At 50.0% G+C, this 130,102-nt stretch overlaps 1 protein-coding gene across 1 annotated transcript; it reads right to left on the reverse strand.

Moving 5' to 3' along the window:
* Positions 1-26,556: 26,556 nt before the first annotated feature.
* On the reverse strand, positions 26,557-111,310 carry blvra (biliverdin reductase A). The gene is made up of 7 exons (XM_056293174.1): positions 111,131-111,310; positions 80,728-80,852; positions 70,466-70,585; positions 58,189-58,286; positions 57,694-57,801; positions 36,238-36,403; positions 26,557-26,812 (listed from the first exon to the last, which is right to left on the reverse strand). The coding sequence occupies exons 2-7, from the start codon at positions 80,844-80,846 to the stop codon at positions 26,557-26,559; spliced, it is 867 nt and encodes a 288-aa protein (XP_056149149.1). The 5' UTR covers positions 80,847-80,852; positions 111,131-111,310.
* Positions 111,311-130,102: the final 18,792 nt, after the last annotated feature.

Below are 130,102 nucleotides of genomic sequence, written 5' to 3' on the forward strand. Positions count from 1 at the left end.
AAGGCGGCTCTTAACTATAGCCCAGACCCAACCTTTGGACCGCCCCGGCATCCAAACGGAATGTATCTTGTGCGCGAAACACCCGATAGGCTAACATGTTGTGTAACGTTAAACAAATGCGAAAACGTGAGCAAGGAAATAAAGCTGCAGCTCTTTCCCTTCTCGTTGGCATCTCCACAATGTCACCAAACCACATATTATGCGCCGCAATTTATCATTTTTATGAATTTTACTCTTGGGAAGCTTGGACATAGCAACAGTAAATACGGGGGGCGGGATTGATTGATGATTGATTGATTGATTGACTGACTGGTTGATTTTGCACACATGTACGGAGCCAAACAAAGAAGGCCAGTATTATGGTGAAATAGCAAGGAATACTTTTAATAGCAATAGTCTACATTTCCGATCAAGAAATCAGTGCATAAGCCTAGTGCATGCAAAGAATCGCTATCTAGCGACCCTCGTAGCAGTGCGCATGCGCGTTTCCGTCTAAATTAGACCACTGCTCAGGGCTTCAGAAATGGAAGCCCAGGGTGGGTGAAAAGCATCATACGCTGACGCATAAGGAACTTGACTAATCTACAGAAAATTACGCCTAGGCAGTGAGAATGTGTTGGCCTGCAGTCCAGACCTGTCTCCCATTGAACATGTGTGGCGCATTATGAAGCGCAAAATACGACAACGGAGACCCCGGACTGTTGAGCAACTGAAGTCGTACATCAAGCAAGAATGGGAAAGAATTCCACCTACAAGTAGTGTCCTCAATTCCCAAACGCTTATTGAGTGTTGTTAAAAGGAAAGGTGGTGTAACACAGTGGTGAACATGCCCCTGTCCCAGCTTCTTTGGAACGTGTTGCAGGCATCAAATTAAAAATGACTGAATATTTGCAAAAAAAAAAACAATAAAGTTTATCAGTTTGAACATTAAATACCTTGTCTTTGTAGTGTATTCAACTGAATATAGGTCGAAAGGGATTTGCAAATCATTGTATTCTGTTTTTATTTACGTTTTACACAACGTCCCAACTACACTGGAATTGGGGTTTGTATTTGCTAGACCGTAGTAACATTACAAAACGGCTGCGTTAAGCAGGCATGAAAACACATGAGTGACCCTCGTGCTCGGTCTTCATCCAAGGACGCGCACCAGAGTGGCGCGCGTACATTTATTAAACATACACAACCAATAGACATCGAGGGTCAGAGGTCAAACATAAAATACATATTACTGCAAATAAAAACATTTACTTTCGTGTGTATCTCCATACACTACACTGTCAAGTGCAAAACAAAACCGGCACACAAAGCAAAACGGGTGGCAGTGAGAGCGCACATGTGGTTACACCGCCCCGAGCTGCCTCCCCGGCACGTTCAAGCCACTCCCCCACCTCGGAAGTGCCGGAAACATCCGAGCGCTCGGCTCGCGCTCTGAGGAGACGAGCGCTGCGCTGCACCAGGTGTTTGCCATCATCCATCAGGCACACCTGCGGCAATCAGGCAGCCTTCTACAAGAAGTCTCCCAGAACACCACTCCGTGCTTCGACGTACTGAACCCTGCGGTAAAGTTCTGACAAGCCCTCCAGCCTTCCTTGCTGTTCCCTTTGTTCCCCAGTGTCTTATATTCGTGTCTCTCTGTTTCCTCCCAAGACTCTCCCTCCGCGACGTCCACGGCTCCCCGCGTCTCCCTCGTCCCCAGCAACATTAACGTTTTTCCCCGGACCTCTCCAGCGATCTCCCCCCGTGTCTCTCTACCTGCACCCCCCCCCTTCGTACTTGACTTCCTGGATCTCGGACAACCCCTTTTGGATCACGGACTGCACTTGCTTGCCAGGTGCACGCACATTATTCAACACCTCCTTGTCATTTACATACCGCACCACACATAGGCTAAAAACACTCACACATAGTTATACACGCAAACCACTGGACACCACACATAGCTTATTCACACATCCCACGAACAGGACGTTTCTGCACCGTACATTCCCCCCACTCTATTCCATTTATTATTTAGTGTCAGTATTTGTTATCTCCCTTCCTTGTTATTCCCCTCCCCCAATAAAACCGCCTTTTGGATTTTGAACTGTCATCCTGTGTCTGTCTGCCTTGGGTTTCGTCACACAGGTCGGGTTCTGGTGCGTGAGCATAACAGAACGTCGAAGCCATTATGGACCCAGGCAAACCCAAGGGGCAGACGGTCCCTGTGACACCACCGACCCCTAAGCCCCAGAGCCCCGTCCCCCTAGAGGCAGTAGTAAGAAGTCACAGCTGCCAACTTGCCTCTCTCCACTCAGAGCTTACTACTGCCTTCATCCGTGTCACCGGAGAGACCAGCAATCTTCAGTTCGGCTCCCAGGCCGCGACGAGCGCGTTAGACGCCCTCTCCGCGCAGATTGCTGCACTCACAACAGCGGTCTCCAGGATGAGCGACCACCCTACTCTGGCCCCGGTCCCTGCCCCCAGCTCGGCCTCCGGATTCCTCGTTCCTGGTCCCGACGTTCCTCCTCCTCCGAGTCAACCCCCACTGGACCCCCGGTTCGAGCCTAACCTTCCCTGCCCCAAGGCCTTCGGTGGGGAGTTCGAGCTGTGCAGGGGTTTCCTTGGTCAGTCTGAGCTCCTGTTCAAACACCAGCCAGCCAGGTATAGGACAGGAGAGACCAAGGTAGCCCTTGTTATGTCCCTCCTCACCGGCAAAGCCCTCAGCTGGGCCATAGCGGCGGTTGGCCATACCGAGCGGCTCGCCTCGGACTATGGTGCCTTCCGCCGCGAGTTCCGTCTGGTGTTCGACCACCTATGCGTTTTTTGGTTTTGCACGCCCCCACAGCGCCCCTGGTGTTAGTAAGACCGTGGTTGGAATGGCACGATCCCCACATCTCTTGGTCTACTGGGCGGATTTTGGGTTGGAAAGTTGTGTGTCATGCCAACTGCCTTCGCTCCGCCCACTCCCCGTCCAGCGGCCTCAGACCCGTGCCTCCTCCCACGGATCTCACTGTGGTTCCTCCCATTTAACAAGATTTAGCCCCTGTATTTAGTAAGGACAGTGCACTTTCCCTCCCCCCTCACCGACCCTATGATTTCGCCATAGATCTCCTTCCTGGGGCCGCCCTTCCCACCGGTCGGTTATATAACCTCTCCGTCCCGGAGAAGGAGTCTATGCACAATTATATCACAGAGTCCCTCTCCTCAGGAATCATAAGGCCCTCGTCTTCCCCGATGGCAGCGGGCTTCTTTTTTGTGGCAAAGAAGGAGGGCAGCCTGAGGCCTTGCATAGATTATCGACTGTTAAATGAAATCACGGTGAAAAATAAACATCCACTCCCCCTTAAGAGTTCCACATTCGAGCCACTCACTCACGCCACGGTGTTCACCAAGCTAGACCTGCGCAGCGCATACCACCTGGTGCGCATCCGGGAAGGGGATGAATGGAAGACGGCCTTCAACACCCACCTAGGGCATTTTGAGCACCTCGTTATGCCCTTCGGCCTCACCAATGCCCCGGCCGTCTTCCAGGCGTTGGTCAGCGACATGCTCCGAGACATGCTGAACACGTTCGCGGTGGTGTACCTGGATGACATCCTCGCGTTCTCCAGGACTGAGGAGGAACACCACCAGCATGTCCGCCTGGTCCTCCAATGGCTGCTGGAGAACAGGCTCTTCGTGAAGGCCGAGAAGTGCGTGTTCCCCTCCGCCTCCGTTGAGTTCCTTGGCCACATCGTGGAGAAGGGGCTCGTCCGCACCGACCCCAGGAAGACCCGAGCGGTGGAGGAGTGGGCTCGGCCCACCATCAGGACGCAACTCCAGCGCTTCCTGGGGTTTGCAAATTTCTACCGGCGCTTCATCAGGGGGTTCAGCCAGGTGGCCACCCCCCTAGCTGCACTCACCTCCACCCTCCGCCCCTTCTCATGGACCTCGGAGGCGGAGGCCGCCTTCTCGGCCGTGAAGAGGCTGTTCACAACGGCTCCGGTGCTCGCCCAACCGGACCCGTCCAGGAAGTTCATCTTGGAGGTGGACGCATCGGACGCGGGCTTCGGAGCCATCCTCTCCCAGCAGTCGGAGGAGGACCAGAAGAGCCACCCGTGCGCCTTCTTCTCCCGGCGTTTCAGTCCTGCAGAGAAGAACTATGACATCGGCAACAGGGAGTTGCTGGCTGTCCACACCGCCCTAGAGGAGTGGAGACACTGGCTGGAGGGAGCAGGGCAGCCGTTCATCATATAGAACCTTACCTACATGCAGACGGCTAAGAGGCTCAACCCCAGGCAGGCGCGCTGGGGTCTCTTCTTCAGCCGGTTCGACTTCACCCTCACCTACCGCCCGAGCACCAAGAACGTCAGGGCAGATGACCTATCCCGTCTGTTTCCCGAGGGGTCCCCTGATGCCCCAGACACCATCCTTCCCCCGCCCCGGGTGGTGGGTGTCGTCACCTGGGCCATCGAATCGGTGGTGAGAAGGGCCCATCGTACCCAGCCCGACCCAGGCAATGGACTCCGGAACCGGCTATTTGTGCCTCCCTCTGTCCGGCCCCAGGTGCTGGAGTGGGGCCACTCCAGCCGTTTTGCCTGCCACCCCGGTGTCCACCGAACGGCAGCCTTCATTCGCAGGGGTTTCTGGTGGCCCACCATGGAGGCAGACACCGGGGAGTTCGTGGCTGCCTGAACCACCTGCGCCCGCAGCAAGGCTCTACATCGCCCTACAGCAAGTCTCCTGCGCCACCTTCCTGCCCCCGGCTGACCTTGGTCCCACATTACCTTGGACTTTGTAACTGACCTCCCCGTGTCCCAAGGCAATGACACCATTCTGATCATTGTCGACCGGTTTTCCAAGGCCGTCCACTTTGTTGCCCTCACCAAACTCCCCTCTGCAGCCGAGACGGCGGACCTTCTCGTCTCCCACGTCGTCCGACCCCATGGGATTCCCCTGGACATTGTCTCTGACCGTGGTCCCCAGTTCACTTCTAAGGTGTGGCAGGCCTTCTGTAAGGGGATTGGGGCCACGGTCAGCCTCTCCTCCGGGTATCACCCCCAGACAAATGGGCTGGCAGAGCGGGCCAATCAAGCCCTGGAGGTGGCTTTGCGTTGCGTTACCACCAGCAACCCCGCCTCCTGGAGCAAATACCTGCACTAGGTGGAGTACTCGCTCAACTCCATGGAGAGTTCGGCTACCGGATTGTCCCCCTTCGAGCGTTCCCTTGGCTATCAACCCCCTCTGTTCCCCCGTCAGGACTTGGAGGTGGCGGTACCGTCCACGAGGGCCCATCTCCGCCGTTGTCGGCACATATGGAAGACCGCCCGTGCCGCTATGTTGCGAGCTACAGAGCGGGCCCGGTGCAGCGCCAACCGGCGGAGAGTGCCGGCCCCAGCCTATCGACCTGGCCAGAGGGTATGGCTCCTGGCCCGGGACCTGCCCCTCCCTACCCTCAACCGGAAGCTGGCTCCCCGCTACGTCGGTCCCTACACCATCGACCGCATCGTCAATCCTTCGGCGGTGAGTCTCCATCTCTCTACCTCACTCAAGATCCATCCCGTCTTCCATGTCTCTCACCTCAAACCGGTAGCCTCCAGCCCCCTGTCTCCCCCTGTCCAAGCTCCTCCACCCCCCAGGGTCCTCGACGGTGGTGACATGGTCTGGGATGTCGACCGGCTGCTCGCCGTACGCCGCTGGGGTCGTGGGTACCAATACCTGGTGGACTGGGTTGGCTATGGGCCCGAGGACCGCAGCTGGGTTCCCCGGTCCTACCTGGCCGACCCCGCACTTCTGGAGGAGTTCTATCGGGCTCACCCAATGCCATCGGACGGTCGCCCGGTGTCTCCCGTAGGAGGGGGGGTCCTGTTGTGGTTACACCGCCCCGAGCTGCCTCCCCGGCACGTTCAAGCCACTCCCCCAGCTCGGACGTGCCGGAAACATCCGAGCGCTCGGCTCGCGCTCTGAGGAGACGAGCGCTGCACTGCACCAGGTGTTTGCCATCATCCATCAGGCACACCTGCGGTAATCAGGCAGCCCTCTACAAGAAGTCTCCCAGAACAGCACTCCGTGCTTCGACGTACTGAACCCTGCGGTAAAGCTCTGACAAGCCCTCCAGCCTTCCTTGCCCTCTTGCAAATCTGTTTATTCCCCAGTGTCTTATATTCGTATCTCTCTGTTTCCTCCCAAGACTCTCCCTCCGCGACCTCCACGGCTCCCCGCGTCTCCCTCGTCCCCAGCGACCTTCACGTTTTTCCCTGGACCTATCAAGTGATCTCCCCCCGTGTCTCTCTACCTGGACCCCCCCTTTCGGACTTGACTTCCTGGATCTCGGACCCGGACTTCCTCGGGCAACCCCTTTTGGATCACGGACTGGACTTGCTTGCCAGGTGCACGCACATTATTCAACACCTCCTTGTCATTTACATACGGCACCACACATAGGCTAAAAACACTCACACATAGTTATATACACAAAGCACTGGACACCACACATGGCTTATTCACACATCCCACTAACAGAACGTTTTTTGCACCATACATTCTCCCCACTCTGTTCCATTTATTATTTAGTGGCAGTATTTGTTATCTCCCTACCTTGTTATTCCTTCCCCCAATAAAACCGCCTTTTGGATTTTGAACTGTCATCCTGTGTCTGTCTGCCTTGGGTTTCGCCACACGGGTCGGGTCCTGGTGCGTGAGCATAACAGTACAGACTGAAAGCTGGCTGCAGCTTTATGCTGAAGGACCCGCCCACTTCCAATGGTAATTGGCACACCACACAAAAGTCCAGTTAACCTCATACAATCAGAATATGGACTCAAGTTAGGAAAACACATGGTCTGCAAAAAGCCTCCTATATGACACCCATTATGTCAAACCACCTCTTCACCCCTGCCAAGTTAGTATGGCTTTTCGAACATGGAATTCGATTTATAAAGGGTTTATATTTTGATGGTGTATTTGTTCATTCAGTCAATTGGTAGAAAAAGCTACCTCACTCCCACTTCTACTGCTATTTACAGATTAGGCATTTTGTTCAGAACGGTTTCCATCTTTTTTGTTGTGGTTTCACCGTCCCGAGCTACCTCGCCGGCACGTTTGAGCCACTCCCCCAGCTCGGACGCCCGGGAACATCCAAGCGCTCGGTTCGCGCTCTGAGGAGACGAGCACTGCGCCGTGCTGCACCAGGTGTTTGCCATCATCCATCAGGCACACCTGCGGCAATCAGGCAGCCCTCTACCAGCAGCCTCCCAGAACGCCTCTCTGTGCTTTGACGTTCTGAACCCTGCGGTAAAGTTCTGACAAGCCTATTCCAGTGATTCCTAGTGACCCTTTTCTCGTGTCTATTCCCACGCTGTTGTTTTGTTTCTCCCAGTATCTAACTCTTGTGTTCCTGTTTTTCGTCTCACTGTTTTTGTTTCCCTCAAGACCCTCCCTCCGCGACTTCAACGGATCCCCGCGTCTCCCTCGCTCCTCATCCCCAGCGAGCATCACATTTCCCCGAACCCCCTCCAGCGATCCCCTCTGCCACTCTCTCCCTGGACCCCTCCCTTCGGGTTTGACTTCCTGGATCACGGACTCGGACTTCCTCGGACAACCCCTCGCTCAACGGATTGGGACTTTGGTAGCCAGGTGCACACACATCGTCACAACACCCCGCCAAACATCTTTCCATTATTACAATTTTTCAAGTTAGACACCAGCTTTCATTATACACATGTAGTATAGCACACATCTCACAAACAGACCCCGTTATCCGCACCATACAGCCCTCGCCCCCCTCCACCTTAAATTACCCTGTAATTATTTTGTGGCAGTTTGTTTACTTTATCCTGCATTAAAATTGCCTTCGGGTTTCTCGGTACTCTGTGTCTGTCTGCCTTTGGGTTTCGCTACACTGGTCTCTGGTCTGCATTCGAAAGCCGAAACAGAACGTCAAAACTAGAATGAGCCAAAGCAAACCCAATGGGTAGGCAGTCGCTCAGACAGCTATAGCCCCAAAGCCCCAGAACACTCTCGCTCTCGAGGCAGTGGTGAAGGACCACAGAACTCAACTCACTCAACTTCTTTCAGAGCTTAGCACTGCCTTCTCCCAGATCACTGGAGAGATCAGCGGGCTCCAGACTAACTCATGTACCTCGGCGAGCGCCCTTGCATCACCCTTCACGCAGACCTCTGCTCTGACAGTGACAGTGTCCAAGATCAGTGATCATCCTACTCTGGCCCCAGTCTCTGGCCTCAGCCCAGAGCAGGTTAGCCAAGTTCCAGCTGAAATAAAGAAATGCTGGACGTTCAGAGAAGAACTCAGCTGCTCAGAAGGACTTGTTTTCAAAAACTCCAGACTCGTTGCCTCTGAAAAACTGAGAGCAGAAATGCTTCAAGAAATCCATGAAGCCCATCTAGGGATTGTCAAATGCAAAGAGAGGGCAAGAGATGTATTATTTTGGCCCGGGATGTCCAAACAAGTTGAGGACATTGTGATAAAGTGTAACGTCTGTAACACTTTCAAAAAGAGCAATGTGAAGGAACCACTGCTGTGCCATGACCTTCCAGATCGATCATGGGCAAAACTTGGTGTGGATCTTTTCAATTTTGATCAAGGTGATTATCTACTCTGTGTAGATTACTACTCGAAGTATCCAGAAATTGCCAAGCTGCCCCAGACAACAAACAAACATGTAATTGTAGCTCTGAAATCCATGTTTGCATGACATGGAATCCCAGATGAGGATATGTCGGACAATGGACCGCAGTTTCGGAGTGAAGAGTTTAAAAAGTTCGCAGCAGAGTGGGAGTTTAAACACATTACATCAAGCCCAGGATTCCCGCAATCCAACGGTCAAAGTGAACGAGCGACCCAGACCATAAAAAACCTGCTCAAGAAAGCACGAGAGAGCCGAGGAGACCCATATCTTACTCTCCTAGAGTACAGAAATGCACCTTTGGATGGAATGAGACTGTCTCCTGCCCAAATGTTAATGGGTCAGCCACTGAAAATAAGACTACCAGCAACTATGCAGCTGTTGAAGCCTCAGCTGTACAAGGAAGTGCATGGACAAATGAGGAAAAGACAGTTCAAACACAAACACTACTTTGATCGAGATGCAAGAGACCTGCCTGCACTACAGGAGAGTGAGATTGTCAGATTCAGAGTGGGCAATACATGGCAGCCAGCTGTTGTGAAACATCGTCATGTTCAGCCAGGTAAAATACGGTTTACGTGGAAAACGGGTAAAATAGTGTTTACCATGGAAAACACATAAAATATTGTTTACCATGGAAAACGTAAAATATTGTAACGTGCATGGATAAATAGACACGTTAGCCCTTGGCAAACGGGTCGGACCCTTTAGTCGACTGGTTAACGTTGTCGCTTGCGGAGTGGGAGATACGGGCTCGCGTCCCGGCTGTGGCAATGGTCTCCCGGACTGCCCCCCGAATTCGCTACGTTGGTGTCTGAAGTGGGATGGTGAGACCGTGAGGTCATCGGAAGCGCGTGCGCCCAGAAGCGTGACGGAGCTGATATGCTGAAGCACGGGGACGGTAAAATATCGCTTACCATGGAAAACACGTAAAACATCGTGTACCATGTAAAACACGTAAAATATAATTTACCATGTTAAACACGTAAAATATTGTTTACCAATGTAAAGTACGTAAAATATTGTTTACCATGGAAAACACGTGAAATATTGTTTACCATGGAAAGTACGTAAAATATTGTTTAGCATGGGAAAACAGGTAAAATATTGGTTACCATGGAAAACAGGTAAAATAGTGTTTGCCATGGAAAACAGGTAAAATATTGTTTACCATGGAAAACATAAAATAGTGTTTACCATGGAAAACAGGGAAAATGGTGTTTACCATGGAAAACAGGTAATATAGTGTTTACCATGGAAAACATAAAATAGTGTTTACCATGGGAAAACAGGTAAAATGGTGTTTAGCATGGAAAACAGGTAAAATAGTGTTTACCCTGGGAAAACAAGGAAAATAGTGTTTACCATGGAAAATGCGTAAAATATTGTTTACCATGGAAAACACATGGAATATTGTTTACCGTGGAAAACAGGGAAAATAGTGTTTACCATGGAAAACAGGTAAAATAGTGTTTACCATGGAAAACAGGTAAAATAGTGTTTACCATGGAAAACACGTGGAATATTGTTTACCGTGGGAAACAGGTAAAATATTGTTTACCATGGAAAACAGGTAAAATAGTGTTTACCATGGAAAACACGTGGAATATTGTTTAGTATGTAAAACAGGTAAAATATTGTTTACCATGGAAAACAGGTAAAATAGTGTTTACCATGGAAAACAGGTAAAATAGTGTTTAGCATGGAAAACAGGTAAAATAGTGTTTAGCATGGAAAACAGGGCTCTAGTGTTCCCTTCAGCTGATCTAATTAAATTTGCATAATAAGTTGATCATCTGTGGACAGAGCCTTCCATAATGAACCACGTGCTGTTATACATGTCTTTATGAAGAACAAGGCCAGGTGTCGTGTAAAGGTGTTCCAGGCGACGGCGTTTAGCTTGAAGCTGGCGTAGTTCTGGTCCAAACCAAGGGGTGGTGTTATGTATCAGAAATGAAGAGCAGATGCTACTGTAGCGAAACCCAAAGGACAGACAGACACAGAGCACCGGGGAAACCCGAGGGCAATTTTAAGGCAGGAGGGTAATCAACACTGCCAGGGGGTCATAACAGGGGCATTTCAGCTGGGAGTTGTTGTGACGATGCGCGTGCGCCTGGCTACCAAAGTCCGAATCCAGAGAGCGAGGGGCTGTCCGAGGAAGTCGGGGTCCGAGATCCAGGAAGTGAAGTCCGAAGGGAGGGGTCCGGGGAGAGATACGCGGAGGGAGATTGCTGGAGAGGTCCGGGGAAAACGTGATGGTCGGTGGGACGAGGAGCGGGGGAGACGCGGGGAGCCGTGGAGGTCGCGGAGGGAGAAACTTGAGGGAAACAAAACCAGCGAGACGAAACACAAATGTGATGAGAACTATTGTGCCCGGCATGCTGTGACGTAAGAGGAGGGGCACGCACCATTATGTTTGAGCGCGGTTCTGTACTGGGCCATTCTGGGATTGTTCTACTCGCCACCGGAAGCAGATGGCTGAATAAAGCTCGGTATTAATCGCGACTCCCTTGCCTGTCGTATGTGCACATGACATGGTGTCAGAAGATCTTCCAATCCACTTACCTCAATAATGGGGAACGGGGTTGGTCCGGTGAGACGAGGCATGGCGACATTTCCTTCCCCCGAGGAGTTTGATTTCATGGCCGATTTGGATTCAGAGGTTTTCCCGGTTTCCACTAGCAACCAAGCTAAATGCGGAGGAAGGTGAGATCCAAGTCAATTCCTTGATATACTGTTGAGTAGTATCGTTAGCATGAAAAGAGCAGATGGACAACGCAAGGTGTAGTTTCAACTTCCTTTACTCGGAACTCTTCTTCAGGGACATGCACATATCAACACGTACAGTCTGTAGTGCTAGGCGCTACTGCCACCTACTGGAATGATAAGGCATGTAAGACAATACCACATATCCCTCTCTTTTAAGCATAACATTCCTGCAATAAACCATGTTTTGAATGAACACTAAGTAAACGACTCTGACTTGTCAACCATTTGTAACTGAAAGTAGCTTATATAGCATATCAAATATATGTCAAAAATATTGCATATCAATTTTAAACTGAAAGTGCAGTCATCACTGTAACTAAAACATCTCATCAGAATGTCAGTGCATTTGCCATAGATTACTTCGTGATAACACATGAACAGTGTATTTACCAACCAACCAACAAACAGACAAGACAGGTGTCCTTTCTTTTTTTTTTCAAATTCACCTTATACAAAACAGTATATTTGCTTACTTTCCCTTCTCAATACCAATTACTTTTTCTTCTTTCATTGCTGATATTACAAACATATGAAAGTGCAACAGTCCTTTTTTAAGGTGAAAACATATTAAGTGTAACAGTCCATAACACAGTCCATTACACACCCAACCTGCCCCTCTGAAAAGCTTAGGGTACATAGTCCTCCAACCAAGCAGGAGGGTGAACTTGCCTGCGGCCTCGCTGGGGAACAGGAGATGCTCGAGGAGGCGGGGCAGCAGGAGGGGGCATGTAAACTTCCTCTGGCTGGACAGTGGGCTGTGAGTGTGCAGCAGAGGCTGGGACAGAGGCAGGTGACAGGTGCACGGCATTCCACACCCTACCGTCAGACAATTCATAGGTTGCAGGGCCTCTCTGAGCCACCACCTGCAAGGGCTGTGTGAACATGAAGTGTCCTTTCTTTGTGATCCCAGGCTTCCTAACCCGCACATACGATCCACACTGGAATGTAGGAGACCGTGCACCCCGACGCTTATCGGTGTATTTCTTCACTTTGGCTTGCTTCAGCACCACGGTGTGTCTCAAGGTGTCACGCCGAGTAGAGGCAGGAGGGGGTGGGAGACCTTTGATGTTCAGGATGGTGCGGAAAGGACGACCGTGCAGCAGCTCGGCGGAAGAGCTTTGAGTCACTGCATGGGGAGTGGCACGGTATGTCAGAAGAAAATCAGTGACAAAGGGCTTCCAGGGCTTGCCCTCGATGTCAGCCGTCTGGAGACAGTCTTTGAATACTCTGTTCCACCTCTCAACCTCTCCATTACTCTGAGGGTAGTAGTAGATGGAGCTGCGGCAGTGTGCAATGTCTTGGGCTGCCAAGTAAGACTCAAACTCAGCAGACACAAAGGAGGAGCCGTTGTCAGTGACTAGTTCGAGGAGGTTGCCCTCACGGCTGAAGACGGTGGACAGGAAGGTTATGACAGTGGCAGACGTCACATCTGATGTGAAGGCCACTTCTGGCCATTTGCTGTAATAGTCCACTAATGTGATAGCAAACCGGCAGTCAGGGGAAGCAGAGTGAAACGGACCCACTATATCCATACTGAGCTTTTCCCAGGCAGCATTGGGAAAGGCAACAGGTTGCAGGGGAGCAGCTTGTGTTTTGGCTGTTTTGTCATGCTGGGAGCAGGTAGCACACGACTTGATAGCAGTTTCAACATCAGAGTCCATTCCAGGCCACCAGTAGAGTTCTCTCAGCCTGTGTTTGGTCCTGACGATGCCTTGGTGAGTATTGTGAGCCAGCTGTATGAGTTGTGACTGAAGAGCCGGGAGAATCACCACACAGTGAGTGCCACGCATCAGGTAGCCAACCAGCTCAGCCAACTCAGTGCATACACGATAATAGGGCAACAGGGCCGGGTCCAGGCCCTTAGAAGTGCGTGGCCACCGCTGGCGAACGTGCTTGGTGACCTGCTGCAAAACAGGGCAGTCTGTGTAGGCAGTGCGTAACTGGTCAGCTGTAAGAGAGGTAAGATCAACAGTCACTAGCGCTATCATGTCCTTCTCCAACTCCAGTTGGTCAAGGACAGGCAGGGGCAGGCGCGACAGGCAGTCCGCTACAACATTGTGACGGCCAGGTTTGTATTCCACACTGTAGTTGAACCACATGAGGCGGGCAGACCACCTCGCTATCCTCATCCCTGCTCTCCCGAAACCTTTTGCAGATAGGAGAGTTGTAAGCGGGTCTGTGATCCGTGCGCAGGGTAAAGTGTCTCCCCCACAGGTACGTGCGCCACTGCTCAGCCACCCACACACAGGCGAGAGCCTGTTTTTCGATGATGGAGTAGTTTCGTTCACTGGAAGAAAGAACTCTGGACGCAAAGGCAACAGTCAATTCAGTGTCCCCGTGCATTTGGGTGAGCACAGCGCCTACGCCGTAGTCACAGGAATCTGTAGTGACTATTGTTGGGAGAGTGGGGTCGAATAACGTGAGTGCTGGGCTTGTAGCGATCAGTTCCTTGAGTCGGATGAAAGCTCGTTGTGCAGCATCGGTCCACTGAAACTGTGCGTCCCCTCTCAGGAGAGCACGGAGGGGCTCCACCACAGAAGCGTAACCAGGGATGAACTTAGAATACCACCCTGTGAGGCCCAGGAAGGATTGGAGGACAGTAGCATCCTCAGGAGCAGGGGCCTTCTTGATAGCAACAACGTGCTCTGGGTTGGGGCGGATACCCGATGCAGAAACGACGTGCCCCAAGTAGAACAGTTCGGTTTGTCTGAAAAGGCACTTCTCCATATTTAGCTTCAGGCCACTGCTGTTCAGGCGGTGCAGCACGGTCTTTAGCCTTCTCTTGTGTAACTCTGGGGTGTCGGCATACACCACAATGTCATCTAAGTAACACTGTACGCCATCCAGGCCTGACAGGTAGTCCATGGGCCAGAGCCCAAAATTTCCTATTTCGGTACACTCAAGGTGGCAAAACTTACTTATAATTTTTGAAAGGATCCATGTCTGTAGATGATATTTTGGTATGATAACCATTCGTGAGTGGCAGCTGTATCACAGTTATCAGCTCATGAAGTTAACCACCCCCTAAAGTAAACTGCATTTTAGACGCTGGTGCATATCCTGGTTTAGCCTCATGGTCAGGACATTTTTCAATGTTCTATACTATTGTCTTTGGTATCATTTTAAAGGGGACCTTCTTAGCTTTCATTCAAGCCCTGTTGTGGATATTTTTCACAAATATAGAGGTCACTTGAGCTCTTCAACCCGTCAATAACACACATCTTTCTGCAATGTTCGCCTAAACTATATACTTTCTTTTAGCCCTGTGGCATCTAGGAATATCAGGGACACAAAACACAAAAACTGGAATACTCACAGGACTGTAAAGATTCAGGAAATGTATAATATACCCATACTATTTCATTGTGTGAGGTGATTGTGAACCTTAAATTAGAAGGGCATTATTACTAAGAAACTAACTAGACCAAAGCCAGTTAGTCCATGGGTCAGACCAGATATCGATATCACCCAAGGTGACACAACTTCACTGGTGCCATTTTATTTGGTACACTAACAGAAGTAAAATAATACATGATAACCTTTCCAAATGAGCAGCTATTTCATTTTTCTTTCAGGAAACCTGTTTCTGTGCCTCTCACGATTGTGTATTTGCCCAGATTTTTACAAATATAGCATTTCAACACCCCTGGTACTGATTAGCCTAGCTTAAACTCTGGGACAGTTCTTAGTTGGCCAACAACCAAGGATAACCAGTACTGTGTACTTCCATTCATTGTGCTAAGCTAGGCTAACGTGCAGCCAGATAGCTTTCTACTAAACACATATAGAGGAAACTAGCATCTATCTTCTTGTCTCACTCTGGAGAAGATTGTAAGCTAATTTCCCATAATGTTAGCATGTTCTTTTAATGTATATGTTAATATGATTAGTTAAAGTGGCTATGAGGAACTTTCATCTTGTGTTGATTTTAGCGGCCTCATGTGGACAAAATACAGCTGTTGCATAGCAACTAGGTAATGTATCTATTTGTGGCTATGTAAGATAAATAATGGTAATATGACGCTGGTGAAGCAAAGTAAACTTTGTTTTAGTAGTGTTCATACACCTAAGTTACATGTATTTGTTTGTATGTGGCAGGTGAAAACTGACTGAATATGGCCACTGGTGAACAAGCAAGTTTTTACCCAATACCAAAGCGCCCACAGGTGGAGTGCATTATCCACTGTTCTGATGATACAGATAAGCTGGTTTCACTACAAAGTGTCGACTCATGGAGAACTCTGCTCAGGGCAGCTCAGATACGAAATCATGCACCAGTTTTGAAACTGGCAAAAGACATTCCTGAGGGACAGATTCCAGCAATCTACTACCACAGAAAGTGTCGCAGTATCTTCACTATGAAGCAAATTCTTGATGGCCTCCTTGCAAAAGAAAAGAAAAGTTGTGCCTCTGCTGAAGAGAAACAATCTAAGAGAGTAGCTCGACATGCTCCAAGTACATCTAGGACTTATGATGCAGAGTGCATATTTTGTCAGAAAAACAGCAAATATTCCAAGAGACAGAATACGAGAGAAGTACTGGTGCAGTGTCGAGAACTGCGAGCTGATGCAAAGATCAGGAGTGCAGCCACAAAGAAAAGGGACAGCAGAATCCTTGCCATTGTGAGTAGAGACCTTGTAGCAGCTGAAGGGCACTACCACAGGTCATGCTATAGACTTTACACCAAAGAAGAGGTTTCCAAAGGAGAGGTTGCCAGCAATGAAGATGATGATGCTGCAGCCCAGTATGAAGCTGCTGTGAATAAGGCATACAATGAGCTGTTCCTCTTCATCAGGATGGAGCTTTTTGGCAATCCTCAAGTGATGACAATGACTGATCTCTCTTCTAGACTGGTAGCTTCAATGAACTCCCAAGGCATTGCCCAAGTCAAGGAATCAACCAAGAAGCACATAAGGCGAAACCTGGAGAGTGAGTTTGCTGGAGCCTTGCAGATATTCCCTGATGAGAAAGGAAAATTCCTCCTCTATCCCGATAACTTGTCCATGAGGGAACTTGCCAAAGAAAATCAGTCTCTCAAAAGGGAGCTGCAGACCCTGAAAAGTGTCAGTGCACAAGATGTTATAGCCAAAGCAGCCATCAAATTGAGAGCAGACATTAAAAGTCAAGATGTTCCTCAAACCTGGCCGCCTGAAGTCAAACCAGAAGCAGAATGTCCTACCATTCCAGAGTCGCTCATTATCTTCCTGTACTCTCTACTCACAGGCTCAAATGATCCTGATCATGCATCCCAGAGAGTGCAGTGCCTTCTGCAGTCATTTGGCCATGACATAGTATATGCAGTGACATGTGGAAATACCAAGCCTTCCAAGCACATTGTTCTGCCATTCAGTGTCAAATCGTTGACAGGAAATGTAGAGTTGATAAACATCCTCAACCGACTTGGTCACAGTGTGTCCTATTCACAGATGGAAGAGATCAACACTGCCCTGTGTCTCCAGAAACTCTCATCATCAGGGAGTGGCATTGCCCTTCCAGCTAACATCCATCCTGGCATATTCACAACTTTAGCCTGGGACAATATCGACCGTCTTGAAGAAACTGTCAGTGGTGAGGGAACATCTCACAGAGTCAATGGGATTGCTGTGCAAGCAAAGCCAGTCAACCCACTTCCTGTCCAACCCATGCCCACTGTTCCCAAAACAAAGAAGAGAAGCATTGATGGACCCCCACCAATGTTACCAACTTACAATGCTGGACAACGGGTAGGGCCACCACAAAGCAAAAAGTCAGATGCCGATACTGCAGCCAATACTAAGCTTGCCAGAGAGAAAAACCTTCTTTGGGTCCTAGCACGCATGTCACAACAAGAAGAACAGTCAGTCAGCAGCTGGACAGGCTTCAACATCCTAACTCGAGGAGAGATGACGGTCATCCCCGACAATGTAGGCTATCTGCCTACCATCAATGCTCCAGCGACACAAATGTCTACTGCCAACGAGGTGCTTAACCAGTCACTGAGCATCATGCAGTGCTTAGGCCTGAGGATGATTGTCTGTGTCTTTGACCAAGCCCTGTATGCGAAGGCTGTCGAGATCACATGGAAACACCATGACAAGTTCCATGATATCATCGTTACGCTTGGGGTATTCCACACCATCTGCACACTGCTGGCAATAATAGGAAAGCGTTTCCAAGATGCTGGACTTAAAGACCTCTGCATTGAGTCTGGCATGATTGCAGAAGGCTCAATTGCTGGTGTTATGGATGGCCGCAAGTACAACAGGGCAGTGCGACTACACAAGCTCCTGTATGAGGCTCTCATGCGACTGACCTTGAATGGTTTCCTGTCCTGGTTGGAAGAAACTCACAGGAATGACATGGTTCACCTGAATGAGACACTGAAGACCATTGACAGCCTTGGGAAAGAAGTCTCACAACATGCTTTGAAGGAGGTCCTCGAGAACAGCTCTTGTACACGCATCATGGATCTATTTGAAGTCTACCGTGAGTTCCTTAGAGGTGGAAACGGCAGCCTCTCGAACTTCTGGATGTCCTATTTGGACATGGTTGAAATCTTGTTGGGGCTCATCCGAGCATCCAGAGAGGGAGACTGGATGCTACACTTGGCTAGCATTCGGGCAATGATCCCATGGTGCTTTGCTTATGACAGGATGAATTATGCACGCTACCTCCCCTACTACTACGCTCAGATGTCTGAGCTGCCCATCACACACCCAGATGTGTACACAGAATTCATGGAAGGAGGCTTCTAAGTCCAACTGGGCTCCACCAATCCCTTTGGCCGAATCCCTGTTGACCAAGCTATAGAAGAAATGGTGAACAAAGACACCCAAACAGCTGGAGGGACAAAGGGATTCAGCTTGAAGCCAGGAGCTGTGACCAAATATTATCTCACAGCTGAGTATAGAAGCATGTACCTCAGACAGCTGAGAGACCTGACAGGTCAAGGCAGGTGCAAATGGTCTCATCCAGATCTACAGAGTCCAAGGATCAAGAGAGATGAAGCAGATGTCCAGTCTCTCATGGACCTTATGGAGAATAACTGGCTCAATCCTATGTCCCCTGATGAGATTGATTTGGTTAGCCTCTCCACTGGCAACATGGCTCCACCTGATGTGACCATAGATCTCTTGAGAGCTCTTGAGAAAGGAGAAGAGGCCTACCAAGCATTCCAGCAAACAAGGTTAGATGCAGACCCACCACCTGTGAAATTCCACGACAAGATGACCAAGCAAAGTCTGAAAACATTCTCCAATGTCAGCACAAAACAAGCTCATGGAAAGAAAGCACAGGATGTGGTTCTGAAGGCAGATAGAAACCTTTTCAGTCACATGATCCTGGTGGCTGAAAGCAGGAAGGTGAATCTGAAGGATGTCCTTGCCTACCCATTGGGCCCACTACCATGGGCACTGGCAAATGCTGATGGGTCCTTACGAAAAACAAACAAGGCTGCAGTTGCCAGAGAGCTTGAAAAGAATGTATCTCCTGCAGAAGACATCCCAATCCCATCTACTTCCATCATTGATGGGATGAGCCTGGTCCAAAACATGAATGGCAACAACAAAACCTTTGCACAGGTGGCAGAGTCAGCCTTGACCCAGGTCCTCCATGAGGGAGCACAGAGTGGGAGGATTGATGTTGTTTTTGATGTCTATCACCAGACTTCGATCAAAGATGCTGAACGACTGAACCGGGGTGGAGACATCACTCTCCAGTACAAGAATCTTGCAGGGGGACACCACGTCCAGCAGTGGAGAAAATTTCTGTGCAGTTCCTCCAACAAGACCAGTCTCATCAAGTTTCTGGTGGAAGAGTGGAAACTCCCACGATACAGAGCTATGCTGCATGGCAAGGTGTTGTACATGACCTGTGAGGAAACCTGCTACAAGTTGACAGAAGATGGGTGTGAGGAAGCAGCAGAACTGCACTCCACACATGAAGAAGCTGACACCCGTCTGCTCCTGCATGCATTGCATGCAGCAAATGCGGGCTCAAAGTCAGTTATCATCACAGCTGAGGACACTGATGTCATGGTGCTTTGTCTTGGCTTCCAGAAGGACATCACCTGTCCCATCTACCAGAAGTGTGGGACTCAGAACCGCACACGGTTTGTCGACATCACCAAACTGGCAAGTTCACTTGGAGACAGCATCTGTGACAGCCTAATTGGCTTACATGCCTTCACAGGCTGCGACACTGTCATTGCATTCGCTGGTCGAGGGAAGCTGAATGCCCTGAAGATAGTGAGAAAGCACACTTCCTGCCAAGAGACTTTTAGTCAACTGGGACAGACATGGAATGTGAGTGATGAGCTGTTCCAGAAAATTGAGCAGTTCACCTGTCGGATGTATGTTGCTAATAGCAGCACTGCTGAGGTGAACAAACTGCGTTACCAGCTCTTCTGCACCAAAAGGGGAGAGGTTGAGTCCAGCCAGCTGCCACCATGTAGAGACTGTCTCTTTATGCATGTTCAACGAGCCAGCTATCAGGCAGCAATATGGAAGTGCTGTCTGCAGGCTAACCCTGTGGTGCCAAGCCCTACTGAGTATGGATGGACAGACGATGAAGGCAAGCTGGCCATTTACTGGATGCGCTCCCCACCTGCACCAGATGTGGTCTTGGACATGCTAACATGCAAGTGTGTGCATTCATGCAAAATGCCAAGCTGCATGTGCCTGTCGAATGGACTTCCATGCACAGACATGTGCAGGTTACAGACCTGCAGTAACCAAAAACAGCACGATGGTCCAGAACTGGACTTTGAACTTGGGGAGTCAGATGATGAGAGAAACGAGCAGTTTGATGAATGACAGTGTGATGATTCTGATGGTATTACTGTGGTAGTAGTCTATTGATGCACAGGATGTTGATTCTGGACTTGGTTACCCAGAGCTTGATAACAATAATGTAACCATATTCACATATACCCATTACCCTACCCATTACCATTACATATACCCACTAATGATATGGGATTACATGTATCATTGACTAAGTATATGTAAATGTCAATGTTGTTTAAAATATTAAAATAGTTCATTACCTCACTATGGTATTCCTTTTTATCATGTATTTTGATTGTGTATTTCAACAAATGTATAGAGACCAGTTTGTGACCTAACTGGCTTTGGTCTAGTTCTCATTTAAGGCTCACAATCACCTCACACAATGAAATAGTATGGGTATATTATACATTTTCTGAATCTTTACAGTCCTGTGAGTATTCCAGTTTGTGTGATTTGTGTCCCTGATATTCCTAGATGCCACAGGGCTAAAAGAAAGTATATAGTTTAGGCGAACATTGCAGAAAGATGTGTGTTATTGACGGGTTGAAGAGCTCAAGTGACCTCTATATTTGTGAGAAATATCCACAACAGGGCTTGAATGAAAGCTAAGAAGGTCCCCTTTAAAATGATACCAAAGACAATATTATAGAACACTGAAAAATGTCCTGACCATGAGGCTAAACCAGGATATGCACCAGCGTCTAAAATGCAATTTAGTTTAGCGGGTGGTTAACTTCATGAGCTGATAACTGTGATACAGCTGCCACTCAGGAATGGTTATCATACCAAAATATCATCTGCAGACATGGATTCTTTCAAAAATTATAAGTAAGTTTTGCCACCTTGAGTGTGGCAAAAACTGTCTAGGCAACATGTAAAATCCCTTGTGAGAGCCTTGTGGACATTGTCCATGTTTGCATTAAAATCACTCAGCAATATTACATTGGGGGATAAAGAACACAAGAAGGTTAGAAAAACAGAAAGTTCGTTTAAGAAGTCGTTGTTGGGCTGCGGCGGTCGGTAAACAATGGCTAGTCTGGTAGTATTTGGCCCATTGATTAGTAGGCCAATGGACTCGAATGAAACATGCACAGGCGTAGTTATGGAAGACACTTTCCGCTTTTCACTGTAAAATATCACGACCCCCCGCTCCCCCCCGCCGGTGGCACAGGATTTGCAGGTGCCAAGGAGGAATAGTTTGACTAAACTGTGAAAACTCATTAGTGTTGATTAGTTGGAGCTTCTCAATAATGAGGAGAACGGTTGTACCTTCAAACTCAACGTTTAATTTCTGCAGTGCTGCGGTAAATTACAGGTGGTGTGAAAAAAGGTGGACCTGTCTTACAAATCTAGCAGTGCGTGCACACACACAAAAACTTCAAACTAGCCGAACAAAAACACAATGTCACTTCCGGTATTTTTTTCTTCAAATAAAAGCACATGTCTAACTTAAACCGAGACGTTTCAGAATAAAATAAATCTGTGGCAATACCGAAATATTAGCATTACTGTAGGTCTTATGTCGCCCTCTGTCAACATCACAACTGCAACTATTGTAAACAAGCATTCCAACTGCAACAATGTATTTTCATGCCCCTTTTACTTAAACCTGAATTAATGTTTATTTATTCAAATAAACATTTCTCAACATTCCCGCCCGACGAACAATTGTTCATTACTAAGTCAATGTTTGGGGTTCAAGTGATCTCTAAAGGATAGGATAGCTGAACAGGTCTCCTCAACGAACTGCCCGCAGTGGTACGGACAGTGCAGAAACGTACAAGTCCATCTCTCCCTGGAAACAGTTCCGTGATCCTCCCCATTTTCCAGGACTGCCTGGGCAGGTTGTCCTCTCCAATCAGGACAACATCCCCCACTTTCAGCACAGTGGGCACAGGTGTCTCACACTTGTGAGCTGATTTCAAGTCCATCAAGTAGTCCTTCTTCCATCTGTTCCAAAAGCTGGTTAAGAGTCCCTGCTGGTATTTCCATCTCCGGCCCACGTCTTCTCTGTTGGCGTTGGTTGCCTGAGATAGTGGAATCATAGTCTTGGGTGGTAGGGAAGTTAGTCTTTTCCCAACCAGGAAGTGTGAGGGGGTGAGTGGCTGCGGCTCTGATGCTTCACTGTCCACATATGACAGAGGCCTGGAGTTCAGCACAGCCTCAATCTCTGCAAGCACAGTTGTCAGTTCCTCAAAGTATAGCGATGCCCTTCCCAGCACCCGTTTTAGACATGCCTTTACAGATCTCACAAGTCTCTCCCAGAAGCTGCCCCACCACGCAGCGCGCTCAGCAATAAACTTCCAGGTGATTCCTTTGTCGGTGAAGAACTCTGTGAGCTCTGATCCTCTGATTGACTTCCACAATTCTTTCATGTCCTTGTCTGCTCTTTTAAAGGTTCGGGCGTTATCTGAGTATACAACCTTACACAGCCCTCACCTAGCAACAAACCTCTTTAAGGCTAGGAGAAACTTTTCTGTAGTTTGACCTGACACAAGCTGTAAATCACTGCCCTTGTGACAGCACAATTGAAAAGTGCAATATATGCCTTAGATTGACCACTAGACTTTCCAATAGACCTTACAGATAATGGGGCTTTTGGAGACTGAAGCTATAGTTTTCTTACCGTAGCCGTAGTAATAATGTGGCAGTGATAGCCAGCCTTAGTTATAGTTTAGGAAAGTATTATTTGATTACTCCTGTATGGAGATTTCGCTGTGGAACCGGAATAAATGTTCGTTTTGTTATGTTTTTACATCGGAGTCCTGTGGAGGGTTTTTCCTTGCTTTTCCTTAAGAACGTACTACGCACGAGTAGCTAACTTTAGCCAGTGGCACGAGTAGCTAACTTTAGCCAGTGGCACGGGTAGCTAACTTTAGCCAGTGGCACGGGTAGCCAACTTTAGCCAGTGACACGGGTAGCTAACTTTAGCCAGTGGGACGAGTACCTAACTTTAGCCAGTGGCACGAGTAGCTAACTTTAGCCAGTGGCACGAGTAGCTAACTTTAACCAGTGGGACGAGTAGCTAACTTTAGCCAGTGGCACGAGTAGCTAACTTTAGCCAGTGGCACGAGTAGCTAACTTTAGCCATCGGCACGGGTAGCTAACTTTAGCCAGTGGGACGGGTAGCTAACTTTAGCCATCGGCACGAGTAGCTAACTTTAGCCAGTGGCACGGGTAGCTAACTTTAGCCAGTGGGACGGGTAGCTAACTTTAGCCAGTGGCACGAGTAGCTAACTTTAGCCAGTGAGACGGACCGTCGGCCCTCACAAAGAGTAACGTTTGGTAACAGGAAAGCTCAAGTTTACATTATTGACAAGCTATTAGCAAGTTAGACCTGCAAACCATGACATTTCCCCCCATTCCGACGTCCCCACATCAGGCATTCAGCTAAAAGTTAACTTACCTTCCATTCGCTGTAAAGTTGTGGAGGGTGGGGACGGAGATGACTGGTAAGATTAGAGGTGTTGCCCCCTTTCGCAGCGGTGTTCTTTCTGCATGTTCTGCAGACAGGGTAACCATCTTCCATCAGTTTTCCCTCAGCACTCTTACAAGAACCAAAATACCACCACACTTCAGGCTTAGGCCTCTTAGTAGGCGAAACAATCCCCTGAGCGCCGTCACAGGTAAATTACAGGTGGTGTGAAAAAAGGTGGACGTGTCTTACAAATCTAGCAGTGCGTACACACACACAAAAAACTTCAAACTAGCCAAACCAAAACACAATGTCACTTCCGGTATATATTTTTTTCTTCAAATAAAAGCACATGTCTAACTTAAACCGAGACTTTTCAGAATAAAATAAATCTGTGGCAATACCGACATACTAGCATTACTGCAGCTCTTATGTCGCCCTCTGTCAACATCACAACTGCAACTATTGTAAACAAGCATTCCAACTGCAACAATGTATTTTCATGCCTCTGTTACTTAAACCTGAATTAACATATTTGTCTATTTATTCAAATAAACATTTCTCAACAATTGGGTTGCTGCCCCATCGGAGTCGAGCACATGAAATCAAACTTACGAACACTCAGTGGATCATAAAGTAGGATTCTCTTGTTGGTAAGCAAGCGGACGCTGAATAGCAGGTATGAAACAACTGATAGCTCAAAACACACGGGATTAGCAGATGAAAACAGGCTAAGCTTTCTGGAATTGTCAGAAGATTGAGCTACTCTTTATTCAGCCAAAGGAACAACACAACGAGGCGGCACGGTGGCGCAGTGGTCAGCGTGGTCACCTCACAGCAAGAAGGCCCTGGGTTCGAGCCCCGGGGTAGTCCAACCTCGGAGGTCGTCCCGGGTCGTCCTCTGTGTGGAGTGTGCATGTTCTCCCCGTCTCTGCGTGGGTTTCCTGCGGGGGCTCCGGTTTCCTCCCACAGTCCAAAGACATGTAGGTCAGGTGAATCGGTCGTACTAAATTGTCCCTAGGTGTGTGTGTGTGTGTGTGTGTGTGTGTGTGTGTGTGTGTGTGTGTGTGTGTGGGTGAGTGAGTGAGAGAGATGTACTGTTGGCCTGTCCAGGGTGTCTCCCTGCCTGCCGCTCAATGACTGCTGGGATAGGCTCCAGCATCCCCACTACCCTGAGAGCAGGATAAGCGTTTGGATAATGGGTGGATGGAACAATAGAACGACAGAGCAAAAATCAACAGACATAATAATGACAATAATAATGCATTTTATTTATATAACGCTGTTCATCATACTCAAAGATGCTTTACATAAATTATAATAAAGTTAAAAACAACACACCAAAAACATGCAACACAACATTAATCACACATGAGAGCAAGTCTGAAGAGGTGAGTCCTGAATCATGACTTGAATGTGGGCAGAGCTCAGCAGTCTCCGATATGCTTGGGGAGGGAGTTCCAAGAGGAGGGGGTAGCAGGTCCAGTGCTCAGTCCTTAGTCTGCCTCAGATTAGGAGTAGATAACGGGGGGGCGAGAAGGCAATGGAGAAGAGGTGAGTCTTGAGACGGGATTGGAGGAGTGGGAGGGGATTCTGTGTCTCTAATGAGGCTCAGTCACCGAAGTCGCGGAGGTTGGAAATGGGGGTAGAGAGAAGGGAGGCTGAGGTGGATCACAGAGAGCAAGAGGGTTGGTAGGGGGAGAGGAGGTCGGTGAGGTATGGGGCAGCCAGTTGGTGAAAGGCTTTGTAAGTGGAACATCCAGAGAGCAGTGCTGGCTAGTTGTGCCAGTGTTCACCCTTCAGGATGGAATATACCAGTCTGAACTATTTGAGCAAAACCAGTTTAAATGTTACGTATTGTGGAACATATTTGACCAATAAATCTGATTCTGATCTAAATCTAGGGGTTTAAGTAGACATCTCATCTGAGTCTACAGAGGTGGATCAAATATATCAAATTAATACATCATCTGATAATTGTTACTGATATAATTCCGTTTTATTTATAATTTCCTATATTAAGTATATTGTAATGAATAACATCGGAAATACAATGTAAAAAATTCCAAAGTAATTTGTGACTGTTCTCTCCTGAAATATTATTAATAGATAGAGAGCAGGGGACTGGGGCAGGGGTGTAATAGATAGAGAGCAGGGGACTGGATCAGGGGTGTAATAGATAGAGAGCAGGGGACTGGGACAGGGGTGTAATAGATAGAGAGCAGGGGACTGGATCAGGGGTGTAATAGATAGAGAGCAGGGGACTGGATCAGGGGTGTAATAGATAGAGAGCAGGGGACTGGGACAGGGGTGTAATAGATAGAGAGCAGGGGACTGGATCAGGGGTGTAATAGATAGAGAGCAGGGGACTGGGACAGGGGTGTAATAGATAGAGAGCAGGGGACTGGATCAGGGGTGTAATAGATAGAGAGCAGGGGACTGGGACAGGGGTGTAATAGATAGAGAGCAGGGGACTGGATCAGGGGTGTAATAGATAGAGAGCAGGGGACTGGGACAGGGGTGTAATAGATAGAGAGCAGGGGACTGGATCAGGGGTGTAATAGATAGAGAGCAGGGGACTGGATCAGGGGTGTAATAGATAGAGAGCAGGGGACTGGGACAGGGGTGTAATAGATAGAGAGCAGGGGACTGGGACAGGGGTGTAATAGATAGAGAGCAGGGGACTGGATCAGGGGTGTAATAGATAGAGAGCAGGGGACTGGATCAGGGGTGTAATAGATAGAGAGCAGGGGACTGGATCAGGGGTGTAATAGATAGAGAGCAGGGGACTGGGACAGGGGTGTGGATGCCTAACTAAAAACAAAGCATTCCAGTTAGACTTAGTGCAGATCAGCCTTACCATTTAAAACTGTGCACATTGACGACAGTTTTGGATTCTAGTTTTAACACTAGTTTCATGTTTTTCCACCCCCCCCAAAAAAGCATTAAAATGAAATTAAAACTGTTTTGTGTAACGTGTATAAAATGAGTTTTCTGTTTATCCCTTGCAGAGATGTTGTATCCTTTCAGCAAGTTCTATGCAGTGTAGAATCCTCCGTCTCTCTCTTAAGAGCTCTTCAGGGGACACACGGCCTTCTAGTTTCCGAGAAAAGAGCATCAGGTCCTGCATGAAAAGGGGCACAGGCTCCCTTGGTACTGGAGGAATCTGGGTCATGATGCCAGAATCGAAGTGGAAGCTGATCTTTTTGTCCCTTGGGAGCCCTGGCCCTCGTTCCTCGATCCATGTCAAGGGCCTGGGATATAGAAAGATGCAAAGCTATTAATGTTTTCTCTGGGTTTTGATAAACCCCTCAAGACCACATTGGGATTTAAAAACCCTATTTGATAGCTGTTGTGTTGTAGCTACAAGCTACAGCACAAGAGCTAGATTGATATTTGTGCTGGGGAGGGGGCAGCAAATGAAAACCACACTGTAACAGACCTTTCAGTATATAGCAATGGTGTCCCATCCTGCACTCAGTGGTAAAGTAGCAAAAACAGATTGCTTGTCATTGCACCATTACAAACAAAGTACAGCACATTTATCTCTGGTGTGCTGTTTTATTTCCAGGAAAAAGCAAATTGTTACATTTCTTTCTGTCCTTCCGATACATTTTATTGGCTTGTCTCTCTATGAGGTAGGGTCATGAACTTATTGACTGTGTTGTGCTCACACCATCACATCATCACACCATCACATCAACATCATCACACCATTACATCACATCATCACACCACTACACAACACATCAACATCATCACACCATCACATCAACACCATCACCAATGCCGTCCTTTCATCTCTACCCAGGAGACTCAAGAAGCCTAGCCTCCAAGAACAACAGTCGGTCACTAACGGCTACAACGACTCTCATGACCACTGAATAATGAAGTCCAAACTAACACCCCCAACGACCGTCGCTGCTAAACAAATGCAAATCAATAGCTCCGATAACGGCGGGCGCGGCCAAACATCGGTACACAAAAGAGCCACGCATATCTATGGCTCTGTTAGCGACGGGCGTTGGTAAACATCGGATCACAAAGAGCCACGCATATCAATAGCTCTGACAACGACTCCTAGAGGATAAATTCTGAGTCTCATCACCAGCCAGTCAGACTAGCTTGGTCTAGTCAGAAAGGCACGAACTGAGGAAGCTTCTTGGATGAGAGGCGAAACGTCTTCATGGATATATACCAAGTCCAGTTGCACTTGATTCAACTCCTTTGGATAACCATGACCTGGATGAATGAGAACATTCACAGACACCATCACATCATCATACCATCACACAATCACATCACATCAAACCATCACATCATAACACCATCACATTATATCACACATCATCACATCACATCATCACACCATCACATCAACACCAACACACCATCACATCATCACACCATCACACACCACATCAACATCATCACATCACCACACCATCACATCATTACACCATCACACACCACATCAAAATCATCACACCATCACATCATCACACCATCACAACGTCACACCATCAAACATCACACCATCCCACCATCACACGATTACATCATCACATAATCACACCATCACATCAACATCATCGCACATCACACCATCAAACTATCACATCATCACACCATCATACCATCGCACCTTATCACGCCATCACATCATGACACCTTGACATCATCACATCATCACACATCACACAATCACATCATCACATAATCACACCACCACATCATTACACCATCACATCATCACAGCATGACATCATCACACCATGACATCATCAATTTGATGGTAAATGATTTGGTGGTTCACTCTGGTTAAAGGGTGATGCTGTTACATTGTGATTTTAATGTAGCGTTTACCAACCATCCACACATTTCTGTAACATGGTCATAATGATGGTACTTGAAAGCTACAATATAGCTTTCAAATAAAAATGATGAAATTTCAATTGGACCTTTGTGTATTGTCATCTAATAATGTTTTAATTTATGCCAATGCCTAAATCATAACAATATAGTATCACCACCCTTTTTGCTTCACTAATGTAATGACATTCCTGTCTAACATGATTAAACACTACTGCTACTACTATTACTACTACTACTACTTGGGTTCTCCTTGCCACCGGATCCCATCCTCTCACAGTGAAGAAGTGCTGCTGGGACATGCGCACCCCTAACGGCACTCTAAATAATCTCTTTGTGCAGGTATCCACCTATGCCCCGGTGAGACCAGCAACTGGAATATGGGTCAAAGTCTGGCGGGTGTCTGGTGACGGGAGCAGGTATGAATGCACTTGAAGCTCCTAATCAGACCCCTGCCCGCCAGCGGCACAGTGCTATTCATGGTTGGCAGCAGCTAAGTTTAAGTGGCAGCTGCTCTCGGCAGACCCCTGTGTGACTGAGCAGCCCTATTTAGGAGCCACACTGCTCACCCCAACTGGGGAAGGACCTAGAAAAGGTGGCCTAAACATTGCCCACTCAAAACATCCTGGATAGGCTACCGCACCTATCGGGACATTCCACTCTGCGGTCGAAATAAACAAAAGAAAATAATCCCTTTTAAACTGCCAACATGGAGCATCAGAACTCTGCTGGACGTTAACGCCGAAAGACCTCAGCAAAGGACTGCACTCATTGCAGCAGACCTCAACCGCTACAATATTGACATCACTGCATTCAGCGAAACCAGGTTCCTGGATGAAGGCTCCCTGAAGGAGGACATCTACACCTTCTTCTGGAAGGGATGCCCTGCAGGAGGACAACAGCAGCATGGTGTGGGACTTGCAATAAAAAACAGCCTCCTACCAATACTCACTGAAACACCGATTGGCATAAGTGAAAGGCTCAGGTCACTCAGGATCCCTCTGGCCAAGAAACGCTGTGCCACCCTCCTAGGTGCCTACGCACCAACTCTATGACGTAAAGAACCGCTTCTACCAGTCACTAGATGAGGCTCTCCGTCGTATACCTAAGGAGGACAAGATCTTTTTGCCAGGCGATTTCAATGCCAGAGTGGGGAAAGACAACAAGGTGTGGAGCGGTGTCATTGGTGGCCATGGCATTCGGAAAGTCAATGCTAGCGGACTGCACCTGCTAAGCCTCTGTGCTGAGCATGGCTTGACCATCACAAACACCATCTTTCAATTAAAAAATAAGCACAAAACATCCTGGATGCACCCACGCTCCAAACATTGGCACCTCTTGGACTACATCATTGTGAGACGCACTGATATAAAAGACCACTCACTCATGCAATGAGAGGTGCTGAGTGCTGGACAGATCACTGGCTCATCATGACCAGGCTCCAGGTGAAAGTACACCCTGCTTTTCGTCTTCAGAGGTCAGGAAAGAAGATACTTGACTGTACCCGGATAGAAAAGGCTGAGGTCCAAAATAATCTCCGCCTCTCTCTGGCTGAAAACCTGGAAGACATTGAGCTTCTTTTGAGCACAGATGATTCCATTGATAGGAAATGGTCTTCTGCAAGTTCCAGCCTCTATGAGCTAGCATCCCAATCCATCGGTTACAAGAGCAGAAAGCACCAAGACTGGTTCAATGACAACACAGGCACAATAACTACCATACTCAAAGGCATGCACAAAGCACACAGTGCTGTCTTCAACAATCCGACATCAGCTGCACTCCGGCAACAATGGCAAGCATCCAGGAGAGAGGTGCAGTCAAAATTGCGTGCCCTGCAGAATGAGTGGTGGATATCGAAGGCGAATGAAATACAAATTCATGCCGACAGAAATGATATGCACAACTTCTATGATGTAGTGAAAACCATCTATGGCTCAAGAACTGCTCTGTCTCCCCCCTGAAGTCTGATGACGGTACTACCCTCATAAAGGATCAGAAACTCATCACAAAAAGATGGGCAGAACATTTTAAGACCCTTTTGAACCAGCCCTCCCCAACAGATCCCTCAGTCTTGGAAGCACTACCTGTCCGCCCCACCATCCAAGACCTTGACCTTCCACCTACCTTTGAAGAGGTTCATTGTGCAGTTTGGTCGCTGAAAAATAACAAGACCCCTAGCCCTGACAGTATCCCTGCAGAGATTATTAAACAGGGAGGCTACCTCTGCACCCATGCACATTTCCTGTTCATCTCACACATATGGAAGAACGAAACCATCCCTCAGCAGTGGAGCGATGCTAACATCATCTCCATATATAAAGGCAAAGGAGACAAGTCCCTCTGTTGCAACAGCCATGGCATTTGACTACTAGCTGTTGCTGGAAAAGTCCTGGCCAAAGTCATGTTACACAGGCTGGTAAAAAACATCTCAGAGCAGCTGTTGCCTGAGTCACAGTGTGGGTTCAGGAGGAATAGGAGTACTGTGGACATGGTGTTCACAGCATGGCAACTCCAGGAGACGTGTAGGGAGCAACACCAGGACCTCTTCATAGCCTTCATCGACCTGTCAAAGGCTTTCAGCACAGTCAACAGGGACATCCTATGGAAAATCCTCCTGAAGTTTGGCTGCCCACGAAAATTTGTGAACATCCTTCAACAATTTCATGTGGGGATGATGGCACATGTGACCATTGGTGGCCAGGAATCCGAGCCCAAAGGGCTCGGATTCCTGCACCGGAGTACGTCAGGGGTACATCCTTGTTCCAGTTCTTTTTAACATCTTCCTCCTGTGTGTGAAATTGCTGCTCCACGAGGAAATCAGGAAGGACAGTGGACTGTGGACTTCAAACTAGATGGAAACCTATTTAACATCCGTAGGCTCCAAGCGGTCACAAAAATGACATCTGAGCACATCATCGAGCTACAGTACGCAGATGACTGTGCAGTTGTGGCCCACACATCAGAGGCACTGCAACCTGCCATATGGTAGGCTGAGTCCCTCTATAAACGTGGCAAATACTTAAGTAGTATGTCAGTGGGCATCTGCTCCTCCATCGCATTCACCAACCTTCACCATCTCCGACAAACCACTCGCAACAGTGGAATCCTTCAAATACCTGGGCAGCTTTCACTCTGACGACTGTAGCATCGACAGGGAGATACAAAACCGGATTAAGCAAGCATCATTAGGGCTGGGTATTGTGCCCAATTTCCTAAATCGATTCGATTCATAAGGCTCTAAATCGATTAATCAGGATTCGATTCGATTCAGTCTGCTCTTAAATAATGAAAATGGCTCAACTCTGTGTTACAAAATACAAATGTACTTTATTTTTTCTCTTCACCATAAACAACAAGTTTTAAGTGCAAACTTGTAAATTGGACAGTTTAACTGCAAACAAAACTGTCTTCAGTCTCAAAAGTGCAATTTTGAATTAGAAAGGAATTGCAAGTGAAAGTGTACTTGAACTGCAACATTCCATCACTGCAAGTTGCATTAAGGCATTGTTTCTTAAAGTGCAAAAATAATATTATACATCATGGGGATAACAGTTTCAGTCAGATGTTTACGTTGCACCATAACATAGTGTGGTTCGAGCACCTGAATGAGCCGCTTGAAGCCTTCGTTTACCACTACCGAGTGTGGGCGTAAATCTTTGCAAACAAAAGTTGCGATGGCCTCTGTTATCTTTATGGCCCACGGAGACTCGGCTGGTAATGTTAGTGAGTCCCTCAGTTTCTTTTGTTTTGCCCCGGACGGCTTGTTGTCGGAAGCTAACGTTAGCGTAGTGCGATACCTTGTCAAGTGGTTCCTGAGGTTTGTAGTATTTCTACAATAACTGACCTCCGCTTGGCAGATCTTGCAAACCACTTTGGTTTTATCCAGCTCTTTGTCGTTTTAAATCCGAAATGGTTCCAGACGTCAGACTTCAGTTGGGATGGCTTGCTGAGCGGAGTTTTACCTGCATCAGCCATTTCGTGTATGCGCGCTTGAACGTCAACCTGACGTAACCGCGCCGCTGCTTCATCACGCACGAGACTACTGGGGGACTACTGGGGGGGGGGGATCAATCTCATGCCCTGTGAATCGATATTGCAAAATTTAAATGAAATCGATCCAAAATCGATTGAATCGATTTTTTACCCAGCCCTAAGCATCATCATCTTTTGGCAGACTTAGGAGAAGGGTCTTTCAAAACCAAGACCTCAATCTCCACACCAAAACATCTGTCTACTTGGTAGTTGTCATCACAACTCTCCTCTACAGCTGTGCGGCGTGGACCCTGTACAGCCACCACCTCAGGATGCTTGAGGCCTTCCACATCAGATGCCTACAGTGCATCCTAAGGATGACCTGGCGTGACAAAGTGCCCAATACTGAAATACTCCACAAGACCAACTGCATCAGCATAGAGGCTACCATCACCCAGCATCAACTTCGCTGGTTCGGTCACGTCATCAGGATGCCAAAGGAGCACTTACAACGTAAAGTGCTGTATGGCCAGCTACATCTTGGCCGCCGCTTGGCAGCGGACCAGAAAAAACGGTATAAAGACCAACTGAAGACCATCATAAAAAAGTGCAGCCTGAACCCGAGCCAGCTGGAGGACACTGCTGCCCAATGCTCCATCTGGCAGCAGCTCTGTCATGAAGGGCTGCAAATCACTCCTGACACTCTTCTCCACCCACTCCAACCCTGCCTGCACTCTCTTCTTCACCCCTCTCCTGCACTCCCCGTTACTTTGGACAGTTGATCCCAAGTGTTTAAACGCATATGCCTTCATCACCTCTACTCCTTGCATCCTGACCATTCCACTGTCCTCCCTCTCATTCACACATAGTATGTATTCCATCTTGCTCCTACTGACTTTCATTCCTCTTCTCTCCAGTGCATACCTCCACCTCTCCAGGCTCTCCTCAACCTGCTCCCTACTCTCGCTACATATCACAATGTCATTTGCAAACATCATAGTCCACGGAGACTCCTGCCTGATCTCGTCTGTCAACCTGTCCATCACCATTGCAAACAAGAAAGGGCTCAGAGCCGATCCTTGATATATTCCCACCTCCACCTTGAACCAATCTGTCATTCCAACCACACACCTTGCCATGGTCACAGTTCCCTCATACATATCCTGCACCACTCCTACATACTTTTCTGCCACTCCCGACTTCCTCATACAATACCACACCTCCTCTCTCGGCACCCTGTTGTATGCTTTCTCTAAATCCACAAAGACACAATGTAACGCCTTCTGAACTTCTTTATACTATACTATATATATATACTAGAAGAACCCCGCTACAATGTAGCGGTTTGGTTATCCACCCGTCTAAATCTCCCTCCTCTTCATCCTGCCAGCTAACCGCCTTCCCCCTGCCCCTAAACCCCCCCCCACTCCAACTCCCTCCCCCCAAATGCTCAGAATCATCTGAAATGCCGAGAAAAGTGGTTTTTAGCCATTTGTAGAAAATGCATATTTTGCATAATTATTATAATTATTTTAATTTTCTGCTATTTTTCTGGTCCTCTCTGGAACAATACCTACCACCTCCAAAAAAAATGAGGATCATAAGTGCATTTTTGCAAATATGCATATATTTTGCATAATGCCAAAACATTTCTGTCCCAGAAATTTTTTTTATATAGGTGAAAAAATCAAAGACGCTCAGAATCATCTGAAATGCCGAGAAAAGTGGTTTTTAGCCATTTTTAGAATAATGCATATTTTGCACATTTATGCATAATTTAAATTTTTTGAGATTTTTCCCGTACTCTCTGGGACAATACCTACCACCTCCAAGAAGAATTAGGATCATAAGTGCTTTAGTTTTCGGTCCCGCTATCTACACTAACTAACACACACTAACACCACACACACACACACATTACGAAAATATATGAGTAGATATACTATATGTATATGTATGTATGTATGTATGTATGTATGTAGTGGGGTTTTTTTCCGAAACCGTCAGTGGTGTTGATAAAAGGGCTCAACTAATGAGGAGCAGCATATCAATACAGATGCAGGAAAAAAGTTTTAATACATGGCAGTACAGGCCATCAGCTACTAATGACATGTGTGTGTGTTGGCCCTGTGTGATGGCCTGGGAGCCTGCCCGTGATGTCGCCCCGCCTGCCGCCCAATGACAGCTGGGATAGGCTCCAGCATCCCCGTGAACCTCAGAGCAGGATAAGCGACTTGGATAATGGATGGATGGATGGATAGATTGATAATGGATGGATGGATGGATGGATGGATAATGGATGGATGGGTGGGTAGGTGGGTGGATGTTAACGAGATTTCTTTCTTTGTGTTTTTATTTTTTCCGTCCTATATTGTGGCCAGGCTTAAAGAGCAGGGTAACCAAATTGACAGATTTGCTTCAAAATACTTTATAAATGTGGGAGATGTATTGCTGTTGGCACGTTAAAATGTGTTGAACCATGTAAAGAACTGATTTGCGGCGTTAGACCGTTTTTGGGTGTTTTTCCCGTTTTCCTTTCTTGATTTTTTGGCCGGCTTCCTTGGTGACGTCGCCGTCTTCCTTTCGGTGCCATGCCCCCAGAGTCTGAAACCAGTGGACGCTGCAGACTTTTACACGTTTTTGAAGCTTTGTTTTATATACTTTGCAACATTTTTAATCATACAGAATTGGCCGGGTGGTTACTGATATGTTTTCCTAGGGTATGGGTATCCCAAAACACAGATTTGAGCTCTGTTACCCGCCACTTTAAGTTTCTTTGCTCTTGTTGTTTTTGACTTTTTTAATTAAACTTTAGTTCAAGACGATAAATATACAGCAAGTGAAAAAGAGGCAGTCACATGTAAACAGTGCACCATACAGAATCAACTGAATGAGTGAGAACATGCCAGAGGGCAAAACACACACTGTAAAGCTTGCAATTCACATGTTTTAAGTGCTTCTTTGTTGGTACGTTCAGCTAAAATGGAAATGTGTTGCTTGAGATTAATAAATGGTCCAGGAAAGGTTGGTTTCTGTTGACATATATGAAATGTGTGCTCTCAATTGTAAAGTAAATCTTTTTTTTATATTAACACAGGCAAACTTCATGAGTACATACGGGTACTGTATGACGGACAATGATAACAGCCAATGAAATGCGCTGAGATTGACATGTGGTCTGTGCGTATATAACAGTGCATCTGTCAATAAAGTTCCTCTTTCTACGTTGATTCCGGTAAGAGAAGAACTGACACCCCACTGTTTATTTATTCCTCTGTAAAGTTAATTATTTCGGTCTAGCACTGGGTATACACGCCAGAATCGCTGTACAATTCAACTCTGACAACAGTTTCTTATCTGCAAGTCTGTATTTACGCATATAAAATGTAGTAAATAAAATAGTGAAAAATGTGCATGAATTCCTGTCCTGACCAGTGTATCCAATTAAAGCATCATCTGACATGTTGTCTTCTTCTTCTTCTGCTTTGCTGCGTTTTGCGTCTGCAGCCTTCGTGCTCCTGACCTGCATGTGCGTCCTTCTGAACGAATCTGTGATGCAAACTATACGGGGACCCACTTACTTTTACCATATTCCAATAGCGCCACATAAAGTGGGGAACTGTGTCATGTTAGCAGGACTATTTAAATGTTTATTGCATTTTATCGCATTAATTATTTATACTTTAGTTGGAAATTATATTAAGAGTTGTTGCAAAGCATTCCATACTGGCAATGTTCTGAAGCTTACAAAATTGCTTGGTCATGCACAAAAGCACAATATGCCTCGACCAGGGGCAACGTGAGATTTCTGCCAGACTCCTGCAGTGTGTCTTACTTGTCATCGGCAGTTACCAGCTGGGCAGTCATCTTCATGTAGCCATCACTGGGCTGCTCCATGGTCAATGCCGTTACTGAAAGGTCACCAAACAGGTCAACCAACCAGGTTAGACGGGAAATGCCGCTGAACGATGGAAAACCAAACCCTGGCTTCAGAGCGCCACCTAGAATAAACACATCACTCTTACTCAGTGGTAACCAACCTTTTCAAGCCCAAGATAATTTTTTATTCCAAAATGTAAGCAGAGATCTACCACTCCGATATCTTCCAAAAAACCCACCTACCATGAGTAAGACTGCTCATTGTCATGTTTATTTTTGCCATTTCTGTTACGACAGGCTCAATGTATGTGCATACATACACACAAAGAAGGACACAGTTATGCACACTTATCTGTGCAATGCACAATATCCATATTTATGGTAGGCCTATCGGTTCAATGCAAAATATTCCTATTTACAGTATCTGTTCACTGCACAATATTTAGTCTCTCAGTTCAGTGAATAATAGTCACATTTACAGATATCTTCTGGTCAGTGCACAATATATTTTCAATGCTCACTGCTCCCAACCCCAAAGATCATCAATGATTAATCTCATAACAAAAAAAAAAAAGAAAAAAAAACTTGTCATTTAATGAGACTGCTGTGACTGCATATCTGCAAGTCTTTTGGAATCTGGTTGGTAGTTAGTGATTGCCAGTCTGAGGCAGTCAGTAAGATGTGCGTCAGTCATACGAGTTCTGTACTTAGATTTTATTATTTTCATTTGTGAGAAGGCCATTTCACATAAGTAGTGGAGCCAAAGCAGGTCTTTAGCTGAAGCGCGCACGACAGTCAGTGGATACTCCCCCCTACTCACGAGTGACGGCAAGTCCTGGTCTCTCGCTCTGGCCTTCAGTTCAATGTCGCTTTGAATTTCAATAATCTCCACGTCAGCGCCCGTAGGTAATGTAAACATGTCCTGCATTTTAACTGACAACTGTTCAATGTCAGTGCTGAGGAAAGGGTTTGATACAACACCAACTCCTTGCCCCATGTCTTGTACCTCCACAGATCGACGTCAAAATCTGATGTTAGTTTGTTCAAATGGGCGCAGAATCGTTCGGGATGAAAAGCAGTTTTGTCTGTAAGGTTTTGTGACACCTTTTCAAGATTTGTGAAGTGTTTCAGCCTCACATGTCTTAACTGAGTGGTCCACAAACTGAGCTTTACTCTGAATGCCGCCACTGCGCTAATCATGTGACCAATGTCTCTGTCTTTCCCTAAGATCGTTGACATTTGCGGTCAGATCGGTAAGGAACCCCAAGTCCAGTAACCAAGCATCGTCAGACAGCTGCTCATACTCCTTGTTCCTCAACTTCAGAAAAGTGATGATCTCTGGCAGCAAATCCAGAAAACGCTGGAGCACCTTGCCCCAACTGAGCCACCTTACGTCTGCATGAAGGATCAAATCTCCATATGCAGAGTCAAGCTCGTCCAATAACGACTTAAACAGCCGGTGCTGGAGCGCTTTTGCACAAATTGAGTTGACGATTTTAACAACAACATTCATCACATGGGACATGTCAATCACTTTAGCTGTCAATGCCTATTGCTGTATCACACAGTGATAGTTTACAAATGGCGGAAAGTCTGGGTCTTTTCTGCACAACGTGATGAATCCTGAACGAACACCGAGCATCGTTCGCCGGTGCCCCATCTGTTGTTAATGACACTATTTTATGAATGGGAATCTTGTACTCGCGCACAAAGTCCTTGAATGCGCTAAACACATCCTCACTCCTGGTCCTGTCTTTCAATGGAATGAGGGCAAGAAATTCCTCCTTGAAAGTAAAATCCGTGAAAACCATTCGGACAAACACATTTAGCTGGGCTGTGTGTCTGTACCGCTGGTGGACTTGTCAAACTGAAGTGAGAAGTATTCAGCCATCAGAAGTATTTAGCCATGACACTAGTCGCTTCTTTAATCAACTCACCATCTGTAAAAGGTTTCTTGTGCTTAGCCAAAATATGGCTAACTCGGAAGGATGTTTCTGTAGCTGTCTTGCTTTTTGCTTAAGGCGGCGCGATAAAAAGCGACTGCGGTGCTTTTAGCAGTCTTTTCAGTTCATCAACTGTTTTTGATCTTAATGCGCTGTTGAGTGGATATGAGTATTTGAAGTTAGCATGGGTGGTAGCAAGATGACGCTTCTGTGAAACATCTCTCCATTCTGTCAACCTACACTCTCTGTCAACCTACACAATCTCTATGTCAATCTACACTCTCTGTCAACCTACACTCTCTTTGTCAACCTACACTCTCTTTGTCAACCTACATACTCAGTCAATCTACACTCTCTTTGTCAACCTACATACTCTGTCAACCTACATTCCGTCAACCTACACTTTCCGTCAACCTGCTCTCTCTGTCAACCTACATTCTGTCAACCTACATTCTGTCAACCTACACTCTGTCAACCTACACTCTCTTTGTCAACCTACACTCTCTTTGTCAACCTACACTCTCTTTGTCAACCTACATACTCTGTCAACCTACACTCTCTTTGTCAACCTACATACTCTGTCAACCTACATTCTGTCAACCTACACTTTCTGTCAACCTGCTCTCTCTGTCAACCTACATTCTGTCAACCTACACACTCTGTCAACCTGCACTCTCTGTCAACATACACACTCTGTCAACCTACATTCTCTTCGTCAACCTACACTCTCTGTCAACCTACACACTCTCTTTGTCAACCTATAGTCTGTCAACCTACACTCTCTGTCAACCTATACTCTCTTTCAACCTACACAATCTCTATGTCAATCTACACTCTCTGTCAACCTATACTCTATGTCAATCTGCACTCTCTGTCAACCTACACTTTCTCTGTCAACCTACACTCTCTGTCAACCTGCACTCTGTCAACCTACACTCTCTGTGTCAACCTACACTCTCTTTGTCAACCTACACCCTCTGTCAACCTATACTCTATGTCAACCTACACTCTCTTTGTCAACCTACACACTCTGTCAACCTACACTCTGTCGAACTACACTCTCAGTCAACCTACACTCTCTTCGTCAACCTACACACTGTCTTTGTCAACCTACACTCTCAGTCAACCTACACTCTCTTCGTCAACCTACACACTGTCTTTGTCAACCTACATTCTCTGTCAACCTACACTCTCTTCGTCAACCTACACACTGTCTTTGTCAACCTACATTCTCTGTCAACCTACACTCTCTTTGTCAACCTACATACTCTGTCAACCTACATTCTGTCAACCTACACTTTCTGTCAACCTGCTCTCTCTGTCAACCTACATTCTGTCAACCTACACACTCTGTCAACCTGCACTCTCTGTCAACCTACACTCTCTGTCAAACTACACTCTCTCTGTCAACCTACACCCTCTGTCAACTTGCACTTTCTGTCAACCTACACACTCTGTCAACCAAAACTCTGTCAACCTACACCCTCTGTCAACCTATACTCTATGTCAACCTGCGCTCTCTGTCAACCTGCACTCTCTGTCAACCTACATTCTCTGTCAACCTACACTCTCTCTGTCAACCTACACCCTCTCTCAACCTATACTCTATGTCAACCTGCGCTCTCTGTCAACCTGCACTCTCTGTCAAACTACACTCTCTCTGTCAACCTACACTCTCTTTGTCAACCTACACTCTCTTTGTCAACCTACACTCTCTGCCAACCTACACTCTCTCTGTAAACCTACACTCCCTCTGTCAACCTACACTCTCTTTCAACCTACACAATCTCTTTGTCAATCTACACTCTCCGTCAACCTACACTCTCTGTCAAGCTACACTCTCTCTGTCAAGCTACCCTCTCTGTCCACCTACACAATATCTTTGTCAACCTACACTCTCTCTGTCAACGTGCACTCTCTGTCAACCTACACAATCTCTTTGTCAACCTACACTCTCTCTGTCAACGTGCACTCTCTGTCAACCTACACTCCCTCTGTCAACCTACACTCTCTTTCAACCTACACAATCTCTTTGTCAATCTACACTCTCTGTCAAGCTACACTCTCTCTGTCAAGCTACACTCTCTGTCAACCTACACACTCTCTCTGTCAACGTGCACTCTCTGTCAACCTACACTGTCTTTATCAACCTACACTCTCTCTGTCACCCTACACTCTCTCTGTCAACCTACACTCTCTCTGTCAACCTACACTCTCTGTCAACCTACACTCTCTCTGTCAACCTACATTCTCTGTTAACCTACACTCTCTGTCAACCTACACACTCTCTGTCAACCTACACTCTCTCTGTCAATGTGCACTATCAGCCTACACACTCTGTCAACCTACACTCTCTGTCAACCTATACTGTCTCTTTCAGCATAAACACTCTGTCAGCCTACACTCTCTTTCAACCTACACTCTCTGTCAACCTGCACTCTCTGTCAACCTACACACTCTGTCAACATACACTCCCTCTGTCAACCTACACTCTCTGTCAACCTGCATTCTATGTCAACCTACACTCTCTGTCAACCTACATTCTCTGTAAATCTACACACTGTGTCAACCTGCATTCTCTGTCAACCTACAATCTTTCTGTCAACCTACACTCTCTGTCAACTTGCACTTTCTGTCAACCTACACACTCTGTCAACCAAAACTCTGTCAACCTACCCTTTCTCTGTCAACCTACACTCTCTGTCAACCTACACTATGTCAACCTACACTCTCTGTAAACCTACACACTGTGTCAACCTGCATTCTCTGTCAACCTACACTCTCTGTCAACCTACATTCTCTGTCAACCTACACACTCTCTGTCAAACTACACTGTTTGTCAACCTGCACTCTCTGTCAGCCTACACTCTCTCTGTCAAGCTACACACTCTCTGTCAAACTACACTGTTTGTCAACCTGCACTCTCTCTGTCAGCCTACACTCTCTCTGTCAAGCTACACACTCTCTGTCAAACTACACTGTTTGTCAACCTGCACTCTCTGTCAGCCTACACTCTCTCTGTCAAGCTACACTCTGTCAAGCTTTACACTGTCAACCTACACTCTCTGTCAACCTGCACTCTATGTCAACCTACACTCTCTGTCAAACTACACTCCGTCAACCTACACTCTCTGTCAACCTACACACTCTGTCAACCTACACTCTCTGTCAAACTACACTCTCTGTCAATGTACACTCTCTGTGAATGTACACTCTGTCAACCTACACACTCTGTCAAACTTCAATTTCTATAAACCTGCACTCTCTGTCAATCTACACTCTCTTTGTCAACCTGCACTCTCTGTCAAGCTACACTCTCCGTCAACCTACACTCTCTCTGTCAAAATACACTCTCTGTCAACCTACACTCTCTCTGTCAACCTACACTCTCTGTCAACCTACACTATGTCAACCTACATTCTCTGTAAACCTACACACTGTGTCAACCTGCATTCTGTCAACCTACAATCTTTCTGTCAACTTACATTCTCTGTCAAGCTACACACTCTGTCAACCTACACACTCTCTGTCAAACTACAGTTTGTCAACCTACACTCTCTCTGTCAAGCTACACACTCTGTCAACCTACACTCTGTCAAGCTTTACACTCTTTCAACCTACACTCTCTGTCAACCTACACACTCTGTCAACCTACACTCTCTCTGTCAACCTACACTCTCTCTGTCAACCTACACACACTGTCAATCTACGCTCTCTCTGTCAGCCAACACTCTATGTCAACCTACACTCTGTCAAACTACACTCTCTGTCAACCTGCACTCTCTGTCAAGCTACACTATTTGTCAACCTACACTCTCTCTGTCAAAATACACTCTCTGTCAACCTACACTCTCTCTGTCAACCTACACACTCTGTCAACCTACACTCTCTGTCAACCTACACTATGTCAACCTACATTCTCTGTAAACCTACACACTGTGTCAACCTGCATTCTCTGTCAACCTACAATCTTTCTGTCAACCTACATTCTCTGTCAACCTACACACTCTCTGTCAAACTACACTGTTTGTCAACCTGCACTCTCTGTCAGCCTACACTCTCTCTGTCAAGCTACACACTCTGTCAAACTACACTGTTTGTCAACCTGCACTCTCTGTCAGCCTACACTCTCTCTGTCAAGCTACACACTCTCTGTCAAACTACACTGTTTGTCAACCTACACTCTCTCTGTCAGCCTACACTCTCTCTGTCAAGCTACACACTCTCTGTCAAGCTACACACTCTCTGTCAAACTACACTGTTTGTCAACCTACACTCTCTCTGTCAGCCTACACTCTCTCTGTCAAGCTACACACTCTCTGTCAAACTACACTGTTTGTCAACCTACACTCTCTCTGTCAGCCTACACTCTCTCTGTCAAGCTACACACTCTCTGTCAAGCTACACACTCTCTGTCAAACTACACTGTTTGTCAACCTACACTCTCTCTGTCAGCCTACACTCTCTCTGTCAAGCTACACACTCTCTGTCAAACTACACTGTTTGTCAACCTGCACTCTCTGTCAACCTACACACTCTGTCAACCTACACTCTCTGTCAAACTACACTCTCTGTCAATGTACACTCTCTGTGAATGTACACTCTGTCAACCTACACACTCTGTCAAACTTCAATTTCTATAAACCTGCACTCTCTGTCAATCTACACTCTCTTTGTCAACCTGCACTCTCTGTCAAGCTACACTCTCCGTCAACCTACACTCTCTCTGTCAAAATACACTCTCTGTCAACCTACACTCTCTCTGTCAACCTACACTCTCTGTCAACCTACACTATGTCAACCTACATTCTCTGTAAACCTACACACTGTGTCAACCTGCATTCTGTCAACCTACAATCTTTCTGTCAACTTACATTCTCTGTCAAGCTACACACTCTGTCAACCTACACACTCTCTGTCAAACTACAGTTTGTCAACCTACACTCTCTCTGTCAAGCTACACACTCTGTCAACCTACACTCTGTCAAGCTTTACACTCTTTCAACCTACACTCTCTGTCAACCTACACACTCTGTCAACCTACACTCTCTCTGTCAACCTACACTCTCTCTGTCAACCTACACACACTGTCAATCTACGCTCTCTCTGTCAGCCAACACTCTATGTCAACCTACACTCTGTCAAACTACACTCTCTGTCAACCTGCACTCTCTGTCAAGCTACACTATTTGTCAACCTACACTCTCTCTGTCAAAATACACTCTCTGTCAACCTACACTCTCTCTGTCAACCTACACACTCTGTCAACCTACACTCTCTGTCAACCTACACTATGTCAACCTACATTCTCTGTAAACCTACACACTGTGTCAACCTGCATTCTCTGTCAACCTACAATCTTTCTGTCAACCTACATTCTCTGTCAACCTACACACTCTCTGTCAAACTACACTGTTTGTCAACCTGCACTCTCTGTCAGCCTACACTCTCTCTGTCAAGCTACACACTCTGTCAAACTACACTGTTTGTCAACCTGCACTCTCTGTCAGCCTACACTCTCTCTGTCAAGCTACACACTCTCTGTCAAACTACACTCTTTGTCAACCTACACTCTCTCTGTCAGCCTACACTCTCTCTGTCAAGCTACACACTCTCTGTCAAGCTACACACTCTCTGTCAAACTACACTGTTTGTCAACCTACACTCTCTCTGTCAGCCTACACTCTCTCTGTCAAGCTACACACTCTCTGTCAAACTACACTGTTTGTCAACCTACACTCTCTCTGTCAGCCTACACTCTCTCTGTCAAGCTACACACTCTCTGTCAAGCTACACACTCTCTGTCAAACTACACTGTTTGTCAACCTGCACTCTCTGTCAGCCTACACTCTCTCTGTCAAGCTACACTCTGTCAAGCTTTACACTGTCAACCTACACTCTCTCTGTCAAGCTACACACTCTCTGTCAAGCTACACACTCTCTGTCAAACTACACTGTTTGTCAACCTACACTCTCTCTGTCAGCCTACACTCTCTCTGTCAAGCTACACACTCTCTGTCAAACTACACTGTTTGTCAACCTGCACTCTCTGTCAGCCTACACTCTCTCTGTCAAGCTACACACTGTCAAGCTTTACACTGTCAACCTACACTCTCTGTCAACCTGCACTCTATGTCAACCTACACTCTGTCAAACTACACTCCGTCAACCTACACTCTCTGTCAACCTACACACTCTGTCAACCTACACACTCTGTCAACCTACACTCTCTGTCAAACTACACTCTCTGTCAATGTACACTCTCTGTGAATGTACACTCTGTCAACCTACACACTCTGTCAAACTTCAATTTCTATCAACCTGCACTCTCTGTCAATCTACACTCTCTTTGTCAACCTGCACTCTCTTTCAAGCTACACTCTCCGTCAACCTACACTCTCTCTGTCAAAATACACTCTCTGTCAACCTACACTCTCTCTGTCAACCTACACTCTCTGTCAACCTACACACTCTGTCAACCTACACTATGTCAACCTACATTCTCTGTAAACCTACACACTGTGTCAACCTGCATTCTGTCAACCTACAATCTTTCTGTCAACTTACATTCTCTGTCAACCTACACTCTCTGTCAAACTACATTCTCTGTCGACCTACACACTCTCTGTCAAGCTACACACTCTGTCAACCTACACTCTGTCAAGCTTTACACTCTTTCAACCTACACTCTCTGTCAACCTACACACTCTGTCAACCTACACTCTCTCTGTCAACCTACACTCTCTCTGTCAACCTACACACACTGTCAATCTACACTCTCTCTGTCAGCCAACACTCTATGTCAACCTACACTGTCAACCTACACTCTGTCAAACTACACTCTCTGTCAACCTGCACTCTCTGTCAACCTACACTATGTCAACCTACATTCTCTGTAAACCTACACACTGTGTCAACCTGCATTCTCTGTCAACCTACAATCTTTCTGTCAACTTACATTCTCTGTCAACCTACACTCTCTGTCAACCTACATTCTCTGTCAACCTACACACTCTCTGTCAAACTACACTCTCTCTGTCAACCTACACCCTCTGTCAACCTATACTCTATGTCAACCTGCGCTCTCTGTCAAACTACACTCTCTCTGTCAACCTACACTCTCTTTGTCAACCTACACTCTCTTTGTCAACCTACACTCTCTGCCAACCTACACTCTCTCTGTAAACCTACACTCCCTCTGTCAACCTACACTCTCTTTCAACCTACACAATCTCTTTGTCAATCTACACTCTCCGTCAACCTACACTCTCTGTCAAGCTACACTCTCTCTGTCAAGCTACCCTCTCTGTCCACCTACACAATATCTTTGTCAACCTACACTCTCTCTGTCAACGTGCACTCTCTGTCAACCTACACAATCTCTTTGTCAACCTACACTCTCTCTGTCAACGTGCACTCTCTGTCAACCTACACTCCCTCTGTCAACCTACACTCTCTTTCAACCTACACAATCTCTTTGTCAATCTACACTCTCTGTCAAGCTACACTCTCTCTGTCAAGCTACACTCTCTGTCAACCTACACACTCTCTCTGTCAACGTGCACTCTCTGTCAACCTACACTGTCTTTATCAACCTACACTCTCTCTGTCACCCTACACTCTCTCTGTCAACCTACACTCTCTCTGTCAACCTACACTCTCTGTCAACCTACACTCTCTCTGTCAACCTACATTCTCTGTTAACCTACACTCTCTGTCAACCTACACACTCTCTGTCAACCTACACTCTCTCTGTCAACGTGCACTATCAGCCTACACACTCTGTCAACCTACACTCTCTGTCAACCTATACTGTCTCTTTCAGCATAAACACTCTGTCAGCCTACACTCTCTTTCAACCTACACTCTCTGTCAACCTGCACTCTCTGTCAACCTACACACTCTGTCAACATACACTCCCTCTGTCAACCTACACTCTCTGTCAACCTGCATTCTATGTCAACCTACACTCTCTGTCAACCTACATTCTCTGTAAATCTACACACTGTGTCAACCTGCATTCTCTGTCAACCTACAATCTTTCTGTCAACCTACACTCTCTGTCAACTTGCACTTTCTGTCAACCTACACACTCTGTCAACCAAAACTCTGTCAACCTACCCTTTCTCTGTCAACCTACACTCTCTGTCAACCTACACTATGTCAACCTACACTCTCTGTAAACCTACACACTGTGTCAACCTGCATTCTCTGTCAACCTACACTCTCTGTCAACCTACATTCTCTGTCAACCTACACACTCTCTGTCAAACTACACTGTTTGTCAACCTGCACTCTCTGTCAGCCTACACTCTCTCTGTCAAGCTACACACTCTCTGTCAAACTACACTGTTTGTCAACCTGCACTCTCTGTCAGCCTACACTCTCTCTGTCAAGCTACACACTCTCTGTCAAACTACACTGTTTGTCAACCTGCACTCTCTGTCAGCCTACACTCTCTCTGTCAAGCTACACTCTGTCAAGCTTTACACTGTCAACCTACACTCTCTGTCAACCTGCACTCTATGTCAACCTACACTCTCTGTCAAACTACATTCCGTCAACCTACACTCTCTGTCAACCTACACACTCTGTCAACCTACACTCTCTGTCAAACTACACTCTCTGTCAATGTACACTCTCTGTGAATGTACACTCTGTCAACCTACACACTCTGTCAAACTTCAATTTCTATAAACCTGCACTCTCTGTCAATCTACACTCTCTTTGTCAACCTGCACTCTCTGTCAAGCTACACTCTCCGTCAACCTACACTCTCTCTGTCAAAATACACTCTCTGTCAACCTACACTCTCTCTGTCAACCTACACTCTCTGTCAACCTACACACTCTGTCAACCTACACTATGTCAACCTACATTCTCTGTAAACCTACACACTGTGTCAACCTGCATTCTGTCAACCTACAATCTTTCTGTCAACTTACATTCTCTGTCAAGCTACACACTCTGTCAACCTACATTCTCTGTCAACCTACACACTCTCTGTCAAACTACAGTTTGTCAACCTACACTCTCTCTGTCAAGCTACACACTCTGTCAACCTACACTCTGTCAAGCTTTACACTCTTTCAACCTACACTCTCTGTCAACCTACACACTCTGTCAACCTACACTCTCTCTGTCAACCTACACTCTCTCTGTCAACCTACACACACTGTCAATCTACGCTCTCTCTGTCAGCCAACACTCTATGTCAACCTACACTCTGTCAAACTACACTCTCTGTCAACCTGCACTCTCTGTCAAGCTACACTATTTGTCAACCTACACTCTCTCTGTCAAAATACACTCTCTGTCAACCTACACTCTCTCTGTCAACCTACACACTCTGTCAACCTACACTCTCTGTCAACCTACACTATGTCAACCTACATTCTCTGTAAACCTACACACTGTGTCAACCTGCATTCTCTGTCAACCTACAATCTTTCTGTCAACTTACATTCTCTGTCAACCTACACTCTCTGTCAACCTACATTCTCTGTCAACCTACACACTCTCTGTCAAACTACACTGTTTGTCAACCTGCACTCTCTGTCAGCCTACACTCTCTCTGTCAAGCTACACACTCTCTGTCAAAGTACACTGTTTGTCAACCTGCACTCTCTGTCAGCCTACACTCTCTCTGTCAAGCTACACACTCTCTGTCAAACTACACTGTTTGTCAACCTACACTCTCTCTGTCAGCCTACACTCTCTCTGTCAAGCTACACACTCTCTGTCAAGCTACACACTCTCTGTCAAACTACACTGTTTGTCAACCTACACTCTCTCTGTCAGCCTACACTCTCTCTGTCAAGCTACACACTCTCTGTCAAACTACACTGTTTGTCAACCTACACTCTCTCTGTCAGCCTACACTCTCTCTGTCAAGCTACACACTCTCTGTCAAGCTACACACTCTCTGTCAAACTACACTGTTTGTCAACCTACACTCTCTCTGTCAGCCTACACTCTCTCTGTCAAGCTACACACTCTCTGTCAAACTACACTGTTTGTCAACCTGCACTCTCTGTCAGCCTACACTCTCTCTGTCAAGCTACACTCTGTCAAGCTTTACACTGTCAACCTACACTCTCTCTGTCAAGCTACACACTCTCTGTCAAGCTACACACTCTCTGTCAAACTACACTGTTTGTCAACCTACACTCTCTCTGTCAGCCTACACTCTCTCTGTCAAGCTACACACTCTCTGTCAAACTACACTGTTTGTCAACCTGCACTCTCTGTCAGCCTACACTCTCTCTGTCAAGCTACACACTGTCAAGCTTTACACTGTCAACCTACACTCTCTGTCAACCTGCACTCTATGTCAACCTACACTCTCTGTCAAACTACACTCCGTCAACCTACACTCTCTGTCAACCTACACACTCTGTCAACCTACACACTCTGTCAACCTACACTCTCTGTCAAACTACACTCTCTGTCAATGTACACTCTCTGTGAATGTACACTCTGTCAACCTACACACTCTGTCAAACTTCAATTTCTATCAACCTGCACTCTCTGTCAATCTACACTCTCTTTGTCAACCTGCACTCTCTTTCAAGCTACACTCTCCGTCAACCTACACTCTCTCTGTCAAAATACACTCTCTGTCAACCTACACTCTCTCTGTCAACCTACACTCTCTGTCAACCTACACACTCTGTCAACCTACACTATGTCAACCTACATTCTCTGTAAACCTACACACTGTGTCAACCTGCATTCTGTCAACCTACAATCTTTCTGTCAACTTACATTCTCTGTCAACCTACACTCTCTGTCAACCTACATTCTCTGTCAACCTACACACTCTCTGTCAAACTACACTGTTTGTCAACCTGCACACTCTGTCAACCTACACTCTCTCTGTCAAGCTACACACTCTGTCAACCTACACTCTGTCAAGCTTTACACTCTGTCAACCTACACTCTCTCTGTCAACCTACACTCTCTCTGTCAACCTACACACACTGTCAATCTACACTCTCTCTGTCAGCCAACACTCTATGTCAACCTACACTGTCAACCTACACTCTGTCAAACTACACACTCTGTCAACCTGCACTCTCTGTCAACCTACACTATGTCAACCTACATTCTCTGTAAACCTACACACTGTGTCAACCTGCATTCTCTGTCAACCTACAATCTTTCTGTCAACTTACATTCTCTGTCAACCTACACTCTCTGTCAACCTACATTCTCTGTCAACCTACACACTCTCTGTCAAACTACACTGTTTGTCAACCTGCACTCTCTGTCAGCCTACACTCTCTCTGTCAAGCTAAACACTCTCTGTCAAACTACACTGTTTGTCAACCTACACTCTCTCTGTCAAGCTACACACTCTCTGTCAAGCTACACACTCTCTGTCAAACTACACTGTTTGTCAACCTACACTCTCTCTGTCAGCCTACACTCTCTCTGTCAAGCTACACACTCTCTGTCAAGCTACACACTCTCTGTCAAACTACACTGTTTGTCAACCTACACTCTCTCTGTCAGCCTACACTCTCTCTGTCAAGCTACACACTCTCTGTCAAACTACACTGTTTGTCAACCTGCACTCTCTGTCAGCCTACACTCTCTCTGTCAAGCTACACACTCTCTGTCAAACTACACTGTTTGTCAACCTACACTCTCTCTGTCAGCCTACACTCTCTCTGTCAAGCTACACACTCTCTGTCAAGCTACACACTCTCTGTCAAACTACACTGTTTGTCAACCTACACTCTCTCTGTCAGCCTACACTCTCTCTGTCAAGCTACACACTCTCTGTCAAACTACACTGTTTGTCAACCTACACTCTCTCTGTCAGCCTACACTCTCTCTGTCAAGCTACACACTCTCTGTCAAGCTACACACTCTCTGTCAAACTACACTGTTTGTCAACCTACACTCTCTCTGTCAGCCTACACTCTCTCTGTCAAGCTACACACTCTCTGTCAAACTACACTGTTTGTCAACCTGCACTCTCTGTCAGCCTACACTCTCTCTGTCAAGCTACACTCTGTCAAGCTTTACATTGTCAACCTACACTCTCTGTCAACCTGCACTCTATGTCAACCTACACTCTCTGTCAAACTACACTCCGTCAACCTACACTCTCTGTCAACCTACACACTCTGTCAACCTACACACTCTGTCAACCTACACTCTCTGTCAAACTACACTCTCTGTCAATGTACACTCTCTGTGAATGTACACTCTGTCAACCTACACACTCTGTCAAACTTCAATTTCTATCAACCTGCACTCTCTGTCAATCTACACTCTCTTTGTCAACCTGCACTCTCTTTCAAGCTACACTCTCCGTCAACCTACACTCTCTCTGTCAAAATACACTCTCTGTCAACCTACACTCTCTCTGTCAACCTACACTCTCTGTCAACCTACACACTCTGTCAACCTACACTATGTCAACCTACATTCTCTGTAAACCTACACACTGTGTCAACCTGCATTCTCTGTCAACCTACAATCTTTCTGTCAACTTACATTCTCTGTCAACCTACACTCTCTGTCAACCTACATTCTCTGTCAACCTACACACTCTCTGTCAAACTACACTGTTTGTCAACCTGCACACTCTGTCAACCTACACTCTCTCTGTCAAGCTACACACTCTGTCAACCTACACTCTGTCAAGCTTTACACTCTTTCAACCTACACTCTCTGTCAACCTACACACTCTGTCAACCTACACTCTCTCTGTCAACCTACACTCTCTCTGTCAACCTACACACACTGTCAATCTACACTCTCTCTGTCAGCCAACACTCTATGTCAACCTACACTGTCAACCTACACTCTGTCAAACTACACTCTCTGTCAACCTGCACTCTCTGTCAACCTACACTATGTCAACCTACATTCTCTGTAAACCTACACACTGTGTCAACCTGCATTCTCTGTCAACCTACAATCTTTCTGTCAACTTACATTCTCTGTCAACCTACACTCTCTGTCAACCTACATTCTCTGTCAACCTACACACTCTCTGTCAAACTACACTGTTTGTCAACCTGCACTCTCTGTCAGCCTACACTCTCTCTGTCAAGCTAAACACTCTCTGTCAAACTACACTGTTTGTCAACCTACACTCTCTCTGTCAAGCTACACACTCTCTGTCAAGCTACACACTCTCTGTCAAACTACACTGTTTGTCAACCTACACTCTCTCTGTCAGCCTACACTCTCTCTGTCAAGCTACACACTCTCTGTCAAGCTACACACTCTCTGTCAAACTACACTGTTTGTCAACCTACACTCTCTCTGTCAGCCTACACTCTCTCTGTCAAGCTACACACTCTCTGTCAAGCTACACACTCTCTGTCAAACTACACTGTTTGTCAACCTACACTCTCTCTGTCAGCCTACACTCTCTCTGTCAAGCTACACACTCTCTGTCAAACTACACTGTTTGTCAACCTATACTCTCTCTGTCAGCCTACACTCTCTCTGTCAAGCTACACACTCTCTGTCAAACTACACTGTTTGTCAACCTGCACTCTCTGTCAGCCTACACTCTCTCTGTCAAGCTACACTCTGTCAAGCTTTACACTCTGTCAACCTACACTCTCTGTCAACCTGCACTCTATGTCAACCTACACTCTCTGTCAAACTACACTCCGTCAACCTACACTCTCCGTCAACCTACACACTCTGTCAACCTACACACTCTGTCAACCTACACTCTCTGTCAAACTACACTCTCTGTCAATGTACACTCTCTGTCAATGTACACTCTGTCAACCTACACACTCTGTCAAACTTCAATTTCTATCAACCTGCACTCTCTGTCAATCTACACTCTCTTTGTCAACCTGCACTCTCTGTCAAGCTACACTCTCCGTCAACCTACACTCTCTCTGTCAAAATACACTCTCTGTCAACCTACACTCTCTCTGTCAACCTACACTCTCTGTCAACCTACACACTCTGTCAACCTACACTATGTCAACCTACATTCTCTGTAAACCTACACACTGTGTCAACCTGCATTCTGTCAACCTACAATCTTTCTGTCAACTTACATTCTCTGTCAACCTACACTCTCTGTCAACCTACATTCTCTGTCAACCTACACACTCTCTGTCAAACTACACTGTTTGTCAACCTGCACACTCTGTCAACCTACACTCTCTCTGTCAAGCTACACACTCTGTCAACCTACACTCTGTCAAGCTTTACACTCTTTCAACCTACACTCTCTGTCAACCTACACACTCTGTCAACCTACACTCTCTCTGTCAACCTACACTCTCTCTGTCAACCTACACACACTGTCAATCTACACTCTCTCTGTCAGCCAACACTCTATGTCAACCTACACTGTCAACCTACACTCTGTCAAACTACACTCTCTGTCAACCTGCACTCTCTGTCAACCTACACTATGTCAACCTACATTCTCTGTAAACCTACACACTGTGTCATCCTGCATTCTCTGTCAACCTACAATCTTTCTGTCAACTTACATTCTCTGTCAACCTACACTCTCTGTCAACCTACATTCTCTGTCAACCTACACACTCTCTGTCAAACTACACTGTTTGTCAACCTGCACTCTCTGTCAGCCTACACTCTCTCTGTCAAGCTACACACTCTCTGTCAAACTACACTGTTTGTCAACCTGCACTCTCTGTCAGCCTACACTCTCTCTGTCAAGCTACACACTCTCTGTCAAACTACACTGTTTGTCAACCTACACTCTCTCTGTCAGCCTACACCCTCTCTGTCAAGCTACACACTCTCTGTCAAGCTACACACTCTCTGTCAAACTACACTGTTTGTCAACCTACACTCTCTCTGTCAGCCTACACTCTCTCTGTCAAGCTACACACTCTCTGTCAAGCTACACACTCTCTGTCAAACTACACTGTTTGTCAACCTACACTCTCTCTGTCAGCCTACACTCTCTCTGTCAAGCTACACACTCTCTGTCAAACTACACTGTTTGTCAACCTATACTCTCTCTGTCAGCCTACACTCTCTCTGTCAAGCTACACACTCTCTGTCAAACTACACTGTTTGTCAACCTGCACTCTCTGTCAGCCTACACTCTCTCTGTCAAGCTACACTCTGTCAAGCTTTACACTCTGTCAACCTACACTCTCTGTCAACCTGCACTCTATGTCAACCTACACTCTCTGTCAAACTACACTCCGTCAACCTACACTCTCTGTCAACCTACACACTCTGTCAACCTACACACTCTGTCAACCTACACACTCTGTCAAACTACACTCTCTGTCAAACTACACTCTCTGTCAATGTACACTCTCTGCGAATGTACACTCTGTCAACCTACACACTCTGTCAAACATCAATTTCTATCAACCTGCACTCTCTGTCAATCTACACTCTCTTTGTCAACCTGCACTCTCTGTCAAGCTACACTCTCCGTCAACCTACACTCTCTCTGTCAAAATACACTCTCTGTCAACCTACACTCTCTCTGTCAACCTACACTCTCTGTCAACCTACACACTCTGTCAACCTACACTATGTCAACCTACATTCTCTGTAAACCTACACACTGTGTCAACCTGCATTCTGTCAACCTACAATCTTTCTGTCAACTTACATTCTCTGTCAACCTACACTCTCTGTCAACCTACATTCTCTGTCAACCTACACACTCTCTGTCAAGCTACACACTCTGTCAACCTACACTCTGTCAGGCTTTACACTCTTTCAACCTACACTCTCTGTCAACCTACACACTCTGTCAACCTACACTCTCTCTGTCAACCTACACTCTCTCTGTCAACCTACACACACTGTCAATCTACACTCTCTCTGTCAGCCAACACTCTATGTCAACCTACACTGTCAACCTACACTCTGTCAAACTACACTCTCTGTCAACCTACACACTCTGTCAATCTACAAACGCTGTCAATCTACTGGGAAGACTTTCCACTAGATTTGGGAACATGGCTATAGTGATTCACTCCCATTCAGCCACAAGAGCATTAATGAGGTCGGGCAATGATGTTGGGCAAGAAGGCCTGGCTTACAGGTAGCACTCCATCCCAAAAGGTGTTTGATGGGGTTGAGGTCAGGGCTTTGTGCAGGCCAATCAAGTTCTTCTACACCAAACTCAGGAAAACATGTCTTTATGGACCTCACTTTGTGCACAGATGCATTGTCATGCTGAAACAGGAAAGGGCCTTGCAGCTTTGTGGTTGCCACAAAGCTGGAAGCACACAATTCTCCAGAATTTCACTGTACGGTGCTGCTCGGCTATGGAAACCCATTTCATGAAGCTCTCAACAGATCTTGTGCTGATGTTGCTTCCAGGGGCAGTTTGGAACTCAGTAGTGAGTACATCAACCGAGGACAGATGATTTTTACATGCTACGTGACGTAGCACATGGCGGTCCTGAGCTGAGCTGTTGCTGTTGTTGCTCAGATATGTTGCCACCTCACAATAGTAGTCTTACAGTTGACCAGATCAGTTCTAACAGGGCAGACATTTGATTAACTGACATGCTGGAAAGGTCGCATCCTATTACAGTGCCATATTGAACGTCACTAAACCCATTCTACTGCCAGTTTTTTTATATGTAAATTGCATGGTTGTATGCTTGATTTTGTGCACCTGTTAGCAATTATCTGAACTCCTTATCCTGTTTTCAGGGTCATGAGGATGCTAGAGCCTATTCCAGCAGTCATTGAGCAGCAGGCGGGGAGACACCCTGGACAGGCCGCAAGGCCATCACAGGGCCCACACACACACACACACACACACCTAAGGACAATTTAGTACGGCCGATTCAGCTGACCTACATGTCTTTGGACTGTGGGAGGAAACCGGAGCCCCCAGAGAAAACCTGCGCGGACACGGGGAGACCATGCAAACTCCACACAGAGGACGGCCCGGGACGACCCACCAAGGTTGGACTACCCCGGAGATGGAACCCAGGACCTTCTTGCGCAAACCACTGCACCACCATGCCGCCAATAATAATAATAATGATAATGATAATAATAAATTGTATTCGTATACCACCTTTGATTGTTAGAGACAATCTCAAAGTGCTTGACAGTGCAATAAAATGATAAAAACAGACAACAGCAAAAATACCACATGGTTAAATTAAAAGATTTTCTGAATAAAAGCATCTTAAGGCCTGTTTTAAAGGAGGCCAGAGTCTGATGAGCCCTTACGTGGTCTGGGAGGGTGTTCCAGATATGGGGGAGGGGGGGGCAGACCATAATGCCCAGTCTCCCACTGAGCTGAACAATTCCATGTTCTCTGTCAGTTCTCAGTAGCCCACTTGTCATCCGGTTGCCCTGGTTCCCGAACACCTGACATGGACCTTGTTCATCCAGGCAATGTCCAAGCCTGGATGGCTGTAGTTATATTTCTCTCTCTTTCATGTTCAAAGGTAGGCTTGTGTATAACATTACACAGTAAAAAACATTGTTAATTTAACTCTGAGAGGGTACAAATGGATCTTTTTGGGTCCATTTGTACCCTCTCAGAGTTAAATTAAAACTCAGGAAGTTAAATTAGCACTCAGGATTTTACTGTGTAGGAGTCTAAGCCTGAGGGCTACTTTTCTGTTTATTCTGGAATGGATGTTTCAATATGTAGAAGGCATACAATGATGTTTACAGCTGAAAAACACATGTTGTACAGTTTGTTTACTCAAATGGCTGACAGCGCTCTTCAAATTCAGTCACATTCAGTCAGTCATCAGAAATTCAATAGAAATGTACTCAGGTGGCAATATATTCCATTTTAAATTTTGTTGTGTCATTTTGCAATGGTCCTCTAAGCTTAAGTTTGTTTTAGCTGTGTAGCATCGCAGGAAAAACTCTCCCCCTGTATACAAGTCAGCCGACAGAAGGGGACAACCGGGTAAGCTGTCTCGTGCCTTGAGCCAGGCAGGGCCCAAGTCCATTTGTGCTCTAACATGTGCCTGGAGCGACTAAATAATTTGTTGGTTTATAAGGACGCAGTCTCCCAAGAATTTCAGTTAATCCATCTATCTATCTATATATCTATCTATCTACACTACACTATATGTACAAAAGTATTGGGATAACTGGTCATTACACCTACAGGAGCTTTTATGACATCCCATTCTAAATCCATAGGCCTTAATAGGGAGTTGGTCCCCCCCTTTGCTGCTATAACAGCTTCCACTCTTCTGGGAAGGCTTTCCACAAGATTTTGGAGTGTGTCTGTGGGATTTTTTTGCCCATTCATCCAGAAGAGCATTTGTGAGGTCAGGCACTGATGTTGGACGAGAAGATCTGGCTCGCAATCTCCGTTCTAGTTCATCCCAAAGGTGTTCTATGGGGTTGAGGTCAGGGCTCTGTGCGGGCCAGTCAAGTTCTTCCACACCAAACTCACCCAACCATGTCTTAATGGACCTTGCTTTGTGCACTGGGGCACAGTCATGCTGGAACAGAAAATGGCTCTCCCCAAACTGTTCTCACAAAGTTTGAAGCACAGAATTGTTCAAAATGTCTTGGTATGCTGAAGCATTAAGATTTCCCTTCACTGGGACTAAGGGGCCTAGCCCAACCCCTGAAAAACAACCCAATACCTTTATCCCTCCTCCACCAAACTTTACAGTTGGCACAGTGCAGTCAGATAGGTAACGTTCTCCTGGCATCTGCCAATCCCAGGCTTGTCCATTAGACTGCCAGACAGAGAAGCTCGATTCATCACTCCACAGAACCCGTTTCCACTGCTCCAGAGTCCAGTGGCAGCGTGCTTTACACCACTCCATCCGACGCTTGGCACTGTGCTTGGTGATGTAAGGCTTGCATGCAGTTGCTTGGCCATGGAAACACATTCCATGAAGCTCCCGGCACACAGTTTTTGTGCTGATGTTAATGCCAGAGGAAGTTTGGAACTCTGCAGTTATTGAGTCAACAGAGTGTTGGCTCCTCAGCACTCGTTGACCGCGCTGTGTGACTTTGCGTGGTCTGCCACTTCGTGGCTGAGTCGCTGTTGTTCCTAAATGCTTCCACTTTTCAATAATACCACTTACAACACTTATCTAGCAGGGAAGACATTTCACGAACTGACTTATTGCAAAGGTGGCATCCTATGACAGTACCACGCTTGAATTCAATGAGCTCTTTTCAGAACGACCCATTCTTTAACAAATTTTTGTAAATGCAGACTGCATGGCTAGCTGCTTGAGTTTATACACCTGTGGCAATGGGTCTGAATGAAACAGCGTACATTACATTATTTCACATGAGCTGTGCCTCGTAGTAAAAAAGGTTTTAAGGTGCAATGAAGTGACAACACAGACCAAGTAAGTAAGAATGAAAAACCGGTCAACACACTTCAAAAAGGGATAACCATTTAAAAAGCTGAATTTTAAAACTACATAAAATTCAAACCACAATAGATCATCCAGGACTCTCATAACCATAACCACAGCACAACAGACAGTCAGCATCAGAGCCAGTTTGCTCACCAGTAAAATGAAGTGTACCCTCTTGCAGATTCTTCATCGTTACCGCCTTCTTCAGTGTCTTGTACTCTGCTGTCATTAACTCGATGTGTTCCTCATGGAGAATGACTCCTGAGACAAACACAGTAAACAGAGGGAATCATGGGATCAATTCTCGCTAAAACTTTCAGCTGGACCCTCTGCTTCCCTGAAATAAATGAAGAAACATACAAACATACATAAATAAAAGCCAACATTTTACTCGTGGTTCATAGGATATTTGAAAAATTAAAGGCAAGGTTTTAGTCACTGAAATGAAATAAAGTCTACAGTTAACGCAGCATCGTCTTAGCATCTTCAGTGTCTACAGCATCCTCTTAGCACATGACCTGCTGGTACTGGGAGTTATCAAGTATCTCTCATTTTAAACATTTATATATGCACTTTTCCAGAGTCACACGACATATCTACATGATGTGACTGTGTTGCTTCTGCATAGAACGTATAATGTATCATCACCTTTGTTCTGTGCCAGATCCCAAAGGTCCTTAGCGGCCTGGTAGCTCAAGCTCATGGGGTATTCTATGCAGACATGCTTCCCTGCCTGCAGGAACGCTCTGCAGAACAGAAGACAACAGAGAAGAGAGGACAACAGAGAACAGAAGACAACAGAGAAGAGAGGACAACAGAGAACAGAAGACAACAGAGAAGAGAGGACAACAGAGAACAGAAGACAACAGAGAAGAGAGGACAACAGAGAACAGAAGACAACAGAGAAGAGAGGACAACAGAGAACAGAAGACAACAGAGAAGAGAAGACAACAGAGAAGAGAGGTCAACAGAGAACAGAAGACAACAGAGAAAGAGTTTTTCATGTGAAGGTGGTTAAATCTTACAAACTTGTTCTAAGATGAATGTTCAATATATGTTAAAAGGTCTTTTCCATGGTCTAAGCATCGGCTTTGTGTCGATGCAGTTGCCCACTGGGGACGGGGGTTCGCGCCCCGGTCTCGTCAGATCCGACTATGGCCGGACTCGATGAAGCAGCGATAATTGGCAGCGCTGTCTTCGGGAGGGGGGCGGAGTCGGCTTGTGTTCGTCACATGGATGCGTCTCTGTGTGTGTTGGAAAAAGCAGTGGTTCGGCCTGGAGTCGCCTTGTCACGGAAGTGGGGAGGCGTCTCCTTCGAGACTGCCGGCCGGAGAGATGCAGTTGGCGAACGCATGCAGGACGAGGGCGGGTGTTGGAACTAGAATAGGGATCTGTTGAGATATGACACCAGTGTATTTGTATGACTATGTGTTATTGTGTACTATTATTTTGTTTACGACTTTGTTTGTCCATAAGTGGGCGGTGTTGCGCTTGCATGCGCGGATTGATTACGTCACTGAGACGCTGTTCATTTTCTTCTTCTCCCAAAACGACCAAATAAACGGAGCCTGCATTTTTCCCTCCAGCAGAAGTTCGGTAGTCAGTACGATTCTTTATAACGGTTTAATAATCCACTTCATCTGCGCAGAGATAGACATAAAGTATTAGTCTAGTCTTCTAACAGGATCGATTGGCCACTAAATTGGGAGAAAAAAGGGAAGAATCTGAAATAAATTTTAAAAAAAAGGTCCTTTCCAGAGCGCCCCTAGTGGCTCGTCTGTTAGAGGGGTACCACATAAGGCTGAGTCTTTACCGCAGCGGCCTGGGTTCGAATCCGGCCCAGGCCCTTTGCTGCATGTCATCCCCTCTCTCTCCCCTGCCTTCCCTGTCTCTCTCTACTATCACTATCTAATAAAGGTAAAAATGCCAAACAAACAAACAAAAAAGGTCTTTTCCATCAGGGTTGATAGTTATCCTACTGTCGACAATGAGGAAGGTAAGAGATAATCCCCCCACACACACCAAGACCACCCCTTGCTCCTCCAGATGCAATAATCTTAAACAGTGACATCCAAAGGGAGGATTTGTTTTAGTGCTTTTATTGATCCCCGGTGGGGAAATTCCTCTCTTTACTTAATCCACCCTAGCTGTGTAGCTAGTTGTGTTGTGTAGCTAGTTCTGTAGCTAGTTGTGTTGTGTAGCTAGCTGTGTAGCTAGCTGTGTAGCTGGGAGCAGTGGGCAGCCACCGTGCAGCACCCGGGCACCAACTCCAGTCGGTCTAGCCATGCCTCGGTCAGGGGCACAGACAGGAGTACTGACCCTAACGTGCATGGCTTTCTGATGGTGGGGGAAACCAGAGCACCCGGAGAAACCCCACCACAGACACGGGGAGAACATGCAAACTCCACACAGCGGGCGACCCGGGACGAACCCCAAGGTTGGATAAGCTAGGGTTCGAACCAAGTGTCACTCCCTCCAGGACTTAGACCAGACCATGAGTTCTCTGCCACAGATGGATTTATTTGTCTACACCGCTTTTCTTCCTTAAATCCACCGTCAAACTTTAAACATACAAAATGCACAGAACAACAACATATTACTATCACACAGTACAAGCTGTAAAACATAAACATAAACATGCACGATGACGAACAAAAATACAAATAAACATACCTCGCTGGCAGCACCAACCTCGAGGGAATGAGTCCACTTAAGTATAAATGAATAAAATCTTCGAAGGAATGAACACAGAAATAAAAACTCCCGACTTTAAATGGAGTACTAAACCTCTCACACCTGTCGACCTCTTAGAGGAGCACTGCGCCACGTGGCAAACATCACGTGCAACAACAATATATGTCCCCTGTGCAACACAAACTGCACACCCAGTTCTCGTGCAGCTCCAATACAAACAAAATCAAAATTCACGAAAATAAATCATATAAATAATGTGAGAAACCAAAATATATCAAATACTGCCATAAATAATGTAACCGGTTATTTTCTTGCCCGGTGCGGGATTCGATCCGAGATGTACTGCACCACAAGGCGACATCACTAACCGCTCAGCTAAAGAGTCAGACTCGTTAGCTAGGGACTAACGTGTCTTATTAGTAGTTTACAGTAATATTCATGGCAGTTAAACCGAGGACCTTAAAACAAAGAGAGCACCATAAGGAAGAGTAACTCAACACTTCCCAGTAAAACATATGGCTGAATGATCTGCACCTGCAAACCCCACACACGTTGCACTTCCCCCTGCAGCCAGAGACGTTTCCCCCATGACGCTGTGCCAAGCTTGCAAAACAGCCGATTAGATCTGAGACGCCCCCCCCCCCCCGGCATGCCCCTGTCTCACCCCCTGTCCAACCAGACACACGAGTAAGTAATCTAAGGCAAGAATAGAAGAACCAGTATGTCATGAGTGAATACTAAGTCTGACATTGCTGGAAAACAGCCCGTGTTTTCACAGCACCAGGCAGTCAGGTGGGAATATAAAGAAAAACCATAAAACCATGACGTCATTTTGAAACAAAATTAATGTAAACTACTAATAAGACACGTTAGCCCCTAGCTAACGGATCTGACCCTTTAGCCGAGCGGTTAGTGATGTCGCCTTGTGGCGCAGTACACCTTGTATCGAATCCCGCACCGGGCAAGAAAACAACCGGTTACATTAAGATTTCAAACAAGAAGCGCTTACTTTTACAGATCCTGCAGGGGTAATACATTTCCAGGGTATTACTAAATCACCTGGAAACTACAACTATTTCAACCACGCAGCTGCAACCATGTTTTTTGTCACTGCAGGTGACGACATCCAAGTTGCTCTGCTGATTACAAACACTTACTGAGCAATGTTTTAAAACATTCACAAACATCATGGCGATTCTGGGTCATTCAGGATTCATATCTAAATCTATTTACTTCTAACTTTGGAGAAATGCTTTTTTACAAGTATCGGACATTAAGAAATGACATAACAGTGTCTTAGCCTTCAGTAGTAATTCAATACAAATGTCCTACTTTGCTGTATTCAACTGCTAGTCATTTCATAAAATTCATTTTCATTCATTCATCTTCAGCCGCTTCTCCGGGGTGGGGGCGCGGTGGCAGCAAGGTAAGTAGGGCACTCCAGACGTCCCTCTTCGCAGCAACGCCCTACAGCTCCTCCTGGCGGATCCCAAGGTGTTCCCAGGCCAGGTTGGACATGCAGTCCTTCTAGCGAGTTCTGGGTCTACCCTGGGGTCTCCTCCCAGTTGGCCATGCCCGGTAAATCCCCAAAGGAAGGTGTCCAGGAGGCATCCTAATCAGATGCCCGAACCACCTCAATTGGATCCTTCCGACGCGAAGGAGCAGCGGCTCTACTCCGAGCTCCGTCCGGACGTCCGAGCTCCTCACCCTATCTCTAAGGCTGAGCCCAGACACCCTACGGAGGAAACTCATTTCAGCCGCTTGTATCCGCGATCTCACCCTTTCGGTCACTACCCCAAGCTCATGACCATAGGTGAGGGCTGGAACGAAGACTGACTGCATTTCATACATGTTTTTGTCTCATTACTGTAAAATTCTGAGCTAGTTTCTGGCCTGGGATGTACAGGGTTACTTCCGTTTTCGTTTTGCTCTCACATTTGGGTCTGGCTCAGACAACAAACGTGAACAGCAGCCAATGAACTATTGAATTAACGTGGCTTGTATGTCAGGCCCTTGCAGACACACAACACTTTGTCAAGTGCCCGTCACTTCTTAATGACTTGCGAACACCATTTATATGTCAGCTTCCGAAACAAAAGAACAGACGTTTTTGTTTACAGAAGAACATTTGAGGATCGTGACGCATCTTTTGGAGTTATCTCAACATATCTTCACAAACATGTTTGTACATGGTACAAAAATAAGCTTGGAGCTGAAATGTGTGACATAGGATGTCCAGGTTGCATAGCGGTCTATTCCGTTGCCTACCAACAAGAGGATCGCCGGCTCGAATCCCCGCGTTGCGCCCGGCTTGGTCGGGCGTCCCTACAGACACAATTCACCCTTTGCTAAGCCACGCCCCCGAAACCCAGACTGGCCAGTCACAGCGCAGCATAGGACAGGCTCCGACAGAGCTCCGACACTTTCATGGTGGCGCTCCGATGCAAAAGTTTCAGATTTTCGAGGTGGTTTTGTGGACTTTTAGCTAGTTACTATGGTTAAACGTTGTGCCTGGAGCACCTGTACCAGTGACACTCGTTACCCGGAGAGGTTGGAAGGAGATGTACGTTCCTTTCCCTTTCCTAAACTGAAATCAAACCCTGAAAAGTGTAGGCTGTGGATAAAGCTTTGTGGACGTCCTCAAATCCAGTTGAACCCCCCTCAAAGATCAACAAGCACAGCTTTGTCTGCTCCGAGCTAAGTAATTACTTTTATTAACCGTATAATAATGTTAAAGCTTAATTCTGAAGGAAGAGTATGTCAAGAGCGTGCTGGAGGTGAAGAGAGTGTCAGACAGAGTGATGAGTATGAAGCTGGAAATTGAAGGTTTATTGCTGAATGTTATCAGCACATATGCCCCGCAAGTTGGGTGTGAGATGGAGGAGAAAGAAGAATTCTGGAATGAGTTGGACGACATGGTGGAGAGGGTACCCAAGGAGGAGAGAGTGGTGATTGGAGCGGACTTCAATGGACATGTTGGTGAAGGTAACAGAGATGATGAGGAGGTGATGGGAAGGTATGGAGTCAAGAAGAGAAATGTGGAAGGACAGATGGTGGTCGATTTTGCGAAAAGGATGGAAATGGCTGTGGTGAATACATATTTCAAGAAGAGGGAGGAACACAGGGTGACGTACAAGAGTGGAGGAAAGTGCACACAGGTGGACTATATCTTATGTAGAAGGCGCCATCTAAAAGGGATTGGAGACTGCAAAGTGGTGACAGGGGAGAGCGTAGCTAGGCAGCATCGGATGGTGGTCTGTAGGATGACTTTGGAGACCAAGAAGAGGAAGCGAGTGAAGACACAGCTGAAGATCAAATGGTGGAAGTTGAAGAAGGAAGACTGTTGTGTGGAGTTCAGGCAGGAGTTAAGACAGGCACTGGGTGGTAGTGAAGAGTTGCCGGATGGCTGGAAAACCACTGCAGAAATAGTTAGGGAGACAGCTAGGAAGGTACTTGGTGTGTCATCAGGACAGAGGAAGGAAGACAAGGAGACTTGGTGGTGGAATGAGGAAGTACAGCAAATTATACAGAGGAAAAGGTTGGCAAAGAAGAAGTGGGATAGTCAGAGAGATGAAGAAAGTAGACAGGAGTACAAGGAGATGCAGCGTAAAGCAAAGAGAGAGGTGGCAAAGGCAAAGGAAAAGGCGTATGGTGAGTTGTATGACAGATTAGACACTAAGGAAGGAGAAAAGGACTTGTACCGATTGGCTAGACAGAGGGACCAAGCTGCAAAGGATGTGCAGAAAGTTAGGGCGATCAAGGATAGAGATGGAAATGTGCTGACAAGCGAGGAGAGTGTGCTAAGAAGGTGGAAGGAATACTTTGAGGGGCTGATGAATGAAGAAAATGAGAGAGAGAGAAGGTTGGATGATGTAGGGATAGTGAATCAGGAAGTTCAGCGGATTAGCAAGGAGGAAGTGAGGGCAGCTATGAAGAGGATGAAGAATGGAAAGGCAGTTGGTCCTGATGACATACCTGTGGAGGCATGGAGATGTTTAGGAGAGATGGCAGTGGAGTTTTTAACTAGATTGTTTAACACAATCCTGGAAAGTGAGAGGATGCCTGAGGAGTTGAGAAGAAGCATACTGGTACCGATTTTCAAGAACAAGGGCGATGTGCAGAACTGTAACAACTACAGAGGTATAAAGTTGATCAGCCACAGCATGAAGATTTGGGAAAGAGTAATAGAAGCTGGGTTAAGAGGAGAGGTGACGATCAGCGAGCAGCAGTATGGTTTCATGCCACGAAAGAGCACCACAGATGCGATGTTTGCTTTGAGAATGTTGATTGAGAAGTATAGAGAAGGCCAGAAAGAGTTGCATTGTGTCTTTGTAGATTTAGAGAAAGCTTATGACAGAGTGCCGAGAGAGGAGGTGTGGTATTGTATGAGGAAGTCAGGAGTTGCAGAGAAGTATGTAGGAGTGGTGCAGGATACGTATGAGGGAAGTGTGACAATGGTGAGGTGTGCGGTTGGAATGACAGATGGGTTCAAGGTGGAGGTGGGATTACATCAAGGATCGGCTCTTAGCCCTTTCTTGTTTGCAATGGTGATGGACAGGTTGACGGACAAGATCAGGCAGGAGTCTCCATGGACGATGATGTTCGCGGACGACATTGTGATCTGTAGCGAGAGTAGGGTGCAGGTTGAGGAGAGCCTGGAGAGGTGGAGGTATGCACTGGAGAGAAGAGGAATGAAAGTCAGTAGGAGCAAGATGGAATACCTATGCGTGAATGAGAGAGAGGACAGTGGAATGGTCAGGATGCAAGGAGTGGAGGTGACAAAGGCATTTGAGTTTAAATACTTGGGGTCAACTGTCCAAAGTAACGGGGAGTGCAGTAGAGAGGTGAAGAAGAGAGTGCAGGCAGGTTGGAGTGGGTGGAGAAGTGTGTCAGGAGTGATTTGCGACAGAAGGGTATCAGCAAGAGTTAAAGGGAAAGTTTACAAGATGGTTGTGAGACCAGCTATGTTATATGGTTTGGAGACAGTGGCACTGACGAAAAGACAGGAGGCGGAGCTGGAGGTGGCAGAGTTGAAGATGCTAAGATTTTCACTGGGAGTAACGAAGAAGGACAGGATTAAGAACGATTGTATTAGAGGGACCGCTCAGGTTGGACGGTTTGGGGACAAAGCAAGAGAGGCAAGATTGAGATGGCTTGGACATGTGTGGAGGAGAGATGCCGAGTATATTGGGAGAAGGATGCTGAATATGGAGCTGCCAGGGAAGAGGAGAAGAGGAAGGCCAAAGAGGAGGTTTATGGATGTGGTGAGAGAAGACATGCAGGTGGCTGGTGTGACAGAGGAAGACGCAGAAGACAGGAAGAAATGGAAACGGATGATCCGCTGTGGCGACCCCTAACGGGAGCAGCCGAAAGTAGTAGTAGTAGTAGATAATAATGTTAAAGCTTGATGGACTTAACAACAGTAACTAAGGGGGGCGGGCCTTAGCGAAGGGTGAATAGACCCTTCTACCGCCTACGTCATCAAAAGTATGCGCGCGCATTTAGGCAACGGAAGTGAAACGCTACCCCCATGTCTCCCCTTCATTCCCGGATTCAGACGAGGAAGAGGAGATAACAAAGTTTATTCAGAAGTATAAGCAGCATCAAAATGTGCGGTTGTTGTGTGTTTGGCTGTACGAATCGCTACTCTATCAACAGCGGACTGAAGTTTTACCCAATCCCGGCGGGATCGCAGCCATTTCAGAGCCACCGGAGGCTCCTGTGGCTGCAAGCCATCAAACGTATTGATGAAAACTGGACTGAAGACCCGATCCAAAATGCTGGCGTTTGCAGTGTCCATGTTCTCTCAGGTAAGTTATCTGTCTACTCTGTGGTTTCACCAGAATGCCTGGTTTAGATGGAGACTAATATCTACAGTAAGCGATAAGCAGCGTTAGCCGCTATTATCTGTCTAATGTGGTGTGTCTGGCTAGTTACAGGTGAGGCGTCACTGGACTCACAGAATCCTGATTTTGGGCCCTCTGTGTTTAAGTACACAAAACAAAGTCAGAACCCCGAGGCAAAGGTGGAAAGGTCAGAATACTTAGGCCCAACACTTCCTAATCGTTTTAGAATGACTCTCCCCTCTTTCATTTCATGCTATTCAATGCACTTTGGAGCTCGCAGCTGCTGGCTTTGAGAAAATGGGGCTGTACTGCAAATATTGACCGTCTTAAGGTTAAAGTGAAGATAGGGATGTCTAAGATAGGGTTTTTCTCCAGTTGGTATTAAGCAAATCATAACCTAATATCTAATCGTAACCCAACAGTTAAGATAGGATCTGCAAGTTAGGAATGTCCTGTAATATGGCCTCTGATCAGTATTTTGTTCATTAATTTAGCTTTTTTATGTTAAGGTACCATAAGGAAGAGGAGACGAGATGAAAGGGTTTACACTCCACCCAATCAGCCTGCTCCTTCTGAAACTCCAGGACAAGTCAGCAGCATGGATCACTGTCCTGGTGAGGAGATATTTTTGTTGTGAGCTTGTGCCGGCATATCCTAACTGTTGGCTTTTCTGTTAAATCTGAAGAGGACATCCCAGTCCCAAGGACAGAATATGATGATCTGAACCTGAGGTACACTCAGCTTCAGAAGGACTATGTCAACCTGCAGCAGGAGTGTGAAAAACTACGGGCTGAAAATGAGAAGCTTAAAGAGGAGCTGCAAAACTCTACGTTTTCCTATGCCACTATTAAGTTCAACATGGGACAACTGATTTTTTTCACAGGACTTACCTCCATTATCTTTGACAGGCTGTGTGCAAAAATAACAGACAGTGTAGAAAGAATTAGCCAAAGCCTCTCTCTACACAATCATCTATTGGTTGTGCTAATGAAATTAAGGCTGAGCCTAACTAATACTGATTTAGCCTATAGATATAAGGTATCGAAAACCACCTTATCAAATATTTGTCGGAGCTGGATACCTGCTATGGCCATAGTCCTCAAGCCACTCATTAAATGGCCAAGTAAGGGAGCTATACTAAAGAACATGCCGAAAATCTTCAAGCGAAACCTTAAAAGATGCCGGTGCATAATAGATTGCACAGAGGTTTTCATTGCTAGACCCAGTAATCTGACTGATTACTGGGTCTAGCAATGAAAATGATAACGGGGCAACAAGAAGACAATTATTATGCTGAATAATATTTTTTTCAAGATTTTATGACTCTTGATTGACTTTTCACTAAAGTCATGAAGCTGAGCATTAAAACAGAAACAGAACACAATAGAAACTAGACAATCTGATTTCCAGAATAAATCATCTGAAGGTAAAGGTCAAACAAATACACTGAAATGACTCAGTGTCTATACTTCTTTATGATTTTCATCTCGGTATTATAAAAAAGCTCGGTTTTCAGGGTAGTTTATGGTGTTACAAGATGCAGGAGAACTTTTGAAAATGAATGAAATGCACAATGACAAAAGGAAACTTCTCTAGCCTCTGTCAACTATCACATGCCTCCTGGTTTGACTCTGTTCCTCCTAGCAGTTTTGGAAGCAGCTGGGAGCTGCCTGCCTAGCCTCTTTGGTTTATGGAAGCTGATTCCCCCAAGTGGAGCTGGCTTGACATCTTTCCTGCTTAGGTCTTTCCACACACATGCTTCAGCTGTAACTGCTGCTTTCTCTGTCCTCCCCGTCCTAACACAGAGCTCCACTTTAAATAACATTGCTGCTGCATGGCTGCAGCATGACCCAAGTCTGAAATGTGAAAAAGACAGAATACAACATATTGACTTATCCAATATATGTTTTAATTGGATGACCGGGGCTTGCAATTAACACTTAATCTCAGTCAAAATTAGGCTGTGGCTGAGAAGACTGTAAATTCTACTATATAATTTCACATTTTTCCACTGCAGATGAATAACATCCACAGCTGGAAAACTCTGAATCAACAAGACACTGTGTGTAGTTCATGATAATGTGAATTTCATGCCCCGTGTATCAGGACTGAGTTACGGGGAAAGGCACATTTTGATGTGATGAGGGGAGAAAATGACAGTAAAATAAAAGCAGATTTCATGTTTGCACAACAAGTAGGCCGACATCATGAACCCTGAGCCAACTAGAAAAGCAACAGGACAACAAATACTCACCCTGCCATGCAGCTACACCTGGCTGTGAGGACGTAGTTCTCGGGTTTGTTTATGATGACCCATGCCTCGTACATAGCCGTCTTGTGTCCTTGTCTTTGACTTGGCAAGACTAAGGATTTCAGGACACAAAACTCAGAGTCTGTGTCATGGTATTTTATATTTTGTACGTGACCACAGACAACATAGTTGGAAGCATCCAGTGACTTGTATGCCCGCAACTTCTCTCTTGTGTATACGCTCGGTTTCTCCACCAAATATATACATACATACATACATACATACATACATACATATATATATATATATATATATATATATATATATATATATATATATATATATATATATATCTGATTAGGCCACTTAGTAACGTCTTCCACCCACTGGTAATACCACACGGATCTGCAAGTCGGTTGCCGTTCGCCAAAGTTAATTTATTCAGGTAACTTTCGCGATCTTTTGTCCTTAATCCCCTTGCATAGTTTGACAAACTAGCTAACTCCGCCATACTTCCGTTGCCTAAATGCGCGCGCATCCACACCTACATCATCACTGTTTACAAACAGTAAAAGGGTCTATTGGCCGTGTCTGCGGGTGGCAAGCCAGCTGAAGCCCCTGCGCTTCATCGTCGACCACAATGTGCCCCGTGCCATGACACTACAGGAGATTCATGCTGCCACACAATCTGCTGGACACTGCTCAGTGTCCAATCCCGGACGAGCTCATGAGAGCCAAAGACACAAAAGCAAAAGAGAAGATGAAAGGGCACCACGACAAACACTTCTGTCGTGCCTCTTCTGCTGTGAAAGTGGGAGACCATGTGTTGGTCAAAAGATGCGACCAGACAACAAGTTCCAATCCCCTTTCCGTCCTGATCCGTTCCAAGTCATTGCAGTGAAAGCAACAATGGTCACTGCAGAACGTGAGCAGAGTGGTGACAAGGAACACATCACACTTCAAGCAAGTGCCCCCCTCACCAGCTCGGCCTACACCCGCCGCTACTGAACACCACAGCATCATCACAGCATCATGCCTCAACAGACTGACCCATAGGCGGTCCTAGCGGGTTTGCCCACACCGACACGGACAGGGCACCCCCAATGGCACCATCGGGCCCGGGGACCCCTGGCATCCCTCGCTACCCACGGAGGGTATAGTTCAGAAGCGGACAAAGTACCTTAAAGACTTTATACTAAGTTAAAAAAAGAAAAAGAAACACTGTTTGTAGTCACAGGAAACCGTTTTGTCCATTTTGATATCTTCCCCTTTTGCCAAGTAGGTTTTGTCGTTTTGTCTGGGAATGCTGGAGGGATGTGATGTTCAGACTTTAATAGAGAAGACCTCTTTAAGAGAAGCAAGGGGTTATGGGGGAGTACGGAAGTAGGAAGGAGAGCGAGTATGTATGCGGGACACACAGCATGGACGATGAACGACAGAACGAGAGGGATAAAATAAAGCCCCAGTTATTCCTTCACACAGTCGTCCCGTGTATTTGTGGACATTACAGGTATGTGTCCTGGTCACTGCCCTAGCGCCTCCTCTGGTCGGTCGGGGCGCCTGTTCGGGGGAGGGGGGACTGGGGGGAATAGCGTGATCCTCCCACGCGCTACGTCCCCCTGGTGAAACTCCTCACTGTCAGGTGAAAAGAAGCGGCTGGTGACTCCACCAGTATGGGAGGAGGCATGTGGTGGTCTGCAGCCCTCCCCGGATCAGCGGGGGGGGGGGGGGGGAGCAGAGACCGGGACGGCTCAGAAGAATGAGGTAATTGGCCAAGTACAATTGGGGAGAAAAAGGGGGAACCCCCCCCCAAAAAAGTATATCAAATTAATTCAGAGAAGCGACTGAAATATTTTTTAAAGTGTTTTTACAAAAATTGTAGTTCTAAAAACACCACTATGTACTATGTACAGTGTACGTAGTACACTGTACATAGTACATAGTGGTGTTTTTGCCACATCCGGCTTCCCATCCGCAAAGACGGCCAATTGTGTCTGTGGGGACGCCCGACCAAGCCGCAGGTAACACGGGGACTCGAACTGTCAATCCCCGTTTTGGTAGGCAACGTGATAGACCACTACACTACCTGGACGATACACCTTTTTCTTTTCTTTTTTTTCGGCGCATGTATTACCTGACATCGTCCTCATGGGAGACATTCTCGGTGCAGATGAAGGCCACATGAATATCCTGTCTCTTCAGGGCCTCTTCCAGTGGGATCTGCCTCACTCCCTGCTGTGACTCCAGGTTCCTCCTGGAAATCACATGACTCATTACTATTGTCCTCTTTACAGCTCATCACTGATGTGATTGCCACAAAATACATGCTAAGAATTCACGACTTGTTTACCACAAAGAGGAACTCGAAGAAAAACACATTTGCACTGAGTTCAGTATTTCATCCTTGTTCTCCTCAGCCTGTAAACTGGCCACTGCTATTACCTAAGAGTTCAAGCAGACCTGTAACTGGACCTAACTGATAACATGTGAAAGTCTATAATGGACTATAGTGAAATTTAAATGCAATCACATTATTGTCTTTAATTTCAAATGTATATATTCATAAATGTACGCACTAATGTCTCAGTAATTAAATACCTGTTTCAAATTTGAAAATGAAAACGCAGTGAAACAACCGCAATATATTTTTGTCACTCAACTACACCGTGTTAAGGCCATGAATAAAATTTAAATTCAACACATTTGAATTTACAATTTAACCCTTACCCTGCTCAATGGTTTGAAATATTAACATTTTCATTCAACGTGGGACAAATTGAAAAAGCAGTGCATCATGCAACTGCACTTCCATGCTGCCTCGCTAAGCCAACTTTAAATGACCTACAGATCTGTCTGAAGGGAGGTGATCCATCACTCGGAGACGGACACAACCCAGCTCCGATAGTGACATCTAACTAATTAGTTTATCACTGATACGAACCCAAGTAAGGCCAAACATGTCAGGTCATCACAACAGAAGTGAGCAACTGACTGGCAATTCCTACCATGTTGCCTCCACACAATTACGCCATGACTGACGCTCTCAACACTTACCAAGAAGCTGAACACATTCAAAACTGTAGATAACAGTGGACTTCAGGAGGAGTCCCCCAGCACTCCCCCCCCTCACCATACTCAACAGCACGGTGTCTGTGGTGAAAACCTACAGATTTCTGGGTTCCACAATCTCCCAGGACCTAAGGTGGGCATCCAAAATAGACACAATCATCAAAAAGGCCAAGCAGAGGACGGACTTTCTCCACCGGCTCAGGAGTTCAACCTGCTTCAGAAACTGCTGTGATTCAGTTCTACACTGCAATAACCCAGCCTGTCCTCTGCACACCCATCACTGTCTGTCCTCTGCACACCCACCACTGTCTGTCCTCTCCACACCCACCACTGTCTGTCCTCTGCACACCCATCACTGTCTGTCCTCTGCACACCCATCACTGTCTGTCCTCTGTACACCCATCACTGTCTGTCCTCTGCACACCCACCACTGTCTGTCCTCTGCACACCCACCACTGTCTGTCCTCTCCACACCCACCACTGTCTGTCCTCTGCACACCCATCACTGTCTGTCCTCTGCACACCCATCACTGTCTGTCCTCTGCACACCCATCACTGTCTGTCCTCTCCACACCCACCACTGTCTGTCGTCTCCACACCCACCACTGTCTGTCCTCTGCACACCCACCACTGTCTGTCCTCTGCACACCCATCACTGTCTGTCCTCTCCACACCCACCACTGTCTGTCCTCTCCACACCCACCACTGTCTGTCCTCTGCACACCCACCACTGTCTGTCCTCTGCACACCCATCACTGTCTGTCCTCTGCACACCCATCACTGTCTGTCCTCTCCACACCCACCACTGTCTGTCCTCTGCACACCCATCAGTCTGTCCTCTGCACACCCATCACTGTCTGTCGTCTCCACACCCATCACTGTCTGTCCTCTGCACACCCATCACTGTCTGTCCTCTCCACACCCACCACTGTCTGTCCTCTGCACACCCACCACTGTCTGTCCTCTCCACACCCATCACTGTCTGTCCTCTGTACACCCATCACTGTCTGTCCTCTGCACACCCACCACTGTCTGTCCTCTCCACACCCACCACTGTCTGTCCTCTCCACACCCACCACTGTCTGTCCTCTGCAAACCCATCACTGTCTGTCCTCTGCACACCCACCACTGTCTGTCCTCTGCACACCCATCACTGTCTGTCCTCTGCACACCCACCACTGTCTGTCCTCTGCACACCCATCACTGTCTGTCCTCTGCACACCCACCACTGTCTGTCCTCTGCACACCCACCACTGTCTGTCCTCTGCACACCCATCACTGTCTGTCCTCTGCACACCCATCACTGTCTGTCCTCTCCACACCCACCACTGTCTGTCCTCTGCACACCCATCAGTCTGTCCTCTGCACACCCATCACTGTCTGTCGTCTCCACACCCATCACTGTCTGTCCTCTGCACACCCATCACTGTCTGTCCTCTCCACACCCACCACTGTCTGTCCTCTGCACACCCACCACTGTCTGTCCTCTCCACACCCATCACTGTCTGTCCTCTGTACACCCATCACTGTCTGTCCTCTGCACACCCACCACTGTCTGTCCTCTCCACACCCACCACTGTCTGTCCTCTCCACACCCACCACTGTCTGTCCTCTGCAAACCCATCACTGTCTGTCCTCTGCACACCCACCACTGTCTGTCCTCTGCACACCCATCACTGTCTGTCCTCTGCACACCCACCACTGTCTGTCCTCTGCACACCCATCACTGTCTGTCCTCTGCACACCCACCACTGTCTGTCCTCTGCACACCCATCACTGTCTGTCCTCTGCACATCCATCACTGTCTGTCCTCTGCACACCCATCACTGTCTGTCCTCTGCACACCCACCACTGTCTGTCCTCTGCACACCCATCACTGTCTGTCCTCTGCACACCCACCACTGTCTGTCCTCTGCACACCCACCACTGTCTGTCCTCTGCACACCCATCACTGTCTGGTTTGGATCGGCCACCAAACAGGACAGAGACAGACTACAACGGACAGTTAGGTCTGTAGACAAAATAACTGGTGCCAACCTGCCCTCCATTCAGGACTTATACACCTCCAGACTCAGGAAATGGGCAGGCAACATCACAGAAGACCCATCACACCCTGGTCACAACCTGTTCCAACTCCTCCCCTCTGGTAGGCGCTACAGAGCGCTGTACCCCAAAACAACCAGATATAAAAACAGTTTCTTTCCACGGCCTGTCATTCAAATGTCATTCAAATTCAACTCTTAACATTGTTAAATAAATCCAACATTTTTGTATGTACTATATTGTACATGTTGTGTATACTGTACTGTACATGTTGTATCTACTGTACTGTACATGTTGTGTATACTGTACTGTACATGTTGTATCTACTGTACTGTACATGTTGTGTATACTGTACTGTACATGTTGTATCTACTGTACTGTACATGCTGTGTATACTGTACTGTACATTTTGTATCTACTGTACTGTACATGTTGTGTATACTGTACTGTACATGTTGTATCTACTGTACTGTACATGTATCTACTGTACTGTACATGTTGTATCTACTGTACTGTACATGTTGTGTATACTGTATTGTACATGTTGTATCTACTGTATTGTACATGTTCTCTACTGTACTGTACATGTTGTGTATACTGTACTGTACATGTATCTACTGTATTGTACATGTTGTATCTACTGTACTGTACATGTGTATACTGTATTGTACATGTTGTATCTACTGTATTGTACATGTTGTATCTACTGTACTGTACATGTTGTGTATACTGTACTGTACATGTATCTACTGTATTGTACATGTTGTATCTACTGTACTGTACATGTGTATACTGTACTGTACATGTTGTATCTACTGTACTGTACATGTTGTTTATACTGTACATGTTGTATCTACTGTACTGTACATGTTGTATATACTGTACTGTACATGTTGTATCTACTGTACTGTACATGTTGTGTATACTGCACTGTACGTGTTGTATATACTGTACTGTACATGTTGTTTATACTGTACATGTATCTACTGTACTGTACATGTTGTATATACTGTACTGTACATGTTGTATCTACTGTACTGTACATGTGTATACTGTACTGTACATATTGTATATACTGTACTGTACATGTTGTATCTACTGTACTGTACATGTTGTGTATACTGTATTGTACATGTTGTATCTACTGTACTGTACATGTTGTATCTACTGTACTGTACATGTTTATACTGTACATGTTGTATCTACTGTACTGTACATGTTGTATCTACTGTACTGTACATGTGTATACTGTACTGTACATGTTGTATATACTGTACTGTACATGTTGTATCTACTGTACTGTACATGTTGTGTATACTGTATTGTACATGTTGTATCTACTGTACTGTACATGTTGTATCTACTGTACTGTACATGTTTATACTGTACATGTTGTATCTACTGTACTGTACATGTTGTATCTACTGTACTGTATATGTTGTGTATACTGTACATGTTGTATCTACTGTACTGTATATGGTGTGTATACTGTTCTGTACATGTTGTGTATACTGTACATGTTGTATCTACTGTACTGTACATGTTGTATCTGCTGTACTGTATATGTTGTATCTACTGTACTGTACATGTTGTGTATACTGTACTGTACATGTATCTACTGTACTGTATATGTTGTGTATACTGTACATGTATCTACTGTACTGTATATGGTGTGTATACTGTACTGTACATGTTGTGTATACTGTACATGTTGTATCTACTGTACATGTATCTACTGTACTGTACATGTTGTATATACTGTACTGTACATTGTACGTATACTGGTACACTCTGTCATGTACATGTACCTCAGGCATGTATGTCAGTAAGCTGCTAACATGTATTTCAGCACCTCTGGTATATTCTCTGCACCACTGCACCTCATCACCTCTTATGTCACCTGTATAAGTCAGTCCTTGTGTGTATATGTGAGGATTGTTGTGCTGTAGTGTTGTTATTCTATGCTAAGTACACTGAGAGAGCCACGACACCAGAGTCACATTCCATGTAGTGCAAACCTACATGGCCAATAAACATGATTCTGATTCTGATTCTGAAATGATAACATTGCAAATGACAAGGCTAAATATCTGAAATACAAAGTAGATTTAGATAAAAATAATATTAACCACAAAATTCTATACAAACATATTTACTTTAACTTCTGTTTAAAAAAATAGTTGAAAAAATGTCATAAGATGTGTAAAACAAATTTCATAGGACTATTAAATGAAGATATATTGATTTCAAGGGTAAAAAACACCTTACTGAACTTAAAGTATTATAGTGTGGCAGGATGAGGAAAAACACAGCAGACGAAGGCGAGTTTGATGTTTATTCCTCAACTCCAAAAACCAAACTACAGCAGGAACAACCCTGCACCAGCGAACCCGGGAACGTAAACCACGCCCCCATCGTAAACCACGCCCCCAGCTCACAGTCCTGCTGGGTGAGAGGCATAGCCCCTAGTGTCCGCCACACAGCCCCCCCCCGAACACCCAGAAGGGACTCCTGGAAAGAAACTTAGTGTCTCACTGGAGGCTTAAGCAGCCTGCCATAACGGCTGCGCCGTCCCTCAGCCGGAACAGTAGGTGAAACACAGTCCAAAGCCGGCTGAGAAGCAGAACGCTGAACCCGTGAAGACACTGCCGGGGTCCTGGAAGGAGGGCGACCCCGACGGGGAACCTGGGCCGGAAACACAACTTCGCCTGCCACCCTGTGCGCCGGTTTAAACCTATCAAGCGTGACACGCTCCCTACGCCCACCCATATCCAGCACAAAACCCTTAGGACCCGTCTCAAGAACCCGAAATGGGCCATCGTATGGGGGTTGGAGGGGCGAGCGGTGAGCATCATGCCGTACAAAAACAAAACGAGCCGACATGAGCTCCGCAGGTACGAACGACCACGGAAAACAGTGGTGAACGGGGCCTGGAACCCAAGTGCTGTCGGACAAAAAAGGATAAACGGCCGGACGGGGTCGAGGAGCGGAACTCCCTGGCAAAAATTCCCCAGGGACGCGGAGCGGCTGACCGAGCACCAGCTCAGCGGGCGAAGCGTCGAGGTCCTCCGTAGGAGCCGAACGCAACCCGAGCATAACCCAAGGTAAACGCTCCACCCAGTTACCATCCGAGAGCGCAGCGAGCAGCGCTGCCTTGAGCGACCGGTGAAAACGTTCACACAAGCCGTTAGCCTGAGGGTGGTACGCGGTAGTGCGGTGTACCTGCACACCCAAGGATCGCGCAAGTGCCGACCAGAGCTCTGACACGAACTGGGGGCCCCTGTCTGAGGTGATATCTGACGGAGTGCCGAAACGGGCGACCCAGGAGGACAGAAAAGCGCGTGCAACATCCGAGGATGTTGTGGAGGATAGAGGGACAGCCTCTGGCCATCTAGTGGTCCGATCTACCATTGTGAGCAGGTGCGTAAAACCCTGTGAAGAAGGTAGAGGGCCCACCAGGTCCACATGCACGTGGTCGAAACGTCTGGCCGGGATCGGAAACGGTTCGAGGGGCGACTTAGCGTGCTGGTGGACCTTAGCGCGCTGGCACGCCACACATGCAGCCGCCCACCCCTTGACGTCCTTGCGGAGGCCAGGCCAGACGAACTTGGAACCGACCAACCTCACCGACGCCCGAACTCCAGGGTGCGAGAGGGAGTGAATCGAGTCGAAAACTCGACGGCGCCAGGCCACTGGAACAACGGGGCGGGGACGGCCGGTGGAGACATCGCAGAGGAGGGCAGAACTGCCTTCCTGCATCACAGCATCCTCTAGCTTGAGACCGGTACGCGTTGACCTAAGGGCAAGGACGTCCGGGTCGCTGGGCTGGTCGGCAGCCATAGCGGAGAAATCCACACCGAGGTGCACAGGACACACAAGCACACGCGACAGACAATCAGCAACAGGGTTGGATTTCCCGGCCACATGCTGAATGTCTGTTGTGAACTCGGAGATGGCCGCCAGGTGTCGCTGCTGACGAGCAGACCATGGCTCAGTCAACTTGGATATGGCGAAAGTCAGCGGTTTATGATCCACATAAGCCGTGAAGGAGCGACCCTCCAGCAGGAAGCGGAAATGACGGGTTGCAAAGTGCAGTGCCAGCAACTCCCGGTCAAAAACGCTGTACTTGCGCTCGCTATCTCGCAGTTTGCGGCTAAAAAATGCGAGTGGCTGCCACGCGTTCGCCACACGCTGTTCAACCACAGCCCCCACGGCTATGTCAGACGCATCGGTTGTTAAAGCTATGGACGCCGTGGGTGTGGGATGGGCTAGGAGGGCAGCGTTAGCCAGGGCGCGCTTAGCTCCGTCAAAGGCCTGGACCCGTTTGGGAGTCCAGTCGACAGGGTCGTTAGCCTTCTTAAGCCGCAGGGCTTCGTAAAGTGGCTGAAGGAGGTGGGCAGAAACGGTTATAGAAATTCTCCATGCCCAAGAATTCCTGCAATGCCTTAACAGAGACCGGGCGGGGAAATTCCGCCACCGCTTGCACCTTAGAAGGCAACGGGACCGCGCCTTGCAGTGACCCAAGAAGTCAATCACCGGCAGTCCAAACTGACACTTGGCCGGGTTGACTATCAGGCCGTGTTCGTCCAGACGACGGAAAACCTGTTTCAGGTGCGCCAGGTGCTCTTCAGCTGACGGACTGGCCACTAATATGTCGTCGAGATAAACGAACACGAAATTAAGGTCACGCAACACCGAGTCCATCAGCCTCTGAAAGGTTTGCGCTGCCCCCTTCAAGCCAAAAGGCATGCGCATGAACTCAAAAAGCCCAAACGGGGTGATCACTGCGGTCTTGGGCACGTCCTCTGCGCGCACGGGAACCTGATGATAGCCACGCACCAGGTCCACCTTAGAGAAGATAGTGGTACCTGCCAGGCGTATGGAAAAGTCCTGTGGGATGGGATAGCGGTCATTGGCGGTGACGTTGTTCAGGCGGCGACTTTCGCCGCCAGGCCGCCACGACCCATCCGCCTTGGGCACCATGTGAAGCGGCGAGGCCCACGGGCTGTTGGAACGCCTCACTATACCCAGACGCTCCATGATGGCGAACTCCTCCTTAGCTGGAGCCCATTTTACCGCGTCGAGGCGCCGCGCGCGCGCAAAAACTGGCGGTGCCAGAATGGGAATGAAATGTTCTACCCCGTGTTTAGTAACCGCGGTGGAAAAGGCAGGTGTAGTCACCGATGGAGAATCCGCCAGCAAACGCTGAAAAACATCCCCTAATGCTAAAAAGTTAGCGTGTGTCAACGGCCCGGCTCCCCCTGTCTCACACGGAACAGTGGCGAAAGACACAGCATCAATTAAACGGCGGTTTGCAACATCAACCAGCAGACCATTAGCACACAGAAAATCCGCGCCGATAATAGGAACAGTAATGGCGGCCACTACAAAGTCCCACTCAAAATGGTGCCCGTGGAAACAAACAGTCACCAACCTTGTGCCAAACGTCGCAATGGACGAACCGTTAGCTGCACTCAACTGTGGGCCGCCGCCTTCGGCCGACCTGTCTGTCTTAGCAGGAGGGAGTAGGCTCTTTTGCGAGCCGGAGTCCACCAGAAACCGTCTTCCTGACATCGTGTCCTTAATGAAGAGCAGCTCACTACGTCCACCAGCGCCCACAGCTGCTACTGAGCGCTGCCCGGGAGTTTCCCGCCGCCTCAAACGTGCACGGAGGGACGCAGCGCCTCGCTTTTCCGCCGAACCGCTGGTGGAAGAAACAGAGGCCGCTCCCGCGCCGTCTCTGGGCAGTCACTCCAGCCACCAGCCACCAGCGCCGGGTCCGCGTCCTCCGACGCCGGCTGCAGAGGCTCCGATGCCACATTCTTCACAGAGAACCGTCTGGTAGCCGGCAGGACCCGATCGGCCTCCTCAGCCAAACCTCGACAGTCACCAGCGGCCAGACACGGGGAGTTAGCCAAAGCCGCGCGCACAGGAGACGGAAGCTGGTGCAGGAAAACGTGCGGGAAAAGGAATCCACCTTCGTCCGAGCCTAGCAGCGACAGCATATTGTCCATGAGATCCACAGCCGTCCCGTCGCCTAAACCGGATAGGGAAAGGATTCTATCTGCCCTCTCTGCGGCAGATAGGCTGTACCTCCGGAGCAGAAGATGTTTGAGGGCGACGTATTTATCGTGTTGCGGGGGGGGCGGGCAACAGCTGCATGGCCCGGCGTGTGGACTGCTGGTCCAGCGCAGCGACGACCAAATAGTATCTGGAGTCGTCCGCAGAGATTCCACGCAGGTGGAACAGCGCCTCGGCACGCTGGAACCACGAAGCCGGGTCGCTCTGCCAGAACTCTGGGAGCTTCACAGCCGCGGCGAGAGTTGGGGCGGCGTGGCTGAAGTGGATTCACACTCCTCTTTTGCTCCAAACATGTTCAATTCGGGGTCACCAATGTGGCAGGATGAGGAAAAACACAGGAGACGAAGGCGAGTTTGAATTTTATTCCTCAGCTCCAAAACTAAACTGAAACAGGAACAACCCTGCACCAGAGAGCCCGGGAACGTAAACCACGCCCCCAGCTCACAGCCCTGCTGGGTGAGAGGCACAGCCCCTAGTGTCCGCTACAATAGTATATTTAGTGGAACTGGAGGGTTATTCATGAAACTGTTCTTATTAAGTCATCTTCTTGTACAGCTTCTGATGTTACTCGCTATGCGGCCCGACTTCCTGGACCTGCATGTATGGTGTATGATGTGCACCTGTGACACGCAGACTTTTCACTGCTTGTAATGTCATCAAGAACACTGATTGAAATAGTTGGTGAACAAGCCATCTCAAACTTGGCTCTCTTGCTTTGTCTCCAAACCGTCCAACCTGAGCGGTCTCTCTAACTTACTCGTTCCTAATCCTGTCCTTCTTCATCACTCCCAATGAAAATCTTATCATCTTCAACTCTGTCACCTCCAGCTCCACCTCCTGTCTTTTCATCAGTTCCACTGTCTCCAAACCATATAACATAGCTGGTCTCACCACCATCTTGTAAACCTTCCCTTTAACTCTTGCTGGGACCCTTCTGTCACAAATCACTCCTGACACTCTTCTCCACCCACTCCACCCTGCCTGCACTCTTTTCTTCACCTCTCTTCTGCACTCCCCGTTACTTTGGACAGTTGACCCCAAGTATTTAAACTCATATGCCTTCGTCACCTCTACTCCTTGCATCCTCACCATTCCACTGTCCTCCCTCTCATTCACGCGTAGATATTCCGTCTTGCTCCTACTGACTTCCATTCCTCTTCTGTCTGAAGTGTTTAACTGTGCAAGCTAAATAATGTGTGGTACCTGGATACGAATCCCTTGATGGTCAGCATCTCTGTGCTGCTGTCAGGCGCTGGTGTCAGTAAGTGTCTGATCCTCACATTCCCCACAGTGCCGAGGCCAACCACCACGGCACCAAACATCCTGACCTAGGAAAGAGAGAACTGTACTAAACATGACAAGTTACCTTGTGTGTGAGCATCTCTACCTTACCAATACATGCCCCTTGCCTAAATATGCTGACTGAAGATGTGAGGGAGAACAGTTTGTAACCTGATGACACACTGAATTTTAGTGTGTCAGAGATGAGGACAGAGATGGACAGGGAGAGACAGAGACTCAGAGAATAGAAGGAAAAAGAGAACGATGACTTTTGGTGTTCGTCAATGAAACATTTCAACATGGTTCTGAGGTAAATGCAGGACAACTAAAATTACCTTGTACTTACCCACATATCAAATTTACCCACAATTCATCCCCATGCATGTCCATTCATATAGAGTACCACAATACTAAAACTCCCAGGAGTACACATGACATTTAAACACAAGCAGTAATTGTGCCACATTCCCAAGCCCCTGCGCCTTTCAAAAGAAGAGATTTGCCAAATTGAAATACATGTACCAGGGCTCTGAACTGGTTCGACTAAAAACAAAAGAAAAGAAAACCAGAAACAGACGATATCTTGAGGCATGCTCAGCTGTCCAGGTGTAAAAATCCCAGAACATTTGGACCAGTTCATCTGGACACAAAGTTTACTGACAGATATGTTTCATCATCATCTAAGTGACCTCTTCAGTCTCACCTGACACGCCGGGTGTCCCCACCCTTATAAACAATACAGTGACTGCAGGTGTCCCCACCCTTATAAACTACAGTGACTGCAGGTACCCCCACCCTTATGAACAACACAGTGACTGCAGGTTCCCCACCCTTATAAACAATACAGTGACTGCAGGTGTCCCACACTTATAAACAATACAGTGACTCAAGGGTCCCCACCCTTATAAACAATGACTGAAGGTGTCCCACCCTTATAAACAATACAGTGACCACAGGTGTCCCCACCCTTATAAACAATACAGTAACTGCAGGTGTCCCCACCCTTATAAACAATACAGTGACTGCAGGTGTCCCCACCCTTATAAACAATACAGTGACCGCAGGTGTCCCCACCCCTATAAACAATACAGTGGCCACAGGTGTCCCCACCCTTATAAACAATACAGTGACTGCAGGTGTCCCCACTCTTATAAACAATACAGTGACTGCAGGTGTCCCCACCCTTATAAACAATACAGTGATTGCAGGTGTCCCCACCCTTATAAACAATGACTGCAGGTGTCCCCACCCTTATAAACAATACAGTGGCCGCAGGTGTCCCCACCCTTATAAACAATACAGTGACTGCAGGTGTCCCACCTTTATAAACAATACAGTGGCCGCAGGTGTCCCCACCCTTATAAACAATACAGTGACTGCAGGTGTCCCACCTTTATAAACAATACAGTGACTGCAAGTGTCCCCACTCTTATAAACATTGACTGCAGGTGTCCCACCCTTAAAGACATTGACTGCAGAAGTCCCCACCCTTATAATCATTAACTGCGTGTTTCCCCCCCATATAAACAATACAGTGACTGCAGGGTACCCCCACTCTTATAAACAATACAGTGACTGCAGGGTACCCCCACTCTTATAAACAATACAGTGACTTCAGGGTACCCCCAGTCTTATAAACATTGACTGCAGGTGTCCCACCCTTATAAACAACACAAGGTCGCAGGTGTCCCCACCCTTATAAACAGTACAGTGACTGCAGGTTTCCCCCCCCTTATAAACAATACAGTGACTGCAGGTGTCCCCACCCTTATAAACAATACAGTGACTGCAGGTGTCCCCACCTTTGTAAACAATACAGTGGCATAACGACCCAAACCAACGATTGGTTTCATATGCAGACTGCCGTGACCATTAACTAGAGTTACAGTGGCCATTTGTCCTGTTCACAGGGGAGGGTCTAGGAGTATATCTGTCACCATCTTACAATGTCGTGATTGCAACCATTCCCTGTACTAAAGGATCTCCCTCTTTCAGTAAAGGTAACTTCCTACATAACGATAGCATACGGACGTAAGTTGATATTGTGACAACCACGGGGGAACGTAGCACCCGACCCAACAACGAAACAGAGACCGTCGGCAAGTTGAGCCCGCTGTGGGCCTTTATTCAAAACACACAAGGAAACGCCCTCAACAGGAGTACTGCTCCCCGTCTGAGCCGGCTGCCTCCCGTCTTCCTTGGCTCCTACGCTGGGCAGCCAACACAACTATAGCTTTCTCTCTCGCCCCCTGGAGGCTGTCTCTTGCTCCCTTTAATCCTTGGGCTCCTCATCAGCCTCTGATTGGAGCCAGGTGTGTCGCTCAGTCTCCCTCTCGTTGAGGGGGGGAAGTGGGTACAGGTGTGTTTCTGGGCTGTGCTGGGTCGCTGGCCATGGTGCAGAAGCTGGGCTGACACCGGGGTTGTCACAACTCCCCCTCCCAAGAAGGAAGCCAGGGTCCCCACGTATGGCCCAGAGGCAGGTATCGCGGCGGGACAGGGTGTCGGCGTTGGCGTTCTCCTGTCCCGGGCGGTGCACCACTCTGAAACTGTAATCCTGCGACATAAGGAACCATCGTGTTACCCGCTCGTTCGTGTCCTTAGCGGCAGCCATCCAATGGAGCGGAGTGTGGTCCGTGACGAGGTCGAAGCGTCTCCCCAGGAGGTAGTAGCGGAGCTTCTCCACTGCCCAATTGATGGCCAATGCCTCCTTCTCTATCGTGGAGTAGGCCCGCTCATGGGGCAGGAACTTGCGGCTTACGTAGTTCACCGGATGCTCCTCTCCATCCTTCACCTGGGAGACGACTGCTCCCACTCCTATGGCTGAAGCATCAGTTTGGACAACAAAAGGCAGGGCAAAATCAGGGGTAACCAGCACTGGATCAGAGCAGAGGGCTTGCCTGAGCATGGTGAAGGCCTCCTGCGCTTCTCTGGTCCAGAGAACGCGGTCAGGTATGTTCTTCTTGGTGAGATCGTGGAGCGGGCCGGCCAGGGTTGCGTACTGGGGGATGAACCTCTGGTAGTACCCCACTAGTCCAAGGAACGACTTCACCTGTTTTTTTCGCCACAGAGCGGGGCCACTCCCTGATGGCCTCCAGCTTCGGTTCCTGGGGCCACACGTTGCCTCGTCCCACTCCATGTGGGCCCCCAGGACGGCTCGCAGGTGGGTCAGGTGACCCCCCCAGGTGGCGCTGTAGATCACAATGTCATCCAGGTAGGCCGTGGCGTAGGCTCGGTGAGGACCCAGGACCCGGTCCATCATCCGCTGGAAGGTGGCGGGGGCCCCATGTACCCCGAACGGGAGTACGGTGTATTGGTACAGCCCGGTTGGGGTCGCAAACGCCATCTTCTCCCTTGCAGCCGGCGTCAGGGGAACCTGCCAATAGCCTTTAGTTAAGTCAAGGGTTTTTAATGAAGCGGGCTGGCCCTAGCCGCTCAATGAGCTCGTCTACCCGCGGCATGGGATAGGCGTCAAACCTGGACACTGCATTCAGCTGCCTGAAATCATTGCAAAACCTAAAAGTCCCATCTGACTATGGGGCTAGACCAATGGCTCTGAGACTCCTCTATCACCCCCAACTTCAGCATCTTTTCTACCTCCTCCTGAATGGCTATCCGCCTCGCCTCTGGGACCCGGTAAGGCCTCACCCGAACGGTCACCCCTGGCTCGGTGTGGATGTCGTGAGTCGTCACTGTAGTTCGTCCAGGCAGCTCTGAGAAGACGTCCTGGTGCTGCAGGACCACTTCAAGGAGATCCTGCTGCTGGCTGGGTGCCAACATGGCTCCCATTGGAACCTCAGGGGGGGGGAGTGGGTTAGAAACACTGGACTGGCCTGTGGGACCGTGTGAGAGTGCCACTTTTTAAGCAGATTGATATGGTAGAGCTGCGTAGGTTTCCGTCTCCCTGGCTGTCTTACCACATAGTTCACCTTCCCCACCTGCTCAACCACCTCGTCAGGCCCCTGCCACTTGGCCACGAACTTACATTCAGATGAGGGGATTAGGACCAGTACCTTCTCACCTGGCTGGAAGGTACGCACCTGGGCCCCTCTGTTGTACACCCGGGCCTGGGCTTGCTGGGCCTGTTCCAGGTGCGTCTGCACCACCGGCCAGATCTGGGCCAGCCTCTTCTTCATCCCCTCCACGTGTTCAATGACGGAGTGGTGGGGGGAGGGACAGCTCACCCAGACTTCCTTGGCCAGGTCGAGCAGCCCCCTCGATCTCCTCCCATACAGCATCTCGAATGGGGAGAACCCAGTGGAGGCCTGGGGTACCTCCCGGATGGCGAACAGCACATGTAGCAGGAGCTGGTCCGAGTTCTTCCCATTAAGGTCGATTACCTTCTTCAACATGCTCTTGAGGGTCTTGTTAAATCTCTCCACCAGCCCGTCTGTCTGGGGGTGGTACACAGATGTCCTCAGCTGCTTCACATGTAAGAGACTCAGGAGATCCTTTAAGACCCTGGACGTAAAGCAGGAGCCCTGGTCTGTTAAGATTTCCCTGGCAATCCCCACCCGGCTAAACAGCAGCATCAGCTCCCTGGCTACAGACTTGGAAGAGGCGGCACGCAGTGGCACGGCTTCAGGATACCGAGTGGCGTAGTCCACCATCACCAGTAGATATCTGTGGCCTCTGCTGGTCTTGGGGAGGGGCCCCACTATGTCCATAGCCAGTCTCTCAAACGGGGTTTCGATTATCGGCAATGGGACTAGGGGGTTGCGCATGGTAGGCCTGGGTGCATTTTTCTGACACTCGGGGAATTCTCTACAATAATCACAGACTTCCTTCTTCAACCCATGCCAATAAAACCTTGCCTCAATTCTCTCCCGGGTCTTCTCCATTCCTAGGTGTGCCCCTAATAGGTGGGTGTGGGCCATGTACAGTACTTTGGTTACATATGACCGGGGTACGACCAGCTGCTCTACCACGTCCCCATTGCTTTTCACTACTCTATACAGTAGATTGCGCCTTGTGGCGAAGTGAGGATAAACAAGGGGACTCACCAGATCTAGGGGCTTCCCATCGTGGACTCGCACCTGCGCCCAGGCATGCCTCAGGACCTCGTCCTCCAGCTGTGTCTTTGCGAATCGCCCTTCTCGGGCGGCTTCATCCCCAGCAGCAAATGGGAAGTCCAACAGCGTGGTGAGGGGGGAGCTGTCCGGGTCCAGGCCTGTCTGCTGAGCTGGGGCTGGCGAGGCCGCAGCGGTGTCAGGGCTGTCCATGGCGGGCGGTGGGCGGGCCTGCTCACTGGCGGTTGCGGTCTCCTGTGTCTCCAGGGAGGCCTGTTGCTCACGCTGGGCCACGTCATCCTCTCCTCCAGGCCCTTCATCAGTCGAGTGTGTGGGGGACATCAGAGCTGCGCACGCAGCGGGAAGATGGTCCCTGTGCCTCCGGGTGGCCTGTGGCCGGCCTCGGCCTCTGTCACGGCATTCACCCCAGTACTTCTCCAGCAGGGGGCAGTCTCGGCCCAGGAGGAGGGGAACCGGCAGCTCTGGGACCACCCCCGCCTGTACCGCATACGTACCCTTTGGGGTCTGGATCACGATGTGATGAGTCGGGTAGCTGCGGACGTCGCCATGTATGCAGGTCACTTCCACCATCTTCCCTGGGGGGCCATCGACGAGGTCGGGTCGGACCAGGGACAGGTGACTGCCTGTGTCGAGAAGAGCCCACGTATCCTGACACTCCACTTTTACTGGTAGGCGGGGCGCTTCGGACCCCTCAGAGGTCAGGCAGTCGGAGAATAAACAGCGTCTGGCTGAAGGGGGTTCTGGGGCGCTGGCAGTGGGCATGGAGGCCTCGCCTCCACCGGGGCACTGACAAGCTAGATGTCCCTTCTGTCCACCTAAATAGCAGCGCCAGTCCTCTCAGGGTGATGGTGCACGGGTTCTTCTCTGGGCGGTGGTGGGCGGGGCTGGCGTGCCCCGCTCCACACCCCTCGCCTGTCTCTCGGGCCGCGCCTCCCTGGGGCGAGTGCTTTGGGCGGCCGCGGCCTTTATCTGCTGGGCTACCTGGTATGCTTCCAGCACTTGAGCTAGTTCATCAATTGAGGTTGGGGGTTTCTGGGTGGCCCACCTTTGGGCCTCTGGCGGCAGGGAGCGTACACTTTATCAAGTACGACCCTGTCAACCACGGCTGGGCCATCCCCCTCTGTCAACCAATTACGTGTTAGCCTTCGCAATCGAGCCAACTGGCTGGGCACCGGCTCGGTGCCATTATATTCCCACGAGAAAACCCGTTGGGCCCTAGTAGCCAAATTGTGTCCATGAATGTTCAGAATCGCTTTCTTAACAGTTCTATAATCGGCTGCAGTTACAGGGTCCAAGTCCTGGTAGGCTCGCTGCGCGTCTCCCTTCAGGAACGGGGCGACGATATTCACCCATTGTGCCTCGGACCAGCCCTCTCGCGTTGCCACCCACTCGAAGACCTCCAGGTACGCCATCACGTCGTCCTCCGGTGTTTGTTTGGTGAGATGGCTGGCTGGTGCCCCTCCGGGCAGCGCCGCGGTGTGTCGGGCGCCCAGCCACACCACCATCGTCTGGAGAGTGGCCATGCCCTCAGCCTGCTGGGTTTGGGCTTGGATCAGTAACTGCATTACTGCCTCCATATTTCGACTGTTCACGGTCTGCTTCACTGAATCGGGTGTTCTGGTAGTGGTTTCACTCTGCCTGCATCCTCCACCAACTGTGACAACCACGGGGGAACGTAGCACCCGACCCAACAACGAAACAGAGACCGTCGGCAAGTTGAGCCCGCTGTGGGCATTTATTCAGAACACACAAGGAAAAACCCTCAACAGGAGTCCTGCTCCTCGTCTGAGCCGGCTGGCTCCCGTCTTCCTTGGCTCCTATACTGGGCGGCCAACACAACTATAGCTTTCTCTCTCAACCCCTGGCGGCTGTCTCTGGCTCCCTTTTATCCTTGGGCTCCTCATCAGCCTCTGATTGGGGCCAGGTGTGTCGCTCACTCTCCCTCTCGTTGAGGGGGGGGGGAGTGGGTACAGGTGTGTTTCTGGAATGTGTTGGGTCGCTGGCCATGGTGCTGAAGCTGGGCTGACACCGGGGTTGTCACAATATGTACAACTTGAAACTGTTCAACCGTGTGCTGGTAGGTGCAGGTGAAAGTGTGTGGACCGTGGTGTGCATGTCTTTGACATTCATCCATGGTAAATCTTGGGGGCATCATGAAAAATGTGTCATTGTCAATAGTGCAAGCCAACAAACAGGAAACTGGTATGACCGCTGCAGTAGAAACCGGAAGTCAGTGGACTAGCGGGATCCTCCCACGCGCTTCGTCCCCCTGGTGAAGCTCCTCGCTGTCAGGTGAGGAGAAGCGGCTAGTGACTCCACATGTATGGGAGGGGGCATGTGGTAGTCTGCAGCCCTCCACAGATCAGCAGAGGGGGTGGAGCAGCGACCGGCTCAGAAGAGTGGGGTTATTGGATGGGTACAACTGGGGAGAAAGAAAAGGCCCCCCTAAAAAATATATATATATATATACACTGCTCAAAAAAATAAAGGGAACACCTAAAAACACAATATAGACCTCGATGAATGAAATATTTCAGCTGAAAATCTTTATTTATTAGACAGAGGAATGTGTTTAGAGCAAAATAACCTAAGAATGATCAATGGAAATCAAAATCATTAGCCCATTAAGGTCTGGATTCAGAATCATACTCAAAATCAAAGTGGAAAATGAGAACATAGGCTGATCCAACTTCTGTGGAAATTCTTCCAAGACGATTCAAAATGAGGCTCAGTAGTGTGTGTGGCCTCCACGTGCCTGTATGCACTCTCTACAATGTCTGGGCATGCTCCTGATGAGACGACGGATGGTCTCCTGAGGGATCTCCTCCCAGACCTGGATCAGGGCATCAGTCAACTCCTGGACAGTCTGTGGTGCGATGGCGGATGGTACGAGACATGATGTCCCAGAAGTGCTTGATTGGATTCAGGTCTGGGGAACGTGCAGGCCAGTCCATAGCATCAATGCCCTCGACATACAGGAACTGCTGACACACTCTGGCCACATGAGGACGAGCATTGTCATGCATGAGCAGGAACCCAGGGCCCACTGCACCAGCATATGGTCTGACAATGGGTCTGAGGATCTCATCCCGGTACCTAATGGCAGTCATGGTACCTCTGGCTAGCACGTAGAGGTCTGTGCGGCCCTCCAAGGATATGCCTCCCCAGACCATCACTGACCCACCGCCAAACCGGTCATGCTGGAGGATGTTGCAGGCAGCAGAACGTTCTCCACAGCGTCTCCAGACTCTCTCACGTCTGTCACATGTGTTCAGTGTGAACCTGCTCTCATCTGTGAAGAGCACAGGGCGCCAATGGTGAATCTGCCAACCAAGATGTTCTCTGGCAAAGGTCAATCGGGCTGCACGGTGTTGGGCTGTGAGCACAGGCCCCAATTGTGGACGTCGGGCCCTCATACCATCCTCATGCATTCTGTTTCTCACTGTTTGAGCAGGAACCTGCACATTAGTGGCCTGTTGAAGGTCGTTTTGTAGGGCTCCGGCAGTGCTCCTCCTGTTCCTCCTTGCACAAAGGACCAGATAGCGGTCCTGCTGCGGGGTTGTTGTCCTCCTGCGGCCCCCTCCACGTCTCCTGGTGTACTGGCCTGTCTCCTGGTACCTCCTCCATGCTCTGGACACTGTGCTGGGAGACACATCAAATCTTCTTGCCACAGCACGCATTGATGTGCCATCCTGGATGAGCTGCACAACCTGAGCAACTTCTGTAGGTTGCAGATACCGCCTCATGCCACCTCTAGTGGTGAGGGCACTAGCAAAATGAAAAACTAACCAAAGATCGGCCAGAAAAGATGAGGGCAGGCAAATGGTCTGTGGCCACCACCTGCAAATCCATTCCTTTTATAGGGGTTGTCTTGCAAATTGTCTAATTTCCAATTTACCAACAGGTGAAACTGATTCACAAATCAGTGTTGCTTCCTAACTGGACAGGTTGATATCTCAAAAGTGTGATTGACTTGGAGCTACATTGCATTGCTTATGTGTTCCCTTTATTTTTTTGAGCAGTGTATAGCACGCAGATCGTGTAATTTATGACATTAAAATACGAGTACATATTTTATAAATTGACAAGGTGAGTGAATAACAATCAAATTGCTCTTAATGGTTTGAATGCAACTCATGTCTCAATATGTTGGCTTCATGAAAACAATCCAATAAGAGATGACTTCCAGCACACACAAATATGGCGTGTGACGAAAACCACACTGTACAACAGAGGATGAGCTATTACGCATGCACGACATCTACACCACTCCACTTATCCACCCACGCGTGCACACACATATACACACCCAGACACACACACACCATTCAGTCAGGCACAAAATTCACATTTTATGTCACTGGACTTGGTTTGGAGCTGCCGTCTTTCCAGTCACGCCCACAGTCACACCCTCAGTCACGCCCACAGTCACACCCTCAGTCACGCCCACAGTCACACCCTCAGCAATGTCCACACTAACACCCTCAGTCACGCCCACAGTTACACCCTCAGTCACGCCTACAGTCACACCCTCAGCCATGCCCAGTCACACCCACAGTCACGCCCAGTCACACCCTCAGTCACGCCCACAGTCATACCCTCAGTCACGCCCACAGTCACACCCTCAGCCATGTCCACACTAACACCCTCAGTCACGCCCACAGTTACACCCTCAGTCACGCCCACAGTTACACCCTCAGTCACGCCTACAGTCACACCCTCAGCCATGCCCAGTCACACCCACAGTCACGCCCAGTCACACCCTCAGTCACGCCCACAGTCACACCCTCAGTCACGCCCACAGTCACACCCTCAGCCATGTCCACACTAACACCCTCAGTCACGCCCACAGTTACACCCTCAGTCACGCCCACAGTCACACCCTCAGCCATGTCCACACTAACACCCTCAGTCACGCCCACAGTTACACCCTCAGTCACGCCTAGTCACAGCCTCAGCCATGCCCAGTCACACCCACAGTCACGCCCAAAGTCACGCCCTCATTCACGCCCAGGGTCACACCCTCAGCCATGCCCACAGTCACACCCACAGTCACGCCCACAGTAACGCCCTCAGTAACGCCCTCAGTCACGCCCACAGTCACGCCCTCAGCCACGCCCACAGTCACACCCTCAGCCACGCCCACAGTCACGCCCTCAGTCACGCCCGCATCCACGCCCTTAGCCATGCCCACATTAACACCCTCAGTCACACACTCACTCATGCCCACATTAACGCCCGCACTCACGCTCTTAGTGACGCCCACAGTAACGCCCTGTCATGCCCACAGCCACGCTCTCAGTCATGCCCACAGTATCGCCCTCAGTCATGTCCACAGCCACGCTCTCAGTCATGCCCACAGTATCGCCCTCAGTCATGTCCACAGCCACGCTCTCAGTCATGCCCACAGTAACGCCCTCAGTCATGCCCACAGCCACGCTCTCAGTCATGCCCACAGTCACACCCTCAGTCACGCCCTCAGCCATGCCCACAGTAGCACCCTCAGTCACGCCCACAGTCACACCCTCCGCCACGCCCTCCGTCACGCCCTCAGTCACGCCCACAGTCACACCCTCAGTCACGCCCAGTCACGCCCTCAGCCATGCCCACAGTAACACCCTCAGTCACGCCCACATTCACGCCCTCAGCCATGCCCACAGTAACACCCTCAGTCACGCCCACAGTAACGCCCTCAGTCATGTCCACAGCCACGCTCTCAGTCATGTCCACAGTAACGCCCTCAGTCATGCCCACAGTAACGCCCTCAGTCATGTCCACAGCCACGCTCTCAGTCATGCCCACAGTAACGCCCTCAGTCATGTCCACAGCCACGCTCTCAGTCATGCCCACAGTAACGCCCTCAGTCATGCCCACAGCCACGCTCTCAGTCATGCCCACAGTCACACCCTCAGTCACGCCCTCAGCCATGCCCACAGTAGCACCCTCAGTCACACCCTCAGTCATGGCCACAGTAACGCCCTCAGTCATGCCCACAGTAACGCCCTCAGTCATGTCCACAGCCACGCTCTCAGTCATGCCCACAGTAATGCCCTCCGTCATGCCCACAGCCACGCTCTCAGTCATGCCCACAGTAACGCCCTCAGTCATGCCCACAGTAACGCCCTCAGTCATGTCCACAGCCACGCTCTCAGTCATGTCCACAGCCACGCTCTCAGTCATGCCCACAGTAACGCCCTCAGTCATGCCCACAGCCACGCCCTCAGTCATGCCCACAGTAACGTCCTCAGTCATGTCCACAGTAACGCCCTCAGTCATGCCCACAGTAACGCCCTCAGTCATGCCCACAGTAACACCCTCAGTCATGTCCACAGTAACACCCTCAGTCATGTCCACAGTAACGCCCTCAGTCATGCCCACAGTAACGTCCTCAGTCATGTCCACAGTAACGCCCTCAGTCATGCCCACAGTAACGCCCTCAGTCATGCCCACAGTAACACCCTCAGTCACACCCTCAGTCATGTCCACAGTAACACCCTCAGTCATGTCCACAGTAACGCCCTCAGTCATGCCCACAGTAACGCCCTCAGTCATGCCCACAGTAACGTCCTCAGTCATGTCCACAGTAACGCCCTCAGTCATGCCCACAGTAACGCCCTCAGTCATGCCCACAGTAACACCCTCAGTCACACCCTCAGTCATGTCCACAGTAACACCCTCAGTCATGTCCACAGTAACGCCCTCAGTCATGCCCACAGTAACGCCCTCAGTCATGTCCACAGTAACGCCCTCAGTCATGCCCAAAGCCACGCCCTCAGTCATGTCCACAGCCACGCTCTCAGTCATGCCCACAGTAACGCCCTCAGTCATGCCCACAGTAACGCCCACAGTCATGTCCACAGTAACGCCCTCAGTCATGTCCACAGCCACGCTCTCAGTCATGCCCACAGTAACGCCCTCAGTCATGCCCACAGTAACGCCCTCAGTCATGTCCACAGTCATGCCCTCATTCACGCCCAGGGTCACACCCTCAGCCATGCCCACAGTCACACCCACAGTCACGCCCACAGTAACGCCCTCAGTCACGCCCTCAGTCACGCCCTCAGTCACGCCCTCAGCCACGCCCACAGTCACACCCTCAGTCACGCCCAATCAAGCCCTCAGCCATGCCCACAGTAACACCCTCAGTCACGCCCAGTCACACCCTCAGCCAAGCCCACAGTCACGCCCTCAGTCACGCCCGCAGTCACGCCCTCAGCCATGCCCACAGTAACACCCTCAGTCACACACTCACTCATGCCCACATTAACGCCCGCAGTCACGCTCTCAGTGACGCCCACAGTAACGCCCTGTCATGCCCACAGCCACGCTCTCAGTCATGCCCACAGTATCGCCCTCAGTCATGTCCACAGCCACGCTCTCAGTCATGCCCACAGTAACGCCCTCAGTCATGTCCACAGCCACGCTCTCAGTCATGCCCACAGTAACGCCCTCAGTCATGCCCACAGTCACACCCTCCGCCACGCCCTCCGCCACGCCCACAGTAACGCCCTCAGTCACGCCCACAGTCACGCCCTCATTCACGCCCACGGTCACACCCTCAGTCATGCCCACAGTCACACCCACAGTCACGCCCACAGTCACGCCCAGTCACGCCCTCAGCCATGCCCACAGTAACACCCTCAGTCACGCCCACAGTCACACCCTCAGCCACGCCCACAGTCACGCCCTCAGTCACGCCCGCATCCACGCCCTCAGCCATGCCCACATTAACACCCTAAGTCACACACTCACTCATGCCCACATTAACGCCCGCAGTCACGCTCTTAGTGACGCCCACAGTAACGCCCTGTCATGCCCACAGCCACGCTCTCAGTCATGCCCACAGTATCGCCCTCAGTCATGTCCACAGCCACGCTCTCAGTCATGCCCACAGTATCGCCCTCAGTCATGTCCACAGCCACGCTCTCAGTCATGCCCACAGTAACGCCCTCAGTCATGCCCACAGCCACGCTCTCAGTCATGCCCACAGTCACACCCTCAGTCACGCCCTCAGCCATGCCCACAGTAGCACCCTCAGTCACGCCCACAGTCACACCCTCCGCCACGCCCTCCGTCACGCCCACAGTCACGCCCACAGTCACACCCTCAGTCACGCCCAGTCACGCCCTCAGCCATGCCCACAGTAACACCATCAGTCACGCCCACATTCACGCCCTCAGCCATGCCCACAGTAACACCCTCAGTCACGCCCACAGTAACGCCCTCAGTCATGTCCACAGCCACGCTCTCAGTCATGTCCACAGTAACGCCCTCAGTCATGTCCACAGCCACGCTCTCAGTCATGCCCACAGTAACGCCCTCAGTCATGCCCACAGCCACGCTCTCAGTCATGCCCACAGTCACACCCTCAGTCACGCCCTCAGCCATGCCCACAGTAGCACCCTCAGTCACACCCTCAGTCATGGCCACAGTAACGCCCTCAGTCATGTCCACAGCCACACTCTCAGTCATGCCCACAGTAATGCCCTCCGTCATGCCCACAGCCACGCTCTCAGTCATGCCCACAGTAACGCCCTCAGTCATGCCCACAGTAACGCCCTCAGTCACGCCCTCAGTCATGTCCACAGTAACACCCTCAGTCATGTCCACAGTAACGCCCTCAGTCATGCCCACAGTAACGCCCTCAGTCATGTCCACAGTAACGCCCTCAGTCATGCCCACAGCCACGCCCTCAGTCATGTCCACAGCCACGCTCTCAGTCATGCCCACAGTAACGCCCTCAGTCATGCCCACAGTAACGCCCTCAGTCATGTCCACAGTAACGCCCTCAGTCATGTCCACAGCCACGCTCTCAGTCATGCCCACAGTAACGCCCTCAGTCATGCCCACAGTAACGCCCTCAGTCATGTCCACAGTAACGCCATCAGTCATGTCCACAGTAACGCCCTCAGTCATGTCCACAGTAACGCCCTCAGTCATGCCCACAGTAACGCCCTCAGTCATGCCCACAGTAACGCCCTCAGTCATGCCCACAGTAACGCCCTCAGTCATGTCCACAGCCACGCTCTCAGTCATGCCCACAATAACGCCCTCAGTCATGCCCACAGCCACGCTCTCAGTCATGCCCACAGTCACACCCTCAGTCACGCCGTCACGCCCTCAGCCATGCCCACAGTAACACCCTCAGTCACGCCCACAGTCACACCCTCCACCACGCCCTCCGTCACGCCCACATTAACGCCCTCAGTCACACCCACAGTCACACGCTCAGTCAAGCCCAGTCACGCCCTCAGCCATGCCCACAGTAACACCCTCAGTCACGCCCACAGTCACACCCTCAGTCACGCCCACAGTCACGCCCTCAGTCACGCCCGCAGTCACGCCCTGAGCCATGCCCACAGTAACACCCTCAGTCACACCCTCAGTCATGCCCACATTAACGCCCTCAGTCACGCCTACAATCACGCTCTCAGTGACGCCCAGAGTAACGCCCTCAGTCACACCCACAGTCACACGCTCAGTCAAGCCCAGTCACGCCCTCAGCCATGCCCACAGTAACACCCTCAGTCACGCCCACAGTCACACCCTCAGTCACGCCCAGTCACGCCCTCAGTCACGCCCGCAGTCACGCCCTCAGCCATGCCCACAGTAACACCCTCAGTCACACCCTCAGTCATGCCCACATTAACGCCCTCAGTCACGCCTACAATCACGCTCTCAGTGACGCCCACACTAACGCCCTCAGTCATGCCCACAGTTACACCCTCAGTCACGCCCACAGTTACACCCTCAGTCACGCCTACAGTCACAGCCTCAGCCATGCCCAGTCACACCCACAGTCACGCCCACAGTCACGCCCTCATTCACGCCCACGGTCACACCCTCAGCCATGCCCACAGTCACGCCCACAGTAACGCCCTCAGTCACACCCTCAGTCACGCCCACAGTCACACCCTCAGTCACGCCCAGTCAAGCCCTCAGCCATGCCCACAGTAACACCCTCAGTCACGCCCACAGTCACACCCTCAGCCACGCCCACAGTCACGCCCTCAGTCACGCCCTCAGCCATGCCCACAGTAACACCCTCAGTCACACACTCACTCATGCCCACATTAACGCCCGCAGTCACGCTCTCAGTGACGCCCACAGTAACGCCCTGTCATGCCCACAGCCACGCTCTCAGTCATGCCCACAGTAACGCCCTCAGTCATGCCCACAGTAACGCCCTCAGTCATGTCCACAGCCACGCTCTCAGTCATGCCCACAGTAACGCCCTCAGTCATGCCCACAGCCACGCTCTCAGTCATGCCCACAGTAACGCCCTCAGTCATGCCCACAGCCACGCTCTCAGTCATGCCCAGAGTCAGACCCTCAGTCACGCCCAGTCACGCCCTCAGCCATGCCCACAGTAACACCCTCAGTCACGCCCACAGTCACACCCTCCGTCACGCCCTCCGTCACGCCCACAGTAACGCCCTCAGTCACGCCCACAGTCACGCCCTCATTCACGCCCACGGTCACACCCTCAGTCATGCCCACATTAACACCCTCAGTCACACACTCACTCATGCCCACATTAACGCCCGCAGTCACGCTCTTAGTGACGCCCACAGTAACGCCCTGTCATGCCCACAGCCACGCTCTCAGTCATGCCCACAGTAACGCCCTCAGTCATGTCCACAGCCACGCTCTCAGTCATGCCCACAGTAACGCCCTCAGTCATGCCCACAGCCACGCTCTCAGTCATGCCCACAGTCAAACCCTCAGTCACGCCCACAGTCACACCCTCAGTTACGCCCAGTCACGCCCAGTCAAGCCCTCAGTCATGCCCACAGTAACGCCCTCAGTCATGCCCACAGTAACGCCCTCAGTCATGCCCACAGTAACGCCCTCAGTCATGTCAACAGCCACGCTCTCAGTCATGCCCACAATAACGCCCTCAGTCATGCCCACAGCCACGCTCTCAGTCATGCCCACAGTCACACCCTCAGTCACGCCGTCACGCCCTCAGCCATGCCCACAGTAACACCCTCAGTCACGCCCTCAGCCATGCCCACAGTAGCACCCTCAGTCACACCCTCAGTCATGGCCACAGTAACGCCCTCAGTCATGTCCACAGCCACGCTCTCAGTCATGCCCACAGTAATGCCCTCCGTCATGCCCACAGCCACGCTCTCAGTCATGCCCACAGTAACGCCCTCAGTCATGCCCACAGTAACGCCCTCAGTCATGTCCACAGCCACGCTCTCAGTCATGTCCACAGCCACGCTCTCAGTCATGCCCACAGTAACGCCCTCAGTCATGCCCACAGCCACGCCCTCAGTCATGCCCACAGTAACGCCCTCAGTCATGCCCACAGTAACGCCCTCAGTCATGCCCACAGCCACGCCCTCAGTCATGCCCACAGTAACGCCCTCAGTCATGCCCACAGTAACGCCCTCAGTCATGCCCACAGCCACGCCCTCAGTCATGCCCACAGTAACGCCCTCAGTCATGCCCACAGTAACGCCCTCAGTCATGCCCACAGCCACGCTCTCAGTCATGCCTACAGTCAAACCCTCAGTCACGCCCACAGTCACACCCTCAGTCACGCCCAGTCACGCCCAGTCAAGCCCTCAGTCATGCCCACAGTAACGCCCTCAGTCATGCCCACAGTAACGCCCTCAGTCATGCCCACAGTAACGCCCTCAGTCATGTCAACAGCCACGCTCTCAGTCATGCCCACAATAACGCCCTCAGTCATGCCCACAGCCACGCTCTCAGTCATGCCCACAGTCACACCCTCAGTCACGCCGTCACGCCCTCAGCCATGCCCACAGTAACACCCTCAGTCACGCCCTCAGCCATGCCCACAGTAGCACCCTCAGTCACACCCTCAGTCATGGCCACAGTAACGCCCTCAGTCATGTCCACAGCCACGCTCTCAGTCATGCCCACAGTAATGCCCTCCGTCATGCCCACAGCCACGCTCTCAGTCATGCCCACAGTAACGCCCTCAGTCATGCCCACAGTAACGCCCTCAGTCATGTCCACAGCCACGCTCTCAGTCATGTCCACAGCCACGCTCTCAGTCATGCCCACAGTAACGCCCTCAGTCATGCCCAGAGCCACGCCCTCAGTCATGCCCACAGTAACGCCCTCAGTCATGCCCACAGTAACGCCCTCAGTCATGCCCACAGTAACGTCCTCAGTCATGTCCACAGTAACGCCCTCAGTCATGCCCACAGTAACGCCCTCAGTCATGCCTACAGTAACACCCTCAGTCACGCCCTCAGTCATGTCCACAGTAACACCCTCAGTCATGTCCACAGTAACGCCCTCAGTCATGCCCACAGTAACGCCCTCAGTCATGTCCACAGTAACGCCCTCAGTCATGCCCACAGCCACGCCCTCAGTCATGTCCACAGCCACGCTCTCAGTCATGCCCACAGTAACGCCCTCAGTCATGCCCACAGTAACGCCCTCAGTCATGTCCACAGTAACGCCCTCAGTCATGTCCACAGCCACGCTCTCAGTCATGCCCACAGTAACGCCCTCAGTCATGCCCACAGTAACGCCCTCAGTCATGTCCACAGTAACGCCATCAGTCATGTCCACAGTAACGCCCTCAGTCATGTCCACAGTAACGCCCTCAGTCATGTCCACAGTAACGCCCTCAGTCATGCCCACAGTAACGCCCTCAGTCATGCCCACAGTAACGCCCTCAGTCATGCCCACAGTAACGCCCTCAGTCATGTCCACAGCCACGCTCTCAGTCATGCCCACAATAACGCCCTCAGTCATGCCCACAGCCACGCTCTCAGTCATGCCCACAGTCACACCCTCAGTCACGCCGTCACGCCCTCAGCCATGCCCACAGTAACACCCTCAGTCACGCCCACAGTCACACCCTCCACCACGCCCTCCGTCACGCCCACATTAACGCCCTCAGTCACACCCACAGTCACACGCTCAGTCAAGCCCAGTCACGCCCTCAGCCATGCCCACAGTAACACCCTCAGTCACGCCCACAGTCACACCCTCAGTCACGCCCACAGTCACGCCCTCAGTCACGCCCGCAGTCACGCCCTGAGCCATGCCCACAGTAACACCCTCAGTCACACCCTCAGTCATGCCCACATTAACGCCCTCAGTCACGCCTACAATCACGCTCTCAGTGACGCCCAGAGTAATGCCCTCAGTCACACCCACAGTCACACGCTCAGTCAAGCCCAGTCACGCCCTCAGCCATGCCCACAGTAACACCCTCAGTCACGCCCACAGTCACACCCTCAGTCACGCCCAGTCACGCCCTCAGTCACGCCCGCAGTCACGCCCTCAGCCATGCCCACAGTAACACCCTCAGTCACACCCTCAGTCATGCCCACATTAACGCCCTCAGTCACGCCTACAATCACGCTCTCAGTGACGCCCACACTAACGCCCTCAGTCATGCCCACAGTTACACCCTCAGTCACGCCTACAGTCACAGCCTCAGCCATGCCCAGTCACACCCACAGTCACGCCCACAGTCACGCCCTCATTCACGCCCACGGTCACACCCTCAGCCATGCCCACAGTCACACCCACAGTCACGCCCACAGTAACGCCCTCAGTCACACCCTCAGTCACGCCCACAGTCACACCCTCAGTCACGCCCAGTCAAGCCCTCAGCCATGCCCACAGTAACACCCTCAGTCACGCCCAGTCACACCCTCAGCCACGCCCACAGTCACGCCCTCAGTCACGCCCGCAGTCACGCCCTCAGCCATGCCCACAGTAACACCCTCAGTCACACACTCACTCATGCCCACATTAACGCCCGCAGTCACGCTCTCAGTGACGCCCACAGTAACGCCCTGTCATGCCCACAGCCACGCTCTCAGTCATGCCCACAGTAACGCCCTCAGTCATGCCCACAGTAACGCCCTCAGTCATGTCCACAGCCACGCTCTCAGTCATGCCCACAGTAACGCCCTCAGTCATGCCCACAGCCACGCTCTCAGTCATGCCCACAGTAACGCCCTCAGTCATGCCCACAGCCACGCTCTCAGTCATGCCCAGAGTCAGACCCTCAGTCACGCCCAGTCACGCCCTCAGCCATGCCCACAGTAACACCCTCAGTCACGCCCACAGTCACACCCTCCGTCACGCCCTCCGTCACGCCCACAGTAACGCCCTCAGTCACGCCCACAGTCACGCCCTCATTCACGCCCACGGTCACACCCTCAGTCATGCCCACATTAACACCCTCAGTCACACACTCACTCATGCCCACATTAACGCCCGCAGTCACGCTCTTAGTGACGCCCACAGTAACGCCCTGTCATGCCCACAGCCACGCTCTCAGTCATGCCCACAGTAACGCCCTCAGTCATGTCCACAGCCACGCTCTCAGTCATGCCCACAGTAACGCCCTCAGTCATGCCCACAGCCACGCTCTCAGTCATGCCCACAGTCAAACCCTCAGTCACGCCCACAGTCACACCCTCAGTCACGCCCAGTCACGCCCAGTCAAGCCCTCAGTCATGCCCACAGTAACGCCCTGAGTCATGCCCACAGTAACGCCCTCAGTCATGCCCACAGTAACGCCCTCAGTCATGTCAACAGCCACGCTCTCAGTCATGCCCACAATAACGCCCTCAGTCATGCCCACAGTAACGCCCTCAGTCATGCCCACAGTAACGCCCTCAGTCATGTCAACAGCCACGCTCTCAGTCATGTCAACAGCCACGCTCTCAGTCATGCCCACAATAACGCCCTCAGTCATGCCCACAGTAACGCCCTCAGTCATGCCCACAGTATCGCCCTCAGTCATGCCCACAGTAACGCCCTCAGTCATGCCCACAGTAACGCCCTCAGTCATGTCAACAGCCACGCTCTCAGTCATGCCCACAATAACGCCCTCAGTCATGCCCACAGCCACGCTCTCAGTCATGCCCACAGTCACACCCTCAGTCACGCCGTCACGCCCTCAGCCATGCCCACAGTAACACCCTCAGTCACGCCCACAGTCACACCCTCCACCACGCCCTCCGTCACGCCCACATTAACGCCCTCAGTCACACCCACAGTCACACGCTCAGTCAAGCCCAGTCACGCCCTCAGCCATGCCCACAGTAACACCCTCAGTCACGCCCACAGTCACACCCTCAGTCACGCCCAGTCACGCCCTCAGTCACGCCCTCAGCCATGCCCACAGTAACACCCTCAGTCACACCCTCAGTCATGCCCACATTAACGCCCTCAGTCACGCCTACAATCACGCTCTCAGTGACGCCCACACTAACGCCCTCAGTCATGCCCACAGTTACACCCTCAGTCACGCCCACAGTTACACCCTCAGTCACGCCTACAGTCACAGCCTCAGCCATGCCCAGTCACACCCACAGTCACGCCCACAGTCACGCCCTCATTCACGCCCACGGTCACACCCTCAGCCATGCCCACAGTCACACCCACAGTCACGCCCACAGTAACGCCCTCAGTCACGCCCTCAGCCACGCCCACAGTCACACCCTCAGTCACGCCCAGTCAAGCCCTCAGCCATGCCCACAGTAACACCCTCAGTCACGCCCACAGTCACACCCTCAGCCACGCCCACAGTCACGCCCTCAGTCACGCCCGCAGTCACGCCCTCAGCCATGCCCACAGTAACACCCTCAGTCACACACTCACTCATGCCCACATTAACGCCCGCAGTCACGCTCTCAGTGACGCCCACAGTAACGCCCTGTCATGCCCACAGCCACGCTCTCAGTCATGCCCACAGTAACGCCCTCAGTCATGCCCACAGTAACGCCCTCAGTCATGTCCACAGCCACGCTCTCAGTCATGCCCACAGTAACGCCCTCAGTCATGCCCACAGTAACGCCCTCAGTCATGTCCACAGCCACGCCCTCAGTCATGCCCACAGTATCGCCCTCAGTCATGCCCACAGTAACGCCCTCAGTCATGTCCACAGCCACGCTCTCAGTTATGCCCACAGTAACGCCCTCAGTCATGCCCACAGCCACGCTCTCAGTCATGCCCAGAGTCAGACCCTCAGTCACGCCCAGTCACGCCCTCAGCCATGCCCACAGTAACACCCTCAGTCACGCCCACAGTCACACCCTCCGCCACGCCCTCCGTCACGCCCACAGTAACGCCCTCAGTCACGCCCACAGTCACGCCCTCATTCACGCCCACGGTCACACCCTCAGTCATGCCCAGAGTCACACCCACAGTCACGCCCACAGTCACGCCCTCAGTCACGCCCGCATCCACGCCCTCAGCCATGCCCACATTAACACCCTCAGTCACACACTCACTCATGCCCACATTAACGCCCGCAGTCACGCTCTTAGTGACGCCCACAGTAACGCCCTGTCATGCCCACAGCCACGCTCTCAGTCATGCCCACAGTAACGCCCTCAGTCATGTCCACAGCCACGCTCTCAGTCATGCCCACAGTAACGCCCTCAGTCATGCCCACAGCCACGCTCTCAGTCATGCCCACAGTCACACCCTCAGTCACGCCCTCAGCCATGCCCACAGTAGCACCCTCAGTCACGCCCACAGTCACACCCTCCGCCACGCCCTCCGTCACGCCCTCAGTCACACCCTCAGTCACGCCCAGTCACGCCCAGTCACGCCCTCAGCCATGCCCACAGTAACACCCTCAGTCACGCCCACATTCACGCCCTCAGCCATGCCCACAGTAACACCCTCAGTCACGCCCACAGTAACGCCCTCAGTCATGTCCACAGTAACGCCCTCAGTCATGCCCACAGTAACGCCCTCAGTCATGTCCACAGCCACGCTCTGTCATGCCCACAGTAACGCCCTCAGTCATGTCCACAGCCACGCTCTCAGTCATGCCCACAGTAACGCCCTCAGTCATGCCCACAGCCACGCTCTCAGTCATGCCCACAGTCACACCCTCAGTCACGCCCTCAGCCATGCCCACAGTAGCACCCTCAGTCACACCCTCAGTCATGCCCACATTAACGCCCTCAATCACGCCCACAGTAACGCCCTCAGTCATGCCCACAGTAACACCCTCAGTCATGCCCACAGTAACGCCCTCAGTCATGCCCACAGTAACGCCCTCAGTCATGTCCACAGCCACGCTCTCAGTCATGCCCACAGTAACGCCCTCCGTCATGCCCACAGCCACGCTCTCAGTCATGCCCACAGTCACACCCTCAGTCACGCCGTCACGCCCTGAGCCATGCCCACAGTAACACCCTCAGTCACGCCCACAGTCACACCCTCCACCACGCCCTCCGTCACGCCCACAGTAACGCCCTCAGTCACACCCACAGTCACACGCTCAGTCAAGCCCAGTCACGCCCTCAGCCATGCCCACAGTAACACCCTCAGTCACGCCCACAGTCACACCCTCAGTCACGCCCACAGTCACGCCCTCAGTCACGCCCGCAGTCACGCCCTCAGCCATGCCCACAGTAACACCCTCAGTCACACCCTCAGTCATGCCCACATTAACGCCCTCAGTCACGCCTACAATCACGCTCTCAGTGACGCCCACAGTAACACCCTCAGTCACGCCCACAGTAACGCCCTCAGTCATGTCCACAGTAACGCCCTCAGTCATGCCCACAGTAACGCCCTCAGTCATGTCCACAGCCACGCTCTCAGTCATGCCCACAGTAACGCCCTCAGTCATGTCCACAGCCACGCTCTCAGTCATGCCCACAGTAACGCCCTCAGTCATGCCCACAGCCACGCTCTCAGTCATGCCCACAGTCACACCCTCAGTCACGCCCTCAGCCATGCCCACAGTAGCACCCTCAGTCACACCCTCAGTCATGCCCACATTAACGCCCTCAGTCACGCCCACAGTAACGCCCTCAGTCATGCCCACAGTAACGCCCTCAGTCATGCCCACAGTAACGCCCTCAGTCATGTCCACAGCCACGCTCTCAGTCATGCCCACAGTAACGCCCTCAGTCATGCCAACAGCCACGCTCTCAGTCATGCCCACAGTCACATCCTCAGTCACGCCGTCACGCCCTCAGCCATGCCCACAGTAACACCCTCAGTCACGCCCACAGTCACACCCTCCACCACGCCCTCCGTCACGCCCACAGTAACGCCCTCAGTCACGCCCACAGTCACACGCTCAGTCAAGCCCAGTCACGCCCTCAGCCATGCCCACAGTAACACCCTCAGTCACGCCCACAGTCACACCCTCAGTCACGCCCACAGTCACGCCCTCAGTCACGCCCGCAGTCACGCCCTCAGCCATGCCCACAGTAACACCCTCAGTCACACCCTCAGTCATGCCCACATTAACGCCCTCAGTCACGCCTACAATCACGCTCTCAGTGACGCCCACAGTAACGCCCTCAGTCACACCCACAGTCACACGCTCAGTCAAGCCCAGTCACGCCCTCAGCCATGCCCACAGTAACACCCTCAGTCACGCCCACAGTCACACCCTCAGTCACGCCCACAGTCACGCCCTCAGTCACGCCCGCAGTCACGGCCTCAGCCATGCCCACAGTAACACCCTCAGTCACACCCTCAGTCATGCCCACATTAACGCCCTCAGTCACGCCTACAATCCCGCTCTCAGTGACGCCCACGGTCACACCCTCAGCCATGCCCACAGTAACACCCTCAGTCACACCCTCAGTCACGCCCACAGTTACACCCTCAGTCACGCCTACAGTTACAGCCTCAGCCATGCCCAGTCACACCCACAGTCACGCCCACAGTCACGCCCTCATTCACGCCCACGGTCACACCCTCAGCCATGCCCACAGTCACACCCACAGTCACGCCCACAGTAACATTCTCAGTCACGCCCACAGTCACGCCCTCAGTCACGCCCACAGTCACACCCTCAGTCACGCCCAGTCAAGCCCTCAGCCATGCCCACAGTAACACCCTCAGTCACGCCCACAGTCACACCTCCAGCCACGCCCACAGTCACGCCCTCAGTCACGCCCGCAGTCACGCCCTCAGCCATGCCCACAGTAACACCCTCAGTCACACACTCACTCATGCCCACATTAACGCCCGCAGTCACGCTCTCAGTGACGCCCACAGTAACGCCCTGTCATGCCCACAACCACGCTCTCAGTCATGCCCACAGTAACGCCCTCAGTCATGCCCACAGTAACGCCCTCAGTCATGTCCACAGCCACGCTCTCAGTCATGCCCACAGTAACGCCCTCAGTCATGCCCACAGCCACGCTCTCAGTCATGCCCACAGTAACGCCCTCAGTCATGTCCACAGCCACGCTCTCAGTCATGCCCACAGTAACGCCCTCAGTCATGCCCACAGCCACGCTCTCAGTCATGCCCACAGTCACACCCTCCACCACGCCCTCCGTCACGCCCACAGTAACGCCCTCAGTCACGCCCACAGTCACGCCCTCATTCACGCCCACGGTCACACCCTCAGTCATGCCCACAGTCACACCCAGAGTCACGCCCACAGTCACGCCCTCAGTCACGCCCACAGTCACGCCCTCAGTAACGCCCAGTCACACCCTCAGTCACGCCCAGTCACGCCCTCAGCCATGCCCACAGTAACACCCTCAGTCACGCCCACAGTCACACCCTCAGCCACGCCCACAGTCACGCCCTCAGTCACGCCCGCATTCACGCCCTCAGCCATGCCCACATTAACACCCTCAGTCACACACTCACTCATGCCCACATTAACGCCCGCAGTCACGCTCTTAGTGACGCCCACAGTAACGCCCTGTCATGCCCACAGCCACGCTCTCAGTCATGCCCACAGTATCGCCCTCAGTCATGTCCACAGCCACGCTCTCAGTCATGCCCACAGTAACGCCCTCAGTCATGCCCACAGCCACGCTCTCAGTCATGCCCACAGTCACACCCTCAGTCACGCCCTCAGCCATGCCCACAGTAGCACCCTCAGTCACGCCCACAGTCACACCCTCCACCACGCCCTCCGTCACGCCCTCAGTCACGCCCACAGTCACACCCACAGTCACACCCAGTCACGCCCAGTCACGCCCTCAGCCATGCCCACAGTAACACCCTCAGTTACGCCCACAGTCACGCCCTCAGCCATGCCCACAGTAACACCCTCAGTCACGCCCACAGTAACGCCCTCAGTCATGCCCACAGTAACGCCCTCAGTCATGTCCACAGTAACGCCCAGAGTCATGCCCACAGTACAGCCCTCAGTCATGTCCACAGCCACGCTCTCAGTCATGCCCACAGTAACGCCCTCAGTCATGTCCACAGCCACGCTCTCAGTCATGCCCACAGTAACGCCCTCAGTCATGCCCACAGCCACGCTCTCAGTCATGCCCAGAGTCACACCCTCAGTCACGCCCTCAGCCACGCCCACAGTAGCACCCTCAGTCACACCCTCAGTCATGCCCACATTAACGCCCTCAGTCACGCCCACAGTAACGCCCTCAGTCATGCCCACAGTAACGCCCTCAGTCATGTCCACAGCCACGCTCTCAGTCATGCCCACAGTAACGCCCTCAGTCATGCCCACAGCCACTCTCTCAGTCATGCCCACAGTCACACCCTCAGTCACGCCCAGTCACGCCCTCAGCCATGCCCACAGTAACACCCTCAGTCACGCCCACAGTCACACCCTCAGTCACGCCCACAGTCACGCCCTCAGTCACGCTCTCAGCCATGCCCACAGTAACACCCTCAGTCACACCCTCAGTCATGCCCACATTAACGCCCTCAGTCATGTCCACAGTAACGCCCTCAGTCATGCCCACAGTAACGCCCTCAGTCATGCCCACAGTAACGCCCTCAGTCATGCCCTCAGTCATGTCCACAGCCACGCTCTCAGTCATGGCCACAGTAACGCCCTCAGTCATGCCCACAGTAACGCCCTCAGTCATGTCCACAGTAACGCCCTCAGTCATGCCCACAGTAACGCCCTCAGTCATGCCCACAGTAACGCCCTCAGTCATGTCCACAGCCACGCTCTCAGTCATGCCCATAGTCACGCCCTCAGCCATGCCCACAGTAACACCCTCAGTCACGCCCACAGTAACGCCCTCAGTCATGCCCACAGTAACGCCCTCAGTCATGTCCACAGTAACGCCCTCAGTCATGCCCACAGTACAGCCCTCAGTCATGTCCACAGCCACGCTCTCAGTCATGCCCACAGTAACGCCCTCAGTCATGTCCACAGCCACGCTCTCAGTCATGCCCACAGTAACGCCCTCAGTCATGCCCACAGCCACGCTCTCAGTCATGCCCAGAGTCACACCCTCAGTCACGCCCTCAGCCACGCCCACAGTAGCACCCTCAGTCACACCCTCAGTCATGCCCACATTAACGCCCTCAGTCACGCCCACAGTAACGCCCTCAGTCATGCCCACAGTAACGCCCTCAGTCATGTCCACAGCCACGCTCTCAGTCATGCCCACAGTAACGCCCTCAGTCATGCCCACAGCCACTCTCTCAGTCATGCCCACAGTCACACCCTCAGTCACGCCCAGTCACGCCCTCAGCCATGCCCACAGTAACACCCTCAGTCACGCCCACAGTCAAACCCTCAGTCACGCCCACAGTCACGCCCTCAGTCACGCCCTCAGTCACGCTCTCAGCCATGCCCACAGTAACGCCCTCAGTCATGCCCTCAGTCATGTCCACAGCCACGCTCTCAGTCATGGCCACAGTAACGCCCTCAGTCATGCCCACAGTAACGCCCTCAGTCATGTCCACAGTAACGCCCTCAGTCATGCCCACAGTAACGCCCTCAGTCATGCCCACAGTAACGCCCTCAGTCATGTCCACAGCCACGCTCTCAGTCATGCCCACAGTAACGCCCTCAGTCATGTCCACAGTAACGCCCTCAGTCATGCCCACAGTAACGCCCTCAGTCATGCCCACAGTAACGCCCTCAGTCATGCCCACAGTAACGCCCTCAGTCATGCCCACAGTAACGCCCTCAGTCATGCCCACAGTAACGCCCTCAGTCATGCCCACAGTAACGCCCTCAGTCATGCCCACAGTAACGCCCTCAGTCATGTCCACAGTAACGCCCTCAGTCATGTCCACAGCCACACTCTCAGTCATGCCCACAGTAACACCCTCAGTCACACCCTCAGTCATGTCCACAGTAACGCCCTCAGTCATGCCCACAGTAACGCCCTCAGTCATGTCCACAGTAACGCCCTCAGTCATGCCCACAGTAACGCCCTCAGTCATGTCCACAGCCACGCTCTCAGTCATGCCCACAGTAACGCCCTCAGTCATGCCCACAGCCACGCTCTCAGTCATGCCCACAGTAACGCCCTCAGTCATGCCCACAGTAACGCCCTCAGTCATGCCCACAGTAACGCCCTCAGTCATGCCCACAGCCACGCTCTCAGTCATGCCCACAGTAGCGCCCTCAGTCATGTCCACAGCCACGCTCTCAGTCATGCCCACAGTAACGCCCTCAGTCATGCCCACAGCCACGTTCTCAGTCATGCCCACAGTCATACTCTCAGTCACGCCCAGCCACGCCCTCAGCCATGCCCACAGTAACACCCTCAGTCACGCCCACAGTAACGCCTTCCGCCACGCCCACAGTCACGCCCTCCGTCACACCCTCAGTCACGCCCACAGTCACACCCACAGTCACGCCCTCAGCCATGCCCACAGTAACACCCTCAGTCACACCCTCAGTCATGTCCACAGTAACGCCCTCAGTCATGTCCACAGTAACGCCCTCAGTCATGCCGACAGTAACGCCCTCAGTCATGTCCACAGTAACGCCCTCAGTCATGCCCACAGCCACGCCCTCAGTCATGTCCACAGCCACGCTATCAGTCATGCCCACAGTAACGCCCTCAGTCATGCCCACAGTAACGCCCTCAGTCATGTCCACAGTAACGCCCTCAGTCATGTCCACAGTAACGCCCTCAGTCATGCCCACAGCCACGCTCTCAGTCATGCCCACAGTAACGCCCTCAGTCATGCCCACAGTAACGCCCTCAGTCATGTCCACAGTAACGCCCTCAGTCATGTCCACAGTAACGCCCTCAGTCATGTCCACAGTAACGCCCTCAGTCATGTCCACAGCCACGCTCTCAGTCATGCCCACAGTAACGCCCTCAGTCATGTCCACAGTAACGCCCTCAGTCATGCCCACAGTAACGCCCTCAGTCATGCCCACAGTAACGCCCTCAGTCATGCCCACAGTAACGCCCTCAGTCATGCCCACAGTAACGCCCTCAGTCATGCGCACAGTGATCTCACCGTTTCGTTCACTACCCAAAGTTCATAACCATAGGTGAGGGTTGGAACGAAGACTGGCTGGTAAATTGAGAGTTCAGCTCAGCCCAGCTCAGCTCGCTCTTCACCACAATGGTCCGGTACAACGTCCACATTACTACTGATGCTGCACCAATCCGCCTGTCAATATCCCGCTCCATCCTACCCTCACTCGTGAACAAGACCCCGAGATAATTGAACTCCTTCACTTGAGGCAACAACTCATCCCCAACCCGGAGGGAGCAATCCGCCATTTTCCGGTAGAGAACCACGGTCTCAGACTTGGAGGTGCTGACTCTCATCGCGGCCATGTGCGTGCTGGAGGTCGCGTTCTGATGAAGCAACAAAACCACATCATCTGCGAAGAGCAGAGATGCAATTCTGAGGTTCCCAAAACGGACCCACTCCTCACCTTGGCTGCGCCTTGAGATCCTGTCCATGAATATCACGAACAGAACCGGAGACAATTTAGATCCCCTGTTCCTAAGCAGTTACAGACCAATATCCAAATAGCATGTTTTATCTAAGGTTCTGCAGAGAGTAATTTCATTTCAATTGAATTATTTTATGAACACTAACTGTTTTTAAGTTTCCCGTCTGGTTTTAGAGCACGTCATAGTACTGAGACGGTTCTAGTTAAGGTCACTACTGACCTACTGCTGACTGCAGACAAAGGTGACTGCTGGATTTTAGTTCTTTCACCACATCCTCTTACAGTGCTTAGAGACGGGTTGGCATCACGGGCTCGGCTCTTAGCCTATGATGATGTTAGTAGAACGGGGATTAATTGGATCCTTTGCTGTCATGGGCAACTTCCATGTTTTATTAGCAGTGGTGCTGAGACTCCATCATCCAACATTAAACCGCTTTAATAAGAGCCATTTAGTGATAGAAGCTACAAAACCTGAGCATGTAGTTCTGAAACTACATGAACGTATGTGATATTAATGCGATGCTGATGGGATAAAGTAATAATGGAATTCAGATAATAATTCATGTAATAACACTGTAATTACATGACACAGATGGGTTATTTTAGCTTATTCCTCCTTAATACACACATACACATACACATACACACACACACACACACACACACACACACACACACACACGCTACAGTGTGTGTGTGTGCAGGCATGCGGGGTGAGAGGGGGTGGATACGTGGGTGGTGTAGAGATCCTGCATGCTTAATAGTGCACCTTCTAATGTGCGCCATATTCACCACCATGTCTGCATGTGATGACAGTCACAATGTGGGTCCAAGCCATAATTGGACTCTTTTCATTCCGAACCTTAATTATTTGATTTAACTCTCCATCCAAGCATTTACCCTGTTAATCCACTCCACACTTACTCACTAACTCACCTCTAAGCCAAACATGTTTTCTCACTTTATAATGTAAACATTGACGTGTGATGTGGGCATCCGGCTGGCGTAGCGGCCTTGTCCGTTACCAACCAACACGGGGATCGCCGGTTCGAATCCCCGTGTTACCTCCGGCTTGGTCGGGCGTCCCTACAGACACAGTAGGCTGTGTCTGCGGGTGGGAAGCCGGATGTGGGTATATGTCTTGGTCGCTGCACTAGCGCCTCCTCTGGTCGGTCGGGGCACCTGTGCGGGGGGGGGGAGGGAATAGCGTGATCCTCCCACGCGCTACGTCCCCCTGGTGAAACTCCTCACTGTCAGGTGAAAAGAAGCGGCTGGCGACTCCACATGTGTCGGAGGAGGCATGTGGTAGTCTGCAGCCCTCCCCGAATCGGCAGAGGGGGTGGAGCAGAGACCGGGACGTCTCGGAAGAGTGGGGTAATTGGCCGGGTACAATTGGGGAGAAAAAACAAATAACAAGCAAACTGGCGAGTAATGTTGCCGCAACGTGTGCGGAAGGGTTGTTGCGCTGTCCAGCAGTCATGCTGCACGCTGCCTCCTGAAACCCTCTTAACGCAGGACCGCCCACCTCTTACAAGCCCTGTCTGCTGACCGCCCGGAACAGCCTGATATCTGCCCGCTATCTCCCACACCGCAGCCCCGCCCGCCCGCCCGCCCGCACACAACGCCCTCTGCCGGCTGAGTGAATATCAACCGAATGTCCAACCTTTCTAAACGCGCCTCCCTCGTCGGCTCTCCTCACCTGCTGTTACACCGAGAAGCTACCACACGACTACCCGAACTGCAGGACGTCTTCAGGGTGGCAGGGAATTAAAACGGTTGCTTTTTACACGTTTCCAAGGCGTCTTAACGGTCACGCGGAGGACCCTCGGCTTCTCTGCAGTCCCAGTGGAGGGGTGGTACAGCCGGGCTGCAGCTAATGTTAAGCCCACATCGAAGAATAAGACGGGTGCTGTTGATACTCAGTTCGGCTGAAACGTCCCGTTTAAACGTGTGTTTCTCCCCGGCTCAACACGTCATCACGTAAACACGTCGTCCCGTAAACACGTCATCACGTAAACACGTCGTCCCGTAAACACGTCATCACGTAAACACGTCGTCCCTCCGGCAGGACTTCACAGACCTCAGGGATCGTGAACACGCCTTTCAAACGCTACAGCTGACTAACAGAACAGAACAGAACAGAACAGTACAGTACAGTACAGAACAGTAGAGAACAGAACAGAACAGAACAGAACAGCCACCAACGGCCGGCTGACGGGACTCCCGAGAGGTCACATATGGGGCTAAAGGAAACAACCCAAACAAGTTCAAGCCCTTTTTTTTAAATGTACATCTGACTTTAACAAATTCTCACAATGAAAGCATAAAAATTACCGTACCTTCTTTGTCTTCTGCGTCTTCTTCTTCTGCTTCTTCTGCTTCTTCTTCTTCTGCTTCTTCTTCTTCTTCTTCTTCTGCTGCTTCTTCTTCTGCTTCTTCTGCTTCTTCTTCTTCTTCTGCTTCTTCCCTCCTCTGTAAAGGTCTATGACATGGTAATGGGTGTGGTCCCTATACAGCTCCAGATGATGGTCTCACAGTGTCTTATCTACCCCTCTGTCAGCCCCACGCTTCGCCCCTTAATGATTGACAACTTAAAATGTGACGACAGAACCTGCAGTAATCTCTTTATCAGAAACTCTCTGTTGAGGATACGCTATCCTCACCCTTTAAGAAGGGATTATATTTTAGACATGTGCTCACATGTGAATGCCCATAAAATTAGAAAAAGGTACATTTCATTCCCCCCCCAAAGCCAAAGCCAAAGAGGTCCACTTCAAGATGTTTAATGATATTTACCCCTCCAGTGAATGTATATGATTCAACTTTAACGTAGACTGTGCTTCTTGTCAATTCTGCAAGACAGACATAGAACCCACCGATCATTTATTGTTCCACGGTGACATTGCTTACTATAAGTGTTGCTATGACTTGTATGTGTGGATGAAGTCAAGCATTGGTGCTCCACCGCCACTTCTTCTGGGAAGTGTCAGATTTGGACCGTTTATGGAGGATAAAAGTATAGGATTCCTCTTGAATAATGTGATTATTTTGGCAAAATATTTCATACACAAATGTAAATATTGCAAAACGCACCCCCGTTCAGCAGCCTTTAAAACCCAATTAGTAACTTTGTCCAAATCTCTAAAATGTATGAAAAACAGAAATGCCCAAAAATTATTCTTTGTATTTCAACAATTTGATGTAATTTATCTCCTGGAATATTGTATAGTCCTATTTTATTGTGTTTCTTTTTAATCTACTATTTCTGTTCCTTTGTTTGCTTCTCATGGTCTTTGACATGCGTGATGTGCTGTTCTTAGCTGCTCTGTTGTTTTAGAGTATACTGTGGTGACCCACATCTCTATAACGAGACACATTCACCTAGGCTTTGTTGGATGTGTCTGTACATCTGAACTCTTGATTAAAAAAACAAATTTTCTTCTTCTTCATCTTCTTCTTCTTCTTCTTCTTCTTCTTCTTCAAGAAGCGATATCCAATGCGATGATGAACTACGCCACTTATTGGATTAATGTTTTATTGCAAAATTAAGTTTTAACGACACAAAAATACACAGAATTGTTTGCCTACAACACAGCACTCCATACTCTACATCAGATACAGAAAAGGAAAAAGAAACCGCAAACTACAGCATGGGAAATGGGAGCCAGGGGTATCACGTCTGACATTACAAACTACTATGTAAAGAAGCTGGACAGTCTGTAGTGACATACTGAGGGCTTGAACAGCTTCGCTGCTGTTGGGAGCTGAAAGAGTTTTCACATAATGCCTGACCTCATGTTCACAAACAACAAATAAAGGCTTGTGGTTACTAAATTTACATGTGTGATTGTCAAATGTGACTAATAAAAGAATGAGGTTGATTAGAAAGTAGTCATTTGTCTTGTATCGGTCATTATAGAAGCCAAGCAGTACATCTCTATACAGCAAGGAGAAACAACTCATTCATTCATTCATTCATTCATCTTCAGCCGCTTCTCCGGGGTGGGGTCGCGGTGGCAGCAAGCTAAGTAGGGCACTGCAGACATCCCTCTCCCCAGCAACGCCCTCCAACTCCTCCTGGGGGATCCCAATAAGGCCTTCCCAGGCCAGATTGGACATGTAGTCCCTCCAGCGAGTTCTGGCTCCACCATTACATAAGTATCTCTTGATCAACTTCACGACGTGGGCACGTCCAGAATACATGTCAGGTGGTTTCACTAGCGTGATCTCAACATGAGCAGACTGTCTCAGTGTCGTCCTTCATTTTCTGAAGATAACGCTTAGCTGGGTTTATCTATCAGCTAGTTTGTAGGTCACCTCCCTTGTTTTATTCATGATAAGGTATTTTAACGGTATGGTCCAGACTTTTTTTCCCCAACTGATGTCATCAACAAAGACATCCCAGTATGGAATGATTTTGTTGGGGACATTGCAGTGAGACAGCTTTCACACCCTCTGTCTTCACACCGCAGTGTCAACACTTCCCTTTTCTGCAGTTTGCTGGGGCCTTTTGAGAAGATCTGCATTACTGGTTGTTTCCTAAACTTTAAAATTTCTCTGAACTAATATATATATATATATATATGTGTGTGTGTGTGTGTGTGTGTGTGTGTGTGTGAGAGTGTGTGTGTGAGTGTGAGTGTGGTATATATATAAATATAATATATATATATATATATATATATTGTGGGAGTGCAGGAATGAGGAGACGGAGAGATCGAGTCGAGTCAATTCCGTTTACTCACCACACAAAACAACACCGATACAGCACAATCTCTCCTGGCAACCAGCCAACCACTGGGCTGCCGAAAACATGGTTCCACTTGCTGGGAAAACGCTCAGCAGTGACTACGTCGTCAGCACACTGAATTTCTGCCTTAAAGGAGCAGCAGCCCCTGGTGAATCTACCCTCAATTGTGTATCACCACACAGGTCCCCCCAGAATTCACCATCACAAAAAAATGCAAAATACTAATGCAGCACAACAGTACTCAGTGAAACACAAACAGCCAACAGGCGAACAGTCCCCAGTGAAACAGTCAACGTCTCGGGGGGCGGACCCGGCGGCCAAAACGGCTGCGCTGAATGAGTATGGGGGCAGGGGCGGGGGCGGGGGCAGGGGACAGAGCCGGAGCCCGGGCAGGGGCCGAGACTGGGCAGGGGGCTCGAGAAGGGGGGCATCCACGCTGCAAGGGCAGGGCTAATTCGACCAGCCCACCCAGGTCCAAATGGGCAGGCTTGAGACGGTCCACCAAGACCTGCTCCGGCTTGCCCCCCATGTCCACCACAAAGTTCTTAGGCCCCGCTTCCAGGACGCGGAAGGGCCCGTCGTAGAGGGGATGCAGGGGGCTACGGGGGCTGTCATGGCGAATGAAGACGTACCTGGCCAACAGCAGATCCTTGGGGACGTAGGACTGAGGGAGGCAGTGGTGAGACGTAGAGATTGGAGCGAAAGCGTTGGCACTGTCCTGGGCCACAGCCTGATAAGAAGTTGCTAACCAGGGGGCCACAGCATCCGGGAGAAACTCAACCAGGACATGCAGCGGCTGGCCATAAACGAGCTCAGCAGACGAGGACTGGAGGTCTTCCTTGGGCGCAGAGCGAAGGCCGAGCATGACCCACGGGAGGCGATCGACCCAGTTGCTGTCCGTGAGGCTGGCACGAAGAGCGGCCTTCATAGACCGATGAAACCGCTCACAAAGTCCGCTGCCCTGCGGGTTGTACGCTGTGGTGCGGTGGAGCTTCACCCCCAGTGTTATGTCTGCACACATCGACAGTGCTGCATTTGATTCGGTGCTGTTCTATTGTGCTGGGATCGATTGGTGATGCCTGCGGGCTCTGGGTTGTTTGATCAGGTCTGCCTTTGACGCTGGGTCAGTCTAAATAAAGAATGCCACGGAGAGGTTGTGTCGAGCGACAGCGCTGTGTCCTGACGTGCTTTCTAAACACAATATTGGCGACGAGGATGGCTGATATCTCTCTCCCACCACCTGCCCCCTTCCTGGCATTACCTGGCGAGCCTCCGGTACCATGGACTCGCTGGCTACATAGTTTTGAAAATGACCTCATCGCCTCAGGGCTCGACGACGTGAGTCAGGCTAGGAAGACGGCTCTGTTGCTACACTGCTTGGGAGCAGAGGGTCATCGTGTGCTCGGGACTCTGGGGAACGTCACAAACTTTGACGAAGCTGTGGGACTTATGAGCACCCATTTCGCTGCTCCACAGAGTGCCCTCCTTCGGCGATTTATATTCCGTCAGCGACACCAACTGCCTGGTGAGTCTGTGCGGCAGTACGTAGCTAATTTGCCAGGGCTAGCTAGCTCATGCAAGTTTGGCGCGCTTCAGGACGAGATGGTTCGCGACCAGCTAATCGAACACACCAACAACGCAAAGGTGCGTGAGACTCTCCTGCTGGAAAAAGACGATCTGCTGCTGTCCAGAGCAATTACCATCGCACTACAGGTTGAGGGAGCAGCTGAGTGTGCTGCTATGCTAAATACACAGCAAGTGGCCACCTCCAGTCAAGCTGCCAACGACTCCTCCCTCTACTCACGGCTGCCCCTCGGCACGCAACCCAGCCAGAGCGAGGCGGGCGCCAACTCCACTGGGGACGTCTTGCAACTGCAACGACGGCGTTCTCGGCCCCGCCCTCAACAGTCCTGTGGTAACTGTGGGTCTCGGTCTCATGTTTCAAGGGCTCAGAACTGTCCTGCCCGTGGCCAGACATGCCGTAGCTGCGGTAAGCACAATCACTTTGCCAACGTCTGTCGATCTTCCCCGGCTGGGTCAGAGGGCCACACCCCCCAGTCTTCAACCGCCGTCATTCACAAGGTGAGCTCTGGGCCAGTGTCGTTCAAATCATGCACAGTCAACATTAATGATGTGTGCATCCCCCTGCTGTTGGACACCGGTACAAGTGTGTCTCTCCTGAATGTTGATACCTACAGTCAATTTTTCGGTTCACTGCCACTGTCCGCACCCTCAGCTGTCCTCTGTGGGTATGGTGACTCCAAAATCGATCTGGTTGGCTCTCTCCAAGTGACTGTCCGCTATGGAACCAAGCTGGTGCCCAATGCAGTTTTTCATGTGGCACGCCGTGGGGCCAACCTGATGGGCCTGGACCTGTTCTCCGCTCTGGGGTTCTCCCTCTTAGACACAAGGGGGGCAGCAATCCTGACTGTTGCCACACATTGGCAGCAGAAGTGGCCATCGCTCGCCTTCGCCCATCAACCTCTCCTCAACCCTGCTGTGAAATCTGTCATCCAACCACTGCGCCACATCCCGTTGGCTCTCCGTGATGGGGTCTCCGCCGAGCTACAACAACTGCTGGAAGCTGGCATCATTGAACCGGTGGACGCGTCACCTTGGGTCTCAAACCTCGTGGTGGCTAAGAAGACGTCGGGGGGCCTGCGTGTCTGCGTCGATCTACGTGCAGTAAATAAGGCAGTGGTCCCTGATAAGTATCCACTGCCCACCTCAGAAGAACTCACTGCTCAGTTCTATGGCTCTGAGGTGTTCTCCAAGCTCGACCTCAGACAGGGGTACTTACAGGTGCCCCTCCACCCCAGCAGCCGAAACCTCACAGCCTTTGTGACACATGCAGGAGTGTTTCGCTACACCAGGATACCTTTCGGTCTCAGCTCCGCCCCTAGCTGCTTCCAGAAAATCATGGTCTCCGTGCTGGCTGGCATACTGGGCATGGCCATTTATCTGGACGATATAGTGGTACACGGGCCCACCAGTGAAATCCACGACAAGCGCCTCAACATAGTCTTCGCAGCCCTGTCCAAGCACAAGCTAACTCTCAATGCTGAGAAATGTGTCCTCTCTGTGCCAGCCATCGACTTCGTGGGGTTCCGGCTGTCAGCGAGCGGTGTAACTCCACTACAATCCAATGTGGACGCCATTCAGGCCATCCCTGAGCCCAGCTCGGCCGCCCAGGTCGCCTCCTTCCTGGGTATGACAATTTACTACCTGAGGTTTCTTCCCCAGTCCTCTGCGACCACAGCCCCCCTGCGCCAGCTGCTGCGTAAGGACGAGCCATGGGTGTGGTCAAAGGCATGCAGTGACGCTGTGCGTGATCTCAAGACTCAACTGACTTCACCACCAGTGTTGGCTCACTTCGACATCTCCAGCTCCACCTTTGTGACCTGTGACGCATCAGCCACAGCGATAGGGGCTGTGCTGTCTCAAACCCAGAACAGTGTGGAGAAGCCCATCGCCTTCGCCTCCCGTGCCCTCAACCTGACCGAGCAGTGGTACTCCGTGGGTGAGCGTGAGGCGTTAGCCTGTATCTGGGCTTGTGAAAGGTGGCACCTCTACCTCTATGGCCGCTCCTTAACCCTCAGGACAGATCACCAGGCCCTGACAGCAGTGCTGTCCACATCTGGGACAGGCCACAAACCCCTGAGGCTGCACCGCTGGTCTGACCACCTCCTTCAGTACAACTTCAGCCTGCAGTTCACCCCAGGCAGAGACAATGTTGTCGCCGACCTGCTCTCTCGGTCTGTCTCCACCCCAGCTCCACAGACGGACACTGACTGTGTGGAAAAGGACATTGTCCAAATGCTACACACACCCCTCCAGGCCACTGTCTCTCTGCAGGAGCTGAGGGCATCCTCCGAACAGGATCCTGTCCTCTCCCAGCTCCGCACCTACATCCAGAACGGCTGGCCTCACAAGGTCCCAGAGGAGCTGGCTGCGTTCGCCCGAGTCAGACAGGAGCTCTCCTGCTGGAACGACACCTGCGTGGCACGTGGGTTTTGCACAGTGGTCCCAGCTGCTCTCCGTGCACGTGTTTTGAATACGGCGCATGAAGGCCACCTGGGCATTGTGAAACTGAAACAGCGCTGCCGAGACCTGGTGTGGTGGCCGGGGATAGACAGAGATATTGAGGCTCTGGTGAAGGACTGTTCTGCCTGCCTTGTGAGTGGCAAGACTGGCCACCAGGCTCCCCCACCCCCGCAACCTCTCGCCTGGCCCTCTCAGCCCTGGGAACACCTGCAGTTGGACATTTGTGGCTAGATCCATGGCGTTCCCCACCACCAACACTTCATGGTGGTCGCCTACGATCTACACTCAAAATGGCCTGAGCTCACCACTTCCGGCACTGTGACCTCACAGATCATCATCAACTTCCTGGACTCTCTTTTCTCTCGCTGGGGCCTCCCAAAGACCATCACCACTGACAACGGCCCTCAGCTGGTCTCTGCTGAGTTCACTGCTTATCTCGAAAGCAAGGGCATCCGTCATATACGCACTGCGTACTACCACCCCCAGGCCAATGGCGGCATTGAACGTTTTCACCAGTCACTGAAGAACGGCCTCAGAGCACACATGGCCCAAGGGTGCTCTTTCACGCAGGCCATCCGTCACACTCTGCTGCACTATCGGGCCACACAGCACTCGACCACAGGCGTCTCCCCAGCCTCTCTCATGCTAGGCCGGGAACTGTGCATGCCCCTTGACAGGCTCCGCCCCTCCACACCTCAGGCACCTCCCTCTGGGGTCAGAGCCTCAGTCACTCGTCAGCAGACGCGGATGAAGCAACGGTTTGACCAGTCAAAACGAACCAGGGTGCCAGACATCAATGTGTCAGACTGGGTCAGGGTCCACAGGCCCCACAGGGACAATAAAATGGCTTCATACTGGTCCTCTCCTCTCCAAGTCACCCATCAGCTGGGCCCAGCCACTTACATCCTCAGCGATGGCACTCGGTGGCACTCCAGTCGTCTACGGAAGGTGTCAGCTCCGCCACACACAGCTGGTGACACAACCTTAGCCATTCCCTCAGCATGGCAAGACGCCCCGGGGCTTCATGCAGCTCCTACACGGGCCCCAGACATTCCTGGGCCTCAGCTTCCCCTGCCTTCCCCCTCCCCACCTCGGCCTGCCCAGCCTCAGGCCGCCCCGCGACCTGTTCACACACGTTTACGCCCTGGCCACCTAGAGGACTTTGTGTCAGCCTTTCATGTTTGAAATCCTGCCGGGGGGGGGGGGAATGTTATGTCTGCACACATCGACAGTGCTGCATTTGATTTGGTGCTGTTCTATTGTGCTGGGATTGATTGGTGATGCCTGCGGGCTCTGGGTTGTTTGATTGGGTCTGCCATTGATGCTGGGTCAGTCTAAATAAAGAATGCCACGGAGAGGTTGTGTCGAGCGACAGCGTTGTGTCCTGACGTGATTTCTAAACACAATACTGGGGTTGCTAGCCATTTCGGTTAAGCTGCTAGCATCGCTGTCGGCGTCAGAAGTGGCTTTGTCCTTCTCTTCGGGAGACAATTTTTGGTTCGTTGTCTCATTCTTATTGTTATGTCGTCTCTTGGTCATATTATTTGTGGTGTGAGTGTGTTTTATTCTAAATTTTTAGTGAGGGTTGTGGAGCTTCCCTAAAATGCGGTTACTCCATGCGGTGTTCAGGCCATGCCCCCAGTTCGTGCCTTTCTGACTAGACGACTGGCTGGTGATGAGACTCAGAATTTATCCTCTTGGAGTCGTTGTCAGAGCTATAGATGTCCATGGCTCTTTGTGTCCCGATGTTTACCAACGCCCGTCGCTAACAGAGCCATAGATATGAGTGGCTCTTTTGTGTACCGATGTTTGGCCGCGCCCGTCGTTATCGGAGCTATTGATATGCGTGGCTCTCCTGTGCTCCGATGTCCAGCCGGGCCCGTCGCCATCGGAGCTATTGATTTGCATTTGTTTAGCAGCGACGGTCGTTGGGGGTGTTAGTTTCGACTTCATTATTCAGTGGTCATGAGAGTGGTTGGAGCCGTTAGTGACCGACTGTTGTTCTTGGAGGCTAGGCTTCTTGAGTCTCCTGGGTAGAGATGAAAGGACGGCATTGTAAGTGGGACATAGGTGGTGTCGCAGACCTCCTCCTCTGTTGAGGGATGGTTTTTCCAGTTTCGCATAGATGGCTTCCTTCACCCCTCTTTCAAATCATCTATCTTCTCTGTCCAAAATGTGTACGTTGCTGTCCTCGAAGGAGTGTGTCTTCTCCTTTAGGTGTAGATAGACTGCTGAGTCTTGCCCTGAGGAGTTTGGCCTTCTGTGTTGGGCCATCTGTTTGTGTAGTAGTTGTTTGGTTTCTCCTATGTATAGGTCAGTGCAATCCTCATTGCATTGTACAGCATACACCAGATTGGCTTTCCGGGTGTGTGGTTCACGGTCTTTTGGATGAACCAGACTTTGTCGGAGTGTGTTGCTGGGTTTGAATTATACCGGGATGCGGTGTTTGTCGAAAATTCTCCTGAGTTTCTCGGAGACCCCAGAAACATACGGGATGACTGTGCTATTCCTTCAGTTCCTTTTCTCCTCGTCGTTCATCTGGTTGGTCTTTTTGGAACATGTTGCAGTTTTCACAAAGGTCCAGCTGGGGTAGCCACAGGTTTTTAAAGCTCCCCTCAGGTGTTTGTGTTCTTCTCGTTGGTCTGAGTGCTGCTGGGCACATTGTCAGCTCTGTGTTGCAAAGTTCTGATGACGCTCAGTTTGTGTTCCAGAGGGTGGTGTGAGTCGAAAAGTAGATATTGGTCTGTGTGTGTAGGTTTCCTGTAAACCCCAATGTGGAGGCTCCTGTCTTCCCCAATGTGGACGTCACAGTCCAAGAAGGACAAACTGTTGTTCTTTACGTCTTCCCTTGTGAACTTAATGTTCTTGTCCACTGAGTTGATGTGTTTGGTAAACGCTTGCACCTCTTGTGTTTGGATTTTGACCCATGTGTTGTCCATATATCTGAACCAGTGGCTCGGAGGTGTTCCTCTGAAGGAGTTCAGGGCCCTGAGTTCTACCTCTTCCATGTATAAGCTGGCCACAATGGGAGATACTGGTGAGCCCATTGCACAGCCGTGTTTCTGTCTGTAAAACTGGCCCCTGAATTGGAAACCTGTAGTGTTCAGGCAAAGGTCCAGTAGTTGGCAAATCTGGTCTGGGCTGACATTTGTCCTATTGTGGAGGGTGTCGTCCCGTAGCAAACGTTGCCTCACAGTTTCCAAAGCCTCCGTGGTTGGGATGCAGGTGAATAATGAGGTCACGTCGTAGGATACCATGGTTTCATCCAGTTCCAGTTTTACGCCTTGGACCTTGTCCACGAAGTCAATGGAGTTTTGGATATGGTGAGGTGTTTCGCCCACTAAAGGGGTCAAGATGTTGGCTATATGTTTGGCAATGTTGTACGTGACTGAGTTTATGCTGCTGACGATGGGCCTGAGGGGGGGTTCCATCTTTATGGATCTCAGGGAGTCCATATGTGAATGGAATGTTATCTTTCTATTCCATGCATATATGGACTCCCTAAGATCCATAAAGATGGAACCCCCCCCCAGGCCCATCGTCAGCAGCATAAACTCTTTAGACCCTGTACTATGTTCCTTTGATGTAATGTCTTTCTTTACTCTACTATGTTCCTTTGCTGCACGATGTTCCTTTGCTGTACTACATTTCTTTACTGTACTATGTTCCTTTTCTGTACTATGTTACTTTGCTGTGCTATGTTTTTTTGCTGTACTGTGTTTCTTTGCTGTATTGATTCTTTACTTTACCATGTTCCTTTGCTGTACTATGTTTCTTTCCTGTACTGTGATTCTTTGCTGTACTGTGTATCTTTGCTGCAGTATGTTTCTTTGCTGTAAAGTGTTTCTTTGCTGTGCTGTTTCTTTACTGTACCATATTCCTTTGCTGTACCATGTCTCTTTACTTCATTATTTCTTTACTGTACTATTTCTTTACTGTACTATGTTCCTTTGCTGTACTATGTTCCTTTGGTGTACTATGTTTCTTTACTGTACTATGGTCATTTGCTGTACTATGTTCCTTTAATGTACTGTGTGTCTTTGCTGTACTGTGTTTCTTTACTGTACTATGTTTCTTTGCTGTAGTGTGTTTCTTTGCTGTACTATGTTCCTTTTCTGTACTATGTTTCTTTGCTGTACTGTGTTTCTTTGCTGTACTGTTTCTTAACTGTACCATGTTCCTTTGCTGTACTGTTTCATTGCTCTACATGTCTCTTTACTGTACTATGTTCCTTTGCTGTACCATGTTCCTTTGGTGTACTATGTTTCTTTACTGTACTATGGTCATTTGCTGTACTATGTTCCTTTAATGTACTGTGTGTCTTTGCTGTACTGTGTTTCTTTACTGTACTATGTTTCTTTGCTGTAGTGTGTTTCTTTGCTGTACTATGTTCCTTTTCTGTACTATGTTTCTTTGCTGTACTGTGTTTCTTTGCTGTACTGTTTCTTTACTGTACCATGTTCCTTTGCTGTACTGTTTCATTGCTCTACATGTCTCTTTACTGTACCATGTTCCTTTGCTGTACTGTATTTCTTTGCTGTACTGCATTTCTATGCCATACTATGTTTCTTTGCTGTAGTCTGTTTCCTTGCTGTAATGTGTTTTTTTTGCTGTACTGTGTTTCTTTGCTGTACTATGTTTCTTTGCTGTAGTGTGTTTCTTTGCTGTACTGTTTCTTTACTGTACCATGTTCCTTTGGTGTACTGTTTCTTTACTCTACTATGTCTCTTTATTGTACTATGTTCCTTTGCTGTGGTGTGTTTCTTTGCTGTACTGTGTTTCTTCGCTGTAGTGTGTTTCTTTGCTGTAGTGTATTTATTTGCCGTAGTGTGTTTCTTTGCTGTAGTGTGTTTCTTTGCTGTATTGTGTTTCTTTGTTCTACTATGTTCCTTTTCTGTACTATGTTTCTTTGCTGTGCTGTGTTTCTTTGCTGTACTATGTTTCTTTGCTGTGCTGTGTTTCTTTGCTGTACTGTTTTCTTTACTGGACCATGTTCCTTTGCTGTACTGTTTCTTTACTCTACTATGTCTCTTTACGGTACAATGTTCCTTTGCTGTACTTTATTTCTTTGCTGTACTGCATTTCTATGCCGTACTATGTTTCTTTGCTGTAGTGTGTTTCTTTGCTATAATGTGTTTATTTGCTGTACCGTGTTTCTTTGTTGTACTATGTTTCCTTGCTGTAATGTGTTTTTTTTTGCTGTACTGTGTTTCTTTGCTGTACTATGTTTCTTTGCTGTAGTTTGTTTCTTTGCTGTACTGTTTCTTTACTGTACCATGTTCCTTTGGTGTACTGTTTCTTTACTCTACTATGTCTCTTTACTGTACTATGTTCCTTTGCTGTGGTGTGTTTCTTTGCTGTACTGTGTTTCTTCGCTGTAGTGTGTTTCTTTGCTGTACTGTGTTTATTTGCCGTAGTGTGTTTCTTTGCTGTAGTGTGTTTCTTTACTGTATTGTGTTTCTTTGTTCTACTATGTTCCTTTTCTGTACTATGTTTCTTTGCTGTACTGTGTTTCTTTGCTGTACTGTTTCTTTACTCTACTATGTCTCTTTACTGTACAATGTTCCTTTGCTGTACTGTATTTCTTTGCTGTACTGCATTTCTATGCCGTACTATGTTTCTTTGCTGTACTGTGTTTCTTTGCTGTAGTGTATTACTTTGCTGTAATGTGTTTTTTGTTGTTGTAGTGTGTTACTTTGCTGTACTGTGTTTCTTTGTTGTACTGTGTTTATTTGCTGTACTGTGTTTCATTGTTGTAGTGTGTTACTTTGCTGTACTGTGTTTCTTTGCTGTAGTGTGTTTCTTTGCCGTACTGTTTCTGTGCTGTAGTGTTTTTCTTTGCTGTAGTGTGTTTCTTTGCCGTAGTGTGTTTCTTTGCTGTACTGTACTTCTTTCCTGTAGTGTTTTTCTTTGCTGTAGTGTGTTTCTTTGCCATAGTGTGTTTCTTTGCTGCACTATGTTCCTTTGCTGTACTGTTTCTTTACTGTACTATGTTCGTTTGCTGTACTGTATTTATTTGCTGTGCTCTGTTTCTTTACTGTACTGTTTTGTTACTGTATTATGTTTTTTTTACTGTACTATGTTTCTTTGCTGTACTGTTTCTTTACTCAACTATGTCTCTTTACTGTACCATGTTCCTTTGCTGTACTGTATTTCTTTGCTGTACTGCATTTCTTTGCCGTATTATGTTTCTTTGCTGTAGTGTGTTTCTTTGCTGTAGTGTGTTACTTTGCTGTAATGTTGTTGGGGTTTGTGGAAGACCCCAAGCGCACGACACCAGACAGAGATGGGGTTAGCCGAAAACTGGCGTACTTTATTCCTTACGCATACAAATAGTCAAACATAGGAAGACAATGAGCGACAAGGAACAACGGAAAGTCCAAGGGGAAAAAATCCAAACGGGAACACGGCAGGATACTTCCACAGGGAAACTTTGCAAGGGAAAAACATGAACCAGTGGCTGGGGTGAGTTCGGAGAGAAAAGGACCGTGAGGGAAGAGTAGCCGCTACTGCGGGGAGGTCACAACATGAACTGACAACGGGTGCGTGGGAGGCCACCAAACTTAAGCCTAGCCCTGATAGCTAAACCCGGCCCTGACGAGCTGATTGGCTGTCGGCGTGGGGTGGGCGGGCCACGGCGCGGGGTGGGCGAGCCGTAACAGTACCCCCCCCTCCATGGGAGCCACCAGGCGACTTGCCCGGCTTGTCGGGATGGGAATGATGGAACTCAGTGAGCAGCCCAGGGTCCAGGATGAGCTGGCGGGAGACCCAGCTACGTTCCTCTGGACCGTAGCCCTCCCAGTCCACCAAATACTGGAACCCCCGTCCTCGGCACCAGACGTCCAGCAGCCGGCGGACTTTCCACTGGGGGTGCCCATCCACGATCTCAGCGGGAGGCGGAGCCGGGGCTGGAGGCATCAGAGGACTGTGGGAGACAGGCTTAACCCGAGACACATGAAACACGGGATGGGTCTTCAAGGAAGCCGGAAGCTTCAGACTCACTGCCGCGGGGCTGAGCACCTTCTTGATCTCAAAGGGCCTGACAAACCGGGGGTTCAGCTTCTTCGCGGTGGACTGAAGCGGGAGATCCTTCAAGAACAGCGACACCCTTTGGCCTGGTTGGTACGTAGGTGCTGGGGACCGGCGTCGGTTGGCTCCCCGACTGGCGCGCTCAGCTGCCCGGAGCAGAGCAGCTCTGGTCACCTCCCAGACGCGACGACACCGGTTCAGATGGGCCTGCACGGAGGGAACCGCCGCTTCCGACTCCTGCGCAGCAAAGAGAGGCGGCTGGTAGCCCAGGGACACCTCAAAAGGTGAGAGGCCGGTGGCAGAGCTGACCAGGGAGTTGATGGCATACTTGACCCAGGGGAGGAACCGGCTCCAGGAGCTGGGCTTCTTGGCGGCCATGCACCGGAGGGCAGTCTCCACACTCTAGTTCATCCTCTCTGTCTGTCCGTTAGTCTGTGGGTGATAGCCAGAGGAGAGACTAACAGAGGCACCCAACCCCTTACAAAAGGCCCGCCATACCTGGGAGACGAACTGGGGCCCTCGGTCCGAGACGACATCCAGGGGAAGGCCGTGGAGACGGAACACGTGGCTCGTTAGGAGGTCTGCCGTCTCAGAAGCCGATGGGAGTCTGGGGAGGGCCACCAGGTGCACTCCCTTACTGAAGCGGTCCACCACTGTCAGGATCAGTGTTACCCTGGGAGGGAGGCAGTCCAGAGACAAAATCCAACGCCAAATGGGACCAGGGCCAGCTTGGAGTTGGGAGGGGCTGCAGCAGACCTGGTGAGAGGCCTTGCTGCGAGCACAGACGGAGCAGGCCCTTACGAAGTCCCTGACGTCGTTCCTCATGGTGAGCCACCAGAAACGCCGAGCCAGAAAGGTTAAGGTGCGGTGGACACTCGGGTGGCAAGCAAACTGACTGGCATGGCCCCACTGGAGACCCGGGGCCGGACTGCGTCCGGGACGAATAGGCGGCGTGGAGGGACATGGCTCGGGGCGGGATGGGAGCGCCTGACCACGGTCTCGATGCCCCAGGTAACCACGCCCACCACCCTGGCCTCAGGAGGGATGGGAGTCGGCTCCTCTGTAGCTGGCTCCCTCCTCGGGTGTTGTCGGGACAGGGAGTCTGCCTTCGTGTTGCGGGACCCGGGGCAATAAGTCAGCGTGAAGTCAAACCGACTGAGGAAGCTGGCTCACCGTGCCTGCTGACCATTGAGGCGCTTGGTTGCCCGGATGAACGTCAAGTTCTTATGATCCGTCCAGATGGTGAACGGCTGTTCCGCCCCCTCCAGCCAATGGCGCCACTCCTCCAGAGCAGCCACCACTGCCAGCAGCTCCCGGTTCCCGACATCGTAGTTCTCCTCGGCGGGGAGGAACCAGCGAGAGAAGAAGGCGCATGGGTGGACCTTCTGGTCAGATGCTGACCGCTGGGAGATGACAGCCCCCAACCCGGTGTCCGAAGCGTCAACCTCTACGATGAACTGCCTCTTAGGGTCGGGGTGGAGCAGGACCGGGGCGCTGGTGAACCTCTCCTTGAGGGACTGGAACGCAGAGCGGGCAGCCGGGGACCAGATGAACGGCTGGGAGGAGGAGGTCAGCCTGGTGAGAGGTTCTGCCACGCGGCTGTAGTTCCGGATGAACCTCCGATAGAAGTTCGCAAACCCGAGGAAGCTCTGTAATTCCTTCCGTGATGTGGGATCGGGCCAGTCCACCACAGCCTGGATCTTGTGGGGGTCGGCCCGGATCTTTCCCCTCTCAATGACGAAGCCCAGGTAGTCAACGGAAGGGGAATGAAACCGGCACTTCTCTGCCTTGACGAAGAGCCGGTTCCAGAGGAGACGTTCGAGTACCTGGCGGACATGCTGGACATGTTCCTCGAGGGTCCTGGAGAAGATGAGGATGTCATCGAGGTACACCAACACAAACACGTCGAGCATGTCGCGGAGAATGTCATTCATGAGAGCCTGGAATACCGCCGGGGCGAACGGCATGACCAGGTACTCATAATGACCCCGGGGCGTCTTAAAGGCTGTCTTCCACTCGTCCCCCTTCTGGATCCGGACCAGATGATAGGCACACCGCAGGTCCAGCTTAGTGAAGACTGTAGCCTGGGTGAGGGGCTCAAGGGTGGAACTCATGAGAGGAAGGGGGTACTTGTTTTTGATGGTTATCTCATTGAGTTGGTGATAGTCAATGCAGGGTCGGAGGCCCCCGTCCTTCTTCTTCACGAAAAAGAATCCAGCTGCCACCTGGGAGGACGAGGGCCGAATGAGCCCCGCTGCCAAGGACTCGGAGATGTACTCGTCCATCGCAGCTTTCTCGGGGATGGTCAGACTGTACAGACGACTGCTGGGAAGGGGTGCCCCAGAGTGGAGGTCGATAGCACAGTCATAAGGCCGATGAGGAGGAAGAGATTGGGCCCGGGTCTTGCTGAAAACCTCACCTAACTCATGGTACTCAGGGGGAACAGAGGAGAGGTCGGGAGGCGGGGTACTAGGGGCACGTCGGGGGGATGGGGCGGGAGCAGCCTGTAGACATTGGGCATGACAGGAGGAGCTCCACTCCATGATGGTACCGGAGGCCCAGGCGATGTGTGGCTCATGCTGCACGAACCAGGGGCGCCCTAGAATCACAGGGACTAATGGGGACTGGATGATGTAGAACCGAAGTCTCTCCACATGGTTACCTGCTATGGTGAGAGAGACAGGGTGGGTGCGTTGGGTGACGCTGGCCAAGCAGCGCTCGTCCAGCACGAAGGCCTCCATGGGCTTCTCCAGCGTCTCTAGCGGGATGTTAGCCTGGGCAGCAAACTCCGAGTCCAGGAAACACTCATCAGCCCCCGAGTCGAGGAGTGCACCCACTGTGAGCCGCTGGTCAGCCCAGGCCAGGGTAACGCTAACTAGATGGTTCTGTGGGGCAGGACGGCGGGAACAGGAAAGTCAGCTCACTAGGATCTCCCGGGGCCCCAGTGAGCCTAGTCTTTTGGCCGAGTGGGGCAGCCACTGATCAGATGTCCCTTCTGGCCACAGTAGAGGCATTGACACGCCTTGAACCAGGCCTCCCGTTCGGCCGGACTAAGGTGCGTGCGCCCCAGCTGCATAGGTTCCTCCCCCGTCGTGGTCTGGGGCGCGGGGGGAGAAACGGCCACAGGGAAAGTGGAGCGAGCAGGAGTAGGGATCCTGTTAGGAGTGCTGGACGACTGGGGAATGGATGGGGATCCGAGCAGGGCTCGCTCGCGCCTCCTCTCCCGGAGGCGTCCGTCGATGCAGATGGCGAGCTTGATCAGGTCCTCAAGGGAGGTGGGCTCCTCCCGGGTGGCTAGCTGGTCCTTGACAGCCTCGCTGAGACCTCTCCGGAAGGTGACCCGAAGTGACCGGTCGTTCCAGCTGCTCTCAGCTGCGGCCAGCCTGAACTCCACCGAGTAGTCGGTGACACTGCCACTGCCCTGCTGGATACTGCTCAGCCGAGCACCAGGGTCCTGGCCACCGACTGGATGGTGGAAAACCTTCCGTAGTTCCGCCTCAAAGGCCTCTTAGGTGAGGCAGAAACTGGCCTTCATGGACCAGGAAGCAGTGGCCCACTGAGCTGCTCGGCCTGTGAGCAGGTTGGTCACGTAAGCGCCCCGGGCAGCATCTGACGTGAACATACTGGGTTGGTGCAGGAAGACCAGCTCACACTGCCTGATGAACGTGGCACAGGTCTCAAAGTCGCCATCAAACGGTCGTGGGCTGGAGAGGCAGGGCTCCCGGGGAGCTCGGTTGAGCCCCACTAGGTTAACCGGGGCCGCGGGCCGCGGGCCCAGGGGGTGGGTTACCCACGACTCCAGGGGCAAGCTGGCCCGGCGGCTGGATGGTGAGAGCCGCCGTGATGGTTTGCAACTGCCGCAGGATCTCTGCTTGTTGGCTCGCCAACGCCACCTGCTGGCTCGTTAGGTTACCCACACAGGCCTGGAGGGGCGGGACCCGAGTCTGAAGATCTCTCACCGCGGCGGAGGCCGGCTCTAGCTGCTGGGTGTGGGAGTTAGTCAGTTGGATCTGTCCGATGAGAGCCGCTCGAAGCGGACTGGCCTGTACGCTCTCTGTGTCGGCTCATGGTCAGTTCGTACTGTTAGGGTTTGTGGGAGACCCCAAGCGCACGACACCAGACAGAGATGGGGGTAGCCGAAAACTGGCGTACTTTATTCCTTACGCCTACAAATAGTCAAACACAGGAAGGCAATGAGCAACAAGGAAAAACGGAAAGTCCAAGGGGAAAAAACTCACGGGTAATCCAAACGGGAACACGGCAGGATACTTCCACAGGGAAACTTTGCAAGGGAAAAACATGAACCAGTGGCTGGGGTGAGTTCGGAGAGAAAAGGACCGTGAGGGAAGAGTAGCCGCTACTGCGGGGAGGTTACAACATGAACTGACAACGGGTGCGTGGGAGGCCACCAAACTTAGGCCCAGCCCTGATAGCTAAGCCCGGCCCTGACGAGCCGATTGGCTGCCGGCATGGGGTGGGCGGGGCGCGGGGTGTGCGAGCCGTAACAAATGTGTTTCTTTGCTGTAATGTGTTTTTTTTGCTGTAGTGTGTTGCTTTGCTGTACTGTGTTTCTTTGCTGTACTGTGTTTCCTTGCTGTACTGTTTCTTTGTTGTAATCTGTTTTTTTTGCTGTAGTATGTTGCTTTGCTGTACTGTGTTTCTTTGTTGTACTGTGTTTCTTTGCTGTACTGTGTTTCTTTGTTTACTGTGTTTCTTTGCTGTACTGTGTTTCTTTGCTGTACTGTGTTTCTTTGTTTACTGTGTTTCTTTGTTTACGGTGTTTCTGTGCTGTAGTGTTTCTTTTCTTGGCTGTACTGTTTCTGTGCTGTAGTGTGTTTCTGTGCTGTA

The sequence above is a fragment of the Lampris incognitus genome, chromosome 14 (genome assembly GCF_029633865.1).
Source record: "Lampris incognitus isolate fLamInc1 chromosome 14, fLamInc1.hap2, whole genome shotgun sequence".
Lineage (NCBI taxonomy): Eukaryota > Metazoa > Chordata > Actinopteri > Lampriformes > Lampridae > Lampris > Lampris incognitus.

What these genes read in the sequence shown, in the direction of transcription:
- blvra (XM_056293174.1), bottom strand. Translation starts at nt 80,846, where the DNA reads ATGTTTGGTGCCGTGGTGGTTGGCCTCGGCACTGTGGGGAATGTGAGG. An exon ending in GGATCTGGCACAGAACAAAG is followed by an intron (nt 57,802 to 58,188) that starts GTGATGATACAT and finishes TGTTTGTCTCAG; the next exon opens with GAGTCATTCTCCATGAGGAA. An exon ending in CTGGTAACTGCCGATGACAA is followed by an intron (nt 26,813 to 36,237) that starts GTAAGACACACT and finishes TCTATATCCCAG; the next exon opens with GCCCTTGACATGGATCGAGG.